The sequence below is a fragment of the Lithobates pipiens genome, unplaced genomic scaffold (genome assembly GCF_037356315.1).
Source record: "Lithobates pipiens isolate NorthernLeopardFrog02 unplaced genomic scaffold, aLitPip1_a1.2 Scaffold_8, whole genome shotgun sequence".
NCBI classification, from domain to species: domain Eukaryota; kingdom Metazoa; phylum Chordata; class Amphibia; order Anura; family Ranidae; genus Lithobates; species Lithobates pipiens.
This window is the reverse complement of record NW_027507903.1, coordinates 660,798,600-660,937,465: the sequence shown is the minus strand read 5'-3', so window position 1 is coordinate 660,937,465 and position 138,866 is coordinate 660,798,600. Positions and strand designations below refer to the sequence as shown.

General features: G+C 48.3%; 1 protein-coding gene across 2 annotated transcripts; it reads left to right on the top strand.

Moving 5' to 3' along the window:
- Nucleotides 1-21,086: 21,086 nt before the first annotated feature.
- On the top strand, nucleotides 21,087-138,621 carry LOC143961812 (NACHT, LRR and PYD domains-containing protein 3-like). 2 transcript variants are annotated; one of them, XM_077471142.1, is made up of 11 exons: nucleotides 21,087-21,384; nucleotides 45,802-45,872; nucleotides 68,365-68,667; nucleotides 75,186-75,224; nucleotides 75,972-77,688; nucleotides 81,824-81,970; nucleotides 92,577-92,747; nucleotides 111,907-112,101; nucleotides 125,649-125,725; nucleotides 128,843-128,936; nucleotides 135,420-138,621. In XM_077471142.1, the coding sequence occupies exons 2-11, from the start codon at nucleotides 45,833-45,835 to the stop codon at nucleotides 135,466-135,468; spliced, it is 2,832 nt and encodes a 943-aa protein (XP_077327268.1). In that variant the 5' UTR covers nucleotides 21,087-21,384; nucleotides 45,802-45,832; the 3' UTR covers nucleotides 135,469-138,621. The 2 variants fall into 2 exon arrangements, with proteins under 2 accessions (XP_077327268.1, XP_077327269.1); XM_077471143.1 differs by lacking the exon at nucleotides 128,843-128,936 and having other exon boundaries at nucleotides 21,088-21,384.
- Nucleotides 138,622-138,866: the final 245 nt, after the last annotated feature.

Sequence of the window (138,866 nt, the reverse complement as noted above, 5' to 3'; positions counted from 1 at the left end):
ACCAAAAGTATTGAGACACCTGCCTTTATACCCACATGAACTTTAATGCCATCCCAGTCTTAGTCCGTTGGGTTCAATTGTTTTGAGCTGCAGGCCAGTTAAGTTCTTCCACCCCAAACTCGCTCATCCATGTCTTTATGGACCTTGCTTTGTTCACTGGTCCAAATCATTTGGTGGAGGGGGGGGGGGGAATTATGGTGGGGGGTTGTTTTTCAGGGGTTGGGTTTGGCCCCTTAGTTCCAGTGAAGGGAACTCTTAAGGTGTCGGCATACCAAGACATTTTGGAGAATTTCATGCTCCCAACTTTGTGGGGACAGTTTGGGGATGGTCCCTTCCTGTTCCAACATGACTGCACACCAGTGCATAAAGCAAGGTCCATAAAGACATGGATGAGCGAGTTTGGGGTGGAGGAACTTGACTGGCCTTCACAGAGTCCTGACCTCAACCCCGATAGAACACCTTTGGGATGACTTAGAGCAGTGGTCATAAACCCTGTCCTCAGGGCCCACTAACAGGCCAGGTTTGCAAGATAACTGAAATACATCACAGTTGATATAATTTTCTGCTCAATGATTGCAGTATTCTAGCCTGCATCTCCCCAAGGTAATACATAAAACCTGGCCTGTTAGTGGGTTCTGAGGACAGGGTTGATGACCACTGATTCAGAGTGCAGACTGTGAGCCAGACCTTCTCTTCCAACATCAATGCCTGACCTCACAAACGCTCTTCTGGAAGAATGGTCAACCATTCCCATAGACACATCTCCTAAACCTTGTGGACAGCCTTCCTAGAAGAGCTGAAGCTGTTTTAGCTGCAACGGGTGGTCCAACTCAATATTGAACCCTACGGACTAAGACTGGGATGTCATTAAAGTTCTAGCATGTGTAAAGGCAGGTGTCCCAATACTTTTGGTAATAGTGCATCTGCAGTAAGGGAAACGGAAAGTGAAAACTGATTTGTACTGTGCATGCACAAGCTGCACAACTCCTTTCCAATGGTCCTATAGTCTTCTGTGACCTGTGATGTGTCCCAGAAGACTGCGGGGAAAGGAAGGGTGCTAAACTTCCATTTCAGATCACCACAGAAATCTGAGCTGGAAGTGGGAGCGGGTACCTATCAAAACTAGGTCTCTGCTCCCCCATCCCCATCAAAACATGCTAAATGTGGCAGTGAAGGGGGGTGCAAACAAGTGGAGCTTGCCCTGTTGGGGGGAGCTTTGCTTTAAATGCTTTCTTGATTAGTGCGTCCTCTGTTGCCCTCATGTCTCCAGGAGTGACTTCTGGGTATCGGCGATGTGACTGGCCAGAGCAGCGATGACATCACTCCGGTGAATGCGCGGGAGCCATCAGTGATGGCATGCTCGCCTTCACTAACGGCACGCTCAGTGCGCATGCGCCGTAGACACTGGTGCCTGTTTTTAGGAAAATATCTCCTTTAATTACTTTTTGTTGTTCAGTGGAGTTCAGTGGATGTGCGGTGTCACAGGGATGTCAATTAAACTACCAGGCGGGACAGATGCTAAAGAGGTGTAAGTCCACAGACCAGGGCCGGACTGGGAATAAAAAACAGCCCTGGGAAAAATGTCATACCAGCCCCATAGCATCATTACACCAGCCCAACAGCATAACCTCATTATTTTCTTGTTCATAAAAGGGAAAAGCATGCATTTAAACCAAACACATTTAAAGAGTGTATTATATATAGAGAAGACAGGACTCTGGGACTGTGGGGGGGCTCTGCTGACCAGAGACCACCTTCCGCAGAAAGAATACACAAGGTAAGGGGGGGTGGGTTACTAATATAGGGGGAACCTTTATATCAGTGCCCCCTTACATTATTGTATTCACCCTCCCTTACATCAGTGACCCCCCCTCAGACTGGCCTGGCGGTGCTGTCACTGACCTCCTCTCAGGTGCACCATGCAGGGCTCAGTCAGTTGGCTCCAGCTTGGTGGAGCCAACTGACTGAGGATACAGGAGATGGTCAGAGACTGCAGACATGGTACAAGAGATGGTCATAGACTGCAGACATGATACAAGAGATGGTCAGAGACTGCAGACATGGTACAAGAGATGGTCAGAGACTGCAGACATGATACAAGAGATGGTCAGAGACTGCAGACATGGTACAAGAGATGGTCATAGACTGTAGACATGATACAAGAGATGGTCAGAGACTGCAGACATGGTACAAGAGATGGTCAGAGACTGCAGACATGATACAAGAGATGGTCAGAGACTGCAGACATGGTACAAGAGATCAATGCAGCCTCATCAGTGCCTATCAAATGCAGCCTGATCAGTGCCCATCAAATGCAGCCTCATCAGTGCCCATCAAATTTAGCCTCACTGTGCCCATCAATGCAGTCTCACTGTGCCAATCAAATGCAGCTTTACGGTGCCCATGAATGTAGCCTCACTGTGCCCATAAAAGCAGCCTCACTGTGCCCATGAATTCAGCCTCACTGTGCCCATTAAATGCAGTCTCACTGTGCTCATTAAATACAACCTCACTGTGCCCATCAATGCAGCCTCACTGTGCCCATCAATACAGCCTCACTGCCTATGAATGCAGCCTCACTGTGCCCATGAATGCAGCCTCACTGTGCATCCAATGCAGCCTCACTGCCTATGAATGCAGCCTCACTGTGCCCATGAATGCAGCCTCAGTGTGCTTGTGAATGCAGCCTCACTGTCCATCAAATGCAGCCTCAATGCCCATGAATGCAGCCTCATTGTACCCATGAATGCAGCATCACTGTGCCCATGAATGCAGCCTCACTGTGCATCCAATGCAGCCTCACTGCCTATGAATGCAGCCTCACTGTGCCCATGAATGCAGCATCAGTGTGCTCATGAATGCAGCCTCACTGTCCATCAAATGCAGCCTCAGTGTGCCCATGAATGCAGCCTCAGTGTGCTCGTGAATGCAGCCTCACTGTCCAACAAATGCAGCCTCACTACCCATGAATGCAGCCTCGCTGTGCCCATCATTGCAGCCTCATTGTGCCCATGAACGCAGCCTCAGTGTGCTCGTGAATGCAGCCTCACTGTGCTGATGAAGGACCAAGCAGACAGTATCTCTAGAGAGGCAAGGGTGTAATGATATATATCCAACACTGAGGGCTGCACTCAGAAAAGAGGAGCAAACGCTGAAACAAAATAAGACAGAAGAGAGAGGCGCCTCTAAGTGTAGAATTAGTAGCTGTTTATTTCAACAAGATTAAAAACACTTACAAAATCTGGCAAATTAAAAAGCATATAGTCATTGATAATGCAAATGGTCCGGCAGGCGAATGGGTTCCCAGCATCTAAAGACTCTCACAATTGTGTCCTGTGCTGTACCAAAAACATAGAGCTACCGGTATGCACACCGAGTTCATGATGGACGGAGATCCCAGAAGTGATATCAGCAGTGAGAGACGGGAGCCAGCATGACCCGGATGTAGTCATCAGTAAGGGACGCGCTTCGGAACATTAGTAAGTTCCTTTTTCAACCTAATGCTATTAGAAACACGAGAGCATCTCAAAATATTTGCATGGACCAGCCACAAAAAGTTCAAAAACAGGCCTGAAATTTTTTTTAATCACACTACACATCCATCAACTCACTCATCATTACAGATTTCTGAAGCCACGGCTGAACAATATTATGGCTTCTCTTTGTACCTAGATATTACAACAATAAATTGGATGCCTCTTGTTTGCTCTCTACCCAAAACTGTATTACAGTATGGAACTTCACAAGACAACTGGAATTAAATTTAATGCAGTTGTTGATTCCGCCAAAATAATGTGTTGGTAGAGAGAGTTGGTTACATTGGCGTTGGCAGAAGCATCAGAGGAAACTACAACCGATCCAGTGTTGGTGGACCCAGCCTGCCTCACCAGAGTTAGCCCAAAAAGAGCCTCCTCCACTTCCAGCATTGGATCACCGGTCCCTGCTATCCCCTCGGGCCAGGTGTACATAATGAGGTTCTTCCGGACTGAAAACGCTTTCTGTATACCCTGCCGGTTTACCATAATATACATCTGAAGCCACAGCTGAGCTACATCTAAGGTCGTTGCTGCCCAGAACCTGGGTTCAAACTCAGTTATGAATTCCTCCCATCTCCAGGCGTCAAATGTCCCTTTAGAGGTTTCTTGAACTTTGCCCCAAAGCTAGATTTCATGTACTGTGCAGCCGTCTCACTGTGGGAAGCCTCCATTACTTCCCTTGCATGGACCTCCTAGTGCCCATGGCGATTCGAATCGGCTTATTGTCTTACCCCTGCATCCATGGAAACCATTGCACCCATTTAGGAGACCACCACCCGGTGCCTTCTTTTACGGGGGATCGACAGACTACAACCACTATATCTGCTCTAGTCCCCCGACTAGAAACCCTAAAACTAGGCGTTATTACCCCCCCCCCCAAAATTAGGTCTCTACCCCTCACAGTGTATGCACACACAAGCGTTTTCCGTTGTACGCCCATACACTGCGTTGCCAGACTAAAACTACACAGAGCACTTCCATTTGTTTTCGCTACAGAATAATGTGGCTTCTCTAGCCTTCTGTTGTCTATTTCAACAGTTGTACGATGTCTCAGTAGTTACACAATCAAATAATAAACTGAGCATGAACAAAAAAAAATTACTACTCGTTGCAAAAAAAAAAAAAAAACAGCTCTAAACAATAAAGTTTACCTTATAATATAAACCTTAGAAAAAAATTGAAGTGTTTTCCATTGTCCTTCCAAGCACCAATCTCATTGCTCACCTTTCAGGGTGGAATAAACCCCCATATTGCAAATGGGAGGGAATCCCCCTTGATGATATGTGAGTCCCTGGGAAGTCAAACCACAAGTTTTGAGACTGAAATACCGAAATACCACACAACAAAAACGCAACAAAAATCCAAAACTGAAACTACTGAAAAAAAGATGGCTCAATGAGGTCAACCAAAGCTCCTTTGCAGGCTATACAATACGAGCCTCAAAAACAATGAATTGCCCTCTGAGAAACTCCCAAACATTTATAAAAATAGAAATAACGCACACCGCTGTGTACAAAAACTCACTATCCACTGAAACCCAGTGCAAAGCAGAGGCCCCACCCAGAACCGAAATCCAATACAAAAATCGCCACTCTTATACTAAAAAGTAAAAAAGCCACTCTTGATAAAAAGTACAAACCTAGCTCACCTACAATACCTTACATTTACTTAAAGGAAAACAGAAATGATGCCTAGAAACAAGATGGTGGCTCATGTCACATACAAAGAAATGGTGGCTGCACTTACCCACAGGACCTCAAAATGGCCACCGACCATGGCCACATGGCAGACTACAAAAGCCAGGCCACGACAAAATGGCGCATTTTCCCGCCAAAACCAAAATTTCTCCCCACAAAACTGAAAACAATTGAGACACCAAAATGAACACTTAACGCATAGACAAATACTTTAGGCTAACGACTAGGAACCTTGGCCAACCAAACAGCATATTTAAAAGTGTTAGTTACATGAAAAAAGCACAACTTAAAACATACACTTCTTGTCCCTACCTAAAGTTCATATACTCACTGTGGCATTAGCTTCCATAACAAGCCATTGAGAAATACAAACAGCGATTCTTGTGTAGCGCCGGCTCCTGAAGAGCACGCGCTATGTGTTTTGTCATTTAACTATTTGGTTTTGGGTTCAATTACACTAAATTTTGGCCTCAGTATCAGTCTGGCTGGATTGCATGGTGCTCTGCCTGACCATAGGTGGCACTGTCATCTCTGGCAGGGTTTAGAGCGCAGTCTAGTTGGGTGCATTAAGTGTTTACTCTCTCTTGGAACCAGCCCAGTGGGAGTGTTCTCTTGCTGTGCATGGTGGGAGAGGGTACTTAAGGTGCTGACGTCATGTGCGAGGGGTTCCGGTCCAGAAGATTATTCTGTCTGTTGGTCCTGGTCCTCCTGACCAGCCCCCGGGAATCTTATGGCCTGGGGTGCGGCTCGAGGCAAAGTAACTGAAGGAAGGTTTCAAAGGTGGTCCAGGGGCATCTCGGCTAGTGGAGAGGCCCAGCAACTATAGAAGCATCCAGGGGAGGACTCTTCAGGGGAAGGCCACGAAAGGGTTGGTTTCTCGGAAAGAGCCTGGAAGCTAAGTTGAAAGACCCCAAGCGAATCTGATCTCATACGGTATCGCCGGACCAGCTACAAGATACTGGTGCTGTACGAGGGTTCTCTAAGCTGCTATATCCTTTCAGTTATTCAAGTGTTCTATATCAAGTCTGTGGCAGAGGCTTTGTTTGATTCAAGCACCCTGTTGGCTGCTAGGCGTAGTGAGAGAAGGACTATCCGATAAGGGTGAGGATCCAGCTGTGAATGGCTATTCTCTGGATTTCCTAATTTGAGAGACTTTTTCCTACTTTGACTTAGTACTAAGAGTACCTGGACTTTCTTACCTAAACCCTCTAACCCTACATTGAGAGACTGTGTTCGTTAACCTTTTTTGCAAATAAAAACCCTTAAGTGGATCTGGCGTCAGTCTCTACAGTTCTTGGGCCATCTACCTTGGGAAACCCTTAGACACGCACGAGGTGAAGAAGGTAACGGTAAGCCCAATTTAATCAGCCGCTCCTTCGGGAGTCAATGCAAAATGTGGGGGCTCGAGTCCGGGATTTGCCACCATTACCCCTCGCAACGAAAGAACTGTGTATGTGGCTACTATAGGGTAGAGGGTTGAATATTTGGACTACGCCATTTTGTGAACAAAATGATTGACATCCACTGTTGGTGCTCAAGATCTGGGTGGAGTTGGAAAAAGTCTGCGAGTTGCGTGACCGGAGGAGCCAGTGGGGGGATCTGGCATCAGGCTTTACATTTCTTGGGCCATCTACCTCATGAAACCACTAGACACGCACGATGTGAAGAAGGTAACGGTAAGTCCGATTAAATCAGCAGCTCCTTTGGGAGTCAGTGCTACACTTGCATGTATGTTTAGAACATTAGAGCTCCCCCTCCACAGGGTGTAGCCCTCTTAACATGCATATTATATTGTAACAACCATGGAACAGCCATCCTGGCTGCCCCTCCCCCGTGCATGGCCACAAACATGCAGTTACATACAAACTGCTCAGCCACACACACGTTGCAGGCTGCAACAAATAATCCCACATCCCGAAAAAATTATTTTGCAAAGCAGAGCCTCCTCAACACGTCGGACCATGGACCCATTCTCTCCCTCTGCTGATCCGATACTAAAGGAGGCCGTGTTCACTCCTAAGGACCTGACTCATCATGCTGTCTGCGAAATTTGGCTGTACGCTATGTACACAGCCATATCTCCTCATCTCCTCTGCTTTTAAGCACAGATTCCATCGAATGATATAATGTACCTTTCGATCGTATGTCTCCCCTCTGGTTTCCCATTCCCCAGTGTTAGGTGTGACCTCAACAAGTCACCTATTTGTCAGGTTATGTTACCGTTTCCCAATTGTTAGTTAGAGTTCTTATCTGAGCAAAGAGACACAGAAGTATTATTCAGTATTTCTGCTCAGAAGTCCGTCGTTAACTCTGACTGTCTCTGACTGACTGTGGCTCTGAGGCTTGTTTATTACATCTTTTATAGACAGAAAAGGGCAAACATCAGCAAATGTAAAAAAAAACAACATTTTCAAAGTAAAGACAATTCTCCGGGTGTTATCAGCTGATAAGACAATCTTCTGGGCGTAGACTGCTTTTTAGGGCTGATGCGGCCTCTTCTTGATGAGTACGTGACAATAGATGACTAATCCTTATTTTACAGAGAGAAATACAAGTAATTAGTAAGACATAAGGTCAACCATTTTGTTTCAACATATACCTTAATCCTTACATTTCCCCCTTTGACATCACCCCTCCCTCTTGCCCTGGGTCCACCTGAACAAGTTCTAGTCAGCCTATATCCAGAGTACTCTCCCTGACCGCGAGTTGTCAGAGGGGTATACACCCATCCCCCTGGACAGTACCAACATCTAAAATTCAGGAAGAGTGGCTTTTCTGACAGATGGGTGATGTCAAGAAACTAAATCTACCTATCTTCACAAAAGTTCCATCTTTTCCGCATCATTTACCTTGGCTTTCTTGCAAAAGCATATGAGCAGTTTAAAGCATGCATAAAAGAAAAATACGAATAAGAGCACCACTATAATCGTCATTGCTGCCTTCTTAACCCAAGAGAATAACCCTGAGAAACTAAAAGTTCCACCAAACGGATCCCAGTCGCAACCAATATTTCGGGCCTTCTCTTGTAAATTCTTTACTTCCGTACGGTGTTGTGCAATGATGTCATAATAATCAGGTACCTCAATGCTGGTGTTATGTATCCAAGTACAGCACTCATAGTCCTCAGTAGTTTCACAGAGTCCTGTCAATGCTGCACTCATACTTTCAATTGCTAATTCATGTAATTCTAATTGTTGTCTGATGGCTCTGGTCTCCAGATTTAACTTAGTAATGTCATCAGAGTTTTTCTCCAAAACATCATTAATAATTCCTGTATAATTATTTAGTCGTTTCATTAAGTCTATACCCCATCCTGTCCAGGACGGGAACCAAGCCCATGCCATGTCCTTCTTCAGGAATATTTCTCTTTTACTACGATACCTGAGGGGATATCTAGGATGCATGCTAGCTTCTAATAGGTGATCACCTCGTTCATCACCTACTACTCCCATTACTGGTACTAAACTTGCGAGGTAGCACCATCCCTGAGCTCTTCTAGGTATCCAAGTATAACATTTATCCTCACAACAGATGTATATATTATTTCCCAGTGCTACTGATCTTGAACTGATATCATTTCTATAACGAGAGGTGTATCCATAGAGGGATAAGTTGGATACTAACCACCTAACATTATTATCCACAATGTTAGTGAGGAAGTCAGATAATGTCTGGTGTGTGCTGGAATTACTGGGATAGAAGCTTCCATTTAATACGACAATGGACAAATTAAACTTGCTGTCTTGGCATTCTCCATTTCCTCCCGTTGTGTTCCCTAAGCTGAAACACCAATCAGGGAAAAAGGCGAGACCATTTGACTTAAACATTACTGTCTCATTGGTATTTGTTCTAATTATGTTAATGCTACTGTTAGCAAGATCAGTATAGTTTATAGGAACTGCCATCAGTGGTATACTTGCTGTGCTGGGGTGTAATTTGCTACAAATCCAACATTTCTCATATCCTGACTTCTGGGCATAAGCATATTTAAACTTCTGTAATAACATTTTTTTAGAAAATCCTTCATCCTTGTGTATTTTATTCTGTGAGGTAACCAAACTATTAGCCAGGATTACTGAAACAATAAAAAGATACATGTTGTCATTTGCCAACTGGCTCCTTTTTACAATGAGAAGCGTGGATCCAGGTAGGTTTCCCTTCCAATTTCACTGAGGTTGCTGTAATCAATAGCACCTGGAAAGGACCTTCAAACCTTGGTTCCAGTGTCTTTCTGGTATGTTTCTTTACATACACATAGTCTCCTGGTTGTAGATCGTGTGTACCTGTGACAGAATTAGGGTCTGGAAGAGAAGAATACACACTCTTGTGGATTTTAGTCAGACGCTGTTGCAACTGTATTACATACGTAGTTAAACTATCACATTGTAATTGCATACTTTGAGGAAAATATAAACCTAATCTAGGTGCACTTCCAAACAGTATTTCATATGGGGATAACCCTGTTTTTCCTGTTGGGGTGTACCTAATAGAGAACAAAGCTAAGGGTAGGCACTCAGGCCATGGTTTATTTAACTCTTGCATAGCTTTTTGTATTTTCAGCTTGATTGTACCATTTACTCTTTCTACTGATCCTGAACTCTGTGGGTGGTAAGGAGTATGAAAACTTTGTTGAACCCCTAACATTGCCATCACATTTTGCATTATTTCTCCCGTGAAATGTGTCCCCCTATCTGATTCTATTGTTTCTGGGAGACCAAACCTAGGTATCAGCTCAGTAATCAGTTTCTTGGCGGTGGCTTTTGCCGTAGCTGATTTCACAGGATAACTTTCGGACCAGCCTAAAAATAGGCAGATGCACACGAGAACAAATTCAAAGGGGCCGCTCTTAGGCATTTGTATGTAGTCAATCTGCAGTCTCTGAAAGGGATATTGGGCCCGGACCTGATGTTTACGTGGGGTTTTCCCTCTCTGTCCTGGGTTATTAATCAGACAGATTTGGCATGCAGCACAGTAGTTCCTTGCAGTACTACTGAATCCAGGGGCTAGCCATCCTTGGCTTACAATCCTATACATAGAATTGGAGCTGACATGAGTGGGTAAGTGAACAGCCGCTGCCATTGCGGGGTATAGAGAACCGGGTAGACATATTTTGTCTCCTTCTCTCCATACATTGTCAAGGCCTGGTGCAGCTCCCTCCTTAACCCAACGGTCCTTCTCAATAGCCCCTGCTTGTTCCTGTAGTTCCATTAGCTGCTGCCATGTGGTTTCGGGCATACTCACCTGTACCGTGGCTAAGGTCTCAGGGCTTACTTCCCCTAGAGCTGCCTTCTTTGCAGTTAAATCTGCAAATGCGTTTCCTTTTGCCTCAGTTGTTTTTGCGCTCGTGTGTGCCGCTATCTTCATGATGGCTACTCTTATAACCTTTTGAAGATTGTTCAGGACTCTTTTGATTCCTTCACCATGTTTAACAGGTGTGCCTGCTGCTGTAAGGTAACCTCTAGCTTTCCATATGTGGCCATAATCATGTGCCACACCGTAGGCGTATGCGGAATCAGTGTAAATGTTCCCTTCTTGTCCCTCTAAGTGTTCTAGGGCTTTCTCTAGAGCGGTTAGTTCCGCTTCTTGTGCCGACATGTGTGCTGGTAGTGACTTTGCCTCAATTACCTGTGTGTCCGTTACCACAGCATAACCTGTGTGATATTTACCTTTGTCATCGGCAAATCTACTACCATCTATGTACAGTGTGTGTTCTGCATTTGCAATGGGTATGTCTGTGACATGTGGGAACCCCGTGGTTTCTTGTTCCATAAGTTGAAAACAATCGTGTTCATCAGATGTTATGTCATGAAATGAAAGTGTGTCAGAATCCTGAGTATCTTGTGCTGTATCTACACCATTATCATCATTACTCCCCCCTGTCAAATCTGTCTGTAATGGTAAAAGCTGTGCTAAGTTAAAAGAAGTGCATCGCTGAAAGGTAACATTGGGGGGTAGGAGCAAAGTGCATTGTAGACGCAGCTGCCTTGCCATTGATATGTGTTTTGGTTGGACCTGTGATAAGATGGCGTGTATGTCATGTGTGGTATGTACCACTACAGGATTGTCTAAGACAATTTCTGAGGATTTGTCAATGATAATTGACACTGCTGCAACTGCTCGTACACAGGACGGTGATCCTCTAGAGACAGGATCGAGAGCCGCCGAGAAGTATGCTACCGGCCTTTGTTTGATGTGTTGTTGTGTCAACACCCCTGTTGCGTGTCCCGTGATTTCAGCAATGTACAAATGAAATGTTTTGGTATAATCAGGGATCCCGATCGCAGGTGCCGAAATTAGTAACCTTTTTAAGGTGCTAAAAGATTCATGACCTGCTTCTGTGAGTACATAGGGTACTATTTTCAAGCAATCATATAATGGCTGCATCAGAGAACTGGCATGTGGTATCCATTGTCTACAATATGATACCATTCCCAGAAACATACGAAGTTGCTTAAAATTGCGTGGGATATTCATTTGTCTTATGGCCTGGACTCGGTCTTCAGTGAGATGTCGAGTACCCTGGGATATACAGTGGCCCAAAAAGACAACCTTTTTCTGGCATACCTGTAACTTAGTTCTATTCACCTTGCACCCTTTTTCAGCCAGGAATTGTAACAATGAGAGAGTGGCTTTTAAACAAGTATCGTTATCCGGACAACATAACAATAGGTCATCTACATATTGCAACAATACACAAGTGTCAGGCGGTTGCCATTCCCCCTATTTTTACTTTTTAAGGTTTAGTCAGTGGGGCATCGGACAAAAGACCGTCATAACCACTTATGGGTATGGTGTCACGGGACGTCATGTGTGGAGGGACTACTGAATCAGACAACAGACTGCGTGACGCTCCTGTGTCAACCAAACAAGGAATATGTTTACCTTCCACCTTCATCAACATGTGGAGCATTTTGTTCTCTGATTCAGCTAGGACTGGGGCAAGTCATGCGGTCGGATCGTCCCTATCATTGGTACGCCTCTGTCTGTAGTCCCTCGTGTCTCTGTCCGTGTTTCCTTCCTGTTCGTCTTTTATCCTTTTCCTACAGTCTCTTTTTATATGTCCCACCTTGTTGCAGTAATAACAGGTAAGAGGTTTACGGGAGGAATTCCCTCCTTCATTGACCCGGGCAACAGTGTTAACTCCCGGTGTCCTTCTGGGTTTAGTTTCTGCTAAATCAGCCTCTATGCCTTGTGCTTTCTGCAACAATGTTCCTCTGTCCCGTATGGCTCTCCATTCGGGAGTACATGCCTTCAGTTTGTCACCTATTTGGGGTACTAGTCCTTCCATAAACTGTCGATTGAAAGCCCTAATGGTGACGGGTAAGGCTAAATCTAGACCTTCGTCAGCCATCATGCTTTCCATGTTGAGGTAAAATTCTGTAACAGTCTGACCTGGGGCCTGTTTTATGGGCGCTGTCGAACCCCTTTCCTGCTGTTTCCCTTGGCAAAATTCTCGTAACTGAGCAATAAACAGGGGTCTAGAGTCTATATGACGAGGGTGTACTCCTGGTGGATCTGCCGCTGGATCCCCTTGTGGTCTATGTGGAGCAATTTCATTCATAAATTGATTAAACATCGTTAGTGTCATTTTATGTCTACATATATCTTCCCCATCTTGCCAAGTCGCTTCATGTGTGTCTAGTAATTGTGTCACGAATCTACAGAATGCGGCAGGTTTTGCTACGGGATCAGGAGCATTCTGTATTAATGCCATAAGAGTGTCAGCCGACCAAGGTGTCCATGTCCTCAGAACGACTTGTCGGGTCACTGTAGGTGGCTGTCCTGCTTGACCCGCATTTGGATTATTTACTTGTATTACCCTAGTCCGACTATGGACTGGAGCTAGGGGCTCTGGTCTTTGAGCGCCGCAATGTACACATTCCTGTGCCCAGTCTGGGTTCTGGATACCGCATACTCGGCATACCCATCCTCTTCCTCTTAAGGAAGGATAAAGTTTTGGTCTTTCATTACCTGGTGTGGTAGTGTTATAAGGAGGTGGAGTATCTCCCGTATTTACCCTATCGCCGGGAGCAGAAGGAAGACTTTTGCGTCGGACCTTCATATCCCATCCACCCTTTTCCTGACAATACTCCCATCCCTCCTCTTTAGCCCTGTTGGAAACCTTAATTAAACATTGTATTTGTGATACCCATCCGTTCTGCAATATCTCTCCCTGTCTGTCTTTCTTTATTTCTTCCCAACCTTCTACACTTAGCCCATTTTCTCCATCCATCCCCAATTTCTTGAGAATCCTATTTGTGCCCTGTGCCTTATCCTTCCCATACAACATTGTAATTATGTCTTTAACAGCATAACATTTCTGAGATTCCTCCTGGGGTTTACCATGTGTCTGGCCCATTTTGACAGTCCTGCCTAGGTGGCGTTTGGATCACTTACTAAGTGTCTCGTTGCCTTCTCCTCCTAGGGTGCCAAAATACTAAAAAACCTCTCCTATATGAGATCGAATTACTTTATATGCTAGCCAACTGACAAATATTATGACCAGACTGACGGCTACAACATATACAAGCATTCCCTTTTGGTGGCCAAACACATATGACTAGGTCTCCGGGACTTTGTGGAGACCTTATTTCCGTCCCATTACCATGGAATCTCTCAGCATTCGTTTCTTATTCCTGCTTTATTGAGGCAGTCAGGACTTATACTTTCAACCCGTTTTTAGGCTCATGAATCAAAAAGCGTATATCAAACTTAAGTGTCGGACCCCCAAAGTACTCTTACGAGTTAAGGGCGCATTCCGTTACCCATTGGGATGATATATGTTTCAATTCACACCATACAAACAGGGCTTATCTCATTCACAACAGACAGATGACAAGTAGACAGACAAGAAACAACGGTAACATAAGCCAAAATATTAAGTTCAAGACCCGCATACTACAGAGGTTGGTGTTTACCTGAAGAACAATTCAGACAGATCAGGTGGGCACAAATCTAAGAAGCACAGAGTTTATAAGAAAATAAAGCTTTTCTTACCTGCGCAGGATTTGTCTGTGGTTCTTTGATGTGCCCGACCATTTCGTTCCGTCCTTATGTTCGTTCGCCTCTTGTAGTTTCTTCAGCGAGTCCCTTGTTCGCGGCGCCAGAAATGTTAGGTGTGACCTCAACAAGTCACCTATTTGTCAGGTTATGTTACCGTTTCCCAATTGTTAGTTAGAGTTCTTATCTGAGCAAAGAGACACAGAAGTATTCAGTATTTCTGCTCAGAAGTCCGTCGTTAACTCTGACTGTCTCTGACTGACTGTGGCTCTGAGGCTTGTTTATTACATCTTTTATAGACAGAAAAGGGCAAACATCAGCAAATGTAAAAAAAAACAACATTTTCAAAGTAAAGACAATTCTCCGGGTGTTATCAGCTGATAAGACAATCTTCTGGGCGTAGACTGCTTTTTAGGGCTGATGCGGCCTCTTCTTGATGAGTACGTGACAATAGATGACTAATCCTTATTTTACAGAGAGAAATACAAGTAATTAGTAAGACATAAGGTCAACCATTTTGTTTCAACATATACCTTAATCCTTACACCAGTAAACAGACATTACCACATTCTTACGTCCTCATCTCAGTATCACTGCCTTTGAGCAGTTCCCTCATTCCTTTATTCACAGACAACAAAATAAATTACAAAGAGGAGGGATTGGCTCCAACAGCCAGTCGCCTCCTACACAGATTGTGACCTCACAGAAAATGACCAAATAAGGACATGACCAAATAAAGACATGAGTTTCAACACAGGAAATACAACAACCAATGAACAATGCACTTTCCGAACGAACGGACATGCCCACACATGACCGGACTTTCCGGCAAACTAGGGTCCGATGGACTTCCGCCGGAATTCCGGTGGAGTTTCGCCAGACTTTCCGAACGAACGGACTTGCCCACACATGACCGGACTTTCCGGCAGACTAGGTCCGCCGGACTTCCCGACGGAGTTCCGGCGGACTTCCAAATGAACGGACTTGCCCACACATGGACTAAAGTCCGTTCATTTTGAACGTGATGAGTTATGACAGGACTAGAAAAGGAAGTCAATCTTGCTGCTTTTATCGGCGAGATTGACACCTTGCGAGCCCCATCGCCTGGTATGGATTTTAAGGGGAAGCCCCTACGCCGAAAAAACGGCATGGGGTCCCCCCAGAATCCATACCAGACCCATATCCAAGCACGCAGCCTGGCAGGTTAGGAAAGGGGGTGGGGATGAGCAAGCGGCCCCCCTCCTGAGCTGTACCAGGCTGCGTGCCCTCAACATGGGGGGGTGGGTGCTTTGGGGAAGGGGGGCGCCCTGCAGTCCCCCCACCCCAAAGCACCTTGTTCCCACGTTGATGAGGACAAGGGCCTCTTTCCGACAACCCTGGTCATTGGTGGTTGGGGTGTGCGGGCGGGGGGGCTTATCGAAATCCAGGAGCCCCCTTTAATAAGTTGGCCCCCAGATCCCGGCCCCCCAACCTATGTGAATAAGTTGGGGAACACCCAATTCTCTCTCCGGCTATCTCAGGGAGCCACAGTCTGGTCTGAATAATGTGTCCGGTTTTCAGGCAGACTGAATACTGAACACATGATTCAAAACCTGGACTGTCCAGGAGAATCCCGGACAGGTGGCAACCCTAACAGGGAGAGTCCCAGCCCTCAGATCCCGACCCAACCCTCCCCCCCCAGAGCCCAGCTCTCTGTGAAGTGATTCATTTACATATGAAGAAAACACCTTCATAATACCCTCCCAGAGACTTCCTTCTCAAAGGGGGTCTGGCTGCAGCTGGAGCTCCACTGTAGACAGGAAACATGTGTCCTCCATGCTACTTTTTTTAAAATAAACTTTAATGTAACAATTTGAGGAAGTGGAGGTGATATGTTTTGTATCACATCTGCATTTCCCCACAAGGGGGGGGTGGCTGCAGAGTGGAGCTCCACCGATGACAGGAAGCACGTTACCTCCACTCTACTTCTTCTTCTTTTTTTTTTTTTAACTGAACTTTATTGTGAATCTCGGCAGCTGGAGCTCATGAACTTCCATCATCACCAAAAATATAAATTGGTAAATGGTAAACAATCGCATTTACAAACAAATCCAGTTTACAAAGTTAACTTCACTTCCGCTCCTCCGCACGTCGTTATACGTCGGTACTTTGAAGAGGCATATCTTTGTTATGGCAGCAGCTGGCTGTCATAACCCCGGTATCCTCTTCTTTGGCCTGCGGTCCGGTTTCCGATCACGGTGGTCTCTGCGGCGGAATCACCGCAAGATGACTTTTATCTGTGGCGGGAGAGTGGCCCTCCCTCACGCCGTGCTCCCGTGTGCTCTGCCGTTTACCGGAGACGTCAGCAGAAGCAGAGGCGATCGGGTCCTCTCCCTTGCTGGGTATGGAGACGAGTGAGGGGAAGATGCCCCCCCCCCCATCTCCATAACATTGCAGGGCGGAAGCAACGTCAAAACATCACCTCTACCCATAGCTCTTAAAGGGACATTTTTTTTTTTCAAATGACACATTTATTTATTTCTTATTGCATTTTAGTGTAAATATGTGATCTGAGGTCTTTTTGACCCCCTACAGATCTCATATTTAAAGCGGAGGTCCACCCTAAAGTGGACCTTACGCTCATTGGAATCCCCCCCCTCCGGCGCCACAATTGGCACCTTTCAGGGGGGAGGGGGGTGCAGGTACCTGTACAGTACAGGTATCTGCACCCACTTCCGGTGTAGATTCTGCAGAAGGTACGCCCCTTTCCGCAGAATCTACGCCCCTTTCTGAAAGTCCCCCGCTGCCTGCTGGCAAAAACACATGGATCCCAGAGACAGCGGGGACCATCCTTATTGCGCAGCGCGACTCGCGCATGCGCAGTAGGGAACCGGGAAATTAAGCCGAAAGGCTCCACTTCCTGATTCCCATAGCCAAGATGGCAGCGGCAGCACCCGAGAGACGATCGAGAGATTGGCTTCGGGTGCCGACATCGCGGGCGCGCTGGGCGGGTAAGTGTCACTATTTTAAAAGTCAGCAGCTGCAGTATTTGTAGCTGCTGGCTTTAAAAAAAAAAAAACGGCGGAACTCCCGGCGGACTCCCGCTTTAATCACTTCCCACCCGACCACTGCATAAGTACGGCCGGGTGGGCGCTCTCTCCTTCTGAGTGGATGTTCTCTCGTGTCACCCAGACACGGCGCATCTTAGATCGGCAGGAGGGCTCTGTGATTGGTCCTCCTGATCACGTGACGGCCGTGTCCAATCACAGCCCTCATGTGGGGTAAACAAACAGCCGGTTGCTAGGCAATCGGCTCTCCTCTCCTCAGAGGTAAGCTGTCGGAGAGGAGAGCGGATCTCTGCAGCCGGCTGGTGATCAGTGAGTATGAGCTGTTTTTTTTTACAGCTTTTTACTCGCTGATCACCAACCTAGTGCAAACACACAAAGTAAACACACAAATGCAGGCCATACTTGGTAGAATTTCGAACAAATTTTCTTTTCAATATCAGAAAATTTGTTTGTTTTTTTTGTGATCTGATGGCACCACCACTGATTTTCCAAATTCGGCTGACCAAGCCTTCAATTTCACCTCACGTTGCTACAGAAAATAATTTTTGTGGCCGGGAATCTTCTTTTCTCTCCGTAAATGTTCTTTTCTTATTACATTGCTTGCACGATTCTCCCATCATTGATTAGGAAACCGCTCGTTTTTCAAAAAGTTTCCAACATGTCCGATTCCTCAAATTTGATTTCCACACGAAAATCGGTTGTTGCTGCAGCCCCACTAATGGTGCGAAATTCATACGAAAATTCTTAGATACGAATTTCGAAAGAAAATTCTTTCGAAATTCGAACCGTGTATGGCCGGCAAAAGTAAAAACACATGTCCCCCACATAGTAATGATCCCCAAAACACATGTCCCCCACATATATAACAGGAAAAATCACATGTCCCAATGATCAATTGCACACATATGTCCGTGATCACCTGCGCACATCTGTACATGATCATTTGCACACATCTGTCCATGATCACACAAACCAATTATTATACATGTAGCGCCGCCTCCTGACGAGCATATATGTTTTTGAAAATTAATATTCCTAAAACCAGAGTTGGGTTTTGGGGCTAATTTTGCTAACTTATGGTTTCAGTACCAGTCTAGCTGGACTGCACTGAGTTCTCCTGGACTGCGGGTGTCGCTGCCACTGCCGGCAAGTATGAGAATGCAGTTTGTCTGGGCGTATTGAGTGCCAGTGGGAGTGTTATTCCTGCTGTGCATTTAGAGAGGTGGTATTTAAGGTACTGCAATCACATGTTTTTCCGGGGGTTCTGGTCCAGAAGATTTTTCTGTCTGTTTGGCCCTGGTCCTCCTGACCAGCCCCCATGGCCCTCCTGGCCTGGGGTGCGGATCCATCCAATTCAGAGTCTCGGGGCTGGATAGCCCGAGGCGAAGTAACTGCAGGGACAGGCCTGAATGGATGTTAAGGCCTGAGGATTCAAAGGTGGTCCAGTGCCGTCTCATCTGTGGAGAGGCCCAGCAACTGGAGAAGAGTCCAGGGGAGGACTCTTCGGGAGGAGGCCATGCACAAGGCTGGTTTCTCTGAAGGGGCCTGGGGGCTCAGTTGAAGGACACTTCATGGACTTACAATCTTACGGTATCGCCGGACCGGCTGAGAGATACTGGTACCGTATGATAGTTCTCTAAATTTATCTACGTCCCTCAGTTACGCTCAAGTAATTCATATCCAAGTCTGTGGCAGAAACTTCGCTTTACTTAACACCCTACCGGCTGCTAGGCCTAGTGAGAGGAGGTCTATCCGGAGGTTGTGAAATCCAGCTGTATAACTGTAATTCTCTGGATTTCTTCTATAAGAGACTTTCTATATTTGTAGTCCAAAAGTACCTGAAGTTTCCTCTTGACCCTCTACCCTCCATATGAATGAATGAATGAAATATTTGTATAGCGCACAACGCGAATTGAATCGCCTCAAGACGCTGTGAAGAGCTTGGTTGTCCATCATCTAGAAGAGGGAGGTCTTGAGTTTTTTCCTAAAGGCCAGGTGGTTTTCTTCCAGGCGGATGTTGGTTGGTAGGGGGGAACGGTATAGCCGAGGTCCTTGGACAGCGAATCTCCGATCCTCCTTTGATTTATACCGGGATTTGGGCACGAGGAGGAGGTTTTTGTTGGCTGATCGAAGACTGCGGTTTGGTGTGTAAGAGACTGTGTTATCTTCTAAATAAATAACACAAAAGAAGATTCAGTGTCAGTTTCTGTATTTCTTTGGGCCATCGACCACGGGAAACCCCTAGACGGAGATGAGGTCAAGAAGGTAACGGTAAGCCCAATAAAACCAGCAGCTCCTTCAGGGGTCAGTGCTCCATACACTAAACGGGATTTTTTTAAAATCAAAAACATGTAGCAGAATACATTTATGGCTTAAATTTATGACAAAATTAGATTTTATTGCATTTCTTTTAAAATAGAAACAATTTTTTTCCCCCAAACTTCCGCTCTTTTTTTGCTTATATCGCAAAAAAAAAAAAAAAAAAAAAGACGGAGTCGTGAATAAATACCACCAAAAGAAAGCTCTATTTGTGTGCGAACAAAATAATAAAAATGTAATTTGAGTATAGCATAGCATGACCGCGCAATTGTCATTGAAAGCGCGAGAGCACTGAAAGCTGAAAATTGGTCTGGGAAGGAAAGGGGGCGAAAGTGCCCGATATTGAAGTGGTTAAGAGGACCTGTCATGCTTTTTTTCTGGGATGCTAACATTCCTTGTAATAGGAATAAAAGTGACACATTTTTGTAACAAAAGAACAGTGTAAAAATAAAAAAAATGGTAAAATAAATAATAAATTAAAAAAAATTTAAACGCGCCCCATCCCGCCAAGCTGAAGCGAACGCATACGTGGGCAGCGCCCGCATATGAAAACGGTGTTCAAACCACACATGTGAGGTATCCACGCGATCGGTAGAGCGAGAGCAATAATTCTAGTCCTAGATCTCCTCTGTAACTGAAAAAATGCAACCTATAGAATTTTTTAAACGTCACCTATGGAGATTTTTAAGCTTAAAAGTTTGTCGCCATTCCACGAGCGGACGCAATTTTGAAGCGTGACATGTTGGGTATCAATTTGCTCGGCGTAACATCATCTTTCACAATATAAAAAAAAAATGGGCTAACTTTACTGTTGTCTTATTTTTTAATAAAAAAAAAGTGATTTTTTTTTTTACCCCCAAAAAAAGTGCGCTTGTAAGACCGCTGCGCAAATATGGTGTGACGGAAAGTATTTCCACGACCGCTATTTTATTCTCTAGGGTGTTACAAAAAAAAATTGAATGTTTGGAGGTTCTAAGAAATTTTCTAGCAAAGAAACCTGATTTTAACTTGTAAACAACAAATCTCAGAAAGAGGCTCGGACCTTACGTGGTTAAGGAGAGCACTTCAACACAGAAAGTACAAAACTGCCAAAAAAAAAATCCCTTATATTTCTTCAAATCCCAAATGTAATAAATAAAGACAACAGAACGGCTCAGCTGAAAACTGCAGTCACTGGAGCTCCGCTCTACACAGAAATCATGGACGTGCAACAAGTGACCTCCACTTCCTGCAATAACGATAACAATAAAGTTCAGTAAAAAAAAAAAAGAAGTGGAGTGGAGGCCACATGCTTCCTGTCATCAGTGGAGCTCCACTCTGCAGCCACACCCCCCTTGTGGGGAAATGCAGATGTGACAGGAAACATGTCACCTCCACTTACACCAGTTGTGTCTGTCGAATGTTTGTTACATTAAAGTTTATTTAAAAAAAAAAAAAGCAAAAACAAAAAAAAGTGTAGCGTAGGTCCCGTGTGTTTCTTGTCCAATGTGGAGCTGCAGTCTGCAGCCAGATACCCGGGGGATGCAGATGTGACAGGAGACGTGACCTCCACTTCCTCCAGTTGTGTCTATTAGTTGTTTGTTACATTAAATTACTTTAAAAAAATAAAAATAAAGAAGTGAAGAGGCGGTCACGTTTGCTGTAGGAAGTAGAGCTGGAGCTGTGTGCTGAGGTACTCTCCTGTGTCCTGAGCGGTTGGAGTGGCGCTGCTCTCACCAGAAGTGTGCCAAAGCGGGCCTGAAGTCGGGAGCCGCCAAGTCTGAGAAGAAGAGATCTGCCAGCATGGTGAGTGCACTGACCCGTCACCTACCCACGTGACCTCTCACCCACCTACCTCTCCTCGGCACAGTGTCCCCGGTAGGGTTGCCCCCTCACCCCTTTAAACCCGAACACACATGAATTACACGGGTTCTGTGGCTGATTAAGGTGGTCATTAAACTTGGTGCCTTATCTGCACTAATGCCATGTGCACATGACCGGACTTTTCAACAGACTTTCAACGGACTTCCGTCGAATCGATCACACCAAAGACCGACGGACTCGACCGTTATGACGTAGGACCGGACTAGAATAAGGAAGTTCATAGCCAGTAGCCAATAGCTGCCCTAACGTCGGTTTTCCTCCGTCGGACTGGCATACACACAACCGGATTTTTCGACCGGACTCGAGTCCGTCGGAAAGATCTGAAACATGTTCTAAATCTAAAGTCCGTCTGATTTTTCAACAGAAAAGGTCCAGCTGAAGGCCCGATGGAGCCCACACACGGTCGAATTGTCCGTTCCGTAGGACAAGTTCGGTTGAAAAGTCTGGTAGTGTGTACGCGGCATTAGGCTACTTTCACACTGGGGCGTTGCGCACGCTGGTGGTAAAGCGGCGCTTTACTGGCATTTTAATGGTCTGATGGAGCCCACACACGGTCCAATTGTCCGTTCCGTCGGACCAGTTTGGTCAAAGTCTGGTAGTGTGTACGCGGCATTAGGCTACTTTCACACTGGGGCATTGCGCACACTGGAAGAAAGCGGCACTTTATTTAGGGGCGCTTTACCATCATTTCAGCAGCGCTTTTCGGCCGCTAGCGGGGCAGTTTTAACCCCCGCTAGCGGCCGAAAAAGGGTTAAAACCGTCCGCAAAGCAGCGCTGCAGCGGCGCTTTGCAGGCGGGTTTGCAGCACTGCCCCATTGTTTTTTATGGGAAGGGGTGCTACAGCGGTGCAAAGCTTTGGCTTGCAGGACTTTTTTTACCATCCTGCAAGCGCACCGCTCCAGTGTGAAAGCTCTCGGGGGCTTTCACATTGGAGACACAGCAGCGGCTGTTTCAGGGAGCTTTGCAGGTGCTATTTTTAGCGCTCTAGCGCTTGCAAAGCTCCCCAGTCTGAAAGGGGCCTTAGAGCCCTTTCAGACTGGGGCGTCGGGGGGCCGTCGGCGGTAAAGCGCCACTATTTTTCTTGAAACATATTTTATTAACAAGCATCATAACAGTTACACAGTGTAGTTCACTTGTTGGTGTGCAGGATTACAAAACATTTTGCGACAATGTATCAAGTACTTTGCATATACAACGGGTGTCAAGACCCGAACAGTAAAGTAGAGTAGGCATGAAAAGATACATTACAAATGCACAACAAATATGAGAACAGGAAGGTAATAAGATAATAGAAACTTCAGAACGAGGGAAAAAACCTTCCTAAGTTTGTGGGTCAATCCCAGGTAGGGATTGTTGGCCTGTGTGATAGACAATTTTCAGTGAGGGGGACATATTAGGAGAAGGAGAAGAAAAGCGAGAGGTGTGAAAGTAAGACTGGGAGAAACAGGGAAGGGGAAGGGGAGTGGGACAGGAGGGATAGGGCTGGCCGACCCACCCAGGCACGGGGGCCTACAAAGAACAAGAGTTCGGGTAGTATTGAACATGCTATATCAGCAGTCCAATGCATCTAAATGGACATTAACACGCAAAAAGTGATCAGCCCATGGTTGCCAGATTTTATTATGCTTGGGGAGACGGTCAAGGAATTTGGCTTCAGTCCTACTGTGGATCATGGCCTGCGTTACCCTATTCTTAACGGCAGGCAGGGGTAAAGTTGGGGTTTTCCAGGCGTGTGCTATGGTTTAATTCGCTGCAGTTGTAAGCTGGAGAAAAAGTTTCAATTGATTGCGAGTGCAACATTCAGGAGACTTATTGAGTAAAGCTGTCATGGCCACTCGGGCACTTCGGTCGTATTCAAGAGACTCACCCGTAGAGATCCGTCGTGGAGATCTCGTCGTTTCCCGTTGACGCGCGCTAAAGCCAACGAACGCGTTCGCGTCAACACGAACGCACACGCACGCGGGTCACGAACGGGTGCACGTCTACGTGCGAGGGCGCGCTGACCCGTCGTACGTCCGTTTGGCGCCCTAAGGCCTTCTTAAGTCACAGGCTCCCTTTCACCCGTGCTGTCCGGTCTACAGCGTGTCCGTGATCCGTGTTGTTTGCATCTGAACCTGTTATCTGATTCCTGACCTCCGGCTCGTTCCCTTGACTCTGATTGATTGCTGCCTGCCTACGACTTCTGCCTGTTTGACTACGTTTTCTGCCTCATCCCTTTGTACCGTGCTGATCCTCTCCTGCTGACCCGGCCTGTATCTGACTCCGCTGTTCCTGCTACCTACCTGAGTTCCTGCATTACAGAACATCTGCTTACCAGCCAGTTCCCGCACTTGTGCCTGCCAGGGACAGTCAAGCACCATCCGCTATACCAGTCTGTTATCTGTGCCCAGCTGACCTTCCGGACCAATACCATCTACCAGGCACTTGTGCCCTCTGGACTGTCGAATACCTGTCTCCACCTTCAGGGGTCCGATAGCCAGGGGATACGAGGGGCCGCTTCCTGCATTCCAGGCTCACCACCAGGTACGTGACAGTACCGGACAGCCATGTCCGAGCCTGCGCAGGGAGCCTCCTCCATGGACGAACTCTGCCATCATCTGGCCGGCCTTACTCAAGCAGTCAAGAGTCTGCAGGAGGGCTACGGAAGACTGGAAGAACAAGTCCAGGCACTATCTGCTTCAGCACCAGCCGCCCCAGGGGCCCATGCTTCGCCCTCAGTAGTTATGTTGCCACCGGAACCCAGGGTGCCAACCCCGGAGCGATTCACGGGAGTCCGAAGCAAGTTTAGGGCCTTCCGCAATTCCTGCGAGCTGTATTTTGCTTTGCAACCCCGGACCTTTTCCCGTGAAGCAACGAAGGTGGGATTCATCATCTCCTTGTTGACAGATGAACCTCAGACCTGGGCACACCGTCTGTTAGAGCGTAAAGACCCTTCTCTAGACTCTGTGGATACCTTCTTTCAGGCAATGTCCAAGCTCTATGAAGATCCCCAACTGGCTGCTACCGCAGAAGCAGCCCTACGTGCCCTGCAGCAGGGTCATAGACCAGTGGAGGACTATGTCTCTGAATTCCGGCGTTGGAGTGCGGACACAGAGTGGAACAACGCGGCTCTGCGTTTTCAGTTCCGCCTGGGCCTTTCTGAGGCCTTGAAAGACGAGTTGGCCCGTGTAGGCATCCCCGGGACATTAGAAGCTCTAATAGACACCTCCATCCAGATCGACAGGCGCTTGAGAGAACGCCGCCAGGAACGCTCTTCCACGGCTACCCGTCCAATCTGGATGCTACCACGGGTGCCTAGTCACCCTACTCCCCCTGCTCCACCTGCATCCACTCCGGACACCTCAGAGCCTATGCAGCTGGGGCTCCTGCGCCCGTCTCTGACGCCAGAAGAACGTCAACGTCGCCGGGCCAATAACCTTTGCCTGTATTGCGGAGAGCCAGGACATTTTGTTCGTGCCTGCCCAGCCAAGTTACGCAAGTGCCTTCTTGTTCCTCCTGTTCCTTCTTCTGTGCTGCCTGATAACACTTCTCATCTGGCCATTCCCGTCCTTTTGCAGCTCCCAGGAAGGACTATCCAAACCCACGCGGTTATTGATTCCGGGGCTTGCAGTGGCTTTGTCGACTCGTCCTTCGCCCGAAGAAATAGGATTCCCCTCAGACCAAGGGAGAAGGGGCTCTCTGTATACCTGGCCGACGGATCTACCTTGGGCTCAGGACCGGTGACTTTGGAGACTAGTCCTTTACCTGCTGTCATTGCCGGGACTCATCAAGAACTTCTGTGCCTGGATGTTATTCAGTCCCCGCTGTTTCCAATCATCCTTGGCATGCCCTGGTTGAGGGCACATAACCCACGGATTGATTGGACCACCGGAACCATCGAATTCCCCTCGGACTACTGCCACCGGCATTGCTGCCAGAATCCTGACGGGGACTCCTCGATTCTTCTCTGTTCCGAATCTGATGATGATACCCGACTAGCGGTACCCAAGGAATACCACGCCTTCTTAGATGTTTTTAGCAAAAAGGGTGCAGAGACCCTTCCTCCTCATAGGCCATATGACTGCCCAATAGAACTACTCCCGGGGGCAGAAATCCCCTTCGGCAGAATTTTCCCCCTTTCTGAGTCTGAGCTGAGTGCCCTGAAATCATATCTAGATGACAGTCTGGAGAAGGGGTTTATTCGGCCTTCCACCTCCCCGGCAGGCGCTGGCATCTTCTTTGTTGAAAAGAAGGATCACTCACTACGCCCTTGTGTGGACTATCGGGCCCTGAATAAGATTACCATCAAAAATCGCTATCCCCTGCCATTGGTACCTGAACTCTTCCAAAGACTAGGATCTGCTAGGTTCTTCTCAAAGTTAGATCTTCGGGGTGCTTATAACCTTGTACGCATCAGGAAGGGGGACGAATGGAAGACTGCCTTCCGTACCCGCTTTGGGCATTACGAATATTTGGTGATGCCTTTTGGACTATGCAATGCCCCGGCCACCTTCCAACATTTTGTTAATGATATTTTTAGGGACTATCTAGATCTGTTTGTAATAATTTACTTGGATGATATTCTAATTTTCTCCTCCACTCTAGCCATTCATCGGGAACACGTGAAGAAGGCACTGACCCGTCTCCGCCTCCACGGTTTGTATGCCAAACCAGACAAATGTATCTTTGAACAGCAGAGCATTCAGTTCCTCGGCTTGATCATCTCGGTAAGAGGAGTAGAGATGGACCCACAGAAGATCTCAGCCATCCAAGATTGGCCTGCTCCTTCAGATAGAAAGGGAGTCCAGCGATTCGTGGGCTTTGCTAATTTTTACCGCAAATTCATAAAAGGTTTTTCTGCTATCATCGCCCCCATCACTGAGCTGACCAGACAGAACCGAAGGTTCCAGTGGACTCCCGAAGCACAAAAGGCCTTCCAGTCTCTGAAGGACCTATTCGTCTCCGCATCGGTCTTGAAACATCCCGATCCTGCTCTACCGTATACCCTTGAGGTGGACGCCTCGGAAATAGCAGTAGGAGCAATACTCTCCCAAAGGCAGGGACCCAAGTCCGTACTCCATCCAGTCGCCTATTTCTCCCGCAAGTTATCAGAGGCTGAAAGAAACTATGACGTTGGAGACCGTGAGCTTTTAGCCATCAAGTCCGCCCTCGAAGAGTGGCGTTATTTACTAGAAGGGGCTACTCATCCAATCTTGATCTACACAGATCATAAAAACCTAGAGTACCTGAAGACAGCCAAGAGACTTAAGCCTCGTCAGGCCAGGTGGGCACTCTTCTTTTCCCGATTTGTATTCCATATAACGTACCGTCCTGGATCCAAGAACACCAAGCCGGATGCTTTGTCCCGTATGTTCAGTCAGCCGGAGAACTTACCATCTTCTGACACCATTCTCTCGGCTGGGAACTTCCTTCTTCTCCAGGGAGACGTGATCTCTCAGCTTAAGCAGGCGTCCATAGGCGCCATTCCTCCATCTGGCATTCCGTTATCCTCCAGTGATGGCCTTCTTTGGCATGAGAGCAGGATTTTCGTCCCCCAGGCAGCCCGAACTCTGGTTTTGGCCTCCTGTCATGACCATCCCTTGGCTGGCCACTTTGGATCATTCAAGACCCTGGAACTACTCAGACGCACCTTCTGGTGGCCACGGATGAAAGATGACTGTAGAAATTACGTACAAGCCTGCACCACTTGCATCCGAAGTAAGGGCGACAAATTAAAAGCCTGGGGCCTTCTGAAACCACTACCCGTCCCTGACAGACCATGGAGAATGATCTCCATGGACTTCATCGTTGAACTCCCCCCTTCAGAAAACCATTCCACGATCTTCGTTGTGGTTGACCGACTCACCAAGATGGCGCACTTCTTGCCCATGAAGGGCACCCCTTCAGCCGCGGAGACAGCTAACACTTTTATAAAGGAAATTGTGAGGCTTCACGGCATTCCTGCCAACATCACGTCCGACAGGGGGGTGCAGTTCACCTCAAGATTTTGGAGGGCGCTCTGCGAAGCATTGAAAATTGACCTTCGCCTATCCTCAGCCTACCACCCGCAGACCAACGGCCAGACCGAAAGAACAAACCAAACATTGGAACAATATCTTCGCTGCTTTTCGTCTTTCTCCCAAGACGATTGGGCTTCTCTGTTACCAATGGCGGAGTTTGCATACAATAATACTGTTCATTCGGCCACCAAGCAATCCCCGTTCTACGCAAACTTTGGTTTTCACCCGTTGTTCCTGTCTGGCGACCTTCCTGAATCTTCCGTGCCAGCGGTTCAGAAGAACCTGAATTTCTTTGAGGAGAATAACAAGCTCCTACAGGAAACCCTGGCCAGGTCACAGGAGCATAATAAGGACGTATTTGACCGTAAGAGAAGAGGGGAGCTGGACCTTAAGGTTGGGGATCGGGTCTGGCTGTCTACCCTGAACCTTAAACTCTCCTGCCCTTCTAAGAAGCTGGGCCCAAAATTCATAGGTCCTTTTCCAATTAAGAGGAAACTTAACGATGTGGCGTTTGAACTCAAGCTCCCGGAATCCTTCCGAATCCACCCAGTTTTTCATGTCTCACTCCTCAAACCCACCGTCACGGACCTCTTCACCGACAGAATCTCCAACCCTCCGGAACCCGTACTGATCAATGGGGAAATGGAGTTCGAGGTAGAGGCTATTCTGGACTGTAGGAAAAGGCAGAACCAGACTCAATTCCTAGTCAAATGGAAAGGATATGGACCTGAGGAGAACTCCTGGGAGCCGGAGACCAATATCCACGCCAAAAGACTCATCCGCGCCTTCAAGAAATCCTACCCGAATAAGTTGGCTCGATTAGGCATCCGGAGGCTGCCCCTTGGGGGGGGGCAATGTCATGGCCACTCGGGCACTTCGGTCGTATTCAAGAGACTCACCCGTAGAGATCCGTCGTGGAGATCTCGTCGTTTCCCGTTGACGCGCGCTAAAGCCAATGAACGCGTTCGCGTCAACACGAACGCACACGCACGCGGGTCACGAACGGGTGCACGTCTACGTGCGAGGGCGCGCTGACCCGTCGTACGTCCGTTTGGCGCCCTAAGGCCTTCTTAAGTCACAGGCTCCCTTTCACCCGTGCTGTCCGGTCTACAGCGTGTCCGTGATCCGTGTTGTTTGCATCTGAACCTGTTATCTGATTCCTGACCTCCGGCTCGTTCCCTTGACTCTGATTGATTGCTGCCTGCCTACGACTTCTGCCTGTTTGACTACGTTTTCTGCCTCATCCCTTTGTACCGTGCTGATCCTCTCCTGCTGACCCGGCCTGTATCTGACTCCGCTGTTCCTGCTACCTACCTGAGTTCCTGCATTACAGAACATCTGCTTACCAGCCAGTTCCCGCACTTGTGCCTGCCAGGGACAGTCAAGCACCATCCGCTATACCAGTCTGTTATCTGTGCCCAGCTGACCTTCCGGACCAATACCATCTACCAGGCACTTGTGCCCTCTGGACTGTCGAATACCTGTCTCCACCTTCAGGGGTCCGATAGCCAGGGGATACGAGGGGCCGCTTCCTGCATTCCAGGCTCACCACCAGGTACGTGACAAAAGCGAAGACAGGGTCTGGCTGTAAAGTGAGTTTGAATAAAGTGGATGCCATTTGGAACACTGCTACCCAGAATTGCTGGGCTACCGGACACGTCCACCAGATGTGCAGGTGGGTGCCAGCAGTGTTACAACCCCTAAAACACAACGCCGAGTATCCTGGAACGTATTTGGCGATTCTAGCTGGCACTAGGTACCAACGCATTAATACTTTAAAATTGGCCTCAGAGGCAACAACATTTTGAGATGCGTTCTTGGTATTAGTCCAAATCTCGCTCCAGGCGTCAACGTCTAGGTCTATAGACAGATCGGCCGACCACCTCGTTGCGTATGGTGGGAGGGACGGGGGGGGGGGGAAATTGAGGTGAGCATATAATTGCGATTTGACACCTGGGGCATGTGGGTCTGAGTTGCATATTTTTTCAAAAAATGATATGTGGTGTTGGGTCGGACTGGGCTTAGGGAGAGATTGTAAGAAGTGTAGAATCTGAAGGTAACGGAAGTATTCCACACTGGGAAGGTGATATTGTTCATGGAGTTCATGGAATGTTTTTGGCAATCCGCCCCTCAAGAGGTCTAAGACTCTGGTTATGCCTGCTCCGAACCAGGTTGTAAAAAGGCCTGGTTCAGTGAGAGCCGGGGGGAAGAGCGGGTTACCAAAAATAGATAACAATGGAGTATGCGTGGATATGAGTGCGGAGGATTTACGAGAAGCGTCCCAAATTTTCAGGGAATGCACGGTAACTGGATTTGTGAGGGGGCCTCTCTTGGAATGGGGTAACCAGAGTAGGTTGGAAATGGCAATGGGGTGGACATCTACAGCTTCAAGGCTAACCCACAAGGGAATTTCTGATTTAGCATGGTAAAGAGCTAGTTGGGCCACTTGAGCTGCTCTATAATACTGTAAGAAGTTGGGCACCCCTAGGCCGCCCTGTGTCTTGTGGCGGAAGAGAACAGATCTAGCAATTCTCGGTCTGGTCGGCTCCCAAATATATTTAAAGGTTTTATTTTGCATGATACGATGGAAATACGGGGGAACCGTAGTGGGGAGAACTCTGTAGAAGTAGAGTAATTTAGGTAGAAGGGACATCTTGACCGCTGTAATTCTACCCAGCCACGAGACACAAAGCGGCTGCCAAGAAGCCAAGATACTCGTAAATCTCTTGAGTAAGGGAAGGTAATTTGTACGGTAGAGGGAGGATGGATCGTTCGTCAATTGGATGCCTAGGTAAGGGATGGAGGATGAGGACCATAAGAAAGGGAAATTATTTTGTAGCCGTTTAAGGTCATCTGTTGGCAGGGACACATTGAGGGCCTTGGATTTAGTTTGATTGACTTCTAGGCCCGATATAGTAGCAAAGCTATCTAGAAGCTTACAGAGGTTAGGTAATGTAATGTGGGGGGTTGTGACGAAAAGTAGGGCGTCGTCGGCAAACAAGCATAACTTATGTGATGTTGAAGCTAACTCGAGACCGCGTATATCGGGGTGTGCCCTTATCAGAGCCGCCAGGGGTTCTATTGCTAATGCAAATAGGATGGGGGAGAGGGGGCATCCCTGTCTCGTCCCCCTTTGAATGGGAAAGGGCGATGAGCGTGAACCAGCATATCTAACGTAAGCTTGGGGATGGGCATACAAAGCGTTTATCCAACTTAGAAAATGGGGGCCGAAGCCCCAACGTTGTAAAATATAGTGAAGGTATGGCCAGGATACCGTGTCGAACGCTTTGCGTATATCAAGCGAGAGCAAATGCATAGGGATGTTTCTCGATTTTGCTATATGTTGGAGGAGAATCACACGACGGATATTGTCACTAGCTTGCCTCTGGGGAATAAATCCCACTTGGTCTTTATGGATCAATCTACCTATAATTGGGTTCAGGCGTAGGGCCAAGACCTTGGCAAGGATCTTGATGTCCACGTTGAGCAGAGAGATGGGCCTAAAATTGGACCAAATTGAGTGGTCAGAATTGGGTTTGGGGATCATGGTGATGATGGCTGTCAATGTGTCCCTGCCCAGAGACTGACCCTGGAGGATAGAATTAAAGGAGTGTGTAAGGATTGGGGCTAGCGTATCAGAGAATTTTTTGTAGTAGGCTGCAGGTAATCCGTCGGGTGCGGGACGCTTATGAGGTTTGAGAGATTTGATGGCCGCCAGTACTTCAGATAAAGCAATGGGGGCTTCGATTGTGTCGAGATTTGTAGGAGATAGCTGGGGTAGTTGTAGAGGGTGGAGCAGGGCATCAGCTTGAGAAGTAGGGAAGGATGATGTGGCTGCGTATAGCTTTGACAATTGAGTGGAGAACTCAGTGAGAATTTTAGCGGGGTTACTGGTGGGACCTCTTTGTGATATTCGAAGTCTTATGGGCTTATATGATTTCTCGGGGTTCTTTAAACGCATCGCCAAAAAAGTATCAGGCTTGTTGGCTTTAATGTAAGCAGTGTGGGAGGATCTACGGAGTTGCTTGTCAGCTTCTTCAGTTAAAAGTAGGTCTAGCTCTAGTTTAGTTTTCTCGAACGCCAACCTATTAGAAACTGTAGGGTCAGATTGGAAATAGAGATAGTGTTGGTGGAGGGTGGCCTCTAGTTGGGAGGAACGCTCTTGCCTGATCTTCTGGAGGTGTGAGGCGACAGAGATACACGTGCCCCTAATAACCGGTTTGTGAGCCTCCCAGAGGAGAGTGGGGGAGATACCTGGGGTGGTGTTGTGGGTGAGGTATTCCGTGAGGGCTACTTGGATATCTAGACAATATGATTGGTTGGAAAGGAGAGTTTAATTCATGCTCCATTCTCTGCTAACGGGAGGAGGGATAATGGAAGAAACAGTCGTGATTGTAGCGCAGTGGTCTGACCAAGTAATGGGGTAAATGCGTGAGTGGAGGAGAGTGGGAGCAGATGCTACGGGTATAAAGATATGGTCTATTCTAGAGAAAGACTTATGGGGATTAGAATAGAAGGTATAGTTTTTCTTAAGGGGATTACATTCCCTCCAGGTGTCTACCAGTGCCGCCTTTTGAAATTGTTTGCGGAGTTTCATGGAGGGGGCCAGTTGTTCCGGGGAGTAGGGTGACCTATCCAGGTGTGGGTAAAGAACTTGATTGGAATCACCGCACATGAATAGGGCACCGACGTGGTGTGTTCGGATGACCTGGAGGAGGTGGGAGAAGAACGGGTTGGGATTCGTATTAGGAGCGTAGTAGGAGACTATTGTGACAGCCGTGTCCTGGAGTAGACCTGTGAGTATAAGGTATGGACGATCAGGGTCTTTAATTTCAGTTCCGGGGGTGAATAAAAGGGTATGGTGAAAGGCAAGAAGGACCCCTCTGTGTTTCGTATCTGCGGAGGCTGTAAAGACTTGAGGATATTTGGAGTGAAAGAATTTGGGGGTAGCGTGCTTAGAGAAATGGGTTTCCTGAAGGGCCACTATGCCGGCCTTCAGGGTAAGAAACGTGCGAAATGCCTTGACCCGTTTTTGTGGTGAGTTAAGTCCTTTAACATTTAAGGACAAAATGTTCAGGGGGGCCATTGCGTGAGGGAAAGAGTATGCTCGGGGGACCCGTTAGGGCACGAGCGGGCCGACCAGCCAAGGAGAAAGAAAGGGAGGGGAGGGGTATAGCAGAGGAAAAGAAAAAGTAAGAGCAGGAAAAGTTTGTGCAGGGAGGGGGGAAGAGGTGTGAGGCGGTGCGAGCAAAGGCACACCGCCCAACAAATTGTTGTTGCGGTCCGCCCGACCAGAGGGCGGGCAGGCGGAGTGTGCATCAACAAATGGGGGGAGCAGTGACTGTTCACCGCCGCGTACCCGTTGAAGTAACATTTAACAGTATAGTTAAAAAACAAAACTTAATAATAACAAACTCTACCAGATGAATGTGGCAGTTCAAGTATACATAAAAGAGGTGTAAAGGGGTTTCAATCACAGTAAAAAGTGAACCGTGAAGTAACAGTATGGGGGATAAAAATAGATCAAAAATTATATATATATATATATATATATATATATATATAAAAAGGGGAGGGGGGGGGAAGGGAAGTATATGATTCGCTTTACGATATAGCTGTGGAGAAACTATCATAAGAATCCTATGGTTGGTAGAGATGTCCATGCTGAAACAAAAAAACAAAAAGAAAAAGAGATAAACAGAATACTGTGAGAAGATCAGGGTTTGCAAGTCCCAAGAACTGACGACTCAAAAAATGAGGACGCCAAAGCAAAAAGTAGGGCAAAAAAGCTGGTAAGAGCGTTTCTCAGCGGGGAATAAAGACCTTCGGGCTAGGGAAGCCTACGCTGGAGGAACGTTTCGGGGTGTCCCGCTTAGCAGAAGAGGAGCTTGGAGTAGCTTGACGATTCCGTCTTGGTGTAGCTGCATAGGAGTAGGGAGCAGGACGAGCTGGAGTGCGTGGGAGAGATGTGTCTCGAGGTTCAGGTGCCACAAGGTGAAGAGATTCCAATAAATTCTGTAGGGCTTCGGATGAAGAACAGGTATGTTGTTGACCTTGAAAGGAGAAGTGGAGCGCAAAAGGGAAGCGCCAAGCATATTTTATCTGATGTTGCATCAATATTTGGAGCTGCGGTTTCATGGCACGTCTCTTTGCAATCGTCGAGGGTGCAAGATCGGTGAAGAGCTGATATGCGTGACCTTGGAATAGCAGATCTTGTTTGTTTCGTGCGGCCGAAATCAGTTGCTCTTTCGTTCGGAAGTAGTGAAGTTTCACTATGATATCTCGGGGAGGGCCTTCGGGTTGACGACGCGTTAAGGCTCTATGAATCCGATCGAATTCAAGACCTTCGATCGGGATCGACGGGGACAGTTCCTGAAAAAGAGCGGTCGTAAAAGACTGCAAGTCGTCTACCGTCTCGGGGATGCCACGAAGGCGAAGATTTGATCTCCGTGAGCGGTTTTCTGCGTCCTCTAAACGGGATAGGAGGACCGCGTTGTCATCTCGGAGGCTAGCTTGGTCACGGACCAATTCTTGTATTGTGAGTTCCGTGTCGTCTGCCCTCGTTTTGAGGTCTGCTGTGCGCTGGCCTAGGTCACGGATCTCACGGGTAAGTCTGTCTGTTATTTGGTCAGATGTGGCTTTGAGGGCTTTGTGGAGCATGGTCTCCATGTGTTTCAAGAAGTCTGCTTGGGACATACCTGTCTGTGAGGTAGGTTGCGGTATGTTCATACACTCCGTGGAGGTGTCCTCCTCATCGCTGCTCCCATGATGTTGCGGGCTGGTAGTGAGCTGGGCCGCCGCTGAGGCCTTCGCCGCCATTTTGAAGGAAGCACGCGCCAGTGCTTCTTTGGTTGGTTTCGGCTTATTTTTGCCCCGGTGGCCGGTCAGAACCATTCCGGGAGAAGCACAGGGCGCTCCGCTATGTGGGTCCTCAAAGATTGAGGTGATTGCCGACTGGGAATGCAGTGCTATGGCTCGGGATTGCGGCGGTGAGAGCGGAGCTCTAACGGGATGCGTCCGTCATGGTGAGCTTCGCGCATGCGCCCCCAAGTGCCACTATTTTTAGCGTAGTTTTTGCTGGGGTTTTGGGCGATAGCGGGCCGGTTTTAACCCCTGCTAGCGACCGAAAAAGTGTTAAAAATGACCCGCAAAGCGACGCTTTGCGGGCGGGTTTGCAGCACTGCCCCATTGTTTTCTATGGGAAGGGGCACTTTAGGAGCGGTGTATACACCACTCCTACAGCGCTGCAAAGCTTTGGCTTGCAGGACTTTTTTGTACCCTCCTGCAAGCGCACCGCTCCAGTGTGAAAGCCCTCGGGGGCTTTCACATTGGAGACACAGCAGCGGCTGTTTCAGGGAGCTTTGCAGGTGCTATTTTTAGCGCTGTAGCGCTTGCAAAGCGCCCCAGTCTGAAAGGGGCCTTAGAGCCCTTTCAGACTGGGGCGTCGGGGGGCCGTCGGCGGTAAAGCGCCACTATTTTCTGCGTAGTTTTTTCTGGGGTTTTGGGCGATAGCGGGCCGGTTTTAACCCCCGCTAGCGACCGAAAAAGTGTTAAAAATGACCCACAAAGCGAAGCTTTGCGGGCGGGTTTGCAGCACTGCCCCATTGTTTTCTCTGGGAAGGGGCACTTTAGGAACGGTGTATACACCACTCCTACAGCGCTGCAAAGCTTTGGCTTGCAGGACTTTTTTGTACCCTCCTGCAAGCGCACCGCTCCAGTGTGAAAGCCCTCGGGGGCTTTCACATTGGAGACACAGCAGCGGCTGTTTCAGGGAGCTTTGCAGGTGCTATTTTTAGCGCTGTAGCGCTTGCAAAGCGCCCCAGTCTGAAAGGGGCCTAGAGCCCTTTCAGACTGGGGCGTCGGGGGGCCGTCGGCGGTAAAGCGCCACTATTTTTTGCGTAGTTTTTGCTGGGGTTTTGGGCGATAGCGGGCCGGTTTTAACCCCCGCTAGCGACCGAAAAAGTGTTAAAAATGACCCACAAAGCGAAGCTTTGCGGGCGGGTTTGCAGCACTGCCCCATTGTTTTCTCTGGGAAGGGGCACTTTAGGAGCGGTGTATACACCACTCCTACAGCGCTGCAAAGCTTTGGCTTGCAGGACTTTTTTGTACCCTCCTGCAAGCGCACCGCTCCAGTGTGAAAGCCCTCGGGCTGTTTCAGGGAGCTTTGCAGATGCTATTTTTAGCGCTGTAGCGCTTGCAAAGCGCCCCAGTCTGAAAGGGGCCTTAGAGCCCTTTCAGACTGGGGCGTCGGAGGGCTGTCGGCGGTAAAGCGTCAACTATTTTTAGCGTAGTTTTTGCTAGGGTTTTTGGCCGATAGCGGGCCGGTTTTAACCCCCGCTAGCGGCCGAAAAATTGTTAAAATGACCCGCAAAGCGGCGCTTTGCTGGCGGTTCTGCTGCGGTGCCCATTCAGTTCAATGGGCAGGTGCGGTGGAGGAGCAGTGTATACACCGCTCCTCCACCGCTCCAAAGATGCTGCTTGCAGGACTTTTTCTGCCATCCTTCCAGCACACCACTGCAGGGTGAAAGCCCTCAGGACTTTCACACTGGAGAGACAGGAGCAGCTCTTTACAGGCGCTATGCAGGCGCTATTTTTAGCGATGCAGTGCCTGCAAAGCGCCCCCGCGTGAAAGGGGTCTAAATTAGCCCTGAAAGAGCCGCTGCTCCGAGGGCTTTCACACTGGATCAGTGCGCTCGCAGGACACTAAGGCTACTTTCACACTGAAACATTGCGGGCGCTGGCGGTAAAGCTGCGCTATATTTAGCAGCACTTTACCGTCCTTTTAGCAGCGCTATTCGGCCGCTAGCGTGGGGGTTTTAACCCCCACTAGCGGCTGAAAACAGGGTTAAAACCACTTGCATAGCGCCACTGCAGCAGCGCTATGCCAGCGATTTAGCTGCACTGCCCCACTGTTTTCAATGGAAAGGGGCGCTTTAGGAGCGGTAAATACACCGCTCCTGTAGCGATCCAAAGATGCTGCTAGCAGGACTTTTTTTCCCGTCCTGCAAGCGCACCGCTCCAGTGTGAAAGCCCTCGGGCCACAAGTTGTGGATTGTCCACTTGCCACATCACCTGCCACCAGATGCGTATTGTCACTTGTCTGCTACAATTGTCACTTGCCACGTCACTTTCCTGCTAAGGTGGTCTCTCGCTGCGTCACAGAGTCAGGCAGCAGATTACCAGTCAGGCAGCAGAGAGATGATGTAATCTCTCTGCTGCCCGCGGCTGCCTGCACAGTGAGGATGGAACCGCAGGGATGCAGGGTGGGTGGTGAGAGATGTCATCTCTCTGCTCCCCCTGCCTGCCTGCTCCCTGATTGGCCAGCAGCCCCATCACATACTGAGCCACGCAGCTGCTCGTCTGCTCTCTCACCCACCCGCTCCCTGACCGAGCCGCCCAACCCACCCACGCTCTCACCCGTGGAGCCGCCCGCTCATGGAGCCACCCACTAATGGAGCCGCCCACAAGCTCACTCACCCGCAATTGCCCCCTCCCCCGGATCCATCCGTGAGCAGTATATAACTAAGCATCTCTTGGGGACGGCACATTTTCCAAGGGGGCTCTTTCTCTTTCTGACTTTGTACTTCAGTGAATGAGCACAGGAAAATACTTTGAAAAAACACACAGACTACAGGTGACCTTGTTTACCCGTTCAGCTCTTTCTCCTTGTAACATGCAATGTCTACCACTCCTTCTGACAGCTGTGTCCTCTATCCTTAACCACTTGCTTACCGGGCGCTCTCACCCCCTCCTGCCCAGACCAATGATGGACGAACTTCCGACGGGACGTTTCGCGAACGCGAACGTGGCCAAAATTTTGCAAACTGCAAAGTTTGCAGCGGAACCCATTGACTTTAATGGCAGGCAAACCTAAAAAACGTCCAGGTCATATTTTCAGCCACAAAATACTTACTAGCTGTGCACACATAGTCCCACAACATGGACACTGACATAACAAAAGTATTAAGTGAATCTGGGATCGACAACGACAAGCATTCTTTTTTTATCTGTGAAATTTTGACAATTTAGGAGCGCATGAATGCCATGTAGGAGAGGCAAGGTCAGGCCAGGCTATGAAGGGGGTGCAGGAGATGATTAGTGCCACAGTCAGGGCAGTGCAGTCCTGTGCCATTGTCCTGTGCCATTGTCCCAGTGTGCCAACCTGTGCTTGAGCCCCTCCCTCTGCCCGGCCCTTACCCCCACCTATGCAGGGCTCCGCTGGGGGGGGTCCAGAGGTGCCAGTTCAGTGCTGAACCTCAGCCAAGGTGCTGGCACTGCCTGCTGATTGGCTTCTCCGCTGCTATCTCCCTCACTGACACCAGCACTGAGATAGAACACTGACACCAGCACCACGATAGAAACTGAGCACTGACACCAGCACCATGATAGAGAGCACTGACACCAGCACCGAGATAGAGAGAGAGCACAAGAGAGCACTGACAGCAGCACTGATACCAGCAACTCGCTGCGGGACCCAAAAATATGACACCGCTCAACCTCTTCAAACAGGAGGGTATGGGCATATAGTACGGTGTGCTTTTTTTGTACAAGGAAGTGAGCCAAAGGTAGAAAAAAGGTCTGTGTGCTTGATTAAATAAATCGTTTATAGAGTTATGCATATACATGGTCTACTGGTCACATGTGTTGAATTCCTCCTGAGATCCATGCCTCATTCATTTTTAGAAATGTGAGGTAGTCAACACTGTTGTGAGCTAGGCGAGTATGCTTATCGGTCACGATCCCCCCTGCTGCACTGAACGTCCTTTCGGACAGGACACTGGACGAGGGGCAAGCCAACAGTTCCATTGCAAATTGGGCAAGCTCTGGCCAGAGGTCAAGCCTGCCCACCCAGTAGTCCAGGGGTTCATCACTCCTCAGAGCGTCCACATCGGCCGTTAACCCGATGAAGTCGGACACCTGTCGGTCTAGGCGTTCCCTGATGCTGGATCCGGATGACACCTGTCGATGGGTCGGCTGAAAGAATGACCCCATATCTGAAGTCACCAACACATCTTCAAACCGGCCTCTTCTTGCAGGCGCTATTGGATTGGTACCCGCAACTCTTTCTCTGGGAGTGGGAATTCCTCCTCTGCCAGCACACGCAAAAGCAGAATGCAGCAGTTGTCGAAGCAAGGTCTGTAAGTGCTCCATTCTGACAGCCCTCTGTGACGGTGGTAACATTTCCACCATTTTGTGTTTGCACCGGGGGTCTAAGTATGTTGCCACCCAGTACTGGTCCTTGACTTTTATGCTTTTTATACGGGGGTCCCTGTTAAAACACTGGAGCATGAAGGCTCCCATTTACACTAAACTGGAAGCAGTGTGGTGGCCTGGCTCCTGCTCATCATCCAGGATAATGTTGTCCTCCTCATTCTCCTCTCCCCATCCACGCACAAAAACAGAGATGCCAGAAAGGTTTAAAGCATGCTCTATTTGCTCCACCTCATCCGCCCCGGCACCATCCTCCTCTGACTCCTCTTGAGACTCCTCTTGTTGACTTGTCTCAGATAGAGTAGCCCCCCTGGGAATTCATCCAGCATTGCGACTTCCTCATCTTCCCGCTCCTGCTCCTCCACGGCTTGATCAATGACACGACGCAATGCACGATCCATAGAGAAGGCATAAGGTACGATGTCACTGATGGCACCATGGCTGCGACTGACCAGTTTGGTGATCTCCTTAAATGGCCGCAGAAGTCTGCATGCGTTGCGCATGTACAGCCACTGGCACGGTGAAAAAAAAAACAAGCTCCCCAGAACCTGTTCTGCTGCAGAGTTCATACAGGTAGACGTTAACTGCACGTTTCTGCTGGAGCAGCCTATCAAGCATATAGAAGGTTGAGTTCCATCGCGCCAGGCAATTGAAAATAAGACGTCTGACCGGCAGATTGTGTCACCGCTGAATGTCAGCAAGGCGAGCCATGGCTGTGTAAGATCTTCTGAAATGGGCCATGGCGTGAGGAGAAAAAATAGCCGATTACCGGCTCTGTTTACATCACATGATCGGTTGTCATTGGCTGACAGCTGATCATGTGGTAAGGGTCTGATCACAAAGTGTGCTGCCCCCCCCTTGTAGGGGGCGCGCAGGCCGCGCGAGCATAGGAGGACGTGTATTGACGCCCCCTCCCGGTGAAGTAGGTCCGTACTGTAGCCATCATTCGGCTATAATGTGGATCTGGAGAAGTTAAACTAACAGGCCGGGTTCACACTTGTACAACAAATGCTCCGACATTGGGAGCTCATGTCGCATGACGTGTGCAAATCAATGGTTCCCTATGAGAGCGTCTTAACTGGTCCGACACAAGTCGGTCCGACTTTGAAAAAGGTTCCTGTACTTTGAAAAATGGTCCGACTTGCATCCTACTTCAGCCCATTGAATATCATTGAAGTCAGATCAAAGTAGGATCCTTGTCCTAACCATCCGACTTGTGACATCTAACATGGTGATCACAGCAGCAGTAAAAGGAATTTATGTCACTCTGGGATTGTTTTGATTGGTCAAAGGACAAATTGGACTATATCAAAGTCGGAGCAAAATCTTATCTTGTTCATCCAAGTCGGATAGAAGTAGGACAGACGTAGCAGGGCAAAGTAGGATCACAGTCGTAAAACAGTCTTGTTGTACCAGTGTGAACCCGGCCTCACCCCTCTTCTCCACCCCACAGCTTATATATTTCATCCTCACTTCTGTCCTCTCCCTATTACCCTCCCTATTACTGCACCCACCTGCTAATTCTACACCCACTCCAGGACACTGGTGCGTGTCCCTTCCTATAAATCACACTCCCATATTTCCTCCCTTACCCTTCTGCTTCTCCTAACCTCTGGAGATATATCCCCAAACCTCGGGCCTCCATCATTTACCTGTGCCCAATGCTCCCATCACCCTACACCCTCTGGCTACAGCCGCAATCCACATAATCTAGTTGCCATTTCTCTTCTCCCCAAGATCAGACTCCCTTTCTCTTGCGCCCTTAGGAATGTCTGCTGCTCTGTCTGTAACAAACTCACCATCCTCGGACAACCCATCACCCCCAGCACTAAAGCCAAAATTCTCGGAGTCATCTTGGGCTCAGACATGACGATGGATGCACAAATAGGATCAGTAGTCAGTGGATCTCACTACCTTCTTCACCTACTGCATAGACTCACCCCCTTCTAGAAGGAGATACAGCAGCAGTAGTTGGAACAATCATGAATTCCCGACTCAACTATGCAAATTCCCTCTGCCTAGGACTTACAAAATACCAAATTTCACATCTACAAACTGTCCAGACACAAAGCAGCCAGCCTGGTAACTGGAAAAAAAAACATGGGAATCAATCACCCCGACCCTGAGGACCCTCCATTGGCTAGCCGTGAAGGATCGAGTTACATTCAAGACCCTCTGCCTCACTCATAAAAGTACACATGGAAAAGCCCCGCAATACCTCAGCGACAAAATAAAGCCCAGGGTCACCCAGGGTCACAATCTCCGGTCAACTAACCAGAACCTCCTCCACATCCCCAAGACCCGTTACAAATGAAAAGGCGAACAAAGGTTTGCAGTACAAGGACCACGGCTATGGAATGCTCTACTCGCTCGGAGGAAAACTATCTGGCCTTCAGGAAGAAGCTCAAGACCCATCTCTTCTGAAAACCCAGACGGACACTAGCAGCAAAAGTCCCCTGAGGCGATTCATTATCCTCTCTCCATGATCTCTTTATCGCTAACTCATTTAATCTACTCGCCATTACCGAAACCTGGCTTCATGAATCCAACACCGTGTCTTCCGCTGCCCTAGCCCATGGTGGTCCTCTTTGGACTCACTCCCCCAGATCCAGTGGAAGCAAAAGTCGGGGTATTGGAATACTTCTAGCCCCACATAGCGCCTTTCAGGTAGACATGTGCATTTCGTTTCGTTCCGATTCGGAAGAATTTTCATTATTCGGATGCATCCGAATAACCGAATTACAATGCTAACAAATTCAGGCCAAAATTCGACTCAATACCGGATTCGAAATGATTTCAACATGATTCGACATTATTTCAACCGCATTCGAAATGATTTCAACATGATTCGACATTATTTCAACCGCATTTGAAATGATTTCAACATGATTCGAAATTATTTCAACCGCATTCGAAATTATTTCAACCGCATTCGAAATTATTTCAACCGCATTCGAAAATATTTTGTAACCCGACTTTAGGACCATGTATCTCGGGGTCACTTAGTGCTAGAAACTCCAAATTGTTGTAGTGCTAGTTCTATTGTGTTTGCATACCAAATTTGGAGTTTCTAGCACCAAGTGATCCCGAGATATGTGGCCCCAAAGTCGGGTCACAAAATATTTTCGAATGCGGTTGAAATTATGTCGAATCATGTTGAAATCATTTCGAATGCGGTTGAAATAATGTCGAATCATGTTCAAATCATTTCGAATCCGGTAGAAATATTTTCAAATTTGGTTGAAATATTTTCGAATGTGGCTGATTTTTCGAAGTCAGTAGAAAACTAAACGAAATCCGAAAACTAATTTAAGGAAGTTAACGAATATAACTAAATGAAATTAATGAATTAACGAATTAAAACAAAACGAAACTAAACAAATTTTTTCCTTTTGCACATGTCTACTTTCAGGTACTTCACCCACCTCCTTCTCTGTCACTCTCCTCACTTGAGGCACATTGTCTTCATCTTTTCTCTCCGGTTTCTCTAAGGATAGCTGTGTGTTCTACCGGCCCCCTGGATCGGTATCAACCTTTCTTGATGACTTCTCTGCTTGGCTACCCTACCTTCTCTCTTCTGAAATCCCCACTATCATTCTTGGTGACTTCAATGTCCCTACTAATACTAACACTCCTGCTACTTCCAAAAATCTCAGTCTAATGCCGCGTACACACGAGTGGAATGTCCGACAGAAAAAGTCAGATGGAAGCCTTTCATTGGATATTCCGATCGTATGTATGCCTCATTGGACTTTTCCAATGGAACCAATTCGTATCGGGAAAACCACTCGTCTGTATGCTTTTCCGACGGACCAAAAATTACGCATGCTCTGAAGCAAGTACGAGACGGAAGCTATTGGCTACTGGCTATTGAACTTCCTTTATCTAGTCCCGTTGTACGTGTTGTACGTCACAACGTTCTAGATGGTCGCTAATTTCAAACCATAAAATAATCGTAATAAGCCACAAATATGCAATTATAAAATACAAAGTGCAACTGTGCATAAATTAGTCAAATAATGCTTCCGGAACCCGGAAGTGATGTCCATATCCTGTTTTACTCTAATGCTGTCTGTCTGATGTGTTTATATCAGCTTCGTTTGTGAGTAGTTTTAAAACTTGTTTAATAAAACTTAGATGTTTTAAATACTACACTATGGCGGTCTCCTTTAATCTATTCCTTTGAGTTTACCTGCCATTCACGAGGAAGTTAGAGAAGTCTCCTAAAGATTGTGTTACCCAGCCGTTTTCTGCAATCATCCTGGTGTTCATCATTTATATTGCTGTTTACTCACAGCAGTGAGGTAATTGCATATTATTTGCACTCTATTGCACGGATCATCACGGATGGATTGATTGCCCAGCACGTTGCACGTTTTACTTAGTGCATTTATCGAATTGCATGATCTGACTGTGTATGGGACATTTTATCTTCAATCACGCTGGTCACTTGAATTGAACATTTTATTTTTATTTTTGTATTTTTGTTTGTTATTTTAGTACCTGGTTTTGCTTCATTTTATACACTTTTTAAGTATATCCACTCTTTATATGTTTTTGTTTTTTAGGTTTTGTATGACAAATCTGCGTTTTTTGCACATTTAGTCACTTTATGGTCCTTGCACTAGCTATCACTTCAACGTATACCCCGAACTTGTCTTTGCTTCACTATATACATTTTGCAATAAGTTTACACACTTTATATATGTATGTATTTTGGTCTATATGACAAATTTGCGTTTGTTTGCACATAGAGTCACCTTATGGTTTATGCACTAGCTATCACTTTTATATATGCACAGAAGCATTATTTGACTAATTTATGCACAGTTGCACTTTGTATTTTATAATTGCATATTTGTGGCTTATTACGATTATTTTATGGTTTGAAATTAGCGCATCACATTTTTTATTTTTATTTTCCAGTAGTGAGAGACCACTCATTTAGTGATTGCTGCTTTTTTCTACTAGTTACTTTCCATTTTTTCCATAGAGCGCAGAAGTTTTTAGATATACGTTCTAGATGGTCGGACTTTGGTTTGACCGTTTTTTTTTATTTTTTTATTAAAGTCGCCCCAAGTCATGTTGTAAGTCGCCCCAAGTTGCTCTGTGATTCACACTCAAGTCATTTCCAAGTTGCCTCCCAAAGTCACGCTGGAAGTCATGTTGCCCCTGTGTGAATGGACTGTTAATGATACGGCATGCGCTATTGGCATATTATTATTGGCATATTATTATCACGTGCACCGGCATATTATCATCTCTTGTGCTTATGCGTGCGCCGGTTCATAATTTAATAATTTATCTGGCGCACAAATTGAGGTATGAACCGGCGCAGCGCATTCCTCTTAGTAAATTAGCCCCTCTGTCTTCTGTACTAAATGTGTCCTTGCAACTATTTGCCCTGCATGCAAACTTTCCTTTCACAGCCAACTCTAATGCCGCGTACACACAACCGGACTTTCCCGGCAGACTAGATCCGAAGGGATTAGTCCGTCGGACAGTCCGATTGTGTGTGGGCTAGTTCGATCGTTTTTCGAAAAAAACAGAACAATAGAACATGTTTCAAATCTGACGGACTCAATTCCGGTGGACTAAAATCGGGAAAACTGTTTGTATACTAGTCCGATACGAAGATATTGGCTACTGGCTATCGAACTTCCTTGTTTAGTCCCGTTTACGTCAACACGTTAAAAACAAAACAGACTTTCGAACAGACTTAGTCCAGTTGTGTGTGGCCAAGTCTGTTAGTTCAGAAAGTCCGTTGGAACTCAGCCGAAAGTCCGTCGGGAAGACTGTCGGACCTAATCTGCCGGAAAGTCCGGCCGTGTGTACGCGGCATGAGTCTTTTTAGTTTTATAATATTTGTAATCTGTGGTTCATCAGAACATTATTCTGAATATTTTCTTCAGCATTCATATGACAAATCATAATTCAAAATCAGAAAAACCTGACATATCAGTATACTGTACACAGTTTAGTCTAGACGGAAGGAATGCACACAGGTCCCACCCATGAAGTGTACTGTACACCTTTTCCTGACAAAGTGGCCACTAAAGAGCCTTGATTGTGTTTTTTAACCTCTTTTAATGATCCATAAATACTGACCTTCCTGAAGAATCCTCTTGGAAGCATCTTATTATTGAATGGAGGTCTCTTCTGACCACATGCTGCTTCCATTTTGGGGCCTTCTCCTTTTTATCACCTGACCTCTCTCGAGACATTTTACTGGTAGATACTCTGTACAGGGCAGGACTTACCATTGGGCTTGACTGGGCTCAAGGCCATGGGCCCCGCCCAATAGGGGGCCCCACAGAGATACATAGCCAAGTGTACTCGGCTCAGCTCCGCTCACAGTGCCGCCCTATGATGGACATAACACAGGGAGTGGGCGTGACTGTGAGCCGGGCCAAGTACTCTCGGCTCCGCTCGGGACTGCGAGAGGACTCGAGAGCTGCCAAGAGGACCAGAGAGCTGCCAAGATACACAGGACTCTGTATCTCGGCGGCACCATTTTTAAACTTCAAGACTGCAATGACAAGGCTGCAAATGACACTGGGGCAAGGCTGCAAATGACAAGGCTACACTGCCAAGGCTGCAGATGACAATGACGCTGGACAAGGCTGCAGATGGACACTGATAAGGCTACATTGATGGGCATTTTAATGTAAGTTTTTTTCCCTTAAACTTCCCTCCTAAAAGTTTTTTCCTTAAAATTCCCTCCTAAACTTGGGGTGCGTGTTATACGCTGATAAATGCGGTAATGTATAGACGGTAGGGCCCAAAAGTGACACAAGCCCTGGTGCCCCCACCACCCTAAGTCCTGCCCTGACTCTGTAGCTGATTAGTAATAGTCTTGTATGTGTGGAGGAGACACCTAAACGTACAAGTCTGTAAGTTGGCCCTAAACAGGGTCCCCGATTATACCAATCAGATAAATGCTGGGATCAAGGTTCTGAATAACCCTCATAGCTATGGGTTGTAAATGACACGTATCCATCCAATTTTGACCTTCTCTGATTGGACAACCAGACAGCCAATTGTTATCCACATAAGCAAACAAAATACTCCTTATTGATTCCATTCATCACACTGATAGTGAGTTTATTATTGTTTGTTCTCCTTCCAGCTGATATCATCTCGGGTCATCTCCTGATGTCATGGCGACCTCTTCCTCCTCATCCTCCTCCTCCTCACAAGGTATGACTGCTAATCCTTTCCAATGTTTTCCTCCGTCACACATCTCCAAAGATTGGAATTAAATGATAGGACGTCTTATGTCTCGCAGTCTGGATATTTCCTGTGGACATCTGGTATCGGTATAAAATCCCAGTCGCGGCACCACTGTAGTCATATATGTAGCGTTACCCCTGAAGAAGTACTTGAGTTTGATTGGTTCTCTACCCTGCCTCTCAACCCCAAGAATAGTGTCAGCACCTCTAGCCAGGCATGTACTGGCCATCGGGACTACCGGGAGTTTCCCGGTGGGCCGATGGCTCAGTGGGCCATTCTGATGTAAGGGGGATAGCAGGGGCGGACTGACCATTCAGCCACTCGGGCACTGCCCGAGGGCGACGGGCCACTAGGGGGCCCCATCAGTAAAACCAAGGACAGTATGTAAAAATCTGTGTTTTTTTTTTTACATCTGTCTCTGAAATATTCCTTACTGACATCCCTTTGGTCTAAAAATCCTGAGATTATAGCTGCCCCACCTCTACAGTGTCTTCTCAGTCCAATAGAAACATGTCTGTGTATACTGTGTGATTGTATACTGCATGGCCCCGTAATCACTGATTGCCTGGGGGCCCCATTATCTCCTATTGCCTGGGGGCCCCACGAGTTGTCAGTCCGCCCCTGGGGGCTGGTAATGGGACACTCTGATGTAAGGGGTGCTGATGGGACACTCTGATGTAAGGGGGTGCTGATGGGACACTCTGATGTAAGGGGGCTGGTAATGGGACACTGTGATTTAAGGTGGTGCTGATGGGACACTCTGATGTAAGGGGGCTGCTGATGGGACACTCTGATGTAAGGGGCTGCTGATGGGACACTCTGATGTAAGGAGGCTGGTGATGGGACACTCTGATGTAAGGGGGCGCTGATGGGACACTCTGATGTAAGGGGGCTGGTGATGGGACACTCTGATATAAATGGGCTGGTAATGGGACACTCTGATGTAAGGGGGCTACTGATGGGACACTCTGATGTAAGGGGGCTGGTGATGGGGCACTCTGATTTAAGGGGGCTGGTGATGTGACACTCTGATGTAAGGGGGCTGCTCATGGGACACTCTGATGTAAGGGGGTGCTGATGGGACACTCAAAATGTAAGTGGGCCAGTCTGGATGAAGTCCAGGGCCGAATTTCTGTCCCAGTCCAGCCCTGCCTCTAGCACAGTTCAGCATCCCTCGTAAGGATTGCCACCCCTTACATTGAAACCGAACACATACCAACCACCCAGGCCCCCAGGTTAATCGAGTGCAGACAAGGCACCAGTTGGGTCTAATTACCACCTCAATCAGCCACAGAACCCGTACAAACAATACATGCTCATCTCCAAATGGATGAGAGAGCAACCTCATGTACAGTGAATATTATAACAGTGAAGCCTGGGGCGAGTGATATTGGACAACGACCGACAGTGGCTTGGAGACTTGGATCTACAAATTAATCGTATGTTTGGCAGAAGGAACTTACGAATGTACAATGCCTGTGCCGATTGATGTTGGGACATGAGCGTCAACAACTCGGAGGCAGGCTTTTTTTACGAAAGGGATGCAGGATAGGAAGCATAACAAATTGCAAGATTGCACATGATACGAAAAGGTTAAAACGCTACCTGCAACAGTGAGCGGGAACCGCCCACGAAGACCGCGAACAGGGAAGCCGCAACGCACTCGATCGAATTCACAAACACGAGGTGAGATGGGAAGAGCCGGCCCAGCAACGTGTAGTATCGTGCACTGAACCGATAAAGAGCAAGGGCGAGCGGCCGGCTTAAATACCCACGGGCTCCTCCCATAAATTCAGGCCACCAATGCTCTTTGTTGGTTCAGTGCGCGATACTACACGTTGCTGGGCTGTAGGGTTGCCACCTCATCCCTTTAAACCCAAACACATAATAATTACACAGGTTCTGTGGCTGATTAAGGTGGTAATTAAACTCACTTGGTGCCTTATCTGCACTAAAGACCCCTTTCACACTGAGGCACTTTTCAGGCGCTTTTACGCTAAAAAAGCATCTGAAAAGCTCACGAAAACCTATTTTCATTAAAATCAATGAATGCTTTCGCATTGGGGCAGTGCGCTGGCAGGGCGGTGAAAAAATGCCCCTCTCCATTGAAATTAATGGAAAGCTCTTCAAAAGCGCTCAGTGTTTTACTGGCAGTTTAAAGGTGCTTCAGTATGAAAGGGGCCTTAGCCCTTGTACACACGGTCGGAGATTTCGACAACCAAATCCGTCGGATTTTGTCCGTCGGATCTTGTCCGAAACTGTTGCATACACACGGTCGGACAAAGTTGTCCAAAAATCCGATCATTCAGAACGTGATGACGTAATTTTGTTACGATGGGACTACGTTCAGGCTAGTAGCCAATAGCTTTGATGTAGGAATTTGATCTGAGCATGCGTGGCACTTGGTCCGATCAAAATTCTCTACACATGATCGGAGTATGTCCGATCGAACCAGTTTGTCGGAAAATATTTCCAACAAGTTGGAAAATTGGGTCCGACGGATATTCAGACGGAATCAGTCCGATGCATACCACACACAGTCGGATTATCCGACAAACCGGTCCGATAGGACACATTCTGTCGGAATCTCCGATCGTGTGTACAGGGGCTAAGTCTCAGAACCTGTGTAATTCATATGTGTTTGGGTTTAAAGGGATGAGGTGGCAACCCTACTGGGCCGGCTCTTCCTAGCTCACCTCGTGTTTGTGAGTCTGTTCATTCGATTACACATGTCTTGCAGCTTCCTCATACGTGCTCTTCATCGGCGGTTCTTGCTCGCTGTTGCAGGTAGTGTTCGTACCTTTTCGTTCATACGAAATGTTATGATTCGCTATGTTTCCTATCCTGCATCGCCTTTTGTTCTTGGCTGCCTCTGAGTTGTTGTCGATCGTGTCCCGGCACAGGTGTAGTAGATTTGTATATCCCCTCGGCCTTGCTTGTCGTCCCATGCCACAAACATACATTTCATTTGTAGATCAAAGCCTCCGAGCCACTGTCGGTCGTTGTTTGATTTCACTCGATACAGGCTTTGTTGCTCATAGGATTGACAGTGGGTTGCCGTCTCATCCATTTGGAGATGAGCATGTATTGTTTGCACGGGTTCTGTGGCTGATTGAGGTGGTAATTAGACCCACCTGGTGCCTTGTCTGTACTTAATTAGCCTGGGAGGTTTGGGTAGTTGGTATGGGTTTGGTTTAGAGCAGGGGTCTCAAACTGGTGGCCCTCCAGCTGTTGCGAAACTACAAGTCCCATGAGGCATTGCAAGGCTGACAGTTACAACCATAAATCCCAAAGGCAGAGGCATGATGGGACTTGTAGTTGAGCAACAGCTGGAGGGCCACCAGTTTGAGACCCCTGGTTTAGAGTAAGGGGTGGCATACACTCTGTAACCAATTCGTATCGCTTTCACTTCATACTTTTTAACCAACTTCATTTACCCTACTACGAATGAATGAATGAATGAATGAATAATTTGTATAGCACACAATGCGAACTGAATCACCTCAAGGCGCTGTGCTGAGCTTTGTTGTCCAGCTTCTAGAAGAGGAAGGTCTTGAGTTTTTTTCCTGAAAACCTGGAGGTTTTCTTCCAAGCGGATGTTGGTTGGTAGAGCGTTCCATAGCCGTGGTCCTTGGACAGCGAATCTCTGTTCCCCCTTTGATTTGTAGCGGGATTTGGGAACGAGGAGGAGGTTTTGGTTAGAGGATCGAAGACTGCGGTTGGGAGTGTAGTGTTTTTTTTTCTTCTCAAATAGGTATTGAGGAGCGTCTCCATGCATGCATTTGTGGGTGAGGCAGAGGGTCTTGAATGTGATTGGAGCTTTGTTGTCCAGCTTCTAGAAGAGGAAGGTCTTGAGTTTTTTCCTGAAAATCTGGAGGTTTTCTTCCAAGCGGATGTTGGTTGGTAGAGCGTTCCATAGCCGTGGTCCTTGGACAGCGAATCTCCATTCCCCCTTTGATTTGTACCAAGATTTGGGAACGAAGAGGAGGTTTTGGTTAGAGGATCGAAGACTGCGGTTGGATGTGTAGTGTTTTATTTTCTCAAATAGGTATTGAGGAGCGTCTCCATGCATGCATTTGTGGGTGAGGCAGAGGGTCTTGAATGTGATTTGATTCTTTACAGTTAGCCAGTGTAGGCTCCTCAGAGAAGAGGAGATGGATTCCCAGGGTTTTTTCCCTGTTATCGGCCTTGCCGCCGTATTTTGGATAAGTTGTAAGCATGCAAGTTGATATTGGGGTAATCCTATGTAAAGGGAGTTTGCGTAGTCCAGTCGTGAATTAATGACTGTTCCAACTACCACTGCTTTGTCCTTCTTTGGGATGAACGGGATTAGTCTGCGTAGCAGGCTTAGCAGATGGTGAGAGCCACTGACTACTGCTCCTATTTGGGCATCCATTGACATTTGCGAGTCAAAGATGACTCTTTGCCTTGGTCTTTGGGGGGACGGTCTGCCCAAAGATGGTGGGTGGTGTCCAGGGGATCTTGGTTCGGGAATTATGGTTTGCGTGTAGGATGAGAAGCTCTGTTTTTGATTCGTTGAGTTTGAGGGAGTTAGTGGTCATCCAGTCTTCTATCAAAGCTAGGCAATTTTCTAGTCGCTGGTGATGGTCTTTTTGTTCTGTAAAACGAAAATAAAGTTGCGTTTCGTCAGCGTATGAGAGGCAGCAGAGGTCCGATGATCTGATGATATTGAGGAGTGGGCGGATGTATATGTTGAAGAGCACTGGCGACAAGGGCGATCCTTGGGGGACTCTGCAGGAGACTGCCTTGGTTTCAGAGGTGAATTCTCCTGGTTTCACTGTCTGTATCTGTTCATATCAGATACGTTGCATACATACCATAGTCCGATTCAAACCTAGTCATGTCAGTCATGTCAGCCATACCCTACGATTCATTATTCATATACATTTTCTGACTGATTCAGATCACGTCGGCAGCTACATGCATCACAATCCAAACCGAACCCAGTCACATCGGCAGCACAACAGTTCACATCACGGGTATTACACACTCAATTCGTTACACTCCCTAGCATGAATCTACGATTCGTTACGTATGCCATTTTGACAGTTCGTTCCTACACATACAATTTCTGCTATCCTTTTATTTTTGCCTATCAGTAGGTCACCTTTCTTTGCAAAGGCTGCAAAAATACACATCTTGCAATAGCTGCAACAACACGCATCTCAGCATATACCCATTGCATTCGCTATGAACATGCATCTCAGCATATACCCATTGCATTCGCTATGAACATGCATCTCAGCATATACCCATTGCATTCGCTATGAACACGCATCTCAGCATATACCCATTGCATTCGCTATAAACACGCATCTCAGCATATACCCATTGCATTCGCTATAAACACGCATCTCAGCATATACCCATTGCATTCGCTATGAACACGCATCTCAGCATATACCCATTGCATTCGCTATGAACACGCATCTCAGCATATACCCATTGCATTCGCTATAAACACGCATCTCAGCATATACCCATTGCATTCAAAATGAACACACATCTCAGCATATACCCATTGCATTCGCTATAAACATGCATCTCAGCATATACCCATTGCATTCGCTATGAACACGCATCTCAGCATATACCCATTGCATTCGCTATAAACACGCATCTCAGCATATACCCATTGCATTCGCTATAAACACGCATCTCAGCATATACCCATTGCATTCGCTATAAACACGCATCTCAGCATATACCCATTGCATTCGCTATAAACACGCATCTCAGCATATACCCATTGCATTCGCTATAAACACGCATCTCAGCATATACCCATTGCATTCGCTATAAACACGCATCTCAGCATATACCCATTGCATTCGCTATAAACACGCATCTCGGGGGCGCATGCGCGGAGCTCAGCATGGCGGACGCAAGTCACTAGAGCTCCGCACTCACCGCTGCTGAACCGGGATATATAACGTCGTATTTCACTGCTAACGATTCCCGAATCTGCTCCGATCCTCGGGTATCCTACTGCCCCTCACCCGGGATGGTTCTTACGGGCCAGCGAGGGAAGCAAAAGCAGAAACCTATTAAAGAGGCCTTGGTGCGCGCCTCCTCTAAAATGGCGGCGAAGGCCCTTGCTGCCACACAACTACAAGGCCTACCTCGAGACCACGGTAGCAGTAGCGAGGAAGAAGGTGAGCGGCCTGAATCTCCGGCCTCCCCAACGCCTCCGGTTTCTGGCATGTCTCAGGCCGATTTCCTGGCACATATGGATCTAATGCTTAAGAAAGCGCTGAAAACAACTTCGGATCAGATAACTGATAGACTTTCCCGAGAAATTCGTGAGCTGGGTCAACGCACGGCGGACTTGGAAACCAGGGCCGATGACACCGAGCTCAATTTGCGTGAATTGGCACAAGAACAGGAGGCTCTCCGGGAGGAAAATGCTGTTCTGCTGTCCCGACTGGAAGATATCGAGAACCGTTCGCGTCGGTCGAACCTTCGCTTGACAGGTATTCCTGAATCAGTCGATGATCTCCAGTCATTTACGACGGCTTTGTTTCAAGAGTTATCCCCCTCTATTCCAATCGAACGGTTAGAGTTCGATCGTATCCACAGAGCACTCACCAGACGCCAAGCGGACGGACCTCCCCGCGACATTATTGTTAAGCTACATTACTTCCGAACGAAGGAGCAACTCATGTCTATAGCCCGCGAAAAGAACAACCTTCAGTTCCAGGGCCATTCCTACCAGCTATTCACGGATTTAGCCCCACTAACAATTACAAAGAGACGTGCAATGAAGCCACAGTTGCTAATCCTTCAACAACATCAAATTAAGTATGCATGGCGGTTCCCATTTGCTCTTTACTTCGCATACCAGGGGCAGCAACACACCTGCTCTACGCCAGCGATTCTTCAAGCCCTCTTAGAGAACCTCCAACTGGCTCCGTCAGCCCCACCCCCTCCAGTGGGAGATGTGGTGCCTCGAACCCCGGCACGAGCTACACCCTATCCTAACATGGCTACCCCGAGGAGGAATCGGCAGGATCTCCCTGGCGTATCTGTGCCTCGGCGAGGCACCCCCAAGTCCTCTTCTAGACTGAGCTATCCTAGCCCAAAGGTATTCATACCTCGCTGATCCCCTCCTGTTCAGTTACTTCTTTTTGTTTTTTGTCTCCCCAATTTTTACTGCCGTAACCTGAACTTACCACGAGACTCACGTTATTTGAGCACAGGCCTGCAAGCCTATACTGATCCCGGCAGGTAGCCGAGACTAAGACACTGCCACTTTCTCCAAAGTACTTTATCCACATCTTTACCCCACCTACCATTTGCCCCCCCTTCCCCCCCCCCCCTTCTTTTTTTTTAACTTAGACACACTATACCGGGCTCTTCTGCTTTGATGCCCACATTGTTTCCTTTTAGTCTGTGCCGCCACAATATTTGCTAAAACAGTACAGCTTTATATTTGTTCTATGTGACAGTTGGCGACTAAATTAGACCGGTAGTGGATATACCTTCTGACCATCCTAGTTATTTTCTCGCGGGCCGATGATCTGGCCAAGATTGACGAGTCACTGACTCGTAGGCCTGTTCATCTCCTCGCGAGATATTTATTTATTCATGTATTTTTAGCTACTTTCAGAATGGAAATGTCACACGATGCTCCTATTGTCTTTGCTTACTCTTACCCTCCTGGATCCCCCTCCCTACCTTTCCTTGTTCCCCCCCTCCCCCTGTTCCCCCCCCCCCCATCACTTTTTCCCTGTTCCCCGTCCCCTCCTTACCTCCCTATTATTTGAGCTGCCATGACTTCTCAAATCCCGGCAGAACTAAAATAAGGTTTAAAATATATAATATTACTAATATTACTTGATAATCTCTAAGTTTCCCAGTCCATACCCCTGGGCTTTTCAGTTTACTTTATGTTTGAATCATATTCTGTCATTAACAATGTTTTCTATTTGCAAATGTATGCCTTTTCATTACCGGTTCGCAGTGGTGAATTGTCACTGCTCCCCCTTCTGATGGTACGACCCCCTGTTGACTGGCGAGTCGGCGGGTTGATTGTCGTTCCCCCTAGTTGCTGGGTTCGGTCCACACCGCCCCATGCAACGCTCTTTTTCTCCTCTCACCTTTTCTACTCTCTGCTCTCTACTCTATCCTTTGTTCTGTCATGTCTTTCTCTATTGTCTCCTCCTCACATCTATGGTCGATCGGTCCGTGCAGCCCTGGGTAGGCTAATGTCCGCTTTTTTTCTACCAAATCTCATGGCCCCCCTGAGTATCTTATCACTCAATGTGAAGGGACTCAATTCCCCCAACAAATGAGTTAAGGCCTTTAGAACCTTTATCTCCTTGAAAGCCCAAGTAGTCGCACTACAAGAAACACACTTTGCAGCCCATACCACACCTAAATTTTTCAATGCCAAATTTCCCCAAGTTTACACAGCCTCCTCTTCCACGAAGCACAGAGGAGTCCTCTTAGCATTCCACCATTCTCTTCTATTCTCTATCTCGTCGGAGGTAAGAGATCCAGAAGGTCGCTACCTATTAGTTTCAGGACACATACAGGACACGGAAGTTACCTTTGTGTCATACTACGCCCCCAATACTAACCCTAACCCTTTTTTCTCACATTTACTACAGATAATTCAGACACATGCTAGAGGAGCGCTTTACGTATGCGGCGACTCTAACTTAGTCCTGCATCCATACCTGGATAAGTCCCCATACTCGTCAGAAAAATTTTCTCTCTCTAAAAGACTAAGCAAGCAGCTTGCTCACGTGACGCTCCTCGATACATGGCGTGAATGCAACCCCCTTAAGAAGAACTATACTTTTTATTCAAACCCACATAAATCCTTCTCGAGGATTGACCACATCTTCATCCCGCTAGCTGCTGCGCCCACTCTGTTGCATTCCCGCATACACCCGATATCCTGGTCTGACCATAGCGCGGTGATCACGACAGTTTCATCAATAATCCCGCAGAACACAGATAGAACATGGTCTTTGAACGAAATTCAGCTATCTAATCCGTCTTATTGTCTAGATATTCAGACGGCCTTAAACGACTATGTTTCTTTTAACAACACCCCGGGAATATCTCCTACCCTCCTCTGGGAAGCCCATAAACCAGTTATCCGAGGTACATGCATTTCGGTATCCTCTCACCTTAAGAAATTCAGACAGGCCCAGTTACAACAGCTAGAGGAGGACCACCAGCGTTCCTTTCTTCTCTTTCAGTCTGACCCCACTGAGACTAATAGACTTGCTCTAGATAAAGCCAAGTTGGCCCTGGACCTTGTGCTTGCTGAAGAGGCAGATAAGTCTATCCACAAATCGGCGCATACACTTTATACAAAGGCAAACAAGCCTAGCGCCTTTTTAGCACTGCGCCTACGGCAACCTGATAGGTCCTTTAAGCCTATTACGCTTCGGCTGGCACAGGGTGGCATGACCAATAACCCAGTGAAAATCTTAACAGAATTTAGTACTCGATTGTCTAAACTATATGAACCTGGTGCACCCTTCTCTAGCGCCCAGGCGAATTCCCTCCTCCACCCGCTATCTCTCCCTAACCTTTCAAATACTGACTGTTCAACAATAGAAGCACCTATATCCAATGTAGAAATTCTTGCAGCTATCAAGTCCCTTAAACCTAACAAAAGGCCCGGCCCAGACGGTTTACCGGCATCATATTACAAAAAATTTACCCACACCCTCTCCCCCCTTTTAACTAAATCTTTTAATTCTCTCCTCCAGCAACATTCCTTCGGCAGAGATGCTCTAACAGCTATTATTTCGATGATTCCTAAACCGAACACTGATTCTACTTTATGGTCCAACTTTAGGCCGATATCATTACTTAATGTTGACGTCAAAATTCTGGCCAAGGTCCTAGCGCTACGACTCAATCCAGTAATAGGGAAACTGATACATAAGGACCAGGTTGGGTTCATCCCCAAGAGACAAGCCAGTGATAATGTCCGGAGGGTCGTCTTGCTACAGCATATTGCTAAAGCTCGTAAGATTCCCATGCATTTGCTCTCACTGGATATACGCAAGGCATTTGATACGGTCTCTTGGTCATACCTGCAATATATACTACAATATTGGGGATTTGGTCCTCACTTTCTCAAATGGATAGGAGCCCTATACACCCAACCTTGTGCTTATGTACGCTATGCCGGCTTTGAGTCAGAATGCTTTCCTATACAGCGAGGAACGAGACAAGGCTGTCCCCACTCACCCTTGTTGTTCGCCTTAGCTATCGAACCCTTGGCTGCTTTAATAAGGGCAGACCCGAACATCCGGGGATTGGAGATAGCAAACACGACACATAAATTGTGTCTGTTTGCAGATGATGCTTTGCTGTTCGTTACAACTCCTCATACGACCTTGCCTAATTTATGCAAATTACTGGAGAAGTTCGCTGTTATTTCTGGCCTAGAGGTCAACCAGGCTAAATCTAGAGCTCTAGACGTATCTCTGCCGAGTGATGAGCTTAATCTTCTTCGCAGCAATTTCCCTTTTCAATGGTCCTCATCCTCTATCCCATATCTTGGTGTCCATATCACAAAAGATCCGCTGCATTTGTTCCAATATAACTATCTTCCGCTATTTAGGAAGCTGACTAGTCTTCTATCTTCCTGGCAGCCATTGTGTGTATCGTGGTTGGGTCGCATAGTGGCAGTCAAAATGACACTGTTACCTAAATTATTATATCTATACCGAGTCCTCCCGATTCGTGTCCCATTATATTTTCATCGCCTGGTTCAAGGTAAAGTATTCAAATACATCTGGGGAACAATTAGGCCTAGAGTCACCAAAGCTACTATGTACCGCCACAAGTCATTAGGTGGATTGGGAGTACCAAATTTTAGATACTATTACTGTGCAGCTCAAATTGCACAACTCACCCTATACCATGCTAAAACGGAGATACCGATATGGGTCAGCCCCGAAGCTATAGACACCTCCCCGATAAGTATATCTAATCTCTTGTGGCTCCCCCCTACACAGAGAAGCAGACTCAGCAATCCGATTACAGCCCATTCCCTTAGAATCTGGGACGAGACCCACAAATCTTTCCGACTTAAATCTCGTCATCTACCATTACTCTCTATTATCGGCCACCCTTCATTTATCCCTGCCTTTTCTGAACCTGGATTATTTACGGCTTGGTCTGGAGCAGGGCTCGACCGAGTTGGTGCCCTTATGCACAAAGGCAAAATCAGGTCCTTCCCTACACTCCAGGCCCAATCGCACATACCCAATAGCGAATGTTTTCGTTATCTACAGATCGCCCATTTCCTCAACTCAATCCCTAAACCTACTAGTCCCCATGATAGTAACTCTTTTTACGAGCAAATATGCGAAACAGACCCACATGCACCAGGCATTATCTCCCAACTGTACACTCATTTCTCCTCCTCCCCTACATCACTCCCATCCTATACTAGGGGCTGGTCCACAGACCTCGAAGTAGACACATGGAACACAATCTGGACTAACACAAATAAAGCAACACAGAATGTTATAGCCTCTGAAGCTAATTATAAAGTCCTTATGCGCTGGTACTTGGTCCCAGCCAGGATAGCCAAATTTGTTCCGGGATATCCCGCTACATGCTTCAGGGGTTGTAACACAGCGGGCACACACTTCCACATATGGTGGTCTTGCTCAGTAGCACAGCGTTTTTGGATAACTTCCTTCCAGATTGCATCGACCCTTGCGGGGCACACTATTTTACCTGACCCCTCGTTGGCCCTTCTCAACTCTACTCCCCATAACTACACTCGTAGTCAATTGGCCTTATTTTTGCAACTCACCACAGCTGCTAAACAAACTATTGCCAAGGCGTGGAAAACCCCTACGCTCTCGGTGGCGGAAATGAAGAATAGGGTAACAAGGGCCATGATTCACTCCAAATCAGAGGCGAAACTCCTCGATCGTATGCCCCAATTCTACAAAATATGGCAACCCTGGATACAACACTTTCTACCCCCGGATTTCGACCCCTATCTATTTGAGCCCTAAGCTATTTGCAGAATTGGGATGGTCTCAAGCGTATGAGGGCCTGGGTCTGTACGGACCGGTTGACCGACTTTCCTTCTTTTCTTCTCTCCTACTCTTTCTCCCCTTTCCCGTCATTCTATTTTCCAACCTTTATTTCTGTCTTCTTCTAGCTGTTCTCTCCTTCTCCTCCCCTCTCTTTATATGGAAATCTTTTGTACATGCAGTACCATTTCTCCTCTATTTACAACTAACTTAGAGGAAGAGTGTACCTAAACTAACTGACTCCGATACAATCGGAATGTTTCAATTCTGTTCGCTATATGTTCCAGTAAATACTCTTCGTACAGCTCTACGCGGCATACGCATTTGCTTGTCTGTACCGTGTTATCGAGTATGATGTCGCAAGTTGTTTGTTTCATTGTTTTACATATTTTGTTATACCGAAACTATTTTAACAATGTACTGTATATTCTGTCTGTGAATTGAGAATAAAATTTTTTGAAAGAAACACGCATCTCAGCATATACCCATCTCATTCGCTATGAACACGCATCTCAGCATATACCCATTGCATTCGCTATAAACACGCATCTCAGCATATACCCATCGCATTCGCCACAAACATGCATCTCAGCATAAACTCCTTGCGATCGCTGCAAATGCACGCATCCCAGCAGTTGCCCATTTTGCAAACGCTGCAAACATGCCTCTCAGCCTAAACTCCTTGCAATCGCTGCAAATACACGCATCTCAGCATTAACCATTTGCAATCGCTGCAAAACATGCATTTCAGCGTAAACTCCTTGCTATCGCTGCAAGAACACTCAGTGGCACTCACACAGCCACACTTCATTTTAGTGGCACTTAATCGGCCGCACGTCTCCAGTGGCATTCATACGAGCCACTCGTTATTTTCCGTCTGTCTTTCTCCCTCAGGTCAATTGAGTTCAGGTTCCATCCTGTACCAGGTTGGACGTATCCCCCCCCCCCCCCCCCAAAAAAAAACACAATGATTTCATCTTCACCAGTGCCAGTCGCATACAAGGGGGACAAACAAATAAGAAAAAAAAAAGGGGGGAGTAAGGGGTCTTGTTGCACTTCTGTCACCCCTACTTCAGGTGTTCTTGGTTGACCGAGTTCGATCCTAACCAGGAACTCACTACTAGAGCGTCAGTCAGGTAAATAGTTAACGGGTTTCTCTATTACATCATTCTATAGCACCCTTTCACTATACCGTTACTTCACATACATCATTGGACGTGCTCTCCAGGCGTTAGTTTCTGTCACATATGTCTATACGTGACACTCTCTTTTCGAAGGGCAACCCTTCATCTCGCAGACAAGGTTGTTTAACAATAGGCTTGCTGGCAGTGCAAGTGTTTCATTCCTAAGTAGGCCGTACCAGACTTCAATTTCACGCTCCAGTACACCCTGGGCTTCTGGTCTTCAGGTTTGTACTTGCCATAAACAGGCACCCAAGCTATCAGTTATCTGGCCAGTCACCTCCTGCCCACCTTGGTCGTTTCGCACTCTTTTGAGTTAAATTATCACTCTACATAGTTCTGCCACAACAGAACACTGTCAGTTCCTGTCTACGCCTATCATTCATTTTCCTATCCTTCTCTTTTTCCTCCTCTCTGAGTTTTCTCTTTACCACTTCGCTCTCTATCCTATGACTATGACTCCTCTTAACATGAGCACCCCCCCCCCCCCCCAGCTGGAGCCATGCCGCAGGCTGGCAGCAATAACTTCACACCTGCCCCTCTGTCACCCTCCGCAGGCTCAGAGCGCGGCAGCGTACAGTCCCTCAGGGGATGGACCATCCCCAAATGCATTTCTGAAGCAGGGATATTCCCTTTCCCACTATGGCCAGGAAGGCAGAGCTGTTCTGGCCCAATACCCAGCAGACATCTCTGCAATCCATCTCCGGGGCCATTTCCCAGCTGCATTATTTGATCATCTCCTTAAACCTCAACAGTTCGGACATCCAGACCAGAGTCACACTATGGAAAGTTCGCCCACCCTCGACCCTCCCTGACCCGGTCTTGGCCCCGATGACAGCTTCTCCTTCTGCAGGTACGCCAGGGGGACATCTCAGTGCTTGTCAAGTCAAATGTCAGGTCAGAAGCTGTCAGCTACCACATTTGCCCTGACTTTTGGGATGTTCAGAGACGTCCTTTTGTTCAGCCTCCACCGAGCTGGACTTATACCTTAATTCAGTGTTACATCTTGCTTAAAAATATGGTGCTTTTGCCTTCCACGACTACCATTGGTCATTCTCAGCCTAAGCAGTGGCAAGACTTGCCCAGTTCCAGATCATTACTGACTAGAGCGTCACAGACACGCAACTGTTTTTTTGCCACTTTGCTGGTCTTCGTTCCCCACTCTGTGCGATCTGCCAATCTTCCAACCACCCAAAAAATTGGTGCTCTTAGGCAGTCACAAGATGCCCCTTCATAGTGTTCAACTTGCGTGCGCCTCATTTCTCACATATCCCTAGTCTGAAGTCCCTGACCCCTTCTGAGAAATTTTCTCTCAAATACACATCAGTCGACCTGGCCACCGAGGCCATCATTAAGATAGGCACCGATGCCTGGCTATCCAAAGCGGATATCGCAGACGCATTCTAGCTCCTGCCTATTGAGCCATCCCTCTGGCAGTGACCGGGCATGAAGCAGATGGGTTCCTACTATTTTTCACCAAACTGACCTTTGGGTCTAAAGACAGCCCATGGCGGTTTGGTGTTTTCGCCCAGTCCCTGACTTGGATCCTATCACACCAGGCCCAGTGCCACGGGGTTATCCATAATCTCGATAACTTTCTGCTAGAAATATCCCCCATAAACCTAGACAAGCTAAGAGTGGTCTTCAACAATCTCAATGTGCCTATAGCGGAACACAAAGTGGAAGGCCCGGCACATTCCATCACCTTCTTAGGCATCATCCTGGACATGCAGGCTAGCCTGCCTGCTGACAAACTAGCCCATGTCAGTCGGTCATTCATGATTTTACCTGGTCACAGGGCTGTACTAAAAGAAAGCTGCAGTCCTTGATAGGGATGCTCAATTTTGTGATGAGGATTATTCCACAGGGATGTTCGCTCATCTCACGGCTCTTGGTCTTTCTCATCCGAGTACAGGACCCTGACCAAGTCCTCAGACTAGACCCAGCAACCACCCAGCAACCGTAGCGGACTTAACTATGTGGGATGAGTTTCTCACCAACTGGAATGGTATATCCATGTTTATTCCCTCAGTATCAGCCCAGTCATCACAAGTAGTCACGGATGCTGCAGCCTCCACAGGCTTTGCTGCTATTTTTGGCCACCACTGTTTCACCAGTCCCTGGCCCCCAGAAATCTGCTGTTTCCTGGTTTCACTTGATCCTCATCTTTGTTCGAACTGTACGCCATAATGGCAGCAGCCCAAGTCTGGGGGCCACACGTGGACAGGTCAGACAGTACTCTTCACCACAGACAACCAGGCAACAGCCGACATCATTAATAAGGGTAGATCCATGTCGCTCCCTGTCATGTCCTTCCTGCGCAGGCTGGTGCAATTATCACTACATCACCAATTTAACATTCACTGTGAGCATATCCTGCAGCAGATGCACTGTCTCGCTTCAATTTTGTCTCATTCTTCCAGCAGGAATCCAGAGCCGAACCATCATCCACTCCTATTCCTCCTTGGTCTCCACTAACAATGGATTGAAGCTGCATCTTGCCAATGCAACTCGGCACATCAACCACTCGTTGTCTAGCAACACACTTAAGGCTTACCGCACGGCCTGGAACACTTACTGCAGGTTCCTAGCCACTTGTCCCGGAACCACAGCAGACGACGTCACTCAAGTCCTAGCCTTCATATCTTATTGCCATATACAGCTGACTCTCACTCATAACACTATCAGGCTGTACCTAGCCAATATTCAGCATTTTCTGTCTTTACAGAATACCGGAGAGCCATCTGTGTTCACAGCCCATACAGTGAAAGCCCTGCTGCACGAAATTTATAAGCAGTAGCCCGCTATCAACGGCAAACGCTTACCCATCACAAGCGCTATATTCAGGGGCATGTCCATAATCCTCAGGCCGCGTACACACGCGAAACTAAGTTCGTAAAACAGTCCGCTCAAACTTTTGAATGAACGAACACGCCCACACACGGCACTTTTTGAGCGGACAAATACGGCAAACTTTGTTCGTCGTACTAAGTCCGCGCAACTTTTGAAATGAACGGACTCGCCCACACACGAGGCAACAGTCCGCTCATTTCGAGCGCGTGTGCAGGTAGGCTGGGCCTGCGGCGGAGACGTCGCGGGCTCCGCCGCCTGGAATGTACTTAAAGGGGAACCCCAACGCCGAAAAAAATCGGCGTGGGGGTCCCCCCTAAGTCCACAACAGACCCTTGTCCGAGCACGCTACCCGGCCGGCCAGGAAAGGGGGGCGAGCGAGCGCGCCCCCCCTCCCGAGCCGTACCAGGCCGCGTGCCCTCAACATGGGGGGTGCCTTGGGGAAGGGGGGGCCGCGCGGCCCCCCCACCCCAAAGCACCTTGTCCCCATGTTGATGAGGACAAGGGCCTCTTCCCGACAACCCTGGCCGTTGGTTGTCGGGGTCTGCGGGCGGGGGGCTTATCGGAATCCGGGAGCTCCCTTTAATAAGGGGGCCCCCGGATACCGGCCCCCCACCCTATGTGAATGAGTATGGGGTACAATGTACCCCTACCCATTCACCTGTGAAATAAAGTACAAAAAAAAACACAACACAGGGAAAAAATATTTTATTGCACAGCTCCGGGGGTCTTCCGTCTTCGGGGGTCTTGTCCCCCTCTTCGGTTCTTCTGCCGGGCCACCGCGCCTTCTTATAGCTCTTTTGCAGGCGGTGGCCCGGTCTTCTGTCGCCGCGGCCCTTGTCCTCATCAACATGGGGACAAGGTGCTTTGGGGTGGGGGGGCCGCGCGCCCCCCCTTCCCCAAGGCACCCCCCATGTTGAGGGCACGCGGCCTGGTACGGCTCGGGAGGGGGGGCGCGTTCGCCCGCCCCCCTTTCCTGGCCGGACGGGTAGCGTGCTCGGACAAGGGTCTGTTGTGGACTTTGGGGGGACCCCCACGCCGATTTTTTTCGGCGTTGGGGTTCCCCTTTAAGTCCATACCAGGCGGCGGGGCCCGCGACGTCTCCTTCGCGGGCCCCGCCTACCTGGAGACGCGCTCGAAATGAGCAGACTTTCCTCCGAACGGGAACAGTTTGCTCATTTCGAAAGTGGCCTACACACGGACGGACTGTCCGCTCAAACCAAGTTTCAGCGGACAGTTTTTCGGAATTTCCGAAAAACTTTGTTCGTCAAACTGTCCGCTGAAACTGTCCGCTGAAGCCCCACACACGAGCGGACTGTCCGCTGAAACACTTTCAGCGGACAAAGTTGAGCGAACAGTCCGCCCGTGTGTACGCGGCCTCACACTTTCCCCTTTGGGCTCTTTCGCAGTCTGGTCTTCCAGGTGGCCATCTACCTGACCTTTGGCTTCCTACGACCTAGCGAGTTCACCTCTGGTAGTACCAGCAGTCAGGTACTGTACAGAAACCTGCTGACTCGCTTCCCAAGCCTTTATGTCCTTCATCTTATGGTCTCCAAAACGTCAAAAAAAAAACAGACCCGGAGTAGATATCAACTTCTTCAGGACCAGCAATGCCTGGTGCCCGGTAACGATCCTTGACCATCTGCTCTCTCGTCTACCCAGCCAGCCAGTCTCCAGCCCCTTATTGCCTTTTCTGGGCCAACCCCCTGACTGGCAGTCAGTTTATCAAACATGTTAGGGTCCTACTGCTCAGCTTAGGCCTAGACCCTGGGTGGTATACTGGACATTCCTTCTGGATCGGCGCAGCCTCAGCAGCATCTCAGTATGGAGTACCAGACCATGTGATCAAGAATCAGGTGAAAGTTCGCCTGCTTCGCCAGATATATTCCAAACCCTCAAGTGGAGATGGCCCTAGCCTTCTCCAAGCTTGCTCAATGAGCTTAGAACCAATAAAGATATACTCCCTACCCACAACTTAGGTCTATTTATGTTGTAAGTCTTGTCACGTGTTTATGTGAACCACATCTGTCTCAGTCTTAGGGCTATGCCCATAAATATATATATATATATATATATATATATATATATATATATATATATATATATATATTATATATTATACAGTATCTCACAAAAGTGAGTACACCCCTCACATGTTTGTAAATATTTTCTTCTATTTTTTCATGTGACAACACTGAAGAAATGACACTTGTCTACAATGTAAAGTAGTGAGTGTACAGCTTGTATAACAGTGTAAATTTGCTGTCCCCTCAAAATAACTCAACACGCAGCCATTAATGTCTAAAGGGCTGGCAACACAAGACAGTAAACCCCTTTGGGCCCAAAGTGTCAATATTTTGTGTGGCCACCATTATTTTCCAGCACTGCCTTAACCCCTTTGGGCATGGAGGTCACCAGAGCTTCACAGGTTGGCACTGGACTCCTCTTCCCCTCCTCCATGATGACATCACAGAGCTGGTGGATGTTGGAGACCTTGTGCTCCTCCACCTTCCTTTTGAGGATCAATAGGGTTTAGGTCTGGAGACATGCTTGACCAGTCCATCACCTTTACCCTCAGCTTCTTTAGCAAGGGAGCGGTCGTCTTGGGCCGCGTACACACGGGCGGACTGTTCGCTCAACTTTGTCCGCTGAACAGTGTTTCAGCGGACAGTCCGCCCGTGTGTGGGCTTTCAGCGGACAGTTTCAGCGGACAGTTTGACGGACAAAGTCTTTCGGAAATTCCGAAAAACTGTCCGCTGAAACTTTGTTTGAGCGAACAGTCCGCCCGTGTGTAGGCCACTTTCGAAATGAGCAAACTGTTCCCGCTCGGAGGAGTCTGCTCATTTCGAGCGCGTGTGAAGGTAGGCGGGGCCCGCGACGGAGACGTCGCGGGCTCCGCCGCCTGGAATGGACTTAAAGGGGAACCCCAACGCCGAAAAAAATCGGCGTGGGGGTCCCCCCAAAGTCCACACCAGACCCTTGTCCGAGCACGCTACCCGGCCGGCCAGGAAAGGGGGGTGAGCGAGCGCGCCCCCCCCTCCTGAGCCGTACCAGGCCGCGTGCCCTCAACATGGGGGGTGTCTTGGGGAAGGGGGGGCCGCGCGGCCCCCCCACCCCAAAGCACCTTGTCCCCATGTTGATGAGGACAAGGGCCTCTTCCCGACAACCCTGGCCGTTGGTTGTCGGGGTCTGCGGGCGGGGGGCTTATCGGAATCCGGGAGCTCCCTTTAATAAGGGGGCCCCCGGATACCGGCCCCCCACCCTATGTGAATGAGTATGGGGTACAATGTACCCCTACCCATTCACCTGTGAAATAAAGTACAAAAAAAAACACAACACAGGGAAAAAATATTTTATTGCACAGCTCCGGGGGTCTTCCGTCTTCGGGGGTCTTGTCCCCCTCTTCGGTTCTTCTGCCGGGCCACCGCGCCTTCTTATAGCTCTTTTGCAGGCGGTGGCCCGGTCTTCTGTCGCCGCCTTCTGTTCTTCTGTCGCCGCCTTCGGTTCTTCTGCCGGGCCACCGCGCCTTCTTATAGCTCTTTTAGAGGCGGTGGCCCGGTCTTCTGTCGCCGTCGCCGCCTTCCGTTCTTCTTCTTCTTCTTCTTCTTCTTCTTCTTCTTCTCCAGGAGATGTTGACACGTCGCTCTCTCCGGCCGGAATGCCAGAGCCGCGCTGAGCGGTCACTTATATAGTGACAATGGGGCGGTGTCACATGGTATATGTCACATGGGTTGGTCACATGGGTTGATGTCACATGGGGACTATGACATCGTAAGGGGGCGGGGTCACCATGTGACCAACCCATGTGACATATACCATGTGACACCGCCCCATTGTCACTATATAAGTGGCAGCGGAGCGCGTCCCTGGCATTGTGGCCGGAGAGCTCGTCGAGTCAACATCTCCAGGAGAAGAAGAAGAAGAAGAAGAAGAACTGAAGGCGGCGGCGGCGACAGCGGCGACAGAAGACCGGGCCACCGCCTCAAAAAGAGCTATAAGAAGGCGCGGTGGCCCGGCAGAAGAACCGAAGGCGGCGGCAGAAGAACGGAAGACGGCGACAGAAGACCGGGCCACCGCCTGCAAAAGAGCTAAAAGAAGGCGCGGTGGCCCGGCAGAAGAACCAAAGAGGGGGACAAGACCCCCGAAGACGGAAGACCCCTGGAGCTGTGCAATAAAATATTTTTTCCCTGTGTTGTGTTTTTTTTTGTACTTTATTTCACAGGTGAATAGGTAGGGGTACATTGTACCCCATACTCATTCACATAGGGTGGGGGGCCGGTATCCGGGGGCCCCCTTATTAAAGGGGGCTCCCGGATTCCGATAAGCCCCCCGCCCGCAGACCCCGACAACCAAGGGCCAGGGTTGTCGGGAAGAGGCCCTTGTCCTCATCAACATGGGGACAAGGTGCTTTGGGGTGGGGGGGCCGCGCGGCCCCCCCTTCCCAAAGGCACCCCCCATGTTGAGGGCACGCGGCCTGGTACGGCTCAGGAGGGGGGGCGCGCTCGCTCGCCCCCCTTTCCTGGCCGGCCGGGTAGCGTGCTCGGACAAGGGTCTGGTGTGGACTTTGGGGGAACCCCCACGCCGATTTTTTTCGGCGTTGGGGTTCCCCTTTAAGCCCATTCCAGGCGGCGGAGCCCGCGACGTCTCCGTCGCGTCCCCGCCTACCTGTACACGCGCTCGAAATGGGCGGACTTGCCTCCGCCTTACGTGGGCGAGTCCGTTCATTTCAAAAGTTGAGCGAACTGTTTGGCAAACAGTTCGCTGAAACAGTCCGCTCAAAAAGTGCCGTGTGTGGGCAAGTCCGCTCATGCAAATTTTGAGCGGACTGTTTGCCGAAACTGTTTGACGAACAAGGTTGGGCGAACAGTCCGCGCGTGTGTACGCGGCCTTGGAGGTGTGTTTGGGGTCGTTATGTTGGAATACTGCCCTGCGGCCCAGTCTCTGAAGGGAGGGGATCATGCTCTGCTTCAGTATGTCACAGTACATGTTGGCATCCCGTCAATGAACTGTAGCTCCCCAGTGCCGGCAGCACTCATGAAGCCCCAGACCATGACACTCCCACCACCATGCTTGACTGTAGGCAAGACACACTTGTCTTTGTCCTCCTCACCTGGTTGCTGCCACACACACGTTTGTCACCATCTGAACCAAATAAATTTATCTTGGTCTCATCAGACCACAGGACATGGTTCCAGTAATCCATGTCCTCAGTCTGCTTGTCTTCAGCAAACTGTTTGCGGTCTTTCTTGTGCATCATCTTTAGAAAAGGCTTCCTTCTGGGATGACAGCCATGCAGACCAATTTGATGCAGTGTATGATGTATGGTCTGAGCACTGACAGGCTGATCCCCCACCCCTTCAACCTCTGCAGCAATGCTTGCATCACTCATACGTCTATTTCCCAAAGACCATCTCTGGATATGACGCTGAGCACGTGACCTCAACTTCTTTGGTTGGACCATGGCAAGGCCTGTTCTGAGTGGAACCTGTCCTGTTATACCGCTGTATGGTCTTTGCCACCGTGCTGCAGCTCAGTTTTAGGGTTTTGGCAATCTTCTTATAGCCTAGGCCACCTTTATGTAGAGCAACAATTCTTTTTTTCAGATCCTCAGAGAGATCTTTGCCATGAGGTGCCATGTTGAACTTCCAGTGACCAGTATGAGAAAGTGAGAGCGATAACACCAAATTTAACACACCTGCTCCCCATTCACACCTGAGACCTTGTAACACTAGCGACTCACATGACACTGGGGAGGGAAAATAGCTAATTGAGCCCAATTTGGACATTTTCACTTAGGGGTGTACTCACTTTTGTTGCCAGCGGTTTAGACATTAATGGCTGTGTTGAGTTATTTTGAAGGGACAACAAATTTACACTGTTATACAAGCTGTACACTCACTACTTTACATTGTAGACATTGAGGGGGGGCAGGATCTGGGGGTCCCCTTGTTAAAGGGGGCTTCCAGATTCCGATAAGCCCCCCGCCTGCAGACCCCCACAACCATCGGGCAAGGGTTGTGGGGATGAGGCCCTTGTCCCCATCAACATGGGGACAAGGTGCTTTGGGGGGACCCCAAAGCACCCTCCCCATGTTGAGGACATGTGACCTGGTACAATTCAGGAGGAGAGGACACTCTCTCTTCCCCCCTTTTTCGTGTGGCCTGCCAGGTTGCATGCTCGGATATGGGTCTGGTGTGGATTTTGAGGGGGGACCCCCATGCCATTTTTTTTTAGTTTGGTGCAGGGTTCCCCTTAATATTAATACCTGACATGAAGGGCCTGGTAATGGGCTGGGGGGAAACGCACACCATTTTTTCATGTGTCAGAAATCATCCAATCAGAATGAATGTTTATAGTTACTGATTGTCCTCTCTGCAGGGTCGGCTTCTGGTGTTCTGGGAAAGAGGAAACAAACCCCCGGGGATCTTATCATATATTCTCTGGAGGATCTGAAAGGAAGTGACTTCAAGAGATTTAGGAACAAATTGTCTGATGTCTCCTATGGAGATGAACTTCCCATCCCCCGAGGAAAACTAGAAAATGCAGACTGGATCACCACCAAGGACATCCTGATAGACACATATGGAGAAGAAGGGGCTCTGGACGTCACCATTGATGTCTTTAAACTGATCAGTCTGATGGGACCAGCATATGACCTCCAGGAGAGGAGAGCACAACATGGTGAGTTATCACAATATCACAATATCACAATATCTGTGTGAGGAAAAAACGAGGAATGTCATCCAGAAAAAGCCGGTCACCACACGGGAGCTTCTATCCAGATGAACCCCTTCCCACTGACATATGGGGCCTCATGGAAGTATACATACAGGATCCATTAAATAATACATTGTTTGAAAAAGTCCCTCCAGTTCAACCAATAAAAGGGAAAATACATTGTATAGATAGAGGATACAATCCTAACAGCATATGCCCCATCTCCTTTCTCTCCAAACTCTTTGAATGCCTGGTCTATGCACAAAATATGAAAATAAAAGCCTCGTCACCCAAGTAGACTAATGAATTATTAGGGTGTACCATCATCCAAAATGACATGGAATAAAAATCGAGAAACCTGGTTCCCATATCAGGCTTATCGACGACAGAGGTGAGCTAAAGGACTATTACGGTACAGGTAGAAATATCAATAACCAGTTATTTAAACCAGAGTAAAATAGATATAAAGTTCATTCAAATAATAAAATCATTTAACAATATACAGAGTGGTACAGGTGGTGACGTATTTCAACTAGTTGAACTATAATTCAATATCATATATCTCTCCTAGATATCGGCCTGTCCGTTTTCTAATACCTCCCCCAGTCGCCAGGGGGAGACACTCCCGGGGCCCTCTGGTGCTTCGGTGGTACTCGACGTGGGTAAGAGCCACATCTTGTGTTGTATATTAGTTCCCCTTTACATCTTTTACAATGTATTTTAGATGATTATTGTCCTCTTCTGTCCTATTTACTGTACTTGTGTTTTTTCACAGACGTATGTATTTCCTGAAGAAGCTCAGTCAGAGCGAAACTAGTTGAAATACCTCACCACCTGTACCACTGTATATTGTTAAATGATTTTATTATTTGAATAAACGTTATATCTATTTTACTCTGGTTTAAATAACTGGTTATTGATATTTCTACATGTACCGTAATAGTCCTTTAGCTCACCTCGAATGCCTGGTCTACAACCGACTGAGTGATGATCTGAGTGACAACAAAATTCTTGATCCCCTTCAGTCCAGCTTTTGCCCTCAACACTCCACAGAAACTGCTCTCCTAGAACTCACAAACCATTTACTAGCAGCTAAATCCAATGGATGTTGTTCTCTTCTCCTGTTTCCGGACCTTTCTGCTGCCTTTGACACGGTGGACCACCCCGTCCTCCTCAAAACACTCTTTTGGTCTTTGCGACTATACTTTTCGCCAGTTCTCATCCTACCTATCCCACCGCACCTTCAGTGTCACTTGCAACTCTAAAGCCTTGTACACACGGTCGGAGAATCCGTCGGAATGTGCCCTATCGGACCGTGTCGTCAGATAATCCGACTGTGTGTGGTATGCATCGGACTGATTCCGTCCGAATATCCGTCGGACCCAATTTTCCAACATGTTGGAAATATTTCCCGACCAACTGGGCCGGTCGGACCTAATCCAATCATGTGTAGAGCATTTTGATCGGACCAAGTGCCACGCATGTTCAGATCAAATTCCTACATCAAAGCTATTGGCTACTAGCCTGAACGTAGTCCCATCGTAACGAAATTATGTCATCACGTTCTGAAAGATCGGATTTTTCGCCAACTTTGTCCGACCGTGTGTATGCAACAGTTTCGGACAAGATCCGATGGACAAAATCCGACGGGCAAAATCCGACGGATTTGGTTGTGGAAATCTCCGACCGTGTGTACAGGGGCTAACTCCTCCTCTTCCTTTCTCCGTCAGGGTCCCCCAAGGTTCTGTTCCTGAACCTCGCCTATTCTCAATCTACACCTCCTCTCATGGCTTTCAAGATAATTTCTATGCTGATGACACCCCAAATTTATCTCTTTACCCCTCAGCTCAGCCTATCAGTCTCCAGCACTAATTTACTAACAGACCTACCAGCCAGGATGTGACATCACTTCCTCAAACTCAATATATCCAAAATTAAGCTTATAATATTAAAAACTGTGAGTGTCCCAGCGCTGTGGTGTGTTTAAATACATTTACATTCAATTAAATTTAGACTGCTGCAAGAAAAAATGTGTATACTCCTTTAAGAGTTTGTCGAAATTGCATACAGACGAACAGCTTTTCCGATAGAAACTTTTTCCTTCTGAAAAATAGAGAACCTGCTCTCAATCTTTTGCTGGCGGAAATGCTGCCAGCAAAAGTCCGATGGAGCCTACACATGGTCACATTTTTGAACCAAAAGCTCACATCGGTCTTTTGCTGGCGGCATTTCCGACCATGTGTACGTGGCATAACTGAATATGGGGACTGTCTGACTGGGAAAACACACAGATCCGTCTTCCTGCATAGCAGAAACACAATATCTCTGTCTAATCCCCTGTCAGAACGGAGATCTACCTTGTTTACATTGGCAGATCCCCATTCTGTATCCACGAGGAACAATCTCGGGCAGCCGGTGGACATCGCGTCTGCCGGACCTGCTGATTGGCTCCCCTGCTAGCCAATCAGCACGCGTGCCCACACAGGCTCATGCAGGAAACGACGTACCAGTATGTCGTTTCGGGAAGCCAAGCCACGTTGCCACATTATAACTGTGGCGGCTGGTCGGCAAGTGGTTAAAGTGCCATCCGCGCAGAGATAACTTTTTAAAAAGTGCAATCTGTGCGATAGCAGATGACAAAAGTGATGAAAGTGCTGTGCTCCCCTTCCTCTTCTGCCCTCACTCACCAGCTATCCATGTAAAGATCGGCTATACTGGTGAAATATATTTTTCGTAGATGTGTCTTTTCTTCTTCTAAACATCCCCGGTAGTTGTTAAGCGTACTGATAGGATAAGAAACAGAGCATACATGGCCATGGGCGTCCGCAGAACTTTTTTCTGGGGTGGACATAATTTTAGGGTCATCCATGCGCCACCCCTTTTCGACAATGTCATTATCACATTATCATGGTCAGAGACTGCAGATGTAGTACAGTCCCTAGGATAAGTAATGGATAATGGCCAACAGGCCCTCTTACCAGACCCAGTGAAACAACAGCAGTGATCCCTCTGGCTGGACGATCACTCACTCTGGGTTTCCCGGGGGCGACTCTGGTCAGTAGTGTAGCATGTCTGTACCCTGGCAGTGGCTCAGTCTTTCTCTCTGTGGCGGCGCTGGGCAGCGTGGCTCTCTCTGGTGGCGCGGGGCAGTGTAGTTCTCTCTGGTGGCGCTGGGCAGCGTGGCTCTCTCTCTCTCTCTGGCTTCTATCCAGCACACTCCTCATTCTTCTCCCTGTAGCACTCTCTCCCTCAGCTTTTTCTCAGGGTGCAGTCTCTCAATCTCTCTCTTGATCGGGCTGTAGCCTCCTCCCGGGGGAAAATGGGGCCGCCAATCTTTGGGACTACATGTCCCATGATGCTCTCCTCTCATTGTCTCCTTTGACTGGCCCTCAGTTATGGCCAATGGGGAGGGAACAGAGCGGGCAGGAAGCTGGGCAGGGAACCTGGTGAGAGCCGCCATCTCTTCTCCCTGACAGGAGAAAGGGGTGGTGACTGGGGGGAAACCTGATAGCCCCAGCTCGCCTTTCTCCTGTCACAGAGCTGCCGAGTTCTCTGCTGGACTGAGCAGGGAAAACAGCCCACAGTCACACTATACTGATAGGGGGCTTGACAGAACCTTGATGGTGTCACCCCACTGGCTGGTTACACATGGGTGCGGGCTGCCCTCACCCCAATAGCGATGGAACTGTGTTGAATTTAAGATCTGATTCCGGGGGGGGCACTGGACCCCCCTTGCCCCTACCTGCGGACACCCATGTACATGGCCTGATATCATTTAAAAAAGGTTTTATTATAAAGTAATATCCACTCACATGTTAGTCTTTCATGCCAAGCATATACAGTGGTGTGAAAAAGTGTTTGCCCCCTTCCTAATTTCCTGTTCCTTTGCATGTTTGTCACACTTAAGTGTTTCGGAACATCAAACCAATTTAAACAATAGTCAAGGACAACACAAGTAAACACAAAATGCAATTTGTAAATCAAGGTGTTTATTATTAAAGGTGAAAAAAATCCAAACCATCATGGCCCTGTGTGAAAAAGTGATTGCCCCCCTTGTTAAAACATACTATAACTGTGGTTGTCCACACCTGAGTTCAATTTCTCTAGCCACACCCAGGCCTGATTATTGCCACACCTGTTCACAATCAAGGCATCACTTAAATAGGAGCTGCTTGACACAGTAAGGTCCACCAGAAGATCCTTAAAAGCTACACATCATGCCGAGACCCAAAGAAATTCAGGAACAATTGAGAAAGAAAGTAATTGAGATCTATCAGTCTGGAAAGGGTTATAAAGCCATTTCCAAAGCTTTGGGAATCCAGCGAACCACAGTGAGAGCCATTATCCACAAATGGCGAAGACATGGAACAGTGGTGAACCTTCCCAGGAGTGGCCGGCCGCCCAAAATTACCCCCAAGAGCGCAGCGACGACTCATCCAAGAGGTCACAAAAGACCCCACAACAACGTCCAAGGAACTGCAGGCCTCACTTGCCTCAGTTAAGGTCAGCGTTCATGCCTCCACCATCAGGAAAAGACTGGGCAAAAATGGCCTGCATGGCGGAGTTCCAAGGAGAAAACCACTGCTGAGCAAAAAGAACATCAAAGCTCGTCTCAATTTCTCCACAACACATCTTGATGATCCCCAAGACTTTTGGGACAACATTCTGTGGACCGATGAGACAAAAGTGGAACTCTTTGGAAGGTGTGTGTCTAAGTATATCTGGCGTAGAAGGAACACTGCATTTCATAAAAAGAACATTATACCAACAGTAAAATATGGTGGTGGTAGTGTGATGGTCTGGGGCTGTTTTGCTGCTTCAGGACTTGGAAGACTTGCTGTGATAAAAGGAACTATGAATTCTGCTGTCTACCAAGAGATCCTGAAGGAGAATGTCCGACCATCTGTTCGTGTACTCAAGCTGAAACGAACTTGGGTTCTGCAGCAGGACAATGATCCTAAACACACCAGCAAGTCCACCACCGAATGGCTGAAGAAAAACAAAATGAAGACTTTGGAGTGGCCTAGCCAAAGTCCTGACCTGAATCCTATTGAGATGTTGTGGTATGACCTTAAAAAGGCCATTCATGCTCGAAAACCCTCTAATGTAACTGAATTAGGACAATTCTGCAAAGATGAGTGGGCCAAAATTCCTCCAGGACGCTGTAAAAGCCTCATTGCACGTTATCGCAAACGCTTGGTTGCAGTTGTTGCTGCTAAGGGTGGCCCAACCAGTTATTAGGTTTAGGGGGCAATCACTTTTTCACACAGGGCCATGATGGTTTGGATTTTTTTTCACCTTTAATAATAAACACCTTCATTTACAAATTGCATTTTGTGTTTACTTGTGTTGTCCTTGACTATTGTTTAAATTGGTTTGATGTTCCGAAACACTTAAGTGTGACAAACATGCAAAGGAACAGGAAATGAGGAAGGGGGCAAACACTTTTTCACACCACTGTAAAACTCCTCTGATGATGCTCCCGAGGCAGAGTGAAATGCATTAGGTACGAGGCCTTCCGGTGATGTCATTTCCTGGGTTTTCGGAATGCAAACCATGGATTGAAAGACATTTTATGTGCTTTGATATGTACAGATTTACTAACACAGATCAAAGTTGCAAATTGTGTTCAGGCATTGACATTTGTTTTACCCTCAAGCCCCATACACACTATCAGTTTTTCTGCTGAGTTTTTCCTTCAGATTTACCAAAACCATATAATATGAGGTCCAACCTTAGGAGTTTCAATTTGTATGCAATTAGGAGCAGGCCCTTGCACTACATGGTTTTGGTAAACCTGAAGGAAAAACTTAGCAGAAAAACCGATGTGTATGTATGTGTGTGTATGGGGCTTTAGTCAATAAGGAGTTATGCCATCTTTACTGAGTGAGTTTACAGAATAAAATACATTTGGGTATCAAAATTCCAGATGAAGGAAAAGGCTACAGAGTTCAAACTACAGCAGAACAGGAACAATGTAAAATGGAAGCACTTCTCCAGGATGCCGACATTCAGTCACCATAACACAATGACATCACTCGGCATGCCGAGCAGAGCAATACAATGGCAGCCACTTGCCGATTATGCAGAACCTCCATATTTATAGGTGTATTCCTAGGAGACCCTCATGACTGCTGCTTGGGGTTCTGAGCTTTGTGCCCCATGCATCCATCAAAACCTCCATCAGAAAGAGGAGTCAAGGCTCCAAATTCTAAGTGTGTGCCTGTAAACCCTGCATAGAGAATTGGGGGCTTTTACATGTCCCCCCCCACCATGGTCACATGTCACTGCAATGTGCTGAGATGTTGCCAGGCAGACAAAGACAATCCCCATCACGTGGAGGAGGAGAGACTCCAATCTACAGAGGGTTGGTGGGATGATGGTGTCTGGGAGGATCTGCTACACTAATAACTCTCTTAGTTATTATTTTATACATTTCAGAGGTTTGTCAGGACTAATCACTTCCATATTCTTATTTCCAGCCAAACTGAAGAAGAAGACGCATGACAACAGATTATCAGGTTAGTAGGACATCCATGTCTAATATGAAATCTCTTCTGGTTGAACATTATGTTCTGTTGTAGTCTGGATCAGTGGCGGAACTACCAGGGTCACCAAGGTCGCACTTGAGACCAGGCCCTGACATTCCGCCTTTGAAGGGGGGCCCGAGGCAGCAGGAAGGGAGCCCACTGCAGAACATAGGCTCACTTCTCACTGCTGTGATCTCAAAGTTGTGAAACTTGCTTTCAATTTCCTTGCGATTTTGTGATTTAACATTGTAGTCCATGGCACTCACATTGCACCAAAGTCACAGCAGAATATTGCAGGGAGCCTTTTCTTTGTTGCTGCGACTTGAGTCGCATTAAATAGGACAGCACCTATTGAAATTAATGTGTTTTGACTTGTCAATGCGACTTTGTATTAGTAGACACTTTATAAGTCGCACCAGTGTGAACCAAGGCTTATAAAGGGCCCCATGACAGGAACAAGTGGAAAGGGCCATGGGCTGCAGAAAGGGCCCAGCAGTCAGGGGGGCTCTTCATGGTATCTTGCACTGGGGCCCTGAAGGTTCTAGTTACACCTCTGGTCTGGATGGTGTGTCCATATTTTAGATGCTTCCACAATCCTCCTGCATTTCATGAAATATCATGTTTTAGGGTTCCATTCTTGGGGTTTATGGTTAGAATACAATATTTCTAACTCTGTCTTATAAATACCATTTCATGTGTGTGTATGAGGAATAAAATATTCTCCTTTCTTTCATAAAGACATCAGTACGGAACACAGAAAGTCTATGAAAGAGATGTTCCAGAGGATTCCAGAATATAATTCCCGTATGGGGGAGGCTGTTCATCTACAGAAAAGATTCACCAAGCCATTGATGATAAAGGGACCCCGGAATAAAGAGGAAAAAAAAGAAGAAATAAGGAGTTCAGGCAGAAGACATCTACAGATCATGGAGAAAAGACCCCCAACCACAATCCAGGCCCTCTTTGACCCTGATAACGAAGGTTTCATCCCTAAGGTTGTGGTGTTAGAAGGATCTGCTGGGATTGGAAAAACAATGACCTCCAAGAAGATCATGCTGGACTGGGCCTCTGAGGATCTATACCGAGACAAGTTTGACTTTGTGTTTTATCTGAGCTGTAGAGAAATCAACACCTTCCCTGAAAACATAAGTCTTGTGGGGCTTTTATCCAGAACCTGCAGACTGAGTTCAGATGACCTGGTGTATGTTCTGAAGGATCCTGGAAGTCAGAGAAGACTTCTCACCATAGTTGATGGGTTTGATGAACTGAGGTGGTCTCTGGAGGAGAAATCTGAGGGTTGTCTTGACATTTCTATGGAAACCCACAAAGAAATAATTCTCCAAAAATTGCTCAAGAGACATGTTCTCCCAGAATCTTCTCTGATCATCACCACAAGGTCACTGGCCATGAAGAAACTTAACACGTTCATCAATGATTACCGCAATGTGGAAATCCAGGGATTTACAAGGGAAGATCGAGAGGAATATGTCCATAAATTCTATGGAAGTAAAGAAGATGCAGACAAGGTTCTCAGAATAATAAAAGACAATGACGTTGTGTACACCATGTGTGCCGTCCCCGTCACATGCTGGATTGTCTGCACTGTAATGACACAAGAAATCAGAAAAGATTTGGGTTTGATTCGGTGTCGTACAATGACTACAATTTATCTTCTCTACCTGGAGGTCTTACTAACCCATCACAGCAAGAAGGAGCAGTCTGTACACCGGAAACAAACCTGTCTGAAGAAGCTGTGTGCTTTGGCCAATCAGGGAGTTCTGAACCAACAAATCTTATTTGAGAAGAAAGATCTAGAAAGACATGGACTTTCTCTGGATGAGGTGGAGTCTGTATTTCTGAATGAGAACATCTTTCATTGGGACGTCCGTCACCAGACCTGCTACAGCTTCATCCACCTGAGTGTACAGGAGTTCCTTGCTGCTCTCTATTATGGGATGGATGATGGGTCTGGATCTATGGAAGGTACTTTCCTCCCGGAGATCTGTAAAGGGGAATCACTCCGTGGCTTAAGTTCAGGTTACTCACATTTATCATTATCTGTACAATTCCTGTTCGGTCTCTTGAATGAAAATCAGATGAAGACATTCTCAGAGGTCACAGGAATCTCCATCTCACTCCGAGCCAAACCTGCAATCATAGAATGGGCCATGAAGGACATCAATCAGACTTTCTATACTCAGACCATCTTCTGTCTGTATGAGACTCAGGATGAGGACTTCATTAGGGGCATCATGTCTGGTTGTTTCAGGTTGTCTCTGTCTGGCTCATGTACTGGTCATTTTTGGATGGGCAGGCATTATTCCAACCAGCTGAGCTATTGCTTGAAGACTTTGAAGAGAGAAAATTTCCAGTCTTTAAATTTTGAATATCTCACTGTGGATCCAGAGTGCCAGAGAATTCTATCTCCATTCCTACACAGGAGTCAGAGGGTCAGGTAAGTGAGTGTGAGGATATCCTAATGCCGCGTACACACAGTCGAAATTTCCATCAGAAAAAGTCAGATGGGAGCTTTTGGTCGGATATTCCGACTGTATCTATGCCCCATCTAACTTTTTCTGTCGGGATTTCCAATGAACTTAGATATAGAACATGGTCTAAATTTTTCTGTTGGAAATGCCGACGGAGGTTATCCCGTTGGCAAGTGCCTTGTGTACACAGCATAACTGAATTTATAGAATGGGCAGGAACCTGCATACAGTATAATGGTGATTATCAGACACGTTCTCCATCTACCACATTGTATACATACAGGATCCATTATATAATACCCTTGTATACATACAGGATATATTATATAATACATTGTATACATACAGGATGCATTATATAATACATTGTATACATACAGGATCCATTATATAATATGTTGTAGACATACAGGATCCATTATATAATACATTGTATACATACAGGATATATTATATAATACATTGTATACATACAGGATCCATTATATAATACATTGTATACATACAGGATATATTATATAATACATTGTATACATACAGGATATATTATATAATACATTGTATACATACAGGATCCATTATATTATATATTGTATACATACAGGATCCATTATATAATACATTGTATACATACAGGATATATTATATAATACATTGTATACATACAGGATATATTATATAATACATTGTATACATACATGATACATTATATAATTGTATACTTACAGGAAACGTTATGTAATTGTATACATACAGGATACATTATATAATACATTGTATACATACAAGATACATTATATAATATATTGTATACATACAAGATACATTATATAATATATTGTATACATACAAGATACATTATATAATATATTGTATACATACAAGATACATTATATAATATATTGTATACATACAAGATACATTATATAATATATTGTATACATACAAGATACATTATATAATATATTGTATACATACAGGATACATTATATAATACATTGTATACATACAGGATATGTAGCCAAGAGCTAGCTATTATTACCTGCATTCAGGAGACACTGTGCAGCATCGCTGCTGTGAAGCTATTTTATCCTAGTGTTCAGCAGAGACTCTCTGTGCTGTCACTTCTTGAATACAGAGTGACTGAGCTCTAAAGGTAAAGCAAAGCATCTTGGGACTTGTAGTCCAGGGAGCCAAGATTTGCATTCAGCTGGACTGTTTTGAACTATGAATGCCAACCAGCTGAGAGCGAACAGGATGCTGGGAGAGGAGATAAAAGGCTTGTGAGTGGCCGGGCTCTTCCTCTTGGGACCACAGCCTGCATCTGCAAGCAAGGACGCTGTTTCAGGCAGTGGCCAAGTCAGGGCCCGTGCAAGAGAAAGAGTCATCATGTGGGCATTTAAGGGTTATCCATTACCAGCCTCTTCTGGTTTTTCAATGATAGCCTGGAGGCCGCTTCTTCTCCATTCACACCAGATCCAGCTGGGCCATGGTGCAATGCGAGTTTAGATGCCACCCCCTGAGCCAGGGCCCTGAGGGAGTTACTACAGATCCTTAACACCACTAGTCACAGGAATCAGTGAGCCGACACCTGACCATCCTCTCCTGATAAGAGACACTGCATGCAGACAGTGTTGTCTTTCTACTTACACCTACAGAACTCTGTGCCACATCTTGTCAAGCAACCACAGTATTCATCTTGTGTCAGAATATCACAGGCACAGTCATCATGTGTCAGGATATCACAGGCACAATCACAGGCTCATTCTTTTCTTGCTGCCTGTTAACCACTTCAGCCCCAGAAGATTTGGCTGCTCAATGACCAGGCCATTTTTTGCGATAAGGCACTGCGTCGCTTTAACTGACAATTTGCGCGGTCATGCGACTTTGTACCCAAACAAAATTTCCGTCCTTTTTTCCCCCACAAATAGAGCTTTCTTTTGGTGCTATTTGATCACCTCTGTGGTTTTGAGATTTTTATCAGGATTGCGACATTATGACGGACAGATCGAACACTTTTGACACGTTTTTGGGACCATTGACAACTATACAGCGATTAGTGCTATAAAAATGAACTGATTACTGTATAAATGTCACTGACAGGGAAAGGGTTAACACTAGGGGGGGGTCTAGGGGTTAAATGCATTCCCTAGTGTGTGTTCTAACTTTAGGGGGATGGGAGTGACTGGAGGAAATGACAGATCGTGGTTCCTAGCTAGTAGGAACTCACGATCTGCCTCTCATTGTCATGGTTATGCAGTGATCTTCCTCTGGTTGCTTACCTCCCCTCATGTGTTCAGAGTAAGAGGCCAGCCACTTCCACCTGGTGGTTTTTATAACCTCTCCTCTAAGCATGGCTCCACCCCAGGCCCTATCAGGGAACCCTATATTAACCTGTGCACTGCAGGCCATCAGTGCTGATCAACCATTGTGTATCCATTGTGTGTTTGGCTTCCTGGTTCCTGCTTGCCGTGTGCTCTATGTTTGACTCTGTTACCGACCTTGGCGTGTTCTCAACGATTCCTGTCTGCTTGTGACCTTGACCTTTTGGCATGTCCCTGACCATCCCTGTCTGCCTGAGACCCTGAACCTTTGGCGTGTACTCTGTTGTTCCTGTCTGCTAGTTGCCCTGACCTCTGCCTTATCCCCTTACTATTCTTGTTGTTCCAGCCTGCTGCTTCCTTCTCCTGTAGTCTACTGTGAGTGTGAGCTGTAAGACCCTAGGGGCCGCGACCTGGAGCCAGACTGCAGCCAAGTCCATCCTCACCACTGGAGGCTCTGGTGAACACCTGCTGGCTCTTAGACTCCGCGCCCTGGGGAATCTATGCTCTAGCTCCTACTGAGATCTGTGTTAGTGATCCAGTAGACCTGTGTCCTGAATCTCCCTGGGTACAATCTGCAGCAGTCAGTCCTAAGGTCCACTACCTAGCGGTGCACTTCCGACTCCTACGGAGTGCATCTGTCACCTGGGTCTCAGGTGACCTGACACTCATCTCCGCACGGAATAGAACAGGGATTTGTGTGTTTTTTACACACAACATGACTGTTCTGCCTCTCGTGCCCGCGAACCCAGTGTAGCGGGCGCATGCGGGCCTGCTATCCTGCTTAAAGGAGCAGACGTACAGCTACGACGGCTGGAGGGATCGTGCCGACCTGCAGCCGCATAATGACGGCGGCTGGTTGGCAAGTAGTTAAGCTATTTGTGTTGGATTGCATATACTATTTAAAGCATATGTTAACCCCCCCCACAAAAAAAAAAAATGGACCCTGCTCATTTAAAGCATGTTATATGACACAGTGCTTGTGCTGTGTCATTTGGACCCCTGTAATCTAAAAAAAATCTGGCTGATCCTGCCAGTTTCTCTCCTCCTCTATGTAAACTGACCATGGTGTCAGGGCTGCTGAGCCCTGACACTGTGGTCAATTTACATGTCTTAGACATCCACAGCCCTGCTGTCTCTCCTCATTGAGCTGTCGGCTCCCATGTCAGGCCCAACCCTGCCTCCTTGCCCCCCTACCCCCCTACTGTTGCTTTAATAACTATAAAATTACCGTATTTATCGGCTTATAACACGCACAGGTGTATAACACGCGCATTCATTTTAAGAGGGAAGTTTCAGGAAAAAACAAAAAAATTTTTATTGGCGTATAACACGCACACGCTATTTGCACCCCGATTTCATGGTGAAAAAGTGAGTGTTATACGCCAATAAATACTGTATATATCAATAACTATATATTTATATAATTAATATGCTCTGTCTTCTAACATAATCTAATCTTTGTATAAAAAAAAGCCGTATATACCTTATCTGTGAGCACCAATCAGCGGTCACGTGATGCACCGCCTCTCTCCCCTCCTCCTCCTCACCCCCCCCCCCCCAGACTGACATCAGCGGAGGAATACGTTTTTTCTGGAGTGTGACTTCACAGGCCGCTCAAAGTCACCAATGAAAAGTCCTCATCAGGTCCACCATGAGACTGTAGAGCCAGAGGGAAGGGAGACACGTGGAAGGGAAATGTTGGGTGTTACATTGCTATTCTTGTTGTCTGAGGTCATACATTCTTGGTGGTAATTATTATTTCATTATTGTGTTTTAGATTTCGGGAATGTACTATTTCCAGTAAAGATTGTCAGGGAGAGGACAAAGCAGAAGATGAAGAAAGGTCCAATGCTCCAGGATGTAACAGGAAGTCTGATACGCTTTCCTTTCTGATTAACCCGGAGAGTAATATTCAGGACTTAGAGTAAGATAAATCTGTGATTCTGCAGGGATGGGGAAATGTGAGGTCTTGTTATTGTTCCCGTCTCCCGTGTTTCTTTCTATCTCCTCACCCATGTAGAATCTTCCATCACCTGTCCTCTTCTCATGTCTTCTCCTCTCTCTGAGGGAATCTTTTTCTTTGTAATCTCATCCATGGGATTTGGGGTTCCCCTTATAGTAGAACAGTGACCAGGCTATGTACAATGAACATCCATATTTCTAACAAGCAGTAAAAAGGATTTGATATAAACCCTTAGGACTCGCTCACACGTGTGATAATTATGTAGAAGGAAGCAATGCTCATTAACCACTTCCCGACCGCCGCACGACGATGTACGTCGACAGCATGGCACGGGCAGGCATATGGGCGTAAATGTACGTCCCTGCCTTCCCGCGGGTCGGGGGCCCGATCGGGCCCCCGCCCGGTGCCAGCGGCGGTCGGTATCCGTGCAGGAGCGATCGGTGATGAGGAGGCGGCCATTCATTCATGGCCACCCCCTCCCGATCGCTCCTGACGAATGGGAGTGAAGCATTGCATCACTTCCTCTCCTGTAATGTAAACACAGGAGAGGAAGTGATGTAATCTCTCCTCCGTGTCGGTATTTTTTGTTCCGGCACCGAGGAGAGAGCATCGGTGAGTTGCACAAACACTACACTACACAGTAGAACATGCCAGGCACACTCACACCCCCCCTTTACCCCCCGATCACCCCCCCAATTACCCCTGCCCCCCCAGTCACAGTGACACCAATGCATTTTTTTTTTTTTTTTTGCATTGGTGTCATTTGTGACTGTAATAACTGTTAGGGCAGTTAGGGTTAGCCCCCTTTAGTTCTAATGTGCCCCCCTAACCCCCCCAATAAAGGTTTAACCCCGTGATCACCCCCCGTCGCCAGTGTCACTAAGGCTGGGTTCACATTGCAGCGGTTTATGAGAACGGATGTGATTCGCACCGCACTGCAGTGCAAATCACATCCGATCTCTGCGAATCGAGTTCAGCCATTCGCCGCACCCGCCGCACCCGCCGCAAATTCGCACGGGACCCTTTTTTTGGTCCGCAGCAGAATCGGATCGCATGGGTGTTCACACCATGCGATCCGAGTTTGCAGATCGCACTGCGATATGCGAACTGATCTGGGGGTGTCATTAACATTTCACTGACACTCCTAGCAGTTTGCATAGGGCAGTGTGAACTGCCGCCGGGAGGCATGCGATGCGGGAACCCGCCGCGGATTCGTGGCGTTCCCGCATCACTCCAGTGTGAACCCAGCCTAATAAGCGATCATTTTTCTGATCGCTGTATTAGTGTCACAGGTGACGCTAGTTAGGCAGGTAGGTATTTAGGTTCGCCGCAGCTTTTTATAGCGCCAGGGACCCCCATATACTACCGCATAAAGCCCCCTGATTGCCCCCTAGTTAACCCTTTCACCAGTGATCCCCATATAACTGTTACAGGTGACGCTGGTTGGTTAGTTATTTTTTTATAGTTTCAGGGCACCCGCCATTTATTACCTAATAAAGGTTTAACCCCCTGATCACACGGCGGGTGTCATTTGTGACTGTAATAACTGTTAGGGCAGTTAGGGTTAGCCCCCTTTAGTTCTAAGGTACCCCCCTAACCCCCCCAATAAAGGTTTAACCCCGTGATCACCCCCCGTCGCCAGTGTCACTAAGGCTGGGTTCACATTGCAGCGGTTTATGAGAACGGATGTGATTCGCACCGCACTGCAGTGCAAATCACATCCGATCTCTGTGCGATTCGAGTTCAGCCATACAGATAGTATGGCTGAATTCGCGTTGCACCCGCCGCACCCGCCGCAAACTCGCACGGGACCCTTTTTTTGGTCCGCAGCAGAATCGGATCGCATGGGTGTTCACACCATGCGATCCGAGTTTGCAGATCGCACTGCGATATGCGAACTGATCTGGGGGTGTCATTATTTCACTGACACTCCCAGCAGTTTGCATAGGGCAGTGTGAACTGCCGCCGGGAGGCATGCGATGCAGGAACCCGCCGCGGATTCGTGGCGTTCCCGCATCGCTCCAGTGTGAACCCAGCCTAATAAGCGATCGTTTTTCTGATCGCTGTATTAGTGTCACAGGTGACGCTAGTTAGGCAGGTAGGTATTTAGGTTCGCCGCAGCTTTTTATAGCGCCAGGGACCCCCATATACTACCGCATAAAGCCCCCTGATTGCCCCCTAGTTAACCCTTTCACCAGTGATCACCATATAACTGTTACAGGTGACGCTGGATGGTTAGTTATTTTTTTATAGTTTCAGGGCACCCGCCATTTATTACCTAGTCTCACTAGTGTACCCGTAAATTTAGGGGTGTCTACTTTAGAAAATGGGGTCATTTGGGGGGGGGGGGGTTGTGCCATCTTGGCATTTTATGGCCTTCAAAACTGTAACGCCCTTAGAAAGCCTGAAGGCGGTGCTTGGTTTTCGGGGCCCCCGTACGCGGCTAGGCTCCCAAAAAGTCCCACATATGTGGTATCCCCGTACTCAGGAGAAGCAGCAGAATTTATTTTGGGGTGTCATTTCACATATGCCCATGGCATGCGTGAGCAATATATCATTTAGTGACAACTTTGTGTAAAAAAAAAAAAAGTTTGTAATTTTCCCGCAACTTGTGGCAAAATATAAAATATTCCATGGACTCAACATGCCTCTCAGCAAATAGCTTGGGGTGTCTACTTTCTAAAATGGGGTCATTTGTGGGGGTTTTGTGCCATCTTGGCATTTTATGGCCTTCAAAACTGTAATAGGTAGTGAGAAGTGAAATCAAAAATTTACGCCCTTAGAAAGCCTGAAGGCGGTGCTTGGTTTTCGGGGCCCCGTACGTGGCTAGGCTCCCAAAAAGTCCCACATATGTGGTATCCCCGTACTCAGGAGAAGCAGCAGAATTTATTTTGGGGTGTCATTTCACATATGCCCATAGCATGTGTGAGCAATATATCATTTAGTGACAACTTTGTGTAAAAAAAAAAAAAAAAAAAAGTTTGTAATTTTCCCGCAACTTGTGGCAAAATATAAAATATTCCATGGACTCAACATGCCTCTCAGCAAATAGCTTGGGGTGTCTACTTTCTAAAATGGGGTCATTTGTGGGGGTTTTGTGCCATCTTGGCATTTTATGGCCTTCAAAACTGTAATAGGTAGTGAGAAGTGAAATCAAAAATTTACGCCCTTAGAAAGCCTGAAGGCGGTGCTTGGTTTTCGGGGCCCCGTACGCGGCTAGGCTCCCAAAAAGTCCCACATATGTGGTATCCCCGTACTCAGGAGAAGCAGCAGAATTTATTTTGGGGTGTCATTTCACATATGCCCATAGCATGTGTGAGCAATATATCATTTAGTGACAACTTTGTGTAAAAAAAAAAAAAAAGTTTGTAATTTTCCCGCAACTTGTGGCAAAATATAAAATATTCCATGAACTCAACATGCCTCTCAGCAAATAGCTTGGGGTGTCTACTTTCTAAAATGGGGTCATTTGTGGGGGTTTTGTGCCATCTTGGCATTTTATGGCCAATATATCATTTAATGACAACTTTGTGTAAAAAAAAAAAAAAATTTTTTTGTCATTATTCAATCGCTTGAGGCAAAAAAATAAAATATTCAATGGGCTCAACATGCCACTTATCAATTTCCTTAGGGGGTCTACTTTCCAAAATGGGGTCATTTGGGGGGGGTTTGTACTGCCCTGCTATTTTAGCACCTCAAGAAATGAGATAGGCAGTCGTAAACTAAAAGCTGCGTAAATTCCAGAAAACGTACCTTAGTTTGTAGATGTGACAACTTTTGCGCAAACCAATAAATATACAGTTATTGACTTTTTTTTTACCAAAGACACGTGGCTGAATACATTTTGGCCTAAATGTATGACTAAAATTGAGTTTATTGGATTTTTCTAATAACAAAAAGTAGAAAATATCATTTTTTTTCAAAATTTGCGGTCTTTTTACGTTTATATCACAAAAAATAAAAATCGCAGAGTCAGTCAAATACCTTTAAAAGAAAGCTCTATTTGTGGGAAGAAAAGGACGCAAATTTCGTTTGGGTACAACATTGCATGACCGCGCAATTACCAGTTAAAGCAGCGCAGTGCCAAAGTGTAAAAAGACCTCTGGTCATTTACCAGCAAAATGGTCCGGTCTGAAAGTGGTTAACTTCTATGACATTTATGATGTGTCTTCTTTGTGTTTATGAAGCTTTGAAAACACTATAAGAATGATGGATAGATGTCCGAGGAGGGGTTGCTCTTCTAGTGGTAGGAGCTTAACCACTTCAATACTGAGCACTTACACCCCCTTCCTGCCCAGACAAATTTTCAGCTTTCAGCGCTCTCACACTTTGAATGACAATTACTCATGCAACACTGCACCCATATGAAATTTGCATCCTTTTTTTCACACAAATAGAGCTTTCTTTTGGTGGTACTGTATTTAATCACTAGTGGGGTTTTATTGTGCTATAAATAAAAAAAGACCGTAATTTTGTGAAAAAATGCCTTTTTCTTTGTTTCTGTCATCAAATTTAGCAAATTAGTAATTTTTCTTCATACATTTTGGCCAAATTTTATACTGCTACATATCTTTGGTAAAAATAACCCAAATGAGTGTATATTATTTGGTCTTTGTGAAAGTTATAGAGTCGACAAACTATGGTGCCAATCACTGAAAATTGATCACTTCTGATCAGGCCTTCAGTACATCAGGTGTATCTCATTTCTTGAGACACTAACAAGTCAGGAAAGTATAAATACCCCCCAACTGACCCCTTTTTAGAAAGTAGACATTCCAAGGTATTAAGTAAGTAGCATGATGTTTTTTTTTAAAGTTGTCAATTTTTTCCAACACAGCATATGCATACAACAAATTACACCCCAAAATACATTCTGCTACTCTTCTCGTGTGCAAATACCACATGTATGAGACTTTTACACAGCCTGGCCACATACAAAGGCCCAACATTGAAGTAGCACCTTCAGGCATTCTACAAGCATAAATGACACATCTCATTTCTCAACCACCTATTACCCTTTTGAAGGCACTGGAGCACCAGGACACAATGGAATTGCCCAAAAAATGACCCAATTTTGGAAAGCAAACACCCCAACGTATAATCTGTGAGACATAATGAGTCTTTTGAACGGTTCATTCTTTTTCCAGAAGTTTTTGGAAAATGTGTATAAAGAATTAAAACACATTTTTTTTTACACAAGGTTGTCAATTTACAAGATATTTCTAACACATAGCATGTATATAGCAAAAATTACACCCCAAAATACATTCTGCTACTCTTCCCGAGTATGACAATACCACATGTGTGAGACTTTTACACAGCCTGCCCACATACAGAGGCCCAACATTGAAGTAGTACCTTCAGGCATTCTAGGAGCATAAATTACACATCTCAATTCATTCCTACCTATCATAATTTTGAAGGCTCTGGAGGACCAGGAAAGTGGAATTACCCACTAAATGACCCCATTTTGGAAAGCAGCCACCCCAACGTATATTCAAAGGGGCATGGGCTGCAGATAGGTACTCGGGTACTCTGATGGGCTGGTGACAGGTACTCGGGTACACTGATGGGCTGGTGACAGGTACTTATGTACTCTGATGGGCTACAGATGGGTACTTGGCTCTTTACCACGTGATTGGCTGTGTCCAAGCATAGCTGGTCACAGAATGTCAACAAACCGTGGTAATGAGATGTTACCGGGTTCTCCTCATCGCACCCCGATCATGTGTGAGAAGGAGATTGCGGTAACATCTCATTACTGCTTACAGCCATAGAAGTACCTGTCACAGCCCATCTGAGTACCTGAGTATCTGTCATAATTCATCTGAGTACCCAAGTACCTGAGTACCTGTCACAGTCCATCTGAGTATCTGTCACTGTTCTTCTGAGTACATGTCACCACCCAGCAGAATACCCGAGTACCAGTCACCAGCCCATCAGAGTACCCGAGTACCTATCTGTAGCCCATCAGAGTACCCGAGTACCCGAGTACCTGTTACCAGGCCATCAGAGTACCCGAGAATCTGTCACCAGGCCATCAGAGTAACCGAGTACCTACCACAAGGCCATCAGAGTACCTGAGTATCTGTCACCAGGCCATCAGAGTAACCGAGTACCTGTCACCAGGCCATCAGAGTAACCGAGTACCTGTCACCAGGCCATCAGAGTAACCGAGTACCTGTCTGCAGCCCATCAGAGTACCCGAGTACCTATCTGCAGCCCATGCCTCTTTGAATATACGTTGGGGTGTCTGCTTTCCAAAATGGGGTCATTTTGTGGGTAATTCCACTTTCCTGGAATGCCTGAAGGTACTACTTCAATGTTGGGCCTCTGTATGTTGCCAGGCTGTGTAAAAGTCACACACATGTGGTATCGTCATACTCAGGATGAGTAGCAGAATGTGTTTTGGGGTGTAATTTTTGCTATATACATGCTATGTGTTAGAAATATCTTATAAGGGGGCGCATGCGTGGCGCGATGCGGGACAGACGTGTCTAAGCACAGCTCCATCTGACCCAGTCTGCCAAGCCAAATTTCCCAGGGCTATTTAACCCGGATCAAGCCCAAATCATCCCAGCACCCCTGCGGAACATACCAATGCATGCCAAACTGGAAAAAAGGATGGAAAAGCCACTTCCAACACAACATGGAGAAATTACAGGCAAAAAAAATCTAAGATGGCGCCGGCTCCTCTGCTGCCTCCAGCAATCCCATGCCTGCACAGCATGCAACATCTAAAAACAGTGAGTACAGTACTCCACTCTCCAAAGCTGACTTAGATAAAAGTCTGTCAGCTATATATGAAAAGTTGGCTGACAAGATGCAGCTGGAACTTCACAAAACTACAAGTGCTTTATCACAGGAGATAGCAAACATAGGTAACCACACCGATATTCTTGGAACAAAACATGACATGCTTTCTCTTGCCCATAATGATCTCAGGAAAGATTATGAGACACTTGCAGATAGCTTTGCTTTTATGCAAGCTAAAATGGAAGATTTGGACAATAGAAATCAACGTAACAATATAAGAGTGTGTGGTATCCCAAAAACGATCACTGATCTTACACGCGCTGTCTCCAAACTTTTTCGCAACCTAATACCAGACAAACTAATATCTGCATTCACATGTGACAGGATTCACAAGGTTCTTCACCCCAAACCAACACCTGACAAACCCCAATGTGACATCATCATGTGCATGAAAGACATTCTTACTAAAGAGGACATCATGTGTGCCTCCAGAAACACCCCAAACATAGTATTTGATGGTCACATGATACAAATCTACCCAGATATTTCACCAGCTACGCTTGATAGGAGACGCAGAATGAAAGAAGTTACCACTATTCTGCAAACAGCTAGAATCAAAATTCCACTGTCCTGGTGCCCCAGGGCCTTCAAAAGTGTAATAGGTCGTTAGGAAATTAGATGTGTAATTTATGCTCCAAGAATGCCTGACAGTGCTCCCTGCATGTTGGACCTCTCTGTATGGTCAGGCTGTGTAAAAGTACTACACATGTGGTATCGCCATACTCGGGAGGAGTAGCAGAATGTGTTTTGGGGTGTAATTGGAAGTATGCATATGCTGTGTGTGAGAAATAACTTGTTGTTATGAAAATTTTGTGAAAAAAAATCTTAATTTTCCCAAGAATTGTGGGACAAAACTACAACTTCAAAAAAACTCACCATGCCTTTTACTAAATACCTTGGACTGTCTACTTTTCAAAAGGGTCATTTGGGGGGTATTTGTACTTTCCTGAAATTTCAGAGCCTCAAGAAAGGAGATAGGCCATCAGTTCTTCAGGTGTGATCAGATGTGATCAATTTTCAATGATTTGCACCATCGCTTGTATAATCTATAACTTTCACAGAGACGAAATAATATCCACTAATTGGGGTTATTTTTTACTAGGCTTGTGCAATTCGTTTCGTAACAAATCTAAATTCGGCCGAATTTTGCATCTTTCGGACATTCGGATGCATCCGAATGTCCGAATAAAACAATAACGAATAACAACGAATACAAAAGAAATATAACGAATGAATTTGAATTAATTCAAATGAATTTGGTAATTCTTTAAAGATCTAATGAAACAAAAGGTCAGCTCAAAGTAAATCTTATAGTCCAATCAGCTAATTAATTTTGTGCTGGAGGATGGATTACTGGCAAAGTGCATTCCTGAGAACTGAGTTAGAAGGGTGTTGTATTGTATTTGAGCCGAGGAGAAGAGACGTTGTCATTGTGTGTGCTAAAAGATTCAATAAACAAACGACTTTCCAAACTACGAATCGATGCATCCGAATGTCTGAATAAAAAAATAACGAATAACAACGAATTCGAATGAAATATAATGAATGAATTTGAATGAATTCGAATGAATTCAAATGAATTTGGTAATTCTTTAAAGATCTAATGAAACAAAAGGTCAACTCAAAGTAAATCTTATAGTCCAATCAGCTAATTAATTTTGTGTCAGAGGTTGGATTACTGGCAAAGTGCATTCCTGAGAACTGAGTTAGAAGGGTGTTGTATTGTATTTGAGCCGAGGAGAAGAGACGTTGTAATTGTGTGTGTTAAAAGATTCAATAAACAAACAACTTTCCAAACTACGAATCATTATCATGAATGTCTATACATACATACATAAATAGCGAATTTCAACGAACACGAACGAATGAATTCGACACTCTACGAATAATAACTAATTATCCGAAAACGTATTAACGTAACATAACGAATATAACAGAACGAAATTATGTATTTTACGAATGACAACGAACCGAAACTAAACAAAATTTTCCATTGTGCACAAGTCTAATTTTTACCAAAGAGATGTAGAGGTATACATTTTTGCCCAAATTTCTGAACAAAAATTACTTGTTTGCAAAATTTTATCATAGAAACTAAAAAAAAAGTGTTAGTTTTTTAAAAAATTTTTGTTCTTTATTCACTTATGTCTCAAAAAAAATCCCCCCAGTGGTGATAATATACCACCAAAAGAAAGCTCTATCGGTATGAAAAAATAATATGATTTTGTTTGGGTACAGTGTAGCATGACTGAGTAATTGGCATTCAAAGTGTGAGAGCGCTGAAAGCTAAAAATTGGTCTGGGCAGGAAGGGTGTATAAATGTCCTGTATTGAAGTGGTTAAGGACACGGCAGCCGGCCCCTTTCTTAACAACCAGCTTTTACTGCACCCTGATTGGGCAAAGCTTTGCCCAGTCAGGGTGCAGAATGCACTGTGCAGCTCGCATTGCACTGCAGGGACGTCCTTGCGGATGAACTTACGTCACCACTACAACGGACAGCCCAACGTACATTTCGTCCTTATGGACTTCATCACTGGGGCTACTGACGAAGTCCATTAGGATGAAACATACATTGGGTGGTCGGGAGTAGCGGTGATGTCAGTTTGTCCGCAGGGACGCCAGACACTGTGATTATTTCAATGCCTGTTTTTATCTTTGTTCTTGTAAGTTGTTAATAAAATCCGTTTTTTGCATGTTGTGCAATGAGCCTGTCCCTTCCTCTTTCTATCGGCACCATCCTCCTTCTATGGGACTGAGCTCAGAATGGGAGTTTGAAAAGATGTGGAGAGCTCAGCTATGTGGCTATATTGAGCTGCCAGCAGAATATCAGCACATACCTGAGAGAGGCTTGTTTACAATACAATTTTTGGGGAAGCATGGTATATTCTACTTATTAGAATGTTTTTGCACTTTTTTATACTATTTTGCACTTTATTTACACATGAAATTTGTCATATCTATTGTGTATGGATAGCGCATCAATTTTTATTCTTTATTAACAGCTCAAAGACTGCCCCAGTACTTATACTGCGGCAGGGCGGCCCTTAAGCGCAAAATCACATTCCTGTACATGATTGTTTTCTTTGGCTCTGCAGCACATGCGTGCGCTGCAGGATCCCTGCCAATCAGTGGTTCCAGCGCACCAGATGTCCTGGGGAAACCCGGCGATCATTCAGAGAGAAACCAAACGGCGGTCTGCCTATGTAAACAAGGCAGATTGCCACTCTGTTAGTAAGAAAGACAGAGATCTCTGTGTTTTCCCAGGCAAACCACCCCCCCCCCCTCCACACAGTAAGAAAACACTCCCAGGAAACACATGTAATAGCCCCTGTTGTTAACCCCTTTCCAGCCAGTGTCATTAGTACAGTGCCAGTGCATTATTTTTTTTAGCACCAAAAAGTTACGGGTCATTTCCTAACCAAGTTTTCCCTCGAGTCCCTCCTATGTCAGGCCTTGTCTGCTCCTGATGAATATCTGCTTCTCGTTTCTCTGTGTATTCTCAATAATGATACGGGGGACATTCTACTCCAGAGACACCCTTTCTACCGAGTGACTGGACTGCTGGAGATATTTACACCCTCCCCTTCCATGGATCATCATACGTGGATTCTACTGACTTTTCTCACCTTGGTGATGGGACCCCATTGTCTTCTTCCTTTTACCTTTTCTATTAGTTTTGTGATGATCGCTCCCTAAGAGTTTTTAGTTATATCCATAATATACTATCATGTGTCTGTATTTGTCTCTGCAGGTTGGATAGATGTGGTGTGACTTCCTCCTGCTATGGTGATCTCCGTTCCATTCTTATCAATAATCGATCCCTCACCAGATTGGATTTATCACATAATAATCTGGAAGATTCAGGAATAAAACTTCTATGTGAGGGGCTCAGAGATCCTGGCTGTACTCTGCAGTGGCTGAGGTGAGAATTATCCTATAAATGATATAATATTCTGCAGTATTCTGGTATAAATCTTCTATGTAAGGGATCCAGACAAGTTACGAAGATGAAAGTTATACAAAGACAGACTTCTGATTGCCAGGTTACATTGGAAGTTCTCATCATAGTCCTTCAGGTCACTTACTGTTATTGGCTTTTACCCCCCCCCCCCCCCCCCACACTGACTATCAGAGATCAGACTTTATGTCTATATTGGTTTGGATTGTTAATTGGATGATATAAAAATACAATGAAGGTTATTTGGCCCATAGAGACTGAGTGATCACATTTCGCACCCAATAAAACAAGGCCCAGATGTCTCCATCTACCAGACAATGTTTCTTGTATGGTGTATATATTACTTAGACCATGAGATATGTACGGACTAGGGATGGGCTGAACACCCCCACCCCCTCCCCCCCATTCGGTTCGCACCAGAACATGTGAACAGGCAAAAAAATTGTTAGATAACAAGAACACTGTTAAAGTCTATGGGACATGAAAAATCTAAAGTGCTAATTTTAAAGGCTTATATGCAAGTTATTGTCTTAAAAGGTGTTTGGGGACCTGGGTCCTGCCCCAGGGGACATGTATCAATGCAAAAAAAGTTTTAAAAACGGCCGTTTTTTCAGGAGCAGTGATTTTAATAATGCTTAAAGTGGTTGTAAACCCTTACAGACCACTTTGACCTACAGGTAAGCCTTAATCTAGTCCAAGAAATATCTCCTTAACCTACATGGGTAAGGAGATATTTTCCAAAAACCGGGCACCGATGTCTACGGCGCAGGTGCACTGAGCGCGCTGCAAGTGAAGCCGAACATGCCGTCAGTGACGGCCGCTGCGCGCATGTGCCGGAGTGATGTAATAGCGGCTCCGGCCAGTCATAGCGCTGGAGCTGCAATACCCGGAAGTTGCTCTGGGTATCATGGCGGCGACTGAGGAGGTGGCCGAGGACCGCTGCGGGGGCTTCAATCTCAGGTAAGTAATTCATAATGAGCTAATATGCTATGCATACTAGCTCATTATGCCTTTGCCTTGCAGGGTGTAATTGTTTTTTTTAATTTTTTTATTTGACTTTACTTCCTCTTTAAAGTGAAACAATAAAAGCGTAATATTCCTTTAAATTTCATACCTGGGGGGTGTCTATAGTATGTCTGTAAAGTGGCACATGTTTCCCGTGTTTAGAACAGTCTGACAGCAAAATTACATTTCTAAAGGAAAAAAAGTAATTTAAAAGTACTCGCGGCTATAATGAATTGTCGTTCAGGCAATACACATAGTAAGTTCATTGATAAAAACGGCATGGTATTTCCCCACAGTGGAACCCCAAACCAAAATTGAAAAAAAAAAAAATGGGGATTCCCCAAATTCAATACCAGGCCCATCAGGTCTGGTATGGATATTAAGGGGAACACCATGCCAAAAAAAAAAAAAAAAAAAATGCCGTGGGGGTCCCCTCCAAAATCCATATCAGATCCTTCAGGTTCTGGTCTACCCCTACCATTTAAAAAAAATGGGAAATTGGTAAACAAAAGACAATACACGCCTTGGGACAAGTCCTTTATTAAAAAAATGTAAACATTTCTCATAGTGTCATAGGGGACGGAGTCACCCAGTGATGTCATCATGTGGCCCCGCCCTCAGTTATAAAAGAACTGTCACCTGAGAGGCCCATCATTATGGCGGGTGCATCCCATGGAGGAAGATTGTAGGCGGCTTGCGACTTTTTTTTGGTCCGTCGGAGCACGAGAAGAAGATGAAGACTTCGTGGGACAGTTTTATTTTAATTTTTTCTATTTTTTTAATTTAAAGACTTGTCCCAAGGTGTGTCTTGTATTTTTTTTACCATTTTCACAAATTTTTTGTGAAATGGTAGGGGTACATTTGTACCCGTTACCATTTCACATGGGGGGTCGGGATCTGGGGGTCCCCTTGTTAAAGGGGGCTTCCAAATTCTGATAAGTCCCCCACCCGCAGACCCCCACAACCACCGGGCAAGGGTAGTGGGAATGAAGCCCTTCTCCCTATCAACATGGGGACAAGGTGCTTTGGGGGGCCGCTACCCCAAAGCACCCTCCCAATGTTGAGGGCATGTGGCCTGGTATGGTTCAGGGGGGGCACTCTCTCATCCCCCCTCTTCTCCTGCGGCCTGCCAGGTTGCGTGCTTGGATAAGGGTCTGGTATGGATTTTTGGGGGGACCCCACACCATTTTTTTTTTAATTTTGGCGTGGTGTTCCCCTTAATATCCATACCAGACCTGAAGGGCCTGGTATGGAATTTGGGGAGACCCCCATGCGTTTTTTTTTTTTTAATTTTGCTTTGGGGTTCCCCTGTGGGGGAATCCCAGACCGTTTTTATCAATGAACTTTTATGTGTATTGCCTGACCGACAATTCATTATAGCCGGCGAGTACTTTTAAATGACTTTTTTTTTCCTTTAGAAATGTAATTTTGCTCTCGGACTGTTGTAAACACGGGAAACATGTGCCACTTTACAGGCATACTATAGACACCCCCCAGGTACGAAATTTAAATGAATATTTCACTTTTATTGTTTCACATTAAAATCACTGCTCCCAAAAAAAATCAGTTTTTAAAACTTTCTTGTCCCCTGGGGCAGGACACCTGTCCCCAGACACTTTTTAGGACAATAACTTGCATATAAGCCTTTAAAATTAGCACTTTTGATTTCTCCCATAGACTTTTAAAGGGTGTTCCGAGGCTTTAGAATTTGCCGCAAACACCCCAAATTGTTCGCTATTCTGCAAACAGGCGAACACCCAATGTTCGAGTCAAACATCGGGACCATCCCTAGTACTGACTAGTAGGGATGAGTGATTCTGTCTGGATTCATGGTCAGGATATCCTGTCTGAAATCTGCAAACCCTGAACATTACAGCGAGTCCTATTGAAGTATATGTGGGGGATCCTGATCATAAATCCCATTTTACAGGTAGTTGTAGTAATAACACATGATTTCCATCCAGTAGTAATAGGCTTGATTTGATGGAGGGTAGTAATAGAACATAGGTTTTCTGATAATGTTCCTGTTCTGCATTATATAAAATTGTCCTATTGCTGGACAGGGTCTATCAAACACTCAATGAGAATTAGGAGACTGAAATTCTAGAGACATAGAAACATTGTCCGGCAGCAGGAGAGGTTTAATAAGCCAGACAAGAGCAGACTGTAGAGAAGACACAGGACCAGTGGAGTCACTAGCGTTGGTGTCACCTGGTGTGGTAAGACATGGTGTCGCCCCCCAATATATTTTTTTCCCATATAACACTGCATATATTGGCAATAGTAATGCCGTTATGGCGATCTCTGGATCGAAAATGTCCCTGGGGAGAGTAGACAATGGCATCATGGGCATTAATGATTTGATTTGGATTTTGGAACTGATTTGCTGACACTGTGTGTTGGTTGCTATATGGGATCTGATTGCAGCAGGGAAGATAGCAAGATGCTGTGACCAGGCTGCTGTCAAGGTGTGTTGCTTACTGGACCGTGGACAGCCAGGGAAGATGGCAAGTTGCTGCTGTGACCTGCTGCTTGCAGGACAGATCTAATGGGTGCAAGATGTGGTTGTGGGTAGGGCTGGCACTCCTACTAGGCAGCTGTCTAGGGTGAACTGCTGCCTAGGGGGCACAGCTTTGGCTGCTGACTTCCCCATTAGACTGGCTGGGGTACATGAGAAGCCCTACACAGGGCTGGGGCTCTGATTAACTCTCCAGAGAAAGCAGCAGCTGTGAAGGACATCCAGGTGGAGGTGGAGGAGGCAGGCACAAGGACAGCTGGGGAGGGGGGTATGAGGACCATGAGGGAAGCAGGCACAAGGACAACTGGGGAGGTGGGAGAGGCGAGCATGAGGACAGCTGGGGAAGTGGGCACAAGGACAGCTGGGGAGGTGGAGGAGGCCGGCACAAGGACAGCTGGAGAGGTGGGCATGAGGACAGCTGGGGAAGTGGAGGAGGCGGGCATGAGGACCACAGAGGAAGTGGGCACGAGGACAGCTGGGGAGGTGGAGGAGGTGGGCACGAGGACAGTTGGGGGAGGAGGTAGGCATGAGGACCACAGTGGAAGCAGGAATGAGGACAGCTGGGGAGGTGGAGGAGGCAGGCACAAGGACAGCTGGGGAGGTGGACATGAGGACAGCTGGGGAGGTGGAGGAAGCGGGCATGAGGACCATAGAGGAAGTGGGCACGAGGACAACTGAGGAGGTGGGAGAGGAGAGCATGAGGACAGATGGGGAGGTGGGCACAAGGACAGCTGGGGAGGTGGAGGAGACGGGCATGAGGACCATGGAAGAAGCAGGCAAGAGTACAGCTGGGGTGGTGGAGGAGGCAGGCACAAGGACAGCTGGGGAGGTGGGCATGAGGACAGCTGGGGAGGTGGAGGAGGCGGGCATGAGGACCACTGAGGAAGCAGGAATGAGGACAGCTGGAGAGGTGAAGGAGGCAGGCACAAGGACAGCTGGGGAGGTGGACATGAAGACAGCTGGGGAGGTGGAGGAATCGGGCATGAGGACCATAGAGGAAGTGGGCACGAGGACAACTGGGGAGGTGGGCACAAGGACAGCTGGGGAGGTGGAGGAGACAGGCACGAGGACCATGGAAGAAGCAGGCATGAGTACAGCTGGGGAGGTGAAGGAGGTGGGCACGAGGACCACTGAGGGTGCAAGCACAAGGACAGCTGGGGAGGTGGAGGAGGCAGGCACAAGGACAGCTGGGGAGGTGGGCATGAGGACAGCTGGGGAGGTGGAGGAGGCGGGCATGAGGACCACTGAGGAGGCAGGCACAATTACAGCTGGGGAGGTGGGCATGAGGACAGCTGGGGAGGTGGAGGTGGTGGGTATGAGGACCATGGGGGAAGCGGGCAAGAGGACAACTGGGGAGGTGGGTGAGGTGGGTACGAGTACAGCTGGAGGAGGTGGAGAAGGTGGGCATGAGGACCATGGAGGAGGTGGGCATTAGGACAGCTGGGGGGTGGAGGAGGCAGGCATGAGGACCATGGAGGAAGCGGGCACGAGGACAACTGGGGAGGTGGAAGAGGCGAGCACGAGGACAGCTGGGGAGGTGGAGGAGACGGGCATGTGGACCATGGAGGAAGTGGGCTCGAGGACAACTGGGGAGGTGGAGGAGGCGGGCATGAGGACCATAGAGGAAGTGGGCACGAGGACAACTGAGGAGGTGGGAGAGGAGAGCATGAGGACAGATGGGGAGGTGGGCACAAGGACAGCTGGGGAGGTGGAGGAGACGGGCATGAGGACAGTTGGGGGAGGAGGTAGGCATGAGGACCACAGTGGAAGCAGGAATGAGGACAGCTGGGGAGGTGGAGGAGGCAGGCACAAGGACAGCTGGGGAGGTGGACATGAGGACAGCTGGGGAGGTGGAGGAAGCGGGCATGAGGACCATAGAGGAAGTGGGCACGAGGACAACTGAGGAGGTGGGAGAGGAGAGCATGAGGACAGATGGGGAGGTGGGCACAAGGACAGCTGGGGAGGTGGAGGAGACGGGCATGAGGACCATGGAAGAAGCAGGCAAGAGTACAGCTGGGGTGGTGGAGGAGGCAGGCACAAGGACAGCTGGGGAGGTGGGCATGAGGACAGCTGGGGAGGTGGAGGAGGCGGGCATGAGGACCACTGAGGAAGCAGGAATGAGGACAGCTGGAGAGGTGAAGGAGGCAGGCACAAGGACAGCTGGGGAGGTGGACATGAAGACAGCTGGGGAGGTGGAGGAATCGGGCATGAGGACCATAGAGGAGGCAGGCACAATTACAGCTGGGGAGGTGGGCATGAGGACAGCTGGGGAGGTGGAGGTGGTGGGTATGAGGACCATGGGGGAAGCGGGCAAGAGGACAACTGGGGAGGTGGGTGAGGTGGGTACGAGTACAGCTGGAGGAGGTGGAGAAGGTGGGCATGAGGACCATGGAGGAGGTGGGCATTAGGACAGCTGGGGGGTGGAGGAGGCAGGCATGAGGACCATGGAGGAAGCGGGCACGAGGACAACTGGGGAGGTGGAAGAGGCGAGCACGAGGACAGCTGGGGAGGTGGAGGAGACGGGCATGTGGACCATGGTGGAAGTGGGCTCGAGGACAACTGGGGAGGTGGAGGAGGCGGGCATGAGGACAGCTGGGGAGGTGGAGGAGGTGGGCATGAGGACCACTGAGGAGGTGGGCATTAGGACAGCTGGGGGGTGGAGGAGGCAGGCAGGAGGACCATGGAGGAAGCGGGCACGAGGACAACTGGGGAGGTGGAAGAGGCGAGCACGAGGACAGCTGGGGAGGTGGAGGAGACGGGCATGTGGACCATGGAGGAAGTGGGCTCGAGGACAACTGGGGAGGTGGAGGAGGCGGGCATGAGGACAGCTAGGGAGGTGGAGGAGGTGGACATGAGGACCACTGAGGGTGCAGGCACAAGGACAGCTGGGGAGGTGGAGGAGGCAGGCACAAGGACAGCTGGGGAGGTGGGCATGAGGACAGCTGGGGAGGTGGAGGAGGCGGGCATGAGGACCACTGAGGAGGCAGGCACAATTACAGCTGGGGAGGTGGGCATGAGGACAGCTGGGGAGGTGGAGGTGGTGGGTATGAGGACCATGGGGGAAGCGGGCAAGAGGACAACTGGGGAGGTGGGTGAGGTGGGTACGAGTACAGCTGGAGGAGGTGGAGAAGGTGGGCATGAGGACCATGGAGGAGGTGGGCATTAGGACAGCTGGGGGGTGGAGGAGGCAGGCATGAGGACCATGGAGGAAGTGGGCACGAGGACAACTGGGGAGGTGGAAGAGGCGAGCACGAGGACAGCTGGGGGGGTGGAGGAGACGGGCATGTGGACCATGGAGGAAGTGGGCTCGAGGACAACTGGGGAGGTGGAGGAGGCGGGCATGAGGACAGCTGGGGAGGTGGAAGAGGTGGGCATGAGGACACCTGAGGAGGTGGGCATTAGGACAGCTGGGGGGTGGAGGAAGCGGGCACGAGGACAACTGGGGAGGTGGAAGAGGCGAGCACGAGGACAGCTGGGGAGGTGGAGGAGACGGGCATGTGGACCATGGAGGAAGTGGGCTCGAGGACAACTGGGGAGGTGGAGGAGGCGGGCATGAGGACAGCTGGGGAGGTGGAGGAGGTGGGCATGAGGACCACTGAGGGTGCAGGCACAAGGACAGCTGGGGAGGTGGAGGAGGCAGGCACAAGGACAGCTGGGGAGGTGGGCATGAGGACAGCTGGGGAGGTGGAGGAGGCGGGCATGAGGACCACTGAGGAGGCAGGTACAATTACAGCTGGGGAGGTGGGCATGAGGACAGCTGGGGAGGTGGAGGTGGTGGGTATGAGGACCATGGGGGAAGCGGGCAGGAGGACAACTGGGGAGTTGGGTGAGGTGGGTACGAGTACAGCTGGAGGAGGTGGAGAAGGTGGGCATGAGGACCATGGAGGAGGTGGGCATTAGGACAGCTGGGGGGTGGAGGAGGCAGGCATGAGGACCATGGAGGAAGCGGGCACGAGGACAACTGGGGAGGTGGAAGAGGCGAGCACGAGGACAGCTGGGGAGGTGGAGGAGACGGGCATGTGGACCATGTAGGAAGTGGGCTCGAGGACAACTGGGGAGGTGGAGGAGGCGGGCATGAGGACAGCTGGGGAGGTGGAGGAAGTGGGCATGAGGACCACTGAGGAGGCAGGCACAAGGACAGCTGGGGAGGTGGGCACGAGGACAGATGGGGAGGTGGGGATGAGGACAGCTGGGGAGGTGGAGGAGGCGGGCATGAGGACAGCAAAGGAGGAGGACATGGGTGTAGCTGCTGCCCCAGTGAGTCCATTCTCTGATCCTGTTTTAGTTACCTGCATGCCCTCGGCAAGACTAATGACACCCTGCAACCCCCCCCCAGCCCTAGGTGTGTGGGCCACTGGGCTGTGGACAACTCAGTAGTCAGGACAGCCCAGCTACTATACTTGGGCTGTATAGCAGCCACCCCCCCCCATACCTAAATTATATACTATAGCTGTGTCCAACACCCTGTTATCAGAGGAGCACAGGGCGCCAGACACAAACATAAGATATCCCTCCCTGTTATCATACCAGCTCAGGGCAGCACAGGTGTAACTTGGTGGTGGACACCATCCTCTCTCTTATCACAACAACTCACCGGCTCAGGCAGCGGAGGACACCTGGCACTGCCATCGCAATACATCACCCCCTGCCTGTTACTGCACCAGCTTAGGGTGGGGGGAGGGCTCAGCCTCAGGTACAGCCGGGCAGCAGCTGGAAGTCCAAGGAATGTCTGTATGCAGTGCAGTCAGTGAGCAGCAGCCGTGCAGTTGGGGTGAATAGTGACAGGGCAAAGCTGAGCAGCACAGTGAGAGACAGAGGAAAAGGGAAAAAACCCTCACACACACACAGGGCAGGCCAGTTCGGCCATGGTGCCAGAGGTGTTCCTGCTGGGAAAAAAAAACTGTCAAAGGGAACCAGGGCTTTTCGCTGCCCCCAGGATGGTATCACCCCTCTGGTGGCTGTCGTCCTGGTGCGGACCGCCCCCCCTAGCAACACCACTGCACAGGACACAGGCAGGTGTATAACTGCAGGAATTAGGAGAACACAGAGGATACAGCCGTGTAACCTGGCCAGTGACATGACAGTAATAATCATGGAGAATAGGACTAACTGGGGTATGCCTAACTTTTCTTCTTACTATGAGGAAAGTAAGTCATACTATGCGAGGGGATTTAGGTGCACACTTTTCCCAGGCTTGTTTTTTTCTTTCTCATAATGCAGTAGAGTTCTTCAAGCAAAAGGTGGCTCCAAGAACAGATAGTCAGTAACAGCTAAATGCTGAGCTCAAAGCGCCCTGAATATGAAAAGTCAGAATCAGTATAAAATAAATGCCAATATATGTGCCAATATATTCGAGAGATAGATTGAATCACCAAAATCCCCCCCCCCCCCAATTGGATGTGGGTTTTCCTTGCATCCAGTTCGCACAGAAGGAGATTGTGAGCGGCTCTGGAGCGGGTTCACATATCTCCACAGCGGCTCAGGTGCGATTTGCACAGGAACACTGTGTATCTTTTGGTCCATTTCAGGTCCGAATTCAGCCAAAGTTTGGGTTGAAACCGGACCTGAAATGGTGAACAAAAACGCACCGGACTCCTGCTGTGAGGTGCTGCGTTCTCATTTGTGAACCCAGTCTTATAAAGGAAAACCTCACAGCAAAATAAATTACTGCTGTCCTCAAATCTCCCACAAACTAAAATGAAAGAAAAGAAGCTGCAAAGGATTTGCTTCCCCAAACAGCTTGCAATCAGAAGAATGGTTTTCTATATTACTCTCACCTCTCTTTCTTACGTAAATGTAAAAGTGTGATAATTGTACCAGTAGCTGAGATGTATCATAAATATAAAAGCAGCATGGCTATAGTTATAGTTTAACCGATTGCCTACCGGGAACTCTCCCCCCGGCCCCCCCCCCCCCCCATCCTGCCCAGGCCAATTTTCTGCTTTCAGCTCTGTTGCAATTTGAATCACAATTGCATGGTCATGCAACACTGTACCCAAACAATGTTTTTTATATATTTTTTTTAAACAGATAGAGCTTTCTTTAGCTTGTATTTTATGACCACTGGGGTTTTTATTTTTTGCTATAAAAAAAAAAAAATTTGAAGAAAAAAAGTTTTTCTTAGTTTCTATTTTAAAATTTTGTAAATAAGTAATTTTTCTCCTTCACTGATGGGCAATGATGAGGCGGCACTGATGACACGTCACTGATGGGGTGGCACTGATGAGGAGGCACTAATATGCAGCACTGATAGCACAAAAAAATGATCAAAGGGTCCTATTCTGAAAAATAGTAATAGGCACAACACTATTATTAGATAACCATGGAGGATGCAGAAGATGCTAGCTTAAGTAAATGGCTGCACTGTTGTAAAACTTACTGGGCCCTGGACCCCAGGTGGGAAACAGAAGGAAAAGGAATCAGCCACCAATTCTCAATATATTTGATGACTGGTTTCTGAGCATGACCCCTAAGAGACCTAAATATAAAGCATAACCAGTATTCCAAATACTGAGGCCCATTCTCCTAATACCCCCTCCAAGCAAAATAAGACAAACAGAGAAACCTAAATGGAATCTGATTGGTGATCAATAGGGATGAGCTTCGTGTTCGAGTCGAACATACGTTCGACTCGAACATTGGCTGTTCGTCCGTTCGGCGAAGTCCGAACATTTTGGTCCGTTCGCGCCAAATTCGTGTGGCGCTCACGGCCCACAATGCACTGCGATGGCGCAGTGCATTGCTGGCTCATGATTGGCCAAGCATGCACTGTGACCCCGCATGCTTGGCCAATCGCAGCGCCAGCAGCGAGGAGAGCCATGATTGGCCACAGGCAGGATGCCTGTGGCCAATCATAGCTCAGGCTGTGTAGTGCACGCCCCACACTATATAAGGCCGCCAGTGCGGCGGCCTTGTGTAGTGTGTTGGCATCTGAAGCAGTGGGTGTTCTGTGTACCTTCAACACAGTACACACCGATCGTTTTCGGACAATTTTCGATCTTGCTGTTGTGTAGTGGTTATTGTCTGCGTGCCCTGACCGCAGTATACACCGCTATATTCACCTACATAGCTGTTCTCTATTTGAGCCCACTTGCCATCTGCAGGAGTTATTGGAAGTTGTGTGTGCTTCCAGCACAGCACAGTATGCATCTGTATATACCCCTTTATCTCTGGTGTTCTATAATAAAGGCATCTGCAGGAGTTAGTGGGTGTTCTGTGTACCTTCAACACAGTACACACCGATCGTTTTTGGACGATTTTTGATCTTGCTGTTGTGTAGTGGTTGTTGTCTGCGTGCCCTGACCACAGTATACACCGCTATATTCACCTCACCTATATAGCTAGTGATCTATCTTTTATAATAGAGCTTGCAGTCAGTAGTGTTAGGAGATAGTGCGTGCTGTCTGCGTGCTCTGTACCCAGTACATACCGCTATATCCACCTACATAGCTCTTCTCTATTTGAGACCACTTGCCATCTGCAGGAGTTATTGGAAGTTGTGTGTGCCTCCAGCACAGCACAGTATACATCTGTATATACCCCTTTATCTCTGGTGTTCTATAATAAAGGCATCTGCAGGAGTTAGTGGGTGTTGTGTGCCTCTAGCACGCACAATATACACTACCCAACTGCTTTTTTTACCCAACTCCCTTCAGGCCATTACCATGTCTGGAAGGCCAGCAAGGAGAGGCAGACAGGCGCGAGCCGATAAAAGAGGGCAAGCAGGCTCTGTGTCTAGAGACAACAGTGCTGGTCGTGGACGCAGTGCATTGTCATCAGCACGTGGCCATGGGACACGCTTGTCCTTCTTTTCGGCAGCTGGACATGTTGAACCGCAACATGCCAACGACTTGGTAGAGTGGATGACCAAGCCCTCTTCATCCTCCTCATCCTCTCTCACCCAGTCTCAGGGTACTAGCAAAGCAGCTGCCAACGCATCGTCTTCCCTCCTCTCAATGTCATCATCAGTGACTCCTTCCCTAGGCCCACCACGTCCTCCTGAGGAGTCTCCTGAACTCTTTGAGCACAGTGTTGGGTACATGCTCCAGGAGGATGCCCAGTGTTTTGTGGGCTCTGATGATGACACTCAGCTAGAGGAAGGCAGTAGCGTGAGCGCAGAGAGAGGGGATGCTCAAGAAGGACAGCAATCTGGCAGTCATGTTCCACAAGCTGCAGCATACTGCCAGGTTTGCTACAGCGATGAAGAGGGAGGGGATGATGAGGGCACTGACTCCACGTGGGTGCCTGGAAGGAGGGAGGAGGAGGAGGAGGAGGCACATGTCCAACGAGGCAGGATGCCCTCTGGGGGCCAGCTTAGGGGCAGCATACCGACTGAATCACACCGCAGAGCTCCGCCTGCGCAGAGCGCTGCCTCTGCGCGTTATTCTAAAAGTTCTTTGGTGTGGGCCTTTTTTGAGACGAGTGCGTCAGATCGCACCGCTGCTATTTGCAACATATGTCTCAAGCGTATCTCACGTGGCCAAAACATCAGCCGCTTGGGCACCACATGCTTGACCAGACATATGTTGACCTGCCATGCAGCTCGTTGGCAAGCGTACTTCAAAGATCCACACCAAAGAACAAAGCGGACCTCTCCTTGCTCCTCATCAGCTGGCATCTCCAACCCCACTAGACCTTCAGTCCTCTCTGAAACCTGCTCTGAGAGGAATGAAGGTGTAGAATTAGGTGTGTCACAGCCAAGTGCTTCCGGGAACTCTGCTAGCGGTACACCCACGTCCGATTATAGCAGGCAAATGTCCCTGCCCCAGCTGCTGGACCGGCGAAAGAAGTTCACTCCCAGCCATCCACATGCCCAGCGGTTGAATGCTAGCTTGGCTAAATTGCTAGCACTTCAACTGCTGCCTTTTCAGTTGGTAGACTCGGCACCCTTCCATGAGTTTGTACAATGTGCGGTTCCTCAGTGGCAGGTCCCCAAACGCCACTTTTTCTCACGGAAGGCGATTCCGGCTCTCTACCGGCATGTGGAAGGCAATGTCCTTGCCTCGCTGGACAGGGCGGTCAGTGGTAAGGTGCATATTACCGCTGACTCATGGTCCAGCAGGCATGGACAGGGACGTTACCTGTCTTTCACGGCCCATTGGGTCACTCTTCTGGCAGCTGGGAAGGATGCAGGACAAGGTGCAGTAGTGTTGGAGGTTGTTCTCAGAACCAGCAGTGATCCGTAGGCGTTCCAGGGGCTACGCAAGTACGCAGGCAAAACAATGCCATGCCGTGCTTGCGCTGGTTTGTTTGGGGGACAGGAGCCACACTGGGGCGGATGCTTTGTCAGCTCTGCAGGGTCAGGCCGAGAGGTGGTTGACGCCACGCCAGCTTAAGCCAGGAATGGTGGTTTGCGACAATGGCACCAACCTCCTCTCCGCCCTCCGACAGGGACAACTGACCCATGTGCCCTGTGTAGCTCACGTCCTTAACCTGGTGGTGCAGCGGTTCTTGGGCAGGTACCCCGCCTTACAGGATGTCCTGAAGCAGGCCAGGAAAGTCTGTGTGCATTTCCGCCGATCATTTAATGCCTGTGCTCGGCTGGCTGAGCTCCAAAAGGAGTTGAACCTGCCCAAGAACCGCCTTATATGTGACATGCCCACCAGATGGAACTCAACATTGGCCATGCTGCAGCGGCTGCACACGCAGCAGAGGGCCATCAATGAGTACCTGTGCGACTACGGCACCAGGACAGGGTCAGGGGAGCTCGGTTTTTTCTCACCACGCCAGTGGGGCATGATCAGGGATGCATGCACTGTCCTGTCACCGTTTGAGGAGGCCACAAGGATGGTGAGCAGTGACAGTGCATGCATCAGTGACACTGTACCTCTTGTCCACCTCTTGGAGCATACGCTGCGTGGAATAATGGACAGGGCACTTGAGGCAGAACAGAGGCAGGAAGAGGAGGACTTCCTTGCCTCTCAAGGCCCCCTTTATCCAGACAGTGTTCCTGCTGTGCCACCCATCACACAGGAAGAGGATGAGGAGGAGAAAGAGGAGGAGGAGGATGATTGTGTCAGCATGGAGGTGGAGGCTGGCACTCAGCATCAGCAGCAGCAGCAGCAGTCTTGTAGGGATGATTTACAGTCCCAAGAAACACGTGGACTTGTACGTGGCTGGGAGGAGGTAGCTGCGGATCATGTTGTCCTTAGTGACCCAGAGGACTCTGGACCGAATGCCTCAGCTAACCTACGCTGCATGGCCTCCCTGATCCTGCAAAGCCTGCGGAAGGATCCTCGTATTCTTCGGATCAAGGAGAGGGACCATTACTGGCTGGCCTTGATCCACGGTACAAGGGTAAGGTTGCCGACCTTATCTTGCCATCGCAGAGGGAGCAGAGAATGAGACATCTCCGGGAGGCCTCGCAGAAAGGTCTGTGCAACGCGTTCCCAGAGACTGGGAGGTTACAAACTCCTGGTCCTGGACAACGTGTTGCTGAGGCATCGGTCAGAAGGAGCGGTGGAGAAGGTGGCCGTCTGACTGATGCTTTCAGACAATTTTTTAGTCCGCAGCCCCAAGGTATGATCGGTTCCAGCACCCATCGCCAGCGTCTGATTTACATGGTGCAGGAATACCTAGGGGCAAGGTCAGACTTGGACACCTTTCCCACCGAAAATCCTCTGGCTTACTGGGTCTTGAGGATGGATCACTGGCCAGAGCTTGCACAGTATGCAATTGAGCTACTGGCCTGTCCTGCATCCAGCGTTCTTTCGGAACGCTCCTTCAGTGCTGCTGGTGGCTTTGTTACCGATCACAGGGTGCGCCTGTCCACCGAATCAGTTGATCGACTGACCTTCATCAAGATGAATCAGTCTTGGATCACCCACAGCTACCAAGCACCTGAAGCTGATGTAACCGAATAATTTTTTTTTTAAATATCACATCCCTTCAAGACTGCCTATGCTGATGCTGAGTGACTGTCCTGTTATGTTGATTGTCTATCCTCTTCCTCCTCCGCTGATATGTTGGAAGAACATTTCTGGTTCTGGTTGATGCCATCAGCCCAATTTTTCTGCCCCTGTTTAACAGGGGCGTTTAAGTACAATTTTTGATGCAATTCTTTGCAGCAGGGCTAATTCCTGCAATAAAACTAGAGTATATGGGAGAGGTTGCTGTGTGGTGGCACCAGCACCAGTGCCTAAGGCCCAATTTTTCTGCCCCTGTTTAACAGGGGCGCTTAAGTACAATTTTCGATGCAATGCTTTGCAGCAGGGCTAATTCCTGCAATAAAACTAGAGTATATGGAAGAGGTTGCAGTGTGGTGGCACCAGCAGCAGTGCCTAAGGCCAAATTTTTCTGCCCCTGTTTAACAGGGACATGTAATTACAATTGTTGATATAATATTTCACAGGAGGGCCCGTTCCTGTGCCCACCCAGAGTAACGGTGAGGACTTATAGTGTTGTGGCACCAGCACCACAACCACCAAAGGTCAATTTTTCTACCACTGTTCAACAATGGCATGTAATTACAATTCTTGATATAATCGTTCACAGCAGGGCGCTCCAGCGCCCACCAAGAGTCACTTTGAGGGCTTACAATGTTGTGGCAAAACCAACACCTTGTTCCGCCATTTCTGCAGAGCATATAGGGCAGGCCCCTACTTTCAAACATCCAATTTACAAACATCTCCTACTTGCAAACGGAAGGAGACAACAGCAAGTGAGATGAAAAAAGATGAACGACAAAACAAATTATACAGGGGTGATAACCCTTCCCTATGTTTTCCAAAAAGCTTAAAAATAGTTTTTTTGACTGGAGCTACACTTTAAAAATGTACCAGTTGAAAATTACAAACAGATTCAACTTAACACAACAAACCTACACAGTCCCAGTCTTGTTTGCACCGCCTGTATACTGCTGTTCTGAGTATATAGGGCCTGGGGGCCGCACGCATTTCCTTTTTTTAATATGGGTACGGGGTTCCCCTTAATATGCGTACAAGACCTAAAGGGGCTGGTAATGGGCAGGGAGGGCTACCCATGCCATTTTTCTCAATGATTTTCAACCATATTGCAGGAACCAGATATAACATTAAAACCGCAAGCAGTTTTAAATGATGTTATTTCCGTTTAATGTCATTTTGTGCAGGGACTGTTCTAAACACGGGAAACACGTGGCACTTCACAGGCATACTACAGACACCCCCCAGGCACCATATTTAAAGGAATATTTCACTTTTTTTTCCACTTTAATCATCAGTAAAATCAGTGCTCCTGCCAAAACGGCCGTTTTTAAAAACATTTTAGGCATTGACCCATGTCCCCTGGGGCAGGAGCCAGGTCCCCAAACCCTTTTTAGGACAGTCTCTTGCATATTAGCAGTTAAAATGAGCACTTTTAATTTCGAACGTTCGAGTCCCATAGACTTCAATGGGGTTCTAAAGTTCGTTCGAATTTGGGGTCCGTTCGAAAGTTCTGGTGCGAACCGAACCGGGGGGTGTTCGGCTCATCCCTAGTGATCAATAGTAGTATTGGATTCAGAAACTTGATGTCCCTCATCATATACCCTCATCTTTTGCATCCTCCATGGTTATCTAGTGATAGTGTCGTGCCTATTACTATTTCTGGTACCAGTAACGTCTGCTCAATCTGTCCAATTGTCTGGTAATACCACAACCTCAGTGCTGTGACTGACTGGTGATACCCCAACCCCAGTGCTGTGACTGACTGGTGATACCCCAACCCCAGTGCTGTGACTGGCTGGTGATACCCCAACCCCAGTGCTGTGACTGACTGGTGATACCCCAACCCCAGTGCTCTGACTGACTGGTGATACCCCAACCCCAGTGCTGTGACTGACTGGTGATACCCCAACCCCAGTGCTGTGACTGACTGGTGATACCACAACCCCAGTGCTGTGACTGACTGGTGATACCCCAACCCCAGCGCTGTGACTGACTGGTGATACCCCAACCCCAGTGCTGTGACTGACTGGTGATACCCTAACCCCAGTGTTGTGACTGACTGGTGATACCCCAACCCCAGTGCTGTGACTGGCTGGTGATACCACAACCCCAGTGCTGTGACTGACTGGTGATACCCCAACCCCAGTGCTGTGACTGGCTGGTGATACCACAACCCCAGTGCTGTGACTGACTGGTGATACCCCAACCCCAGTGCTCTGACTGACTGGTGATACCCCAACCCCAGTGCTGTGACTGACTGGTGATACCCCAACCCCAGTGCTGTGACTGACTGGTGATACCCCAACCCCAGTGCTGTGACTGACTGGTGATACCCCAACCCCAGTGCTGTGACTGACTGGTGATACCACAACCCCAGTGCTGTGACTGGCTGGTGATACCACAACCCCAGTGCTGTGACTGACTGGTGATACCCCAACCCCAGTGCTCTGACTGACTGGTGATACCCCAACCCCAGTGCTGTGACTGACTGGTGATGCCCCAACCCCAGTGCTGTGACTGACTGGTGATACCCCAACCCCAGTGCTGTGACTGACTGGTGATGCCCCAACCCCAGTGCTGTGACTGACTGGTGATACCCCATCCCCAGTGCTGTGAATGACTGGTGATACCCCAACCCCAGTGCTGTGACTGACTGGTGATACCACAACCCCAGTGCTGTGACTGGCTGGTGATACTACAACCCCAGTGCTGTGACTGACTGGTGATACCCCAACCCCAGTGCTGTGACTGACTGGTGATACCCCAACCCCAGTGCTGTGACTGACTGGTGATGCCCCAACCCCAGTGCTGTGACTGACTGGTGATACCCCAACCCCAGTGCTGTGACTGACTGGTGATACCCCAACCCCAGTGCTGTGACTGACTGGTGATACCCCATCCCCAGTGCTGTGAATGACTGGTGATACCCCAACCCCAGTGCTGTGACTGACTGGTGATACCACAACCCCAGTGCTGTGACTGGCTGGTGATACTACAACCCCAGTGCTGTGACTGACTGGTGATACCCCAATCCCAGTGCTCTGACTGACTGGTGATACCCCAACCCCAGTGCTGTGACTGGCTGGTGATACGACAACCCCAGTGCTGTGACTGACTGGTGATACCCCAACCCCAGTGCTGTGAATGACTGGTGATACCCCAACCCCAGTGCTGTGACTGACTGGTGATACCACAACCCCAGTGCTGTGACTGGCTGGTGATACTACAACCCCAGTGCTGTGACTGACTGGTGATACCCCAATCCCAGTGCTCTGACTGACTGGTGATACCCCAACCCCAGTGCTGTGACTGGCTGGTGATACCACAACCCCAGTGCTGTGACTGACTGGTGATACCCCAACCCCAGTGCTGTTACTGAATGGTGATACCACAACCCCAGTGCTGTGACTGGCTGGTGATACCACAACCCCAGTGCTGTGACTGACTGGTGATACCCCAACCCCAGTGCTGTTACTGAATGGTGATACCACAACCCAAGTGCTGTGACTGGCTGGTGATACTACAACTCTAGTGCTGTGACTGACTGGTGATACCCCAACCCCAGTGCTGTGACTGACTGGTAATACCACAACCCCAGTGCTGTGACTGACTGGTAATACCACAACCCCAGTGCTGTGAATACATATTGAAAACTAACACATTGCTAATTAAAATGATGTAGGTAAAAAAACAATAACTATTTACTGGTTATTGATGCCACAACTCCAGTGCTGAAAAATGAATGTATCTAGTTGGATATATATAAGAGGAAAGTCCATATATCTGTGATCAATCTTCCTCAATTATGGCGCCCCCTCCAGTGTGTCACTACAAAATGAAGTGTGTTCAGAGTCCTCCACCTCCGTGCTGAAGAAATGCCCCCTCAGGTATTGGCCTCATATACAAAATAGGTGTCATGTACTTCCCACAAGATCAGCTGTCACAAGCGTGAGGTCCCTTTAAGGGATCTGGTACCTCCTGATTGGCTGGATATAGAACTCCAAACAAAACAAAAATGCCACCATTATGGAAGTACGTCCTTCAAAACAATTGTCTCTTTATTTACAATAAATGCACTGACAACCAATAATATTTCAGCATATCCAGCAACCAATTGGGCAGTAGATAATATCACTCACCAGCACCACTTCCTGTTTCAGTTCCAGGCAGGAAATTACATTAACCAGCTCCACCCGAGGGTCGTGTGTTCAGTTGCTTGATCTGCGGACATATTGTCATTGCTTGTAGGTGCATTTATCAATCCTCATGGATTTTGCTCCATGGTGACGCATGTGAAGTAGGAATTTCATTGTTTCCCATGTGGCCGGTTTCCATCGATGTGCCACAGTTTAGTGTGAAAGAGAATCCATATGGAGCCATTCACACCTCCAATGCGTGCGTTACCACATACGCTGCAATGTACCCGCGACAGTTTAACTCCACACTAAGACTTTTCAGGTGGGTGACAACTTACCTCCATTTCACAGGGGAGGTCCCACCAATATTCCATCCAAATGTCCCAACATTTCATTTTCTAAGACCCCGCCCACTGATTATTCATTGGATGTGTCTACTGCTGCCCCTCCCTGGAAGAACATTTCATTTTCTGAGACCCCGCCCACTGATATTGGAATGTGTCTACTTCTGCCAGTCACTGGAAGAACATTTCACCTCTTTTTCCTGCTTCTCCCACCAGAGTTTATGAGAGTAAAGGGACATTATCGTGCTGTGATGATCTTTCTTCAGTTATCTCCACAAACCAAACTCTGACCAAACTGGAGATATCATTGGATGATGAGAAGATGTCGGACTCAGAAATTAGTCGTTGTTGTGAGGTCCTCCGGAATGCCGGCTTCACTGTGCGCAGACGGAATAAACCATTCTGTCTCTGGTAACACTCATACTAAGTCTTAGAATGTGAATAGTAAAATGTAGACAACGTTGGATGATCATGAGATGACGGAAGTGGGACGCTGTTGGGAAGTCTTCTGACACAAGGGCTGCTAAACATGTGCACTGCCCAAAAATGTGTTTGTTTTCATTTTCGTCTCATTGTTTTTTTTTTTTTTTTTCGTTTTTCAGGTCATTCGTTATTCCGAACAAATTTGTAAATTAGAAATTCAGACATTCGAAAATCCTAAAATAAGAACAAAAATCCAAAATAATAACTAACTATTAAATTATAGGTATTGGAATTTCCTTACAAATTTGTCTGTTTGTGAACATAATGAATAAAAATTTATCCAAAGTTACGAATTATCCAAAATAACAAATGCCACATCTAAACAAATGGAAGGTAAAAAATTAATAATAATAAATCGTAATAATAAAAATTTGTTATTATTTCAGATTTTAAAATTTTCGGGTTTTTGAATTTTCGGATTTTAGTTTTTAATTTTCGAATTTCCGAATCTTACAATTTCAAATTTTCGAAATTTATGAGTTTACGAGAAATTTGTGAAACAGGTTTTCCTTCATTTGAATTTGTCGAATTTCATGTCTATGGGCTGCACTGTAATGAAAATGGAAGGATGGGGTGACAAACATTCTATACAATTTCTGTAGAACCCATTGGAGGTCTCTGTAGTTATACAGATAATGAGAGAGATGATTGAGATTTCCTGTGCCAGTCACAGATTTCCCAGTTTATGGAGAATTTATTCCTCATCCCAAGTTTTATCATTACAGATGGAGGATTAGGAAAATCAGACCCACCACTAAAAACCTTAGTCAGGTCCTACAATCTTTCACAAGGTTTTATCCTTAAAGAAAAATAACTTTAATTAAAAATCCCCCGCTGTCTATCCAATGTGTCATTATAACTGAACCAATCGGATATGTGTTCTCAGCCTGTACACATGACAACCCATCACACCAGGCATACAGTCTGCTATCCCAATGGTGGGATGGCCATGAGTGTGTGGACCCCTTCCATAGAGAGGGACCCAGTATTGTGTGAGGCAGTGGCCGGAACAACCAGGGTCACAAAGATCGCACTTGCTACTGGGCCCTGGAGTTCCCCCCACTGTCAGTAGGGTTAATGGCCGCAGGGCTCTGAGCTGAGAGTGTCTCTCTCATACAGCCCAGAGCCTGCACTGAAAGTTCACCCTCCCTGCTCCCTCACACGGATAGGAGAGGAAAGAGAAGATCTGCTTCTTCTCCTCCTGTACCTCTCCTCTTATGCACCGCAGGAAGTGTGAAGCTAAGCAGCTGAATTTGATCATTTACACTTCCCACAGTGCACACAGGAGGAGAGGGTTGGGAGAATAAGGAGCAGATCAGCTCTCTCCTCTCCCATCCATGCAACAGAGGAGGGAAGGGGGAACTGTCAGTGCAGGCTCTGGGCTGTATAAGAGAGACGCTCTCATCAGAGACTCTCTCAGCTCAGAGTCCTGCTAAAGATCCACTGATGAGGAGGCACTGACAGGCAACACTGATAGGCAGCATTGATGAGCATTAATAGGTGGCACTGATAGGCAGCACTGATGGGCACTGATAGGCGGCATTGATGAGCACTGATAGGCACTAATAGGCGGCTATGATAAGCACTGATAGGCAGCACTGATAGGCTGCACTGATGGGGCTGTCTTGCCAGTTAACCACTCTCCATTCCTCACAGGCACACAGCATGGGAAGAAAAGACTGCTGATAACCAGCAAGTCTGTTTACATGTGATCAGCTGATCAGGGGCTCAAATGGAAGAGTTGGTTCGGGGGGGCTTTTCATGGTTTCTTGCACTAGGGCCCTGAAGATTCTAGTTATGCCTCTGGTGTGAGGAGGATGATTAGATGTATTTGCATACTGGGGTCGGTTATGAAGAGATGAGACCACTTATCACACCATCTACATATGTAGCACCCTCTAGTGAGTGATAGAAGTAGTTAGTGTAGGACAATTGGAGTGACTCATCTTAGCAGCTTCTCTGGTGCCTCGCCCTGTTCTCTGGAACATTGGAGAATGTTGTAGACATAGTGGGTGGAGGTTAGGAGGAGCTGCTTGGCATATGTATAAAGGGCCTCAGCCAATCCCCAGCAAATGGGCTGGAAGGGGGAAGATTTACCCCATAAACAGGCATGAGCCAGGCCTGCAGGGGCAGTTGGGTGGGAGATGGAGTGCTAAGGAGGCTGTTGATGGCCCTTGTGACCTCGGGTCTGGGGCTCAGGTGCTGGAAGATACCCCCAAAAACACAGAGGAAACCCTTCCTGGAGGCACGGGATCAAGGAGTGAGGGCAGAAGGAGCAAGTCAGCACATCTGGGAGTTCTCCTAAGTGTCAGCTGGGGGGCTGGGGAGTGTCAGTCCAGAAGACTGTGCTGGAGTGTTAGTCTGGAGGACTCCAGAAGAGGAGGATCAGGGCCACTCTGTGCAAAACCAACTGCACAGAGGAGGTTAGTATGAAATGTATATATTTTTTTGTTTTGTTTTTAAATCTAACCTTTTAGATATCCTTTATTAAGTGGACCTCATGCACTTTATTTACAACATCAGAACCAGCCTCCCAGATCATGGAACTATCCTATTGCACCGCCAGGAACCAAACACCATAGGATATATCATTTCCAAAAGCCTCTATAGCCACTAAGTCTAGTTCTAGACTCAGGATCCCAATATGGATAGTACGCCATTATTGATACCTGTCAGGGGGACTGACCCTCAATCCAAGATGGCGGCCTATTCAGTGGTAATGACGTTGGTTTTATATACACCTCCTACAGCAGGAATACATTAAGACATCAGCATGGAGTCCCCGGATTACTGACTGGACATCGGTTGCTGGTCACATAGAAATCAATCAATGCAGACCAGAGGCACCACTACCTCACCACAGGCCTGGCTACAAGTCGGCTGGTGTCTTCCCTGTAAACTTAACTGACGTGGTAACACAGCCTACCACGACACCTGGAAACCACAGCCCTACACCAATCACCTGTTCTACAAGTATAGGAGCTGCGAGTCCCAGCCTGTAATGGGTCCTTGCTACAAATTACTACAGAGTGACACAGCTGGGAACCAAGAAAGTCAGTGTTGGAGGAAGAAGTGGGAGCTGTATATAGACTGTACTGTGCCTTGAAAAATTATTCATATCCCTTGAAATTCTCCACATTTTGTCTTGGTACAACCAAAAACATAAATGTATTTTATTGGGATTTTATGTGATAGACCAACACAAACTGGCACATGATTGTGAAGTGGAAGGAAAATGATATATGGTTTTCAGATTTTTTACAAATAAATATGTGAAAAGTGTGGCGTGCATTTGTATTTAGCCCCCTTTACTCGGATAACCCCTAACTAAAATCTAATGGAACCAATGACGTACAACACAAGCCGCAAAAAGGAAGTTCATTGTTTCCGAGCATTCGTAGGAATTTTGCATGTCGGAATTGCCACAGACGATCAGAATTTCCGATAGAAACCTTTTCCTTCGGAAAAATTGAGAACATGCTCTCAATCTTTTGCTGGCCGAAATTCCGCCAGCAAAAGTCCGATGGAGCGTACACACAGTCGCATTTTCCGATGAAAAGCTCTCATTGGTCTTTTGCTGGGAAAATTTCCGTTCGCATGTACGTGGCATTAGAGTCTGCAAAAGACTTTAGACAGGGGGGAGGTTCACTTCCCAGCAGGACAACGACCCAAAACATCCAGCCAGAGCTACAATGGAATGGTTTAGATCAAAGCATATTCATGTGTCAGAATGGCCCAGTCACAGTCCAGACCTAAATCCAATTGAAAATCTGTGGCAAGACTTGGAAATTGCTGTTCGCAGATGCTCTCCATCCAATCTGACAGAGTTTGAGCTGTTTTTCAAAGAAGAATGGGCAAAAATGTCACTCTCTAGATGTGCAAAGCTGGTAGAGACATCCCCAAAAAGACTTGCAGCTGTAATTGCAGAGAAAGGGGGTTCTACAAAGTATTGACACAGGGGGGCACCATACAAATGCCCCCCCCCCCCACACACACTTTTCACATATTTATTTGTAAGAATATTTGAAAACCGTTTATCATTCTCCTTCCACTTCACAATTATGTGCCACTTTGTGTTGGTCTATCACAAAAAAATCCCAATAAAATAAATGTATGTTTTTCGGTGTAATGTGGAAAATTGTAAGGGGTATGAATACTTTTTAAGGGCACTGTATATAGGGGAAGTGTCCCTGAAGATGTTTGTGAAGTTTCGTTGAAGTCAAGCGTGCATCCTATAACTCCCAGTCCCTATCCAAGTTTAAACCCTCGGGCGCTCCCTGTGGTTATGTATGTTCTAGCATATATGGCCAAACTAATAGAGAGGGTAAGTATACACACACTTATATCACAAGAATGTTACATGCAATAAAAATATATGCTAGAATGTAGAGTCACAGGCAGCACCCTTGCTAGCTACCCTCTATATAGATTTGCAGGCTGCTGCAGCGGCACAGACTGACAGCCCAGCAACGGGCGGGACGTTGTACTGAGAGCTCTCTCTGATCTACACGTGACTCCTTTGGGTCAGAAACCATGAATCAGACTGAGACAGAAGTACAGTTAAATCACACTTGCTTAATAATAATAATAATAATAATAAAAAAGGTAGTAGTCAAAACATAGCCAGCGTTCAGGAACCGATACAGATAGTCAGACAAGCCAAAACGTCAGGGAGCCAGAGAACAGTGTAGTAGAACAGCAAGCAGGATCTGGAGCCAGAAGGAATGTCAGCCAAGCAAGTCTTTAGCAGGAACACAGGAGAGCATCTCTAGAGATGTGATCAAGGCGAAGGCAGCGATCATCTGGACTGGACGGCTTAGGCCGCGTACACACGGGCGGACTGTTCGCCCAACTTTGTCCGCTGAACAGTGTTTCAGCGGACAGTCCGCTCGTGTGTGGGCTTCAGCGGACAGTTTCAGCGGACAGTTTGACGGACAAAGTCTTTCGGAAATTCCGAAAAACTGTCCGCTGAAACTTGGTTTGAGCGAACAGTCCGCCCGTGTGTAGGCTACTTTCGAAATGAGCAAACTGTTCCCGCTCGGAGGAAAGTCTGCTCATTTCGAGCGCGTGTGAAGGTAGGCGGGGCCCGCGACGGAGACGTCGCGGGCTCCGCCGCCTGGAATGGACTTAAAGGGAAACCCCAACGCCGAAAAAAATCGGCGTGGGGGTCCCCCCAAAGTCCACAACAGACCCTTGTCCGAGCACGCTACCCGGCCGGCCAGGAAAGGGGGGCGAGCGAGCGCGCCCCCCCTCCTGAGCCGTACCAGGCCGCGTGCCCTCAACATGGGGGGTGCCTTGGGGAAGGGGGGGCCGCGCGGCCCCCCCACCCCAAAGCACCTTGTCCCCATGTTGATGAGGACAAGGGCCTCTTCCCGACAACCCTGGCCGTTGGTTGTCGGGGTCTGCGGGCGGGGCGCCTTCTTATAGCTCTTTTGCAGGCGGTGGCCCGGTCTTCTGTCGCCGCTGTCGCCGTCACCGCCTTCCGTTCTTCTTCTTCTTCTTGTTCTTCTTCTTCTTCTCCAGGAGATGTTGACACGACGCTCTCTCCGGCCGGAATGCCAGAGCCGCCCTGCGCTGCCACTTATATAGTGCCAATGGGGCGGTGTCACATGGTATATGTCACATGGGTTGGTCACATGGGTTGATGTCACATGGTGACCCCGCCCCCTTACGATGTCATAGTCCCCATGTGACATCAACCCATGTGACCAACCCATGTGACATATACCATGTGACACCGCCCCATTGGCACTATATAAGTGGCCGCTCAGCGCGGCTCTGGCATTCCGGCCGGAGAGAGCGACGTGTCAACATCTCCTGGAGAAGAACAAGAAGAACAAGAAGAAGAACAAGAACGGAAGGTGGCGACGGCGACAGCGGCGACAGAAGACCGGGCCACCGCCTGCAAAAGAGCTATAAGAAGGCGCGGTGGCCCGGCAGAAGAACGGAAGGCGGCGGCGACAGAAGACCGGGCCACCGCCTGCAAAAGAGCTACAAGAAGGCGCGGTGGCCCGGCAGAAGAACCGAAGAGGGGGACAAGACCCCCGAAGTCGGGAGAAGAGGCCGGCGGCGGGGAGGAAGAAAGCCGGACTCCTCCGCTAGTAAAAGAGCTACAAGAAGATAGCGGAGGAGTCTGGCGAGAAGACCCCCGAAGACCCCCGGAGCTGTGCAATAAAACATTTTTTCTCGTGTGTTGTGTTTTTTTTGGGGTACTTTTATTTTACAGGTGAATGGGTAGGGGTACATTGTACCCCATACTCATTCACATAGGGTGGGGGGCGGTATCCGGGGGCCCCCTTCTTAAAGGGGGCTCCCGGATTCCGATAAGCCCCCCGCCCGCAGACCCCGACAACCAACGGCCAGGGTTGTCGGGAAGAGGCCCTTGTCCTCATCAACATGGGGACAAGGTGCTTTGGGGTGGGGGGGCCGCGCGGCCCCCCCTTCCCTAAGGCACCCCCCATGTTGAGGGCACGCAGCCTGGTACGGCTCAGGAGGGGGGGCGCGCTCGCTCGCCCCCCCTTTCCTGGCCGGCCGGGTAGCGTGCTCGGACAAGGGTCTGTTGTGGACTTTGGGGGAACCCCCACGCCGATTTTTTTCGGCGTTGGGTGTCCCTTTAAGTCCATTCCAGGCGGCGGTGCCCGCGACGTCTCCTTCGCGGGCCCCGCCTACCTGTACACGCGCTCGAAATGGGCGGACTTGCCTCCGCCTTACGTGGGCGAGTCCGTTCATTTCAAAAGTTGAGCGAACTGTTTGGCAAACAGTTCGCTGAAACAGTCCGCTCGTGTGTGGGCAAGTCCGCTCATGCAAATTTTGAGCGGACTGTTGCGGCAACTGTTTGACGAACAAAGTTTCAGCGAACAGTCCCCGCGTGTGTACGCGGCCTTAAGTAGGCAGGACTGACGAGCAGGATATCAACAGGTGAGTCACTGTGGAGAGATAGGAGCTGGTCAGCTCAGAGAAGGAAGGGCTGGGCCTTCTGGACTTTGTGAGTGAAACTTTTTATGTATTTTAATTGGTTCACAACAAAACTTTGCTACACCAAGTGGTTGTCTGACACCTCTCTCCCTTCCCTCTTCTGTTGCAGCATGGGTTCTAAGCCTGCTTGGAACAGGCAGCCTTAATTCCCACTTTGGATCACAGTCAGCATTTTTAAACTATCTCCAGGCATTTTTTTTAGTCTTGATTCAAATTGTATGTCCTTGATATTCATCTGGACTGTACACCATACTTTTTTGTGGATATTTATTTTAGTTATTATTGTTGCATTCTGACAGAGAAGGGTAATGCTGAGAACATTGTTTGTCGTGCGTGTATAAAAATGTCCCTCATTTCTCACAGAGCACAACATAAGTCCCCCTTTTCCATCATTTCCTACAGAGCACAGGACAAGCCCCCCCATTTCCATAATTTCCTACAGAGCACAGTACGAGCCCCCCACTTTTACATAATTTCTTAGCCCTTGTACACACACGGTCGGACATTCTGACGGAAAATGTCCAACTGGACCGCGTTGTCGGATAATCCCACCATGTGTGGGCTTCATCTGACTTTTTCCATTGGAATGTCCAACCAACAAAGTTTGAGAGCTGGATATAAAAATTTTCTGACAACATGATCCGATTGGACTTTGTCCGATCGTTTGTGGAGAATTCCGATCGGACAAAGTGCCACGCATGCTCAGATCAAATTCATAGACCAAAGCTATTGGCTACTAGCCTGAACGTAGTCCCGTCGTAACCAAAAATGTCATCAGGTTACGAACGATCGGATTTTCCGACAACTTTGTCCGACCGTGTGTATGCAACACAAGTTTCGGCACAAAATCCCTCGGAAAAAATCATACGGATGTTGTTGTCGGAATGTCTGACTGTGTGTACAAGGGCTTACAGAGCACAGTACGAGCTCCCCCCTTTTCCATCATTTCTTACAGAGCACAGTACGAGCTCCCCCCTTTTCCATCATTTCTTACAGAGCACAGTACGAGCCCCCCTTTTCCATTTTTTTCTTACAGCGCACAGTACGAGCCCCCCCTTTTCCATCATTTCTTACAGAGCACAGTACGAGCCCCCCCTTTTCCATCATTTCTTACAGAGCACAGTACGAGCCCCCCCTTTTCCATCATTTCTTATAGAGCACAGTACGAGCCCCCCCTTTTCCATCATTTCTTACAGAGCACAGTACGAGCCCCCCTTTTCCATTTTTTTCTTACAGCGCACAGTACGAGCCCCCCCTTTTCCATCATTTCTTACAGAGCACAGTACGAGCCCCCCCTTTTCCATCATTTCTTACAGAGCACAGTACGAGCCCCCCCTTTTCCATCATTTCTTATAGAGCACAGTAGGAGCCCCCCCTTTTCCATCATTTCTTACAGAGCACAGTACAAGCCCCCCTTTTCCATCATTTCTTATAGAGCACAGTACGAGCCCCCCCCTTTTCCATCATTTCTTACAGAGCACAGTACGAGCCCCCCTTTTCCATTTTTTTCTTACAGCGCACAGTACGAGCCCCCCCTTTTCCATCATTTCTTACAGAGCACAGTACGAGCCCCCCCTTTTCCATCATTTCTTACAGAGCACAGTACGAGCCCCCCCTTTTCCATAATTTCTTATAGAGCACAGAACGAGCCCCCCCTTTTCCATCATTTCTTACAGAGCACAGTACGAGCCCCCCCTTTTCCATCATTTCTTACAGCGCACAGTACGAGCCCCCCCCTTTTCCATCATTTCTTACAGAGCACAGTACGAGCCCCCCCTTTCCATCATTTCTTACAGAGCACAGTATGAGCCCCCCTTTTCCATAATTTCTTACAGAGCACAGTACGAGCCCCCCCTTTTCCATCATTTCTTACAGAGCACAGTATGAGCCCCCCTTTTCCATAATTTCTTACAGAGCACAGTACGAGCCCCCCCTTTTCCATCATTTCTTACAGCGCACAGTACGAGCCCCCCCTTTTCCATAATTTCTTACAGAGCACAGTACGAGCCCCCCTTTTCCATCATTTCTTACAGCGCACAGTACGAGCCCCCCCTTTCCATCATTTCTTACAGAGCACAGTACGAGCCCCCCCTTTTCCATCATTTCTTACAGCGCACAGTACAAGCCCCCCCTTTTCCATCATTTCTTACAGAGCACAGTACGAGCCCCCGCCTTTTCCATCATTTCTTACAGAGCACAGTACGAGCCCCCCCTTTTCCATCATTTCTTACAGCGCACAGTACGAGCCCCCCCTTTTCCATCATTTCTTACAGCGCACAGTACGAGCCCCCCCTTTCCATCATTTCTTACAGAGCACAGTACGAGCCCCCCTTTTCCATCATTTCTTACAGCGCACAGTACAAGCCCCCCCTTTTCCATCATTTCTTACAGCGCACAGTACGAGCCCCCCCTTTCCATCATTTCTTACAGAGCACAGTACGAGCCACCCCTTTTCCATCATTTCTTACAGCGCACAGTACAAGCCCCCCCTTTTCCATCATTTCTTACAGCGCACAGTACGAGCCCCCCCTTTCCATCATTTCTTACAGAGCACAGTACGAGCCCCCGCCTTTTCCATCATTTCTTACAGAGCACAGTACGAGCCACCCCCTTTTCCATCATTTCTTATAGAGCACAGTACGAGCCCCCCCTTTTCCATCATTTCTTACAGCGCACAGTACGAGCCCCCCCTTTCCATCATTTCTTACAGAGCACAGTACGAGCCCCCCTTTCCATCATTTCTCACAGAGCACAGTACGAGCCCCCCCTTTCCATCAGTTTTTACAGAGCACAGTACAAGCCCCCCCTTTTCTATCATTTCTTACAGCGCACAGTACGAGCCCCCCCTTTTCCATCATTTCTTACAGAGCACAGTACGAGCCCCCCCTTTCCATCATTTCTTACAGAGCACAGGACGAGCCCCCGCCTTTTCCATCATTTCTTACAGAGCACAGTACGAGCCCCCCCTTTCCATCATTTCTTATAGAGCACAGTACGAGCCCCCCTTTCCATCATTTCTCACAGAGCACAGTACGAGCCCCCCCTTTCCATCAGTTCTTACAGAGCACAGTACAAGCCCCCCCTTTTCCATCATTTCTTACAGAGCACAGTACGAGCCCCCCTTTTCCATCATTTCTTACAGCGCACAGTACGAGCCCCCCCTTTCCATCATTTCTTACAGAGCACAGTACGAGCCCCCCCTTTTCCATCATTTCTTACAGAGCACAGTACGAGCCCCCGCCTTTTCCATCATTTCTTACAGCGCACAGTACGAGCCCCCCCCTTTCCATCATTTCTTACAGAGCACAGTACGAGCCCCCGCCTTTTCCATCATTTCTAACAGAGCACAGTACGAGCCCCCGCCTTTTCCATCATTTCTTACAGAGCACAGTACGAGCCCCCGCCTTTTCCATCATTTCTTACAGAGCACAGTACGAGCCCCCCCTTTCCATCATTTCTTACAGAGCACAGTACGAGCCCCCCCTTTTCCATCATTTCTTACAGAGCACAGGACGAGCCCCCCCTTTCCATCATTTCTTACAGAGCACAGTACGAGCCCCCCTTTTCCATCATTTCTTACAGCACACAGTACGAGCCCCCCCTTCCCATCATTTCTTACAGAGCACAGTACGAGCCCCCCCTTTCCATCATTTCTTACAGAGCACAGTACGAGCCCCCCCTTTCCATCATTTCTTACAGAGCACAGTACGAGCCCCCCCTTTTCCATCATTTCTTACAGTGCACAGTACGAGCCCCCCCTTTCCATCATTTCTTACAGAGCACAGTACGAGCCCCCCCTTTTCCATCATTTCTTATAGAGCACAGTACGAGCCCCCCCTTTTCCATCATTTCTTACAGAGCACAGTACGATCCCCCCTTTTCCATCATTTCTTATAGAGCACAGTACGAGCCCCCCCTTTTCCATCATTTCTTACAGAGCACAGTACGAGCCCCCCCTTTTCCATCATTTCTTACTGAGCACAGTACGAGCCCCCCTTTTCCATCATTTCTTACAGAGCACAGTACGAGCCCCCCTTTTCCATCATTTCTTACAGCGCACAGTACGAGCCCCCCCTTTCCATCATTTCTTACAGAGCACAGTACAAGCCCCCCCTTTCCATCATTTCTTACAGAGCACAGTACGAGCCCCCCCCTTTCCATCATTTCTTACAGAGCACAGTACGAGCCCCCCCTTTTCCATCATTTCTTACAGTGCACAGTACGAGCCCCCCCTTTCCATCATTTCTTACAGAGCACAGTACGAGCGCCCCCCTTTTCCATCATTTCTTATAGAGCACAGTACAAGCCCCCCCTTTTCCATCATTCCTTACAGAGCACAGTACGAGCCCCCCCTTTTCCATCATTTCTTATAGAGCACAGTACGAGCCCCCCCTTTTCCATAATTTCTTACAGAGCACAGTACGAGCCCCCCCTTTTCCATCATTTCTTACAGCGCACAGTACAAGCCCCCCCTTTTCCATCATTTCTTACAGCGCACAGTACGAGCCCCCCCTTTCCATCATTTCTTACAGAGCACAGTACGAGCCCCCGCCTTTTCCATCATTTATTACAGAGCACAGTAGGAGCCCCCCCTTTCCATCATTTCTTACAGAGCACAGTACGAGCCCCCGCCTTTTCCATCATTTCTTACAGAGCACAGTACGAGCCCCCGCCTTTTCCATCATTTCTTACAGAGCACAGTACGAGCCCCCCCTTTTCCATCATTTCTTATAGAGCACAGTACGAGCCCCCCCCTTTTCCATAATTTCTTACAGCGCACAGTACGAGCCCCCCCTTTTCCATCATTTCTTATAGAGCACAGTACGAGCCCCCCTTTCCATCATTTCTCACAGAGCACAGTACGAGCCCCCCCTTTCCATCAGTTCTTACAGAGCACAGTACAAGCCCCCCCTTTTCCATCATTTCTTACAGCGCACAGTACGAGCCCCCCTTTCCATAATTTCTTACAGAGTACAGTACGAGCCCCCCTTTTCCATCATTTCTTACAGAGCACAGTACGAGCCCCCCCTTTTCCATCAGTTCTTACAGAGCACAGTACGAGCCCCCCCTTTCCATAATTTCTTACAGAGCACAGTAGGAGCCCCCCCTTTTCCATCATTTCTTACAGAGCACAGTACAAGCCCCCCTTTTCCATCATTTCTTATAGAGCACAGTACGAGCCCCCCCCTTTTCCATCATTTCTCACAGAGCACAGTACGAGCCCCCCCTTTTCCATCATTTCTTACAGCGCACAGTACGAGCCCCCCCTTTCCATCATTTCTTACAGAGCACAGTATGAGCCCCCCTTTTTCCATCATTTCTTACAGAGCACAGTACGGGCCCCCCCCCCCTTTTCCATCATTTCTTATAGAGCACAGTACAAGCCCCCCTTTCCATCATTTCTTACAGAGCACAGTACGAGCCCCCGCCTTTTCCATCATTTATTACAGAGCACAGTAGGAGCCCCCCCTTTCCATCATTTCTTACAGAGCACAGTACGAGCCCCCGCCTTTTCCATCATTTCTTACAGAGCACAGTACGAGCCCCCGCCTTTTCCATCATTTCTTACAGAGCACAGTACGAGCCCCCCCTTTTCCATCATTTCTTATAGAGCACAGTACGAGCCCCCCCCTTTTCCATAATTTCTTACAGCGCACAGTACGAGCCCCCCCTTTTCCATCATTTCTTATAGAGCACAGTACGAGCCCCCCTTTCCATCATTTCTCACAGAGCACAGTACGAGCCCCCCCTTTCCATCAGTTCTTACAGAGCACAGTACAAGCCCCCCCTTTTCCATCATTTCTTACAGCGCACAGTACGAGCCCCCCTTTCCATAATTTCTTACAGAGTACAGTACGAGCCCCCCTTTTCCATCATTTCTTACAGAGCACAGTACGAGCCCCCCCGTTTCCATCAGTTCTTACAGAGCACAGTACGAGCCCCCCCTTTCCATAATTTCTTACAGAGCACAGTAGGAGCCCCCCCTTTTCCATCATTTCTTACAGAGCACAGTACAAGCCCCCCTTTTCCATCATTTCTTATAGAGCACAGTACGAGCCCCCCCCCCTTTTCCATCATTTCTCACAGAGCACAGTACGAGCCCCCCCTTTTCCATCATTTCTTACAGCGCACAGTACGAGCCCCCCCTTTCCATCATTTCTTACAGAGCACAGTATGAGCCCCCCTTTTTCCATCATTTCTTACAGAGCACAGTACGGGCCCCCCCCCCCTTTTCCATCATTTCTTATAGAGCACAGTACAAGCCCCCTTTTCCATCATTTCTTACAGCGCACAGTACGAGCCCCCCCTTTTCCATCATTTCTTACAGCGCACAGTACGAGCCCCCCCTTTTCCATCATTTCTTACAGAGCACAGTACGAGCCCCCCCCTTTTCCATCATTTCTTATAGAGCATAGTACGAGCTCGCCCCCCCCCCCTGCTTTTCCATCATCACAGATACATTTGCCCCTCTAACGCTATCATTTTATTCTTCTTTGAAGGCTTGGAAGATGGGGTGTATCTATAGAGAGAAGAAGATTAGAAAATTGTCTGTTCCACCTCCCCCGCTACTTTGCAGGTAATACAGAGATCCTGATATGAAGAAAAACCCTCAGCTTATTTTCTCTTTCTGTTCCTTAAAAATAGCATTCCAGTAAAAGTTTATCTTTGTGTTCTTTCTAAGGCTGGGTTCACACCAGAGCGATGCGGGAACGCCGCGAATCCGCTGCCTTTTCCCGCATCGCATGCCTCCCGCCTGCAGTTCACACTGCCCTATGCGGACTGCTGGAAGTGTCAATGAAATCTTAATGACACCCCCAGATCAGTCCGCATATCGCAGTGCGATCTGCAAACTCGGACAGGAATCGGATCGCATGGTGTGAACACCCATGCGATCCGATTCTGCTGCGGACCAAAAAAAGGGTCCTGTGCAAGTTTGCGGCGGGTGCGATGCGAATTCAGCCATACTATCTGTATGGCTGAACTCGCATCGCTACAGAGATCGGATGAGATTTGCACTGCAGTGCGGTGCGAATCACATCCGGGTCTCCCACCCGCAGCGGTGTGAACCCAGCCTAAATGGCATCATTTCTGCTCAGTATGGTCCACTTCCACTTCCTGTGCCCCCTTCTCAGTGCCGATCCCATGGGGACACCCAACTATTGAACTACAAGCCTACAGGGGAACACTGTCTGCACCACACACACATGTGCCCAGGCACCAGATCACTGCCACAACACTGCCTCCATTGTCAATATATGTCACCCCCCCCCCCCCCGGTGTATTGTGTGTCATTCCCCAAAGGCATTATGTGTCACCCCTTTCCCAGAGCATTTTATGTCATCCCCCATCAGCAAACTTCACTATAGTGTTAGACACATGTACAGTCATGTGTAAAATATGTATAAAAATAGACACCCCTCAAAAATAACATTTATATTGTATAGTTTACATAATGTGTCCAACGGGCCTGGAACTAAAATCCTGCTCTGAAAAGAGGACACGTTTCCTAGAACAATGCATGCACAGCAGGTGGAAAGGAAACTGCAGTAACTTGTTTCTGGTGGGAACTTCCTGACTAGTGTAGTCTGAATGTTCCCCTTATACTATTTCTTACCTATTAGGAACGAGACCACACCATAGGTTGGAGTAAAACTGGCCACAACAGCCTTTATTAAACATAACTCAAAATTCACTCCAATAACTTGTAAATATGAAAATATATAAATATATATAAATATATAAATATAAATAACTTTATTAACATTAAACCACATTAAAATAACATTAACTGCCCATTCTGGTGATCTCTGACGGTGACCCCACTTAAGCCAATACCAAATCACTGCGGTACACCTGACCAACTTCCCAAAGGCCTCCACCTGTGACCGGTCGGAGACAACTTCCGCCAGTGAACATAACCATATTCCCTCCAACGTTCAGGAATACCCAGAGGGGCCGATCGTTAGATGAGCCCCCCACACCCTCAGATCCCTTCTGAGTACCTGTCTACCGTCAGAAACCACCAGAAAACACACCGCCACAGCCCGAAAGGGTGACCCCCTCAACCTTGAGGGCCACCCCACACCCGAAGAGCTTTCTGTATCCCCTCCTGTAAGCCAAAGGACCAGAGGTCAATCCCCACATCCGATAGGTGAACGCCATCCCGCCGAAGATAAAGCCCTACATTCACCTCCAATTCCCTATGTCTAACCACAATGCCCCCGTTCTGCACTACAAACCGCCCAACTACCTTATTAACCCTAATCCTAGTTTTTTCAAGGCTGGCTAAAGACCTAGCCCCCCGCCACACCGTTCTGGCCACAATGTCCGACCACACCAAAATGGTGCCCGGGAAAAGGACTCGCATGCGCAACACATCAGCCTTAATATCCGCCAAAATGTCCTTCACCTTCCGAACTCCCAGGTCATTGCCTCCCGCATGAACAACCAGCACATCCGGGGGCCTATCCCTCAAAGCGAAGCGCTCCACCTCCCTCATGACACGCTCCCACTTCATGCCCGGGAAACCCAACCACATCACCCTAGCTACCCGCCTGGGGATACCCAATTGCCTGCCTGCTGGTAGAGAATCACCTCTCCTGGCCCCCCAGCAGACGTACGAATGCCCCAGGATCCAAACGAGGCGTTGAGAACCTCCATCTGGAATGAAAACAAGAGAATTAACACAACCACCAAAGGAATGTTATAAGCACAGTCCTCCCCCCCATAAATCCAACAGCAAACAACACCCCCAGCCGCACCCACCTTACCCCAGTAGCAACTGCGGCCGGACATAGGACCGGAACCTCCGGGACTCCCATCTACCAATCCGGCGAACCACCGCCTCCTCCAGCCCACATCGAGCCGCTTCCGTAGCCGCCCCAATCCGAAAAGAGTGGGACGCGTAGTCCCGCTCATCCAAACCCACCGCCCTCAGGCATTGCCGAAAGACCGACACAAACTGAAACCGGGATAGAAAAGAGCCCTCCGCGTGCACTAAAAAGGGGCCCGCCCCCGCAGGCCGTACCGCCCGGAAAGCCCGTACCGCCGCCACCGGGCACACTACCGAGCCCGGAAGGGCAAGCAGCGTAATCGCCACTCCCTTGCCCCGTTGATCAGTCTTGGACCTACGCAACCGTATACTCACCCGATCCGCAACCACCTGCACATCCTGATCCAACAGACCCCCAGCCACCCGTTTGGAGCGACACACCAACTCCCCTATCCTAAACGCCCCATAAAACGCCAACGAAAACGCTGCCGTAAACAGAACGGTCTCGTAAGCAGACGAGCAAACGTCCACCAGCCGAGAACAAATTGCCACCAAATTGTCAAACGACACCGGCCGGCGCGCATCCCGACCCTTCCAATCCCTCCTGTACCCCTTCAACGTTTGCCGCACCCAAAAATCCTTAGTCCCGTCCGGCTCCCCCCACAGTTTGAACAAAAAGGCCAACCCCGCCAGCTTCCGCTCAATAGACGCGGGAGACAGGCCCGTCTCAATGTTCCGGGCCACCCAGTACAATACCACCCAGCGCCGGTCGGAGCCCCGACCAGCCACTCCAACCTCCCGCAGGAACGCCCACCATTCCGCCCACACTCTAGAATAAGCGGACCATGTAGCCTCACTCAACGACCTTTTTAACCAACCTGCGGCGATTCCAAGGGAAGCTCCCACATCCACCCGGGGCAGGGCGCCCCCGACTCCTCCGCTCCCGGCGCCAGCTGCCGGAACTTGTCCCACTGAAAACGAGAGAGCGAGTCAGCCAAAGAATTCTCCACCCCAGGTATGTGCACAGCATAAACGTAAACATTGAGCCGCAAACAGCGAAAGACCAGCTGTCGCAGCAGCCGGATGACCGGGGGGGAGGAAGCAGTCATCCGATTGAGGACCTGAACCACCCCCATGTTATCGCAATTGATGCGCAACTTCAAATTACGAAACTCCGCCCCCCACAGCTCCAATGCCAACACTATCGGGAACAATTCTAGCAAAACCAAATTGCCCAACAACCCCGCAACCTCCCAGGAGCGTGGCCAAGGTTCCGCACTCCACCGACCCCGGAAAAATGCCCCATAACCCGTAGAGCCAGCCGCGTCAGTAACCAACTCCACATCGAAGTTGCTCACCGGCCCCGACATCCACATGGCCCGCCCATTATACGACTCCAAAAATTCATGCCAAGCCCGCAGGTCCTCCCGGTGTTCCCTTCGCAAACGCACAAAATGGGTAGGGGCGGTCACCCCGGCGGTGGCCCCCGACAGCCGTCGGCAGAACACACGGCCCATAGGGATGATCCGGCAAGCGAAATTCAGCTTGCCCAACAGGGACTGCAGGGCCCGAAGCTGAACCTTCGGCCGGCCCTGCATTCCCGCCAACTCCGCCTGCAGATCCCGTAATTTATTCTCCGGCAAGCGACACTCCATTGCCAGAGAATCAATCACGATCCCCAAAAAACTCAATTCCGTCACCGGGCCCTCCGTCTTATCCCCCGCCAATGGCACCCCGAACCTGCCCGCAATGTGCTGCAACGTGGACAGAAGAATCGCACACACATTGGAGGCAGGCGGGCCCACGCACAGAAAGTCATCCAAATAGTGGATGACCGACTCCAGGCCCGAAACATCTCTCACCACCCATTCCAAAAATGAGCTAAAAGCTTCAAAATAGGCGCATGAAATGGAACAACCCATGGGCAGGCACAAGTCTACATAAAACTTGCCCCGCCAATGGCATCCCAACAGCCGGAAGCTGTCCGGGTGGACCGGCAGAAGACGAAACGCCGATTCCACATCCGCCTTGGCCATGAGAGCCCCACGACCATACCGCCTGACCCACCGTACCGCCGCGTCAAAAGACGTGTAGGAAACCGTACACGCCTCCGGGTCAATGAAATCATTGACCGACCCCCCTTTCGGAAAAGACAGGTGATGAATCAAGCGAAACTTCCCCGGCTCCTTCTTAGGAACCACTCCCAACGGGGAGACCACCAGGTCCCCCCACGGCTGCACTTCGAAAGGACCGCCCATCCGGCCCAGCGCCACCTCCTTACCCAATTTGTCATCCACAACCCCCGGGTGATCTAAAGCCGATCGCAAATTCCTGGCCAACGGCGGCACCCCTACCAAAGAACAGGGAATCCTAAAACCGTCCCGAAAACCCGAAATCAACCCCCGCGCCGCCTCACCATCCGGATACCTATTTAGGAAAGGAAGCATCCTTCCCAGGTTCACCGGCGTCATCCCTTTTGTGACCGGCGGCACCGGCGCGCTGACCTTTTTTGAAACAGCGGGACAGGGGGTGGGTGCCGCCGCACCCGGAGCACTCATGCTTGAAACGGCACGCGCCCCCGAATTTACAAGCCCCTTCATTAAAGGGCCAGCACACCCCCCACTTCTTTCCGGCCGGCAGTCCCGAGGACGACGCACTCCCGGCCCCCCCCTGAAGAAACGGAGCGGGCGTCCGCGGAGCAGACATAAGCCTCATCCAGAGGCTTATGTCCTTGTGATCCCAGCGCAGGTCAGCCCGCACTGCCTTACGCTGACGAAACTGCTCATCATAGCGCAGCCACGCCAGCCCTCCGTACACCCGATGAGCCTCACCAATCGCGTCCAGGTAACAAAATAACGCCGAGCAGTGCTCGGGGTTCTTTTCCCCTATCACGCTAGCCAAGATAGCGAACGCCTGAAGCCAATTCGCAAATGTGCGCGGGATCAGCCGATACCTACGCTTCTCCTCGTCGTCCTTCTTGGAACTGTCCGGCTTGACCCTGTCCAAATTAAATTTCTCGAGGGGGAGCAAAGAGAAAATCTCCACATACTCACCCTTGCCGATCTTGTCCCGCACCTCCTGCTTCAAATGCGCCCCCAACGGGCCTTCAAAACAAACATAAACTTCGCACCGGGCAGCCTCCGCGATCCTAACCAGGTCAGACCGCGCCCCCGGGTCCGCGGGCACCGGGGGGACCCCCGAGCCCACAGCCCCCGCTTCCATGCCCCCCGACACCGCAGCCGGCGGTGCATCCCGCGCAGGCACAGCCTCCGCCCCCCCGGCCCCCCCCCCCAGTACCCAACCAGGGGGCCACCTGAGGCGACCCCGAGCCCCCAGCAAACTTACCAACAAGGGCCTGCAGCCCCTCCAACAGCTCCTGCAACGGACCTGACGGCCCCCCCGGGGCCACTGGCCCCGCCCCCTGCGATGAACCAGCCGAAACCCCCCCAAGACGTCCCGGGATCCCGGGGGCACCGCACCCCCCTGCGCCACCCCCATCAGACCCCGCAAAGCATCCGCCAGCAATGTAGACTCCCGCAACTTACCCGGCCCCCCTGGGGCCTCGGCGACCGGCACCGGTCCGGGTGCAGAAAAGGACACCTCCTCATCCTGGGACAGCTCGCTCTCCGAACCGACCTCACCAGCGCGCACCGGGGACGCAGCCATCCCCCTGTGCTCCGAGCGGTCCGTCCGGACCATGCGATCCGGGACTGCAGGCAATGTCCTCCTCCCCCCGCCGCCCCCGGCATGCCGGCGTCTAAAACCAGCCCTGCCAGGCACCTTGGCGGCCTTCCGCGACCCTCCCTCCCCCCCCCCCAGCATGCGACCCCCCCGGTGCGCCCCCCTCCCCCCCACCGCGCGGATGCTGGCCTCAGACCCAGCATGCCGCAGATCCCCCGCCACGTGCACCCCCCCCTGGCCCTCAAACCCAGAGCCATCCGCACCCCCCCCCACCTCCACCGGGCCCCGTGCAGTCCCGGCGCCATTGCCATGCGGCCGCGAAGCCCCGCCCCCCTCCGGTCGGCGGCGCAACGACCGCCCGGACCGGGGAGAGCTGAGAATCTGCCGTTTCGCCGGGGGGACCGATCGGTCCTCCCCCGGGCTCCGGGAGTCACGAGGCGGCCGAGGAGTAGGCCCAGGAGAAGAACGCGCCGGAGGCCGAGACCTCCGCGCGCGCAGTGGAACCTCACCTGTCCCGCCGCCGTCCACATCGCCGTCCGCCAGGTCACCCACGCGTTCCCGCAGCCAGTCCGCTCCGTGCACCTCCGCCGCTCGTCGCAGCCGCGCGAAGAGTCCCTCGAGGTCCGCCATAGCAGAGGAGCAGCGAAAAACTGCCTCCTCTGTATCACACTGGGCTCCGAATGATCCCTTAAAGCCACACCTCTCCCTTTTATGTGACCCCTCCCCTACACTGAACTTGTTTCCTGCAAACCTCTTTCTCCACTCCACCCCCTAAAGCTTAACCCTCTGTGTCCCTCATCCACACTGTCATGTCCAGCACTCCTTATATCATTTCATTCTTAATCCGTGCTTCTCTTTCAGTTGCACCCTGTTCCCCCAGGGTAATATACAGTATCTCACAAAAGTGAGTAGACCCCCTCAAATTTGTTTGTAAATATAGCTTATTCTATCTTTTCATGTGACAACACTGAAGAAATGACACTTGTGTACAATGTAAAGTAGTGAGTGTACAGCTTGTATAACAGTGTAAATTTGCCGTCCCCTCAAAATAACTCAACACACAGCCATTAATGTCTAAACCGCGTGAAAATGTCCAAATTGGGCCCAATTAGTAATTTTCCCTCCCCGGTGTCATGTGACTCTTTAGTGTTTCAAGGTCTCAGGTATGAATGGGGAGCAGGTGTGTTAAATTTGGTGTTATCGCTCTCACTCTCTCCTACTGGTCACTGGAAGTACAACATGGCCCCTCATGGCAAAGAACTGAGGATCTGAAAAAAGAATTGTTGCTGTACATAAAGATGGCCTAGGCTATAATAAGATTGGCAATACCCTGAAACTGAGCTGCAGCATGGTGGCCAAGACCATACAGTGGTATAACAGGACAGGTTCCACTCAGAACAGGCCTCACCATGGTCCACCAAAGAAGTTGAGGTCATGTGCTCAGCGTCATATCCAGAGCTTGTCTTTGGGAAATAGACGTATGAGTGCTCTCAGCATTGCTGCAGAGGTTGTAGGGGTGGGGGTCAGCCTGTCAGTGCTCAGACCATACGCCGCACGCGGCATCAAATTGGTCTGCATGGCTGTCGTCCCAGAAGGAAGCCTCTTCTAAAGACGATGCACAAGAAAGCCTGCAAACAGTTTGCTGAAGACAAGCAGACTAAAGCCGCGTACACACGTAGCCGCCTGTCCGACGTACTTAGACTGGCGGACTTCCCGCCAGACTGTCCGTCGGACTCTCCGAACGGGCTACTTGCCCACACACGGCACTTTTTCAGCGGACTAATACGGCGTACTAAGTGCGCCGTACTATCTGCCCTACTTTTGAAATGAACGGACTCGCCCACACACGGGGAGGAAAGTCCGCTCATTTCAAGCGCGTCTGCAGGTAGGCGGGGCCCGAGAAGGAGACGCTGCTGGCCCCGCCACCTGGTATGGACTTAAAGGGGACCCCAATGCCGAAAAAAATCGGCGTGGGGGTCCCCCCCAAGTCCACAATAGACCCTTGTCCGAGCACGCTACCCGGTCGGCCAGGAAAGGAGGGGCCCCCCCCTTCTGAGCCATACCAGGCCGCACGGCCCCCCCACCCCAAAGCACCTTGTCCCCATGTTGATGAGGACAAGGGCCTCTTCCCGACAACCCTGGCCGTTGGTTGTCGGGGTCTGCGGGCGGGGGGGTTATCGGAATCCGGGAGCCCCCTTTAAGAAGGGGGCCCCCGGATACCGGCCCCCCACCCTATGTGAATGAGTATGGGGTACAATGTACCCCTACCCATTCACCTGTAAAATAAAAGTACAAAAAAAACCACAACACACGAGATAAAATAGTTTATTGCACAGCTCCGGGGGTCTTCCGTCTTCGGGGGTCTTCTCGCCGGACTCCTCCGCTATCTTCTTGTAGCTCGTTTACTAGCGGAGGAGCCCGGCTTTCTTCTTCATCACCGCGGCCTCTTCTTCCGACTTCAGGGGTCTTGTCCCCCTCTTCGGTTCTTCTGCCGGGCCACCGCACCTTCTTCTAGCTCTTTTACAGGCGGTGGCCCGGTCTTCTGTCGCCGCCGCCGCCACCTTCCGTTCTTCTTCTTCTTCTTCTCCTTCTTCTCCTGGAGATGTTGACTCGACGCTCTCTCCGGCCGCAATGCCGGGGACGCGCTGCGCGGGGACTTATATAGGGACATGGGGCGGTGTCACTTGGGTTGGCGACATAACATTCACCAGCTCCGTGATGTCATCATGGAGGAGTGGAAGAGGACTCCAGTGGCAACCTGTGAAGCTCTGGTGAACTCCATGACCAAGAGGGTTAAGGCAGTGCTGGAAAATAATGGTGGCCACACAAAATATTGACACTTTGTGCCCAAAGGGGTGTACTCACTTGTGTTGCCAGCGGTTTAGACATTAATGGCTGTGTGTTGAGTTATTTTGAGGGGACGGCAAATTTACACTGTTATACAAGCTGTACACTCACTACTTTACATTGTAGACAAGTGTCATTTCTTCAGTGTTGTCACATCAAAAGAGAGAAGAAAATATTTACAAAAATGTGAGGGGTGTACTGACTTTTGTGAGATCCTGTGTATCCTTGTGTCATTGCAGGTAAGAAATATCAAATCCAGAGCCGTAACTAACACTAGTGCATCTTATGCCGCGTACACACGGGCGAATTGTCCGGCGTACTTAGTCCAGCAAACAATCCGGTGGATAGTCCGGCGGACTTTCTACCGAACGGACTTGGCCACACAGGGACACACAGAAAGTCCGGCGTTTGCTAGCGCGATGACGTACAGCACGTACGACGGGACTAGAAAAAGGAAGTTCAATAGCCAGTAGCCAATAGCTTCCTTTTTAGTACTTGCTTCTGAGCATGCGTCATTCTTAGTCCGGCGGACTAGTATACTCACGAACGTACTGTGCGCTGAAACCCAAGTCCGGCAGAAAGATTGGAGTGCAAAACTACTTTCTAAGTCCGCCGGACTTTACGCTGGAAAAGTCAGCTGAAGCCCACACACGATCGAATTGTCCGCTGAAATGCGTTTCGGCGGACTAAGTACGCCGGACAATTCGCTCGTGTGTACGTGGCATGAGTGTATGTTCATGTGACAGTGTAATAGGAGAACAAGCTGCCTGATTGTTTTTGTAGTTTTGCAGATTTGTGTTTCTAGTGTACAGGACAATGTGATTTTGGCACCCCATTACTAAAATGTTATTCAGAAGAATTTGGGACTATATGCGCACGGTTTTATGTATGTTTTGTTGTATTTTATGATTGTTTTGTTTAGTTGCACCCTATTTCCCCCACAGTAATTTATGTCCTTGTGTCATTGCAGCTCCCGTTTTTGTAACACCCCAATTTTACCAGCCCCTATCCCACAATGAAATGCATTCAGCATTTGTGCGACCAAAAAAAAAAGAAAGCAGAGAAGTCACAGAAGTGATCCCTTCACGTTAAAACAGCGAGTGAAAGAAAACTTCTGCAATTTCTGTGATAAAGAAGGGGGCAGCTTGTCTGCAAAGGAATAAAGACAGCCTGCGGTGCTGTGAAGGAAATATGATAAATGAACCCTTGTGGTGCCAGAAATATAACATTTGCCAATGGAGATGGAGAGCGTACAAGAGGAAATCTCTAACTCAGATGATAGTCAGAGAGCTGATTGAAACCTGTCAGTTTATCGAAGCATCGGAAGAAAATATGGCAAGAGGCAAAACCCATCACCATTACATGGGGATAGCTAATGAGGCACTGGACGAATTGGTAGAGTCTGAGAGTGAAGAGACTGTCATGGAATTTCTACAGGCAACTAGAAAATGAATCTCTGAATTACAGAAAAGAGAGAACGCTCAAACACAAAGTGATAGCGACAAAGATTCCCAAACTTAAAAACTACCAGTAGAATCTTTTAAATAACAGAACCACATGTAGCACTACCCCCAAAGGAGCTGCTGGTTAGATTTGGGCTTACCGTTACCTTCTGTTCTCCTCGTTGCACCTCTAGGGGATGTCCCGTGGTAGATGGCCCAGTAACTTGAGAGACTGACAACAGATCCAATTGAATGGGTTTTATTTGCAAAACATAGACAATGAAACAGTCTCTTAAATTGGGATCAGAGGGTTGGAAAGGAAATTCAGGTACTCTTAGTCCTTGTACACACAGTCGGACATTCCGACAACAAAATCTGTCGGATTTTGTCCGAAACTTGTGTTGCATACACACGGTTGGACAAAGTTGTCGGAAAATCCGATCGTACGTAACGTGATGACGTTATTTCGTTAGGACGGGACTACGTTCAGGCTAGTAGCCAATAGCTTTGGTCTAGGAATTTGATCTGAGCATGCGTGGCACTTTGTCCGATCGGAATTCTCTACACACAATCGGACAAAGTCCGATCGGATCATGTTGTCGGAAAGCTTTATAGCCCAGCTCTAAAACTTTGTCCGTCAGATATTCCGACGGAAACAGTCCGATGGAGCCCACACACAGTCGGATTATCCAACAACACGGTCCGATCGGACATTTTCCATCAGAAATGTCTGACCGCGTGTACAAGGGCTTAGTGTCAAAGTCAAAATGTTGAAGAACTTGCTTACTTTGACTGCATACAGAGAATAGCCATTCGCAACTGGATGATCACTCAAGTTGGACAGTCCTTCTCTCACAAGGTCTAGCGGCCAACAAGGTTCTTACTCAGGAACAAGTCTCTGCCACAGACCTTGTTGTAGAACATACAAGATAATGTCTCTGCCACAGACGTTGTTGTAGAACACGTAGGGAAACTAAACTTGAAGAACACTCGTAGGATACCTGGATCTTTCAGCCAGCTTGCTGATATCCACAAGACCAGATTCTCTTGGGTACTTCAGCCCTCCCAGGCTCTTACTAAGAAACCAAACTGTACGTGGTCTTCTTCTGAAGAGTCCTCCCCTGAAATGCTTGAAGTCACTGGGTCTCTCCCAAACCGGAGACCTCACTCAACCACCTCAGAATCTTCCTTTAATTTCCTTGCCTCGGGCTAACCAGCCCCGAGACATCAAAATCGGGTGGATCCGCACCCCAGGCCATAGCCTTCCTGGGGACTGGTCAGGAGGACCAGCACCATGAAGTCATTACATCCTTCTGGACCAGAACCCCGAACCACGTGATGTCCGCATCTTAAATACCCTCTCCCAGAAAGCACAGCGAGAGCGCCACTCTCACTGGGTGGGCTCCAAGAGAGAGTAACTTAAGCACCTAACCAGACCATAGTTCCATGCCTGCCAGAAGAGACAGTGTCCCCTGTGGCCAGGCTGAACATCTCACAGTCCAGTCAGACTAATGCTGAAGTCTAAATTTAGACAATTATACTCAAACCAAACTGCAGTTCAGGCATAACTTTAACTTTGAAAAACGCATAGCGTGTGCTCTTCAGGAGCCGCCGCTACACACATGTAGAAAAAAATTCCAAGAAACCACTAAAATGATGGAGGAGCAGATTAACCTCTTGCGCCCGAGCTATCGCCGAAAGATGGCTGGAGCGTGGACCTAAATTTCCCGGGAGGGCACCAATGTACGTCCTCCTGTGCATGAGCTGCCTGCATGCCCCCTGCGGGTCATATCCAGAGCGCCCCCTGTGATCAATGAGTCCATGAGACTCGGCCCCTTACCACATGATCAGCTGTCAGCCAATGACAGCTGATCACATGAAGCAGAAGCGGATTAGCAGATTGTATAAATGGAACATCAGCTCCCTGCACACAGAGAGCCACTGCCGCCTCATCAGTGCCCACCGGTGCCTCATCAATAGTGCCACCTATCAGTGCTAGCTATCAGTGTCACCCATCAGTGCCACCTAGGAGTGCCCACCAATGCCACCTACTGCCCCATACACACGGTCGGATTTTCCTATGGAAAATGTTGGATGGGACCTTGTTGTCGGAAATTCCGACTGTGTGTAGGCTCCATCGTACATTTTCCATGGGAATTTCCGTCACACAAAATTTGAGATCTGGATCTCAAATTTTCCGACAACAAAATCCGTTGTCGGAAATTCCGAGCGTGTGTACACAATTCCGACGCACAAAGTTCCACGCATGCTCGGAACCAAGCAGAAGAGCCGCACTGGCTATTGAACTTAATTTTTCTCGGCTCGTCGTACGCGTCGTACGTCACCGCGTTCTTGGCGGTCGGAATTTCCGACCAACTTTGAGGCAAGTTTGAGCCAACATCCGTCTGAAAAAATCCATGGGTTTTGTTGTCGGAATGTCCGGTCGTGTGTACGGGGCATGCCAGTTCTGCCCATCAGTGTGACTACCAGTGCCGCCTATCAGTGCCCCGTATCAGTGTCCACCAGTGCCTCATCATCAGTGCTGCCTATCAGTGTCACCTACCAGTGCCTATCAGTGCAGCCCATCATTGCCACCTATCAGTGCCAATCAGTGCTCCCTTATCATCGCCCATCAGTGAAGCCCCATCAGCGCACCTCAATGAAGGAGAAAAATTATCTGTTTGCAAAATGTTATAACAAACTATTAAAACTGTTTTTGTTTCTTCAAAATTTCCTGTATTTTTTTGTTTGTTTAGCCAAAAATAAAAACCCCAGTACCACCAAAAGAAAGCTCTATTTATGTAAAAAAAATGCTAAAAATGTCATATGGGTACAATGTTGCATGACGGCGCAATTGTGATTCAAAGTGTGACAGCGCTGAAAGGTGAAAATTGGCCTGAGCAGGATGGGGGAGAAAGTGCCCGGTAAGCAAGTGTTAAAGAACTCAGCATTACAAATAAAAATTCTAGGGAAAG

Coding starts and splice junctions, on each gene's coding strand:
- LOC143961812 (XM_077471142.1), top strand. CDS start 45,833: ATGGCGACCTCTTCCTCCTCATCCTCCTCCTCCTCACAAG. Junction 68,668..75,185: donor GGAGAGGAGAGCACAACATG/GTGAGTTATCAC, acceptor TCTTATTTCCAG/CCAAACTGAAGAAGAAGACG. Junction 81,971..92,576: donor AGTAATATTCAGGACTTAGA/GTAAGATAAATC, acceptor TTGTCTCTGCAG/GTTGGATAGATGTGGTGTGA.